The sequence below is a fragment of the Oncorhynchus masou genome, chromosome 5, assembly GCF_036934945.1.
Source record: "Oncorhynchus masou masou isolate Uvic2021 chromosome 5, UVic_Omas_1.1, whole genome shotgun sequence".
NCBI lineage: Eukaryota > Metazoa > Chordata > Actinopteri > Salmoniformes > Salmonidae > Oncorhynchus > Oncorhynchus masou.
In genome coordinates, this window is record NC_088216.1 from 39554909 (window position 1) to 39699087 (window position 144179).

At 42.3% G+C, this 144179-nt stretch overlaps 2 protein-coding genes across 2 annotated transcripts in view; one reads left to right on the top strand and one right to left on the bottom strand.

Moving 5' to 3' along the window:
- Nucleotides 1-44811: 44811 nt before the first annotated feature.
- On the top strand, nt 44812-120495 carry LOC135539567 (eyes absent homolog 2-like). The gene is made up of 16 exons (XM_064965515.1): nt 44812-45176; nt 94372-94440; nt 95491-95531; nt 96730-96854; nt 97154-97267; nt 103335-103411; nt 103727-103907; nt 104042-104181; nt 104643-104726; nt 110045-110134; nt 112162-112220; nt 113156-113316; nt 113647-113761; nt 114140-114261; nt 114652-114752; nt 115229-120495. Exons 4-16 carry the CDS (start codon nt 96752-96754, stop codon nt 115307-115309), a joined length of 1428 nt encoding a protein of 475 aa, XP_064821587.1. The 5' UTR covers nt 44812-45176; nt 94372-94440; nt 95491-95531; nt 96730-96751; the 3' UTR covers nt 115310-120495.
- Nucleotides 120496-137074: 16579 nt separating this feature from the next.
- Nucleotides 137075-144179, bottom strand: part of tgm5l (transglutaminase 5, like) — a 9564-nt gene continuing 2459 nt past the window's right edge. Inside the window, exons 6-14 of the mRNA XM_064965516.1 lie at nt 143806-143983; nt 143448-143583; nt 143162-143265; nt 142619-142858; nt 139999-140028; nt 139624-139833; nt 139182-139339; nt 138791-138927; nt 137075-138075 (exon numbers count right to left, since the gene is read on the bottom strand). Of these exons, the coding sequence (XP_064821588.1) occupies nt 137922-138075; nt 138791-138927; nt 139182-139339; nt 139624-139833; nt 139999-140028; nt 142619-142858; nt 143162-143265; nt 143448-143583; nt 143806-143983 (1347 nt within the window). The 3' untranslated portion in view covers nt 137075-137921. The remainder of the gene's footprint in view (nt 138076-138790; nt 138928-139181; nt 139340-139623; nt 139834-139998; nt 140029-142618; nt 142859-143161; nt 143266-143447; nt 143584-143805; nt 143984-144179) is intronic.

Sequence of the window (144179 nt, forward strand, 5' to 3'; positions counted from 1 at the left end):
ACAGGAAGTGTTGCGAAGCCAGGTAGGAGACCTGCGCCAACTTCCTGTGCTTACCGTGGGGCTAGAGAGACTGGGCAGGCACCGTGTTATGCTGTGAAGTGCATGGTGTCCCCAGTGCGGGTGCATAGCCCGGTACGGTACATACCAGCTCCGCGTATCGGCCGGGCAAGAGTGGGCATCGAGCCAAGTGCCATGAAGCCGGCTCTACGCATCTGGTCTCCTTGGGCCGGCTTACATGGCACCAGCCTTGTGCATGGTGTCCCCGGTTCGCCTGCATAGCCCAGTGCGGGCTATTCCACCTCGCCGCACTGGCAGGGCGACTGGGAGCATTCAACCAGGTAAGGTTGGGCAGGCTCGGTGCTCAAGAGCTCCAGTGCGCCTGCACGGTCCGGTCTATCCGGTACCACCTCCACGCACCAGCCCTCCGGGGGCAGCCCCCCGCACCAGGCTGTCTCTCTGTCTCATCCCTAAAGGTGCTCCCGCCTGTCCAGCGCTGCCGGAGTCTCCCGCCTGTCCAGCGCTGCCGGAGTCTCCCGCCTGTCCAGCGCTGCCGGAGTCTCCCGCCTGTCCAGCGCTGCCGGAGTCTCCCGCCTGTCCAGCGCTGCCGGAGTTTCCCGCCTGTCCAGCGCTGCCGGAGTCTCCCAGCCCAGAGGCGCCAGTGCCCCTCAGCCCAGAGGCGCCAGAGCCCCTCAGACCAGAGGTGCCAGAGCTGCCAGAGCCTCCGCCCCTCTGTCCCGAGCCTCCGCCCCTCTGTCCCGAGCCTCCGCCCCTCTGTCCCGAGCCGCCGCCACTCTGTCCAGAGCCGCCGCCCCTCTGTCCCGAGCTGCCCCTCTGTCCAGTGGGGTCAATTAGTAGGGTCGCCGTGGTTAGGAGGCCACAGAAGCAGACAAGGTGGTGGACTAAGACTATGGTGAAGTAGGGGCCACGTCCAGCACCAGAGCCGCCACCGTGGACAGATGCCACCCAGACCCTCCCCAATAGGTTCAGGTTTTGCGGCTGGAGTCTGCACCTTGGGGGCGGGGGGGGGGGCTACTGTCACACCCTGACCATGGTTTGCTTTGTATGTTTCTATGTTTTGTTTGGTCAGGGTGTGATCTGAGTGGGCATTCTATGTTGAATGTCTAGTTTGTCTGTTTCTGTGTTTGGCCTGATATGGTTGGGAACCATATTTAGGTAGCCTGTTTGGTGATGGGTTTTGTGGGTGATTGTTCCTGTTCCTGTCTTGTGTTAGTTTGCACCAGTTTAGGCTGTTTCGGTTTTCATGTTACGTTTACTGTTTTTGTATTGATTCGTGTTTCCTTTGTTTCATTAAACATGAATCTCAATAGCCACGCCACATTTTGGTCCGACTCTCCTTCACATAAAGAAAACCGTTACAGAATCACCCACCACAACAGGACCAAGCGGCGTGGTGACAGGCAGCGGCAGCAGGAGCTACGAAGTCTGGAGTATACGACTTGGGAGGAAATAGACAGGTGGGCGGTCGACCCAGGGAGAGTGCCGGAGCCCGCCTGGGATTCGCTGGAGCAGTGCGAAGAAGGTTACAGGAGAATGGAGTTGGAGAAACAAGCACGGCGGCTTGGATGGAAGCCCGAGACTCAGCCCCAAAAATGTATTGGGGGGGAGGCTCACAGGAAGTATGGCGAAGCCAGGTAGGAGACCTGCGTCAACTTCCTGTGGTTACCGGGGGGCTAGAGAGACCGGGCAGGCACCGTGTTACGCTGTGAAGCGCACGGTGTCCCCAGTGCGGGTGCATAGCCCGGTGCGATACATTCCAGCTCCGCGTATCGGCCGGGCTAGAGTGGGCATCGAGCCAAGTGCCATGAAGCCGGCTCTATGCATCTGGTCTCCAGTGCGTCTCCTTGGGCCGGCTTACATGGCACCAGCCGTGCGCATGGTGTCCCCGGTTTGCCTGCATAGCCCAGTGCGGGCTATTCCACATCGCCGCACTGGCAGGGCGACAGGGACCATTCAACAGGGTAAGGTTGGGCAGGCTCGATGCTCAAGAGCTCCAGTGCGCCTGCACGGTCCGGTCTATCCGTCACCACCTCCACACACCAGCCCTCCGGTGGCAGCCCCCTGCACCAGGCTGTCTCTCCGGCTCATCCGTACAGGTGCTCCCGTCTGTCCAGCGCTGCCGGAGCCTTCCTCCTCTCCAGCACTGCCGGAGTCTCCCGCCTGTCCTGCGCTGCTGCCAGAGTCTCCCGCCTGTCCGGCGCTGCTGCCGGAGTCTCCCGCCTGTCCGGCGCTGCTGCCGGAGTCTGAAGAGCCCCTCTGCCCAGAGCTGCCAGAGCCCCTCTGCCCAGAGCCGTCAGAGCCCCTCTGCCCAGAGCTGTCAGAGCCGCTCAGCCCAGAGGCGCCAGAGCCCCTCAGCCCAGAGGCGCCAGAGCCCCTCAGCCCAGAGGCGCCAGAGCCCCTCTGTCCCGAGCAGCTGTCCCTCTGTCCCGAGCAGCTGTCCCTCTGTCCCGAGCAGCTGTCCCTCTGTCCGGAGTAGCTGCCCCTCTGTCCCGAGCAGCTGCCCCTCTGTCCCGAGCAGCTGCCCCTCTGTCCCGAGCTGCCCCTCAGTCCAGTGGGGTCATTAAGTAGGGTCGCCGTGACCACGGAAGCGGACAAGGATGGGGTGGACTAAAACTATGGTGAAGTGGGGGCCACGTCCAGCACCAGAGCCGCCACCGCGGACAGATGCCCACCCAGACCCTCCCCAATAGGTTCAGGTTTTGCAGCCGGAGTCCGCACCTTGGGGGGGGGGGGGGTACTGTCACACCCTGACCATAGTTTGCTCTGTATGTTCCTATGTTTTGTTTGGTCAGGGTGTGATATGAGTGGGCATTCTATGTTACATGTCTAGTTCTATGTTTGGTTTGATATGGTTCTCAATCAGAGGCAGGTGTTAGTCATTGTCTCTCATTGGGAAATATATTTAGGTAGCCTGTTTGGTATTGGGTTTTGTGGGTGATTGTTCCTGCCTCTGTGTTTGCACCAGATAGAGCTGTTTCGGTTTTCTCACGTTTATTGTTTTGTTAGTCTATTCATGTATAGTTGCTTTATTAAAGAACCATGAATAATAACCACACTGCGTTTTGGTCCACCTCTCCTTCAACTCAAGAAAACCGTTACACAGATATTGCTGATTGCTGCTTTACTGAGGAAAGTTTTACTTACAATGACTGTGCTATACATTTTTGCAGTTTTAAATCAAATTTCCTGAAATTCTACACATTTTGTAATGACTTATGTTAATATGATATCTGAGTGAGAATGACTAACAAAATCAATGGGGCCCCCTGCGTTTTTTCTGACATGGCTAATTGAGTAACTAACTGTCAGTGACTGCTGATGCACAACCACATGTTTTAATTGCACCTTGTATTCTATCTTTCTTATTGTCAATAGTAACTTGAGACCCTGACTGAGTTCCTAAATTTTTTATTTTTTTGTCGGGGCCTGTTATGCCAAATAAGTGTCCCCCTTGCCTCACAATGGGAAATCCATCAACTATTAGCATCTGTCGCTATATCAATGGTGTGTTGACCTAATGTGTCACATTTTGGAGATATTACAGCCTAAACTACGTTATTTTCATCCTCGTTATGCAAATAAGGCTGATTTCCGCAACAATTTACAAGTTTTGTTTAGCAAATAAGATAAACATTACTTCAAACTACTTTTGGGTACCTTGCTAACATGAAATCCATGTCTTAAACGTTGCTATGTTTTGGAAATAGCAAAGAAAAAGTGTAATCTGCTTGGCACAGTAATGTTACTTACCTTAATGATCAAAGACAGCTAATTTCCACTCCATTCATATGCAAATGAATTTGATTCATACACTGGTTTGCCTGGCTAGCCTGTTTTTATTTTAAGCTGTTCTTCCCTTATTCTCTGTCAAGATGGTGCTGACAGAGATGGTCGCCTCGCTTCAAGTCCTTAGGAAACTATGCAGTAATACATTTTTATGTATTATTTCTTACATTGTTAGCCCAGAAAATCTTAAGTGTTATTACATACAGCTGGGAAGAACTATTGCGACGTCAACTTACCAACATTACGACCAGGAATACAACTTTGCCAAAGCAGATCCTTTGTTCGGATCTCCACCCTGGACATTGGATCTAATCCCAGAGGCGAACCCAAAACAACGTTGGCGCGGCAGGAGAGGCAAACGGAGCGGCCTCTTAGTCAGACTTAGAAGGCGAGCACAACATCCACCACTTCCGAGCATATTACTCGCCAATGTCCAGTCTCTAGACAACAAGGTGGACGAAATTAGGGCACGGGTTGCCTCCCAGAGAATATTGTAACATTCTCTGTTTCACGGAAACATGGCTCACTCAGGATATGTTGTCACAGTCGGTACAGCCACCGAGTTTTTCATGAGTCTCGCCGACAGAAAAGAAACATACCTCTGGCAAGAAGAAGGGCGGTGGTGTATGCGTCATGATTAACAACTCATGGTGTGATACACCTAACCCAGAATTCCTTACAATCAGATGCCGACCGAGAATTCTCTTCGACTATAGTCACAGCTGTGTATATCCCTCCCAAACAGATACCTCGATGGCCCTGAAAGAACTTCACTGGACTCTATGTAAACTGGAAACCATTATTCCTGAAGCTGCATTAAGTGTATGTAGGGGTATTAACAAAGCTAATTTGAGAACAAGGCTACCTGAATTCCACCAGTACATTGATTGTAGCATCCAATCAAGCAAAACACTGGACCACTGCTACACTAGGCCCTCCCCCACCCTCCATTCGGCAAATTTGACCATGACTCCATCTTGTTACTCCCCTCCTATAGGTAGAAACTAAAACAGGAAGCGCCCATGCTTAGGTCTATCCAACGCTGGTCTGAAAAATTGGATTCCACACTTCAAGATTGCTTCGATCACGTGGACTGGGATATGTTCCGGGTAGCCTCAGACAATAACATTGACATATACGCTGACTTGATGATACGCTGACTCAGTGAGTGAGTTTATTAGGAAGTGCATTGGAGATGTTGTACCCACTGTGAATATTTAAACCTTCCCTAACCAGAAACCATGGATTAATGGTAGCCTTTGCGTAAAACTGAAAGTGCGAACAATCCTATTTAATCATGGCGACTGGAGGCGACTGGAAACATGACCGAACACAAACAGTGTAGTTATTCCCTCCGCAAGGCAATCAAACAAGCAAAGCGTCAGTATAGAGACAAAGTAGAGTCGCAATTCAACGGCTCAAACACGAGGCATATGTGGCAGGGTCTACAGACAATCACGGATTACAAAAAGAAAACCAGCCCCGTCAACATCGAGGTCTTGCTCCCAGACAAATTAAGAAACTTCTTTGCACGCTTTGAGGACAATACAGTGCCACCAACACGGTCCGCTACCAAAGACTGGGGGCTCTCCTTCTCCATGGCCAATGCGAGTAAAACATTTAAACGTGTTAACCCTCGCAAGGCTGCTGGCATCCCTAGCCGCATCCTCAGAGCATGCGCAGACCAGCTGGCTGGTGTGTTTACGGACATATGCAATCAATCCCTATCCCAGTCTGCTGTCCCCACATGCTTCAAGATAGCCACCATTGTTTCTGTTCCCAAGAAAGCTAAGGTAACTGAACTAAATGACTATCGCTCCATAGCACTCACTTCTGTCATCATGAAGTGCTTTGAGAGATGAGTTAAGGATCATATCACCACCACCCTACCTGACACCCTAGACCCGCTCCAATTTGCTTACTGCCCCAATAGGTCCAAAGACAATGCAATTGCCATCACTCTGCACACTGCCATATACATGGCAAGGGGAATACCTATGTAAGAATGCTGTTCATTGACTACAGCTCAGCATTCAACACCACAGTACCCCCCAAACATATCATTAAGCTTGAGACCCTGGGTCTCGACCCCGCCCTGTGCAACTGGGTCCTGGACTTTCTGACAGGCCACCCCCAGGTGGTGAAGGTAGGAAACAACATCTCCACCCCGCTGATCCTCAACACTGGGGCCCCACAAGGGTGCGTTCTCAGCCCTCTCCTGTACTCCCTGTTCACCCATGACTGCCATGGCCATGCACGCCTCCAACTCAATCATCAAGTTTGCAGACGGAACTACAGAAAAATAATTGATTACTAACAACGACGAGACAGCCTACAGGGAGGAGGTGATGGCCCTCGAATTGTGGTGTCAGGAAAATAACCTCTCACTCAACGTCAACAAAACAAAGGAGATGATCGTGGACATCGGGAAACAGCAGAGGGAGCCCTCCCATATCCACATTGTGGAGTAGTGAAGAAGGTGGAGAGTTTTAAGTTCCTCTGCATACCCTCACAAACATTTACAGATGCACACTCAAGAGCATCCTGTCGGGCTGTATCACTGCCTGGTACGGCAACTGCATGGCCCTCAACCTCAAGGCTATCCAGAGGGTAGTGCAGTCTGTATAACGCATCACCGGAGGGAAACTACCTGCCCTCCAGGACACCTATAGCACCCAATGTCACAGGAAGGCCAAAAAGATCAACAACCACCCAAGCCACTGCTTGTTCACCCCGCTATCATTCAGAAGGCGAGGTCAGTACAGGTGCATCAAAGCTGGGACCGAGAGACTATAAAACAGCTTCTATCTCAAGGCCATCAGACTGGGAAACAGCCATCACTAACATAGAGAGGCTGCTAACAACATACAGCCTCAAATCACTGGCCACTTTAATAAATGGATTTAATAAAGGTATCACTAGTCACTTGAAATAATGCCACTAATATTTACATATCCTACAATACTCATCTCACATGCATATACTGTATTTTAAACCATCTATTGAATCTTGCCTATGCCGCACGGCCATCGCACATCCATATATTTATATGTACATATTCTTATTCCATCCCGTTACATTGTGTGTATAAGGTAGTCTTTGTGAATTTGTTAGATTACTTGTTAGATATTACAGCACTGTCGGAACTAGAAGCACAGGCATTTCGCTACACTCGTATTAACATCTGCTAACCATATGTATGTGATCAATAACATTTGATTTGATATTATGATAGAGTTTTTTTCAATCTGTCATAGCTCATTAGTACACATTTGTTGGTGAATATTTATGTAACTATTGTATGTCCTAGGAAACAACAATGAATAATGTTGAAATAACAAGGGATACTTTACAATTTAGAACAATGAACACCATGTGAAACAGCTGTGAAAACCAACCTGGCAATATTTAAGATTTAAATATTTTTACTTTGATATTTGTATTGGTTCAGGTGTGTCAGTCATTTATTTTCACTGGAGTCATACACCTTTTAACAGCACCTACCTGTCAGCGGAGGTTACTTAACATGACCCAGTGGTTAGCCTTTAGATTTACTATCTGGTCAAACCCCTGGGTCAGGTCTCACCTTCCTTTCATCCTTCTTCCAAACCAAGTCATTCGCCCGGATCTCGAAGCACTTGGTCCTCTTCTTGATTCTTCTCTGGTTGCTCCCCTGTTTCTCCTGCACCTTGTCGATGTTCAGTCTCACCTTGATTATATTTCATATTTTTACAAATGCATCTCTTACATATATCTTGGAGTGCCAGCAAAGGTATTAAAAGCGCACAATCATTTTTACTTGCTCAAAAACCTCCACATCCTTCTCAGCCCATGCCTGAAGGTGGTCCTAGAAGGCGTTCTGATCTTCTTCGACAACTTCCACCACATCAGGTGGAGTCAGTGATCTGAAAGTACTGTATGTTATACAAAAATAGGAATAGTCAAACAACAACACTAAGTCAATCACAAATGTTAAAGACTACAGTATATGCAATAATTGTACATACAATTGCATTGTTAACCTCAGTCAACAGCTGCGGGTCCCGTCCGTACAACAGGCGAGTACTTGGTGGAGGCCTGGATGCTGCTGTTGTGTGCAAAGAGTATTACCTTCAAATAAAATTGTATTGGTTACATACACATGGTTAGCAGATGTTAATGCGAGTGTAGCAAAATGCTTCTGCTTCTAGTTCCGACCATGCAGTAATATCTAACAAGTAAGCTAACAATTTCACAACAACTAACTTTTACACACAAGTGTCCTCCCACCGTTCCCGGTACCCATCAAGGGACTTGCCCATGGCAGTCGTGAGGATCTGGTTGGTCCGTCCATCCAAACCTGAAGGAAGGGGTAGGAAGGGTATATCTATTGACAATGTAAGATATATAAATATGTCTGATTATGTATCATGGAAAAACAAAAACAAATTGTAAAAAAAATACTAAAAAACATTGGTGACAAAATATAACCTAGAACATCCATACCTTGATCCAGAGTTCACAACCTCTGTCACTCAAGATGAACTCAAGAGAACCGCAGGTGTTGAAGATGTCCATCATCACCTTGGTTGTGGCCTTGCCAGTCTTGTCCTTGATGGGTATCATACAAAACAAAAATACATTTTTGGTTCCAAGCACCCTTTTTAATGGGTTACAAAATGGAATTCAGAGTTAAGCATGTACTCCTCCTTTACTGACCTTAATGGTATTGCCCCCACCCACTTGGGTAAAGTAATTGGTCACCGTAAGACACCAGCTGTTGCCATTCCTGGATTTCGTGAAGGGTCCAATGAGGTCGACTCATAACATTTAAAGTGTTAGAGAGAAGACTCAATTCTTACCCGTATCTGTCATACAGTATGCAGAATTTCATATTTGTAAGGATACTGACACACATACACACATTCTATAATATTTAACTCTGCTCTGGTCAAATGAAGTGACATTTGAAACATTGTATGCTCTCTGATATGACATTCATTGAAGTCATAATAATTTCAGATATGATACAATGTGATTGATAAAGAAAAGTTTATTTCACTTGCCCAACTGTCCACATCCTTGACAATCCCACACCATAAGAAGCATAGGTTGAATTTGGCAATCATGATGGCCATTTCACCCCAAAATGGCCATCGTGCATCTTGGCCAGCACATCCTCCTTCTCCTCAGTGAAAATCACCCTCTCGTGTGGCAGGCCATCCTTTCCCCATAGATACATGTGATTCCCTAACAAGTTGAAAGACAAGAGTTGTTGAAATACTCAAGTCTAAGTAAATTTGCACTGCTGTCTTTCTCTCTGTTTCTCTGTGTCTTTCACTCTCTTCCCACGTCTCTCTCTCCCTCTCTCACTTTCATCCTTTCTCACTTCCCCCCTCTCTGTCATCTCTCTGTCTAGCAAAGACAACTCGTTAAGGGCAGTTTGAATTACCATAATTGCTTATGCCAGGAAATTCGGCACTCATTCATCCCGCTATGATTGTGTTGTCAGCCACCGGTAGTTTGTGCTTTATATGCACTACAGTCAATTATGACTGCATGTCTACTTATTAACTATATAATTATTAATATACACCTACTGTATGATAGCTAGCAAATTAATTAGGTAACTAACATTAGCCTGTCTAGCTGGAACTTTTGAAGAAGGAAGCATTTTTATTTCTACAATATCCAAAAGCTAACCAAACAAAAACATCATTAATTTTACGAGACGTGTTTGTGCTTTAGCAGCACAATTTCTAACTTATTTAATAAATTAGTTTTTACTTACACTTGTATGTTGACTCCATATTGAGGATGAGGTTTTAAGTTTTGCCTGACTTTTCTTAGCGGATGTACAACCATCGCAAATTGAATTATTGGGCGTTTAAGGCCCCGAAGTGAACATAATTGTACACTCGCAAACTCCACTAAAAACGAGGGCTGAGGGGCTTACGTTGCAAACTTCCCTTGCTTGGCTAATCATTTGGATGGACAACAAATATGGCTGTGGGTATTCCCCCAAGGGCATAAGGCGAGGGTAAGTGGACGAGGGTGTGTTTTTATGAGTTTGAAACACAGCCAGGGTTTCATTGACCCCCTGGTGGTAATTGCGGTTTAAGATGCGGTGCCTGGCCAGAATGTTGGGTCTTACAGAATGAAAGAAAACAGGATAACACGCTCTACTCTATTAGGAGCACTTATACTTTATTTTACAGCCTATTTCAGCAGATACAGTGGGGCAAAAAAGTATTTAGTCAGCCACCAATTGTGCAAGTTCTCCCACTTAAAAATATGAGAGAGGCCTGTAATGTTCATCATAGGTACACTTCAACCATGACAGACAAAATGAGAGAAAAAAATCCAGAAAATCACATTGTAGGATTTTTGATGATTTTATTTGCAAATTATGGTGGAAAATAAGTATTTGGTCACCTACAAACAAGCAAGATTTCTGGCTCTCACAGACCTGTAACTTCTTCTTTAAGAGGCTCCTCTGTCCTCCACTCATTACCTGTATTAATGGCACCTGTTTGAACTTGTTATCAGTATAAAAGACACCTGTCCACAACCTCAAACAGTCACACTCCAAACTCCACTGTGGCCAAGACCAAAGAGCTGTCAAAGGACAGCAGAAACAAAATTGTAGACCTGCACCAGGCTGGGAAGACTGAATCTGCAATAGGTAAGCAGCTTGGTTTGAAGAAATCAACTGTGGGAGCAATTATTAGGAAAGACATAACAAGACCACTGATAATCTCCCTCGATCTGGGGCTCCACGCAAGATCTCACCCCGTGGGGTCAAAATGATCACAAGAACGGTGAGCAAAAATCCCAGAACCACACGGGGGGGGATCTAGTGAATGACCTGCAGAGAGCTGGGACCAAAGTAACAAAGCCTACCATCAGTAACACACTACGCCGCCAGGGACTCAAATCCTGCAGTGCCAGGCGTGACCCCTGCTTAAGCCAGTACATGTCCAGGCCCATATGAAGTTTGCTAGAGAGCATTTGGATGATCCAGAAGAAGATTGGGAGAATGTCATAAGGTCAGATGAAACAAAAAAATAACTTTTTGGTAAAAACTCAACTCGTTGGAGGACAAAGAATGCTGAGTTGCATCCAAAGAACACCATACCTACTCTGAAGCATGGGGGTGGAAACATCATGCTTTGGGGCTGTTTTTCTGCAAAGGGACCAGGACGACTGATCCGTGTAAAGGAAAGAATGAATGGGGCCATGTATCATGAGATTTTGAGTGAAAACCTCCTTCCATCAGCAAGGGCATTGAAGATGAAACGTGGCTGGGTCTTTCAGCATGTCAATGATCCCAAACACACCGCCCAGGCAATGATGGAGTGGCTTCGTAAGATGCATTTCAAGGTCCTGGAGTGGCCTAGCCAGTCTCCAGATCTTAACCCCATAGAAAATCTTTGGAGGGAGTTGAAAGTCTGTGTTGCCCAGCAACAGCCCCAAAACATCACTTCTCTAGAGGAGAACTGCATGGAGGAATGGGCCAAAATGCCAGCAACAGTGTGTGAAAACCTTGTTAAGACTTACAGAAAACATTTGACCTCTGTCATTGCCAACAAAGGGTATATAACAAAGTATTGAGATAAACTTTTATTATTGACCAAATACTTATTTTCCACCATAACTTGCAAATAAATTAATTAAAAATCATACAATGTGATTTTCTGGATTTTCTTTCCTCATTTTGTCCGTCATAGTGGAAGTGTACCTATGATGAAAATTACAGGCCTCTCTCATCTTTTTAAGTGGGAGAACTTGCACAATAGGTGGCTGACTAAATACTTTTTTGCCCCACTGTATGTACCCAGTGTTTACGTAGAAATTATACGGTAGCTAACAACATTTTCTTATTATTTAAAATTTTTTAAGATGATTGGTAACTACCTGGAATTTGTCCTGGAATGGTGCTTGTTTGAATAACTCAAAGAATTTACAATTTAATTATTAAATATGCACTATGCAGAAATCGCACCGCCATTTCCTGGTTGTAATAAAATGAACAAGTAATTAAAGAGCAGCAGTAAAATAATAACAGCCAGACTATATACAGGGTACCATCTAAACCGCTGTGAAATATATACAGTGCCTTGCGAAAGGATTCGGCCCCCTTGAACTTAGCGACCTTTTGCCACATTTCAGGCTTCAAACATAAAGATATAAAACTGTATTTTTTTGTGAAGAATCAACAACAAGTGGGACACAATCATGAAGTGGAACGACATTTATTGGATATTTCAAACTTTTTAACAAATCAAAAACTGAAAAATTGGGCATGCAAAATTATTCAGCCCCCTTAAGTTAATACTTTGTAGCGCCACCTTTTGCTGCGATTACAGCTGTAAGTCGCTTGGGGTATGTCTCTATCAGTTTTGCACATCGAGAGACTGAAATCTTTTCCCATTCCACCTTGCAAAACAGCTCGAGCTCAGTGAGGTTGGATGGAGAGCATTTGTGAACAGCAGTTTTCAGTTCTTTCCACAGATTCTCAATTGGATTCAGGTCTGGACTTCTAACACCTGGATATGTTTATTTTTGAACCATTCCATTGTAGATTTTGCTTTATGTTTTGGATCATTGTCTTGTTGGAAGACATATCTCCGTCCCAGTCTCAGGTCTTTTGCAGACTCTTCCAGAATGGTCCTGTATTTGGCTCCATCCATCTTCCCATCAATTTTAACTATCTTCCCTGTCCCTGCTGACGAAAAGCAGGCCCATGATGCTGCCATCGCCATGTTTGACAGTGGGTATGGTGTGTTCAGGGTGATGAGCGGTGTTGCTTTTACACCAAACATAACGTTTTGCATTGTTGCCAAAAAGTTCAATTTTGGTTTCATCTGACCAGAGCACCTTCTTCCACTTTTTGGTGTGTCTCCCAGGTGGCTTGTGGCAAACTTTAAACCACACTTTTTATGGATATCTTTAAGAAATGGCTTTCTTCTTGCCACTCTTCCATAAAGGCCAGATTTGTGCAATATACGACTGATTGTTGTCCTATGGACAGAGTCTCCCACCTCAGCTGTAGATCTCTGCAGTTCATCCAGAGTGATCATGGGCCTCTTGGCTGCATCTCTGATCAGTCTTCTCCTTGTATGAGCTGAAAGTTTAGAGGGACGGCCAGGTCTTGGTAGATTTGCAGTGGTCTGATACTCCTTCCATTTCAATATTATCGCTTGCACAGTGCTCCTTGGGATGTTTAAAGCTTGGGAAATCTTTTTGTATCCAAATCCGGCTTTAAACTTCTTCACAACAGTATCTCGGACCTGCCTGGTGTGTTCCTTGTTCTTCATGATCCTCTCTGCGCTTTTAACGGACCTCTGAGACTATCACAGTGCAGGTGCATTTATACGGAGACTTGATTACACACAGGTGGATTGTATTTATCATCCTTAGTCATTTAGGTCAACATTGGATCATTCAGAGATCCTCACTGAACTTCTGGATAGAGCTTGCTGCACTGAAAGTAAAGGGGCTGAATAATTTTGCACGCCCAATTTTTCAGTTTTTGATTTGTTAAAAAAGTTCGAAATATCCAATAAATGTCGTTCCACTTCATGATTGTGTCCCACTTGTTGTTGATTCTTCACAAAAAAATACAGTTTTATATCTTTATGTTTGAAGCCTGAAATGTGGCAAAAGGTCGCAAAGTTCAAGGGGGGCGAATACTTTCGCAAGGCACTGTATTTCAGCTGTTTGACGCTGGCGTACTAAACCAAAAGTAAAATACGCAAAAAATAAAACTTAAGAGGGGGGAATAAGTGGACATAGAACATATATACTGCTTCTTAGACTTCCTTCCAATGACAATTACAGATCTATAACACACATTTATATGTGAATTTGGTCGCGTCGCCCAAAAAGTTACATATTGCAGCTATAAATCAATATTCTGAAATTATAATTTTACAATGTAATATCCCTACACAGGCAAGAAGTTAGTTGACTGTTAAATAAAGCATACCCAAGTTATGCAAGCTCTAGACTTTCACCTTTGTACCAATTTCCCACTGGGCACAGACTTCAATTCAATGTCTATTCCACGTTGGTTCAATGTAAATTCATTGAAATGATATGGAAACAACGTTGGTTCAACCAGTGTGTGCCCAGTGGTTTGTGCGTATGTGGAAAGGTATGGACTGACAAAAATTACAGTGAAAATGATGCCGAAGATGATCATCATGATACCGTTGATGATGATGATGAGGAAGATGATGATAATACCGCTGCCTTCAATAATGACAATGATGATGATGCTAGTCGCTATCATCATAGTGCAATATTCACCTCCTCACCCAATCCCAATGCTTTCAATTCAGCTACTATACTCTTTTGGGGTCTAGACTCCTGTTGGAGCTGCTGCTACCAAATACACATCACTACTAATTATCATCAAAGCCTCTGAGCGCTGAGAGAGAAGCCCTGCTCTAAATCTTGAGTTTCAGCTCGGCAGCCACGCTTCCCAAAAGTCCAGCAGCTTTCCCTCCGAACTCTCCCTCTCTCATCTCCTGGAACCTCCTGGAATGTTTGCCATTTCCCTCTAACGAGATGGAAATTGTGAGAAAATTGGAAAACATATGAAAAACATGGCAGGATAATACAAAGGAGGTGCGTGCATGATTTGCAAACTTTTTTTGATGGCCTATTTACTCTGGTGGGCTGTTGGGTGTTTTGCCAACAAGGGGTAGACCTCAAGTAGGCCTCAAGCTCTATTCTCTGCTATAATTTGTACTGGGCTGAGATTTGCTTGGCAACTCCTGACGCTGATGACCGACTGCCTTGATTCGGTCTTATGCAAAATTTGAAATTGTGTTTTTTACGTTGGATAAAAGCAGAGACACAGAGCTACAAAATGGTATATCATACACTACATTATTTGTACAGTGCCTTGCGAAAGTATTCGGCCCCCTTGAACTTTGCGACCTTTTGCCACATTTCAGGCTTCAAACATAAAGATATAAAACTGTATTTTTTTGTGAAGAATCAACAACAAGTGGGACACAATCATGAAGTGGAATGACATTTATTGGATATTTCAAACTTTTTAACAAATCAAAAACTGAAAAATTGGGCATGCAAAATTATTCAGCCCCCTTAAGTTAATACTTTGTAGCGCCACCTTTTGCTGCGATTACAGCTGTAAGTCGCTTGGGGTATGTCTCTATCAGTTTTGCACATCGAGAGACTGAAATTTTTTCCCATTCCTCCTTGCAAAACAGCTTGAGCTCAGTGAGGTTGGATGGAGAGCATTTGTGAACAGCAGTTTTCAGTTCTTTCCACAGTTTCTCGATTGGATTCAGGTCTGGACTTTGACTTGGCCATTCTAACACCTGGATATGTTTATTTTTGAACCATTTCATTGTAGATTTTGCTTTATGTTTTGGATCATTGTCTTGTTGGAAGACAAATCTCCGTCCCAGTCTCAGGTCTTTTGCAGACTCCATCAGGTTTTCTTCCAGAATGGTCCTGTATTTGGCTCCATCCATCTTCCCATCAATTTTAACAATCTTCCCTGTCCCTGCTGAAGAAAAGCAGGCCCAAACCATGATGCTTCCACCACCATGTTTGACAGTGGGTATGGTGTGTTCAGGGTAATGAGCTGTGTTGCTTCAATGCCAAACATAACGTTTTGCATTGTTGCCAAAAAGTTCAATTTTGATTTCATCTGACCAGAGCACCTTCTTCCACATGTTTGGTGTGTCTCCCAGGTGGCTTGTGGCAAACTTTAAATGCCACTTTTTATGGATATCTTTAAGAAATGGCTTTCTTCTTGCCACTCTTCCATAAAGGCCAGATTTGTGCAATATACGACTGATTGTTGTCCTATGGACAGAGTCTCCCACCTCAGCTGTAGATCTCTGCAGTTCATCCAGAGTGATCATGGGCCTCTTGGCTGCATCTCTGATCAGTCTTCTCCTTGTATGAGCTGAAAGTTTAGAGGGACGGCCAGGTCTTGGTAGATTTGCAGTGGTCTGATACTCCTTCCATTTCAATATTATCGCTTGCACAGTGCTCCTTGGGATGTTTAAAGCTTGGGAAATCTTTTTGTATCCAAATCCGGCTTTAAACTTCTTCACAACAGTATCTTGGACCTGCCTGGTATGTTCCTTGTTCTTCATGATGCTCTCTGCACTTTTAACGGACCTCTGAGACTATCACAGTGCAGTTGCATTTATACGGAGACTTGATTACACACAGGTGGATTGTATTTATCATCATTAGTCATTTAGGTCAACATTGGATCATTCAGAGATCCTCACTGAACTTCTGGAGAGAGTTTGCTGCACTGAAAGTAAAGGGGCTGTAAGGGTTTTCCTGTGGTGAAGTAGAGGAGGACCAAAACGCGGCGTGGTTATATTGATTCATATTTAATTAACACAGATAAACATGAACACTACAAAACAACAAACGTGGAAAACCAAAAACAGCCCTATCTGGTGCAAAACACAGAGACAGGAACAATCACCCACAAACACACAGTGAAACCCAGGCTACCTAAATATGGTTCCCAATCAGATCGGGACAGAGGGGCAGCTTGGGACAGAGGGGCAGCTCGGGACAGAGGGGCAGCTCGGGACAGAGGGGCAGCTCAGGACAGAGGGGCATCTCTGGACAGAGGAAGCTCAGGACTGAGAAGAAGCTCAGGACTGATAGGAAGCTCAGGACTGAGAGGAAGCTCAGGCAGGTTGATGAATCGAGCAGATTCTGGCTGGTTGGTGGTTCTGGCAGATCCTGGCTGGCTGGCGTCTCCGGCAGATCCTGGCTGACTGGCGGCTCCGGCAGATCCTGGCGGAATGGCGGAACCTGGTTGACTGGCGGATCCTGGCTGACTGGCGGATCTGGAAGATCCTGGCTGACTGGCGGATCCTGGCTGACTGGCGGATCCTGGCTGACTGGCAGTTCTGGCAGATCCTGGCTGAATGGCGGATCCTGGCTGAATGGCAGTTCTGGCGGATCCTGGCTGAATGGCGGATCCTGGCTGACTGGCGGATCTGGAAGATCCTGGCAGACTGGCAGTTCTGGCAGATCCTGGCTGAATGGCGGATCCTGGCTGAATGGTAGTTCTGGCGGATCCTGGCTGAATGGCGGATCTGGAAGAGTCTGGCTGACTAGCAGATCTGGAAGAGTCTGGCTGACTGGCAGATCTGGAAGAGTCTGGCTGACTGGCAGATCTGGAAGAGTCTGGCTGACTGGCAGATCTGGAAAAGTCTGGCTGACTGGCAGATCTGGAAAAGTCTGGCTGACTGGCAGATCTGGAAGAGTCTGGCTGACTGGCAGATCTGGAAGAGTCTGGCTGACTGGCGGATCCTGGCACACTGACAGCTCTGGCTGCTCCACACTGACTGGCAGTTCTGGCTGCTTCATGCTGACTGGCGGCGCTGGGCCGACTGGCGGCGCTGGGCAGACTGGCGGCGCTGGGCAGACTGGCGGCGCTGGGCAGACTGGCGGCGCTGGCGGCGCTGGCGGCGCTGGGCAGACGGGTAGCTCAGGTGGCGCTGGGCAGACGGGTAGCTCAGGCGGTGCTGAACAGAGAAGCTCTGGCGCCTCTGGACTGAGGGGCTCTGGTGCCTCTGGACTGAGGGGAGGAAACTCTGGTAGCGCCGGACAGGCGGGAGCACCTGTGTTGATGGAACGGAGAGACAGCCTGGTGCGGGGTGCCGGCACTGGTGGTACCGGGCTGGGGACACACACCTGAGGACGAATGCCTTGCATATTACGCCAAAGCAACTCCTCTCTCTCTTCACACTCCCCCAATTCTATTAACACCTCCTCGAGTGTCTCCTCATCTCCCATCCGTTCACTCTCCTCCATTCTGTCCAATAACTCCTCGACCCTCTCAGACTCAGCACTCAGTTTCGCCGATAGCTCCGAATACATCCATGGCTCCTTACGGTTAACAGGGGGAGTTGGCTCAGGTCTGGCTCCTGCCTCTGCCACACTCTCCCTGTGCCCCCCCCCCAAGAAATTTTTGGGGGTACCTCACGGGCTTCCAGCCGCTCTGCCGTGCTAGCTCCTCATAATGCCGCCTCTCTGCTTTCGCTGCCTCCAGCTCGGCTTTGGGGCGGCAGTATTCCCCTGGCTCTGCCCAGGGACCTTTCCCGTCAAGGATCTCCTCCCAAGTCCATTCCTCCAAATAGTGCAGCCTCTCCCACTGCGGCTACTGCTGCTGTTGCTCCTGCTGCTGCTGCTTCTCCTGCTGCTGCTTCCGCTGCTGCCTCTGTTGCTTCTCCTGCTGCTGCTTCTGCTGCTGCTGCTGTTGCTCCTGCTGCACCTGTCGCTTCTCCTGCTGCCTCTGTTTACCACGCCGCTTGGTCCTTGGTTGGTGGGTGATTCTGTAAGGGTTTTCCTGTGGTGAAGTAGAGGAGGACCAAAACGCGGTGTGGTTATATTGATTCATATTTAATTAACACATGAACACTACAAAACAACAAACGTGGAAAACCAAAAACAGCCCTATCTGGTGCAAAACACAGAGACAGGAACAATCACCCACAAACACACAGTGAAACCCAGGCTACCTAAATATGGTTCCCAATCAGAGACAATGACTAACACCTGCCTCTGATTGAGAACCATATCAGGCCTAACATAGAAATGGACAAACCAGACACACAACATAGAATGCCCACCCAGCTCACGTCCTGACCAACACTAAAACAAGGAAAACACACACGAACGATGGTCAGAACGTGACAGGGGCTGAATAATTTTGCACGCCCAATTTTTCAGTTTTTGATTTGTTAAAAAAGTTTGAAATATCCAATAAATGTCGTTCCACTTCATGATTGTGTCCCACTTGTTGTTGATTCTTCACAAAAAAATACAGTTTTATATCTTTATGTTTGAAGCCTGAAATGTGGCAAAAGGTCGCAAAGTTCAAGGGGGCCGAATACTTTCGCAAGGCACTGTATTTATTTTTTACCACTTTTTCTCCACAATCCAATTGGTAGTTACAGTCTTGTCTCATCGCTGCAACTCCCGTACGGACTTGGGAGAGGCAAAGGTCAAGAGCAGTGCGTCCTCCGAAACACAACCCAACCAAGCTGCTTCTTGACACAATGCCCACTTAACCCGGAAGCCAGCCACACCAATGTGTCAGAGGAAACAACGTGACCTGTCGACCGTGTCAGCATGCACTGCACCCGGCCCGCCACAGGAGTCGCTAGCGCACGATGGGACAAGGACTTCCCTGCCGGCTAAACCCTCCCCTTACCCTGAAGACGCTGGGCCAATTGTGCGCTGCCCCATGGGCCTCCCGGTCGCGGCCGGCTGTGAAAGAGCCTGGACTCAAACCCAGAGTCTCCAGTGTGCACAGCTAGCACTGCGATGCAGTGCCTTAGACCATTGTGCCACTCAGGAGATCATACACTGCATTTGAGGAACAATGGCTAAGTAATTCTGCTTTGAAAGTGTATAAACTTGTAACCTCAGTTTTGAGATAATGGCTGTTGAATAATTTGGTACCTACTGGAGAGCTCTTCTTTGTCTGCACCCATTCAGCATCGTTCACACCCTCTTAAGCATTAGCTCCACCAATCTATTTAAGGGTTAATCCAAGCGTTCTGTCCTAACAACAGCAGTCAAGCACCCAAGCTAACAGGCTAACAGTTGTCACAGTGACATTGTAGTAAAATGGACACTTGCATAGTCTATTGTTAAGACATGTAGCTAGCTAGCTAGCTAAGCAATGAACAATAATCCCAACTCATGACATTACTACCCTGCATGAATTTGCAGGTAGCTAACCAACCAAGTTCAATGTTAGCTAGCTAACACTAGGCTATAACTAGGCAAGCAAATGGCTCTGAGATACGAATAATAAGATCATATGTTAGCTAGCGTGCCAGCCAGCTAATGTTAGCTCGCTAGCTAACAGTACACTTAAACTGGAAATGAAAATGTGTCAAAAAAACATCAAAATTAGAAAAGTAGAATATCTGAAAATGTAGCTAGCTAGACTATCTTACCCATATACATCATGGCTGGATGCTTCTCCCTGTCACGGATGCCATGGTTGCCGTTAGTTTGAAGATGTATTCCGGAGACAGGCGTTTTCTCCATCTCCTTAGCTATCATACTCGACTTCCACTGATTTCAAAACTCTGTCCCCCAGAAAATGGAGAGCAACACTTACCAGTTCTACTAAGCAATAAAATAATGTAAAAGCCGCCTTGGACAGGATTACCTACATATACTAACCAGCTCAAATAGACAGAAGTGTGCTATATGGTAGACCAATCCGAACTCATCTCTCGGCATGTCCAGCCCACTCATTATCTCAGCCAATCTTGGATAGCGGGAAGGTTGCTTACTTTTTCTGTGGAAAAACCAACTAGGTTCGTAATTTAACAATTTTATTCGTATTTACAAATGGCATACAAGTTTGTTCTTAAGACACATGAAAGTTAACATGTTTCAGAAGGCATTTCTGCCAAAAAAACGCATTTGGATTAAAAAAAGATTACATTAAAATGGTAGTGACGCATGACATATGGCTAGTTTCCTGAAAAGGGTCACAAATGGGGCTGTCCTGTTGTGACATGAACACCATGGAAAATGGCTGAAGAGAGTCATTTCTCATTCAGCACTGTACCTCAATGTCTCATATGTTTGTTCCATTCCTATTTTTTTGTTTTGTAGTTTCAGGGAGAAGAAGAGACTGGGTACCAAAACGTTGGTTTAACAATAAATAACTGGGAAGATTATAGAATGTGCAAAAGTTTAGTCTGCATCTTGTCAACTTTTCAAGAAGATCATTATAAATTTGTACAGCTATAGTACAGCTTTAAATGCTCTCGTCTAAACAGATTGCATGGCCCGGAACTATCCATTTTATATTATTGCTAATTGGATGTTTGGATCAGAACTGGGTCACAAACCGGCAGACAACTGATAAGCTGTCGCTCACCTTTAATGAGCTTGCAGCCCCAGACCAAATGTAAACAGGTTGGATTCTGAAAGGAGAAATTACCATTTGCATGTATTGTTTCCTCCGCCCTCTCCCCCCTGACCCTTGAACCCTGTGTCTCCTGTACTCATTGTGTATGCGCCCCGTGTTCATCAATTAACAACCCACTTGCTATTCAAAAACAAACAACGGCAACTTCCCCAGGAATCCCAGTCAAAACAAGCACAGCCTAGCGTGTCCACAGCACCCCTCCAAATCAAATCCAGATGTCCTCCTCTTAACCATTTAACCTCTCTTTCCTAAACCACTCCCCCTTTCCATTCCTCTTCTCTTTTTCCCCCCTTTTTCCTGTCTGAGATTCCACATGTCAAGTGGACTGGACTGGTCCTCGGCGGTCGTGATTTGGCCGCCCGTGCTCTCTCTCTCTCTCTCTCTCTCTCGCCGAGAATTGGCTTCCTGTCGAGGAAGCACGAACCTCCGACCGACCTCCCTGAACAGTCACAATCATTTGGGGTGAAAAATTAGGCCTACATGGGCGAGTCACTCAAGAAAAACAGAAATACAACGTTTGACTAAATAAGCACCTCCAAATGTGATAGTCCTCTTTGAGTTTGTGCCACGGACCATCCGTCTTGGTGTGGACTGAGTTGTGTTTCCATGTTCACCATAGCCCCATCTAAGATCAGTGCAACTCTGTGGCTGTCAGACCATTCAATTTGTTGCCAGAGCCAGGGGGAAAACTAATTTACTTTTCCACCTCAGTGCTGAGAAAAAACACTGGGCCTAGAGTAACTAAACAATGTGGGCATACCTTGTGCCCTAATGGTTCTATAGGGAGAGCAGGTCCTCACCTAGCTATCTAGGAAGGGGTCTTTAATCTCAAGGCAAATAGCTCCCAGTGTTGTCTTAAGAGCTCAGGCACAACTCAGGCTTGCCGAATGGGTCCTGTGAGAGTAGCAACAAAAAAGCATGAGTCAGTGCATTTGAAGTCTAGCTCTTGATGGGCAATCCTGTACGGCTTCTTTCCCCATTTTTCCTCATTCAACCATAATTGAGTCTGTCTCTACGTTGCCAACTAGAATGGTACAGCCAGAATGTCTCTTTCTTTTTCAACTGTTGACGGAAATTCAATGGTTGAGTTGAACTCTGAAGCGCTTTACTATCATATGCATGGAACCAATAAAGTGTTGTAGAGAACAGCCGCCTTTCATTTCATTTCATCTCTCTCTCTTTCTCCCTCTCTGTCTTTGATAAATGTGTGAACTACCTGTCTATCTATATCTCTAACTATGTATCTAACTTTAGAAATTTGATATACAACTACAACATCAACCATTCCACATGAGGTATTTCACAAAGATCACTTTCCAGACTCGTTGGTGTATTCACTGTAACACTTCTCCATGATGTCAATATGACCTCTATCATTCTGTTTACCAACCAGCACTCCCAACCTACCAACTCGCAACCCAATGCACCGCCATGCAGCCTCAGTGGGGCTCAACAGCCCACCACTGAGGCAAAGGACTGAAGGTTGTGGTGATGGTGGTGGTAGTGGTAGTGGTGGTGGCGGGGGGAGACTTGAAGGGGACACTTGTGGGAAGGAAAATATATCATTGCGAGAGATCAGCTTGTGTAAACATTCAGGTTAATGAAGCTCAGTGCGCCTAATCCTCCCCTCGTCCTCCATAATCCCCCCGGAGGACCCAGCCCTGCCAATCAGACTGCCTCATGGGGAAGGCCCGGTGGACGGGAGTGGCGGGTATGGGGGTTGGGAGATTTGAAGGGGGAGATGGTTGGGATCAAGGGAGATTTTCAGCATGGGCTTGTGCTACAAACCATATTAAGGGAGAAGGGGTGGTGGTGGAAGCCCTTGGTCTGGAGTCTCAGGACAGACTTGGAGGTAATGAACAACACATGATTGTGAGGACGTTTGGGGTTTTCTGGGCGAAAGCTCAGTAAACACTGCCATCACAGAGCACACACGGAATATCAAATGTGAGACACGAAGGTGGAAGTTATGTTGAATAGGGGCGGGAGGCCTGTTACACTAAATTACAGACATAACAACAACAACGTTAAACATAATATTAGTACAGTAAATATAACTTAAGTTATAAGTATTATCTGCTCTTAGGTTTTTACCTTTGTATTTATTTTCACGAAACTAATATCACCCAAATTCATCAACTGCTCCCTGCGCGTTGTCAATACAAAATGTTTTCACACTGTAAATAGTTTTACTCTTTTCAACAGCTTGAAATGAGCTGTTCTATATGACAGAGATAAAATAAGCTCGACATATTTGAATATATTACAGTAAGTGCCCCGTCAACTTTAAAATACAGCAGTGTAGGTTGTGCAGGGTTTCCTAGTGAATAAATGACCACCGCCCTTGCCAGTTACCCTGCAGATGAACAGTAGTATGCCTCCTCTTCCCCCTGAAGTGTTTACAAATCAGTCGTCTTCTTAAACTTTAAAGGATCCTTGGGAGTATACCGTAGCTCAGCTATGGGCTAAATGTAAACCCAGTGAAATTGTAGCTTTTACTTCCTCCTCAACCGACTCCTTTCGCAACAACAACAACAACAGTCCCCTTCAGGGCAGTCTGAGGTAACCATTCTCGAAAGTTGCCATATCAATTCCGTCTCAATGGCGGAGTGGTCTTTCTTTGTAGCTGCTCACAGAACATATACAGTACTCCCTTGCCATTATGTTATACCCAGGAAATACATGGCTAATACAGTAAACCATTTTATAGTTTTGCAAACTTAGTAAGGTATTCGCACAACTAGAAAGGGTTAAGGTTGTAATTCAGCAAAGCAAACAGGTAAGTAGGTACACACAGTTCTACCGGACTATGCCATCATTTGAAGCTGGGGAAATAAGGGCCATTTTCCAGGCCATCGAAGGCATGACTAATTCTACCGGGTTTGGTTTACTGGACATATCTGTCCTCTTCTCTGTTCTCACACTTCTCCCTTTTCTGTTGACTTCACGGTTTACCCCTTTCTCCTCTCTCTCCCTCACTTCTTTGCAGCATGAAAGGTTGAGCTGGTGTTTTATTATAGCGTCGTTATTGTGATGATGGTGATTTATGTTCTAAAAGTCTCCCCTCTGTTTTTTTATTCCTGTTCCCTGGGATACTATAAATCACAGGGAAATAGTGAGCTTGGCTTCATGCCACTCATGCCACAGACATACCTCGGGGGAATTACAGAGGCCAAAAGCACAAGGTATACGGGTGAATTGAATAAATACCTTGCTATTCATTTCAGTGTCTATTCACGACCGTGTTGATAGACTTTGTGACAATGGCCGATGGGCTGATGTTACTTGTAGTTTTTCCTTTCCCTATGATCGTGTACTTTTTCTCTACAAATTATGAAATCTTCAACTATTTCTTGCCTCCTTATTTCTTGGCAGAGAGATATTGGCCCCAGTGATTCAGCGTTGAGATTTTTTTTTCGGGGGGGGGGGATAAAATAAGCCCTCTTAACACCACATAGACCCATATGACTGGGGTTGTCTGAGCACTTCTGTCAGATGTCTGTTTACTGGAGCCAGATGGCAGAGAGAGCGAGAGAGAGAGAGAGAGAGGTGCATCTTAGTGTGAGTGCTAGAGAGAGGGAGGGAGAGAGCGAGGGTTATCCCTGGCATCCTGGATGCCTTGACACCAGGGTTAAGGAACCCCTCCTTTTTCTCCGCACACATGTGTACAGATGCTGAAGCATTCAGGATCGTTTGGGCCTCGGCGGCTGCTGCTGACGCCATGCCAATGTCAACATGGCAGAGCCTACCTCCACGTGTGGCACCATAGAGGGACAGGGCGGTGAGGGTACAATATCCCATGCTCCCCCTCTGTGGTGGATGCTGTGGAGAGGGGTGCAGCAGTGACAGGGGAATCTGGGATGCTGGAGGCCCTTCACTCACTGAATTATCTCACCAGGGGCCTTTTATTATGAGTTCTGCCAGTTATTATTTTTTATTAAAGGCATGTATTTTCATCCCAAATGCCAACGTTCATTGCACACAGCTGTTTCTCCTCAGACCCAATGTTTTCTTAACTTAAGAGGTGCTTTGCAAAATGCCGTTCCGATATTTTTCTTTGGCATCCCCCCTCCTCGCTGTCTATCTTCACTTTCTTTTGTTTGATTCTTTTTCTTCTTGCGATTACGCCAAGTCTAACAATCATGTCTCACTGCTGGAGAGAATGGGGAGTACTAGTTCTTAATACAAAAGCACGATAATCATTACATTTAATATCAAAGAGCCAACATCTAGTCTCAGTCCAAAGTTACGGAGATAAGTGAAGTGAGTATATATATACAGTACCAGTCGAAAGTTTGGACACACCTACTCATTCTAGGGTTTTTCTTTATTTTTGCTATTTTCTACATTGTAGAATAATAGTGAAGACATCAAAACTACGAAATTACACATATGGAATCATGTAGTGACCAAGAAAGTGTTAAACAAATCAAAATATATTTTAGATTTGTCAAACTAGCCACCCAGCTTTGCAAACTCTTAGCATTCTCTCAAACAGCTTCACCTGGAATGCTTTTCCAACAGTTTTGAAGGAGTTCCCACATATACTGAGCACTTGTTGGCTGCTTTTCCTTCACTCCACGGTCCATCTCATCCCAAACCATCTCAATTGGGTTGATGTCGGGTGATTGTGGAGGCCAGGTCATCTGATGCAGCACTCCATTTTTCCTTCTTTGTCAAATAGCCAAGCTGGTTAAGTGTGCCTTGAATTCTAAATAAATGACTGACAGTGCCACCAGCAAACACCCCCACACCATAACACCTCCTCCCCCATGCTTCACGGTGGGAACCACACATGCGGAGATCATCTGTTCACCTACTCCGCGTCTCACAAAGACATGGCGTTTGGAACCAAAAATCTCACATTTGGACTCATCAGACCAAATCACAGATTTCCACCAGTCTAATCTCCATTGCTGGAGATTTCTTGGCCCAAGCAAGTCTCTTCTTCTTCTTTGCAGCAATTCAACAATGAAGGCCTGATTCACACAGTCTCCTCTGAACAGTTGATGGTGAGAAGTGTCTCTTACTTGAACTTTGTAAAGCATTTATTTGGGCTGCAATTTCTCAGGCTGGTACCTCTAATGAACTTATCCTCTGCAGCAGAGATAAATCTGGGTCTTCCTTTCCTGTGGCGGTCCTCATGAGGGATGGTTTTGCAACTGCACTTAAAGAAACTTTCAAAGTTCTTGAAATGTTCCATATTGGCTGACCTTCGTGTCTTAAAGTAATGATGGACTGTCATTTCTCTTTGCTTTCTCTTTGCTTAGTCCATAATATGGACTTGGTCTTTTACCAAATACGGCTATATTCTGTATACCACCCCTACCTTGTCACAACACAATTTATTGTCTCAAACGCATTAAGAAGGCACACTTGTTAATTGAAATTAATTCCAGGTGACTACCTCATGAAGCTGGTTGAGATAATGCCAAGCGTGTGCAAAGCTGTCATCAAGGCAAATAGTGGCTACTTTGAAGAATCTCAAATATAAAATACATTTTGATTTGTTTAACACTTTTTTTGGTTACTACATTATTCTACAATGTAGAAAATAGTCAAAATAAAGAAAAACCTTCAATGAGTAGGTGTGTCCAAAATTTTGACTGGTACTGTACATATATTAATCTTCTTTCTGCTTATTGTATCAATGATCAGTCTGGCAGGAATATTTTGTAAACAAGTAAACATTAAGTTAAACAAAAACACTGTCCATGCAGAAAGTCAGAGACTTAAAGCGAGTGGTCAAGTGGTGATTCAATAAGTACATTTAGAGAAAATCTATGTTTTCTCAGAGGGCACACATTGTCTCCTCTCTCTCCTCTCCTCTCGAAGGTAAAGTCAGTCTCTCCTTTCAACATTGTCTAATACCCACCACCAGCTCTCTTAGGCAGGACACCAAGTGTAGAATGGAGCTAATGACCCTAGGTCCAATCAATAAGGCTGCTCAGGTTTCCCAGCCTCAGATGGGGGCCAGAGGAGCAGCCTGTGTTTAAGGAGACTTGAGGTGAGTGCTGTGATCTGGGTCGAAGGAAGTGATGATAGTGGACCGAGGAGTGGGGGAGGGCCCCTCTGGATTCACTTCAAATGGAACGCTCTGGGGGGAATAAAAAACTCTGACATCGATATGTGAACTCTTCTCCAAATTCGAAACCATAGCCTCCGCTCGTAGCTCAATCTTCGGGGCGAGAAGGAATCGAAAACATGATTCACACATTGAGACATTCAAAACTCTCTGACGTGATCTAAATAACACAGCAAGTATAGGCGCAACATTATGTTGCTATTATTCTGATTCAAATGAGAACCATATAGACTACATTCATATCTCAGAGTTTGGTGCAAGAAGGAGTCGAAAACATGATTCACATATTGAGACATTCAGACACCATCGGTGCAGTCCGGCAAGGCTTTATGACTCCCTGAAGTCCCATTAGCACAATCCGGGAGTCTGAATAGGCTTTAGACTCTCTCTGTCCGCTTTGTCATCGAGCCCAGCCGCAAAATATCTACGCTAGTATTCCTCGAGCTCCAAATGTTCCAATATGTCAAATTCACTTTGTGGTTATATACATGGAAGAGATTCCACACAGGCAGCGCTTGGAATTGAATAGAGTATTCATTGTGTGGTGACGGGCTGGGATTGGAAGAGGGGGAGAGGAGGAATAACAGCATGGATCAGAGAGATGAAAAGGAAAGATAAGCATGAGAGAAATGAGGACAACGCAACTCAATGGCAGTTCAAGCTGATGACCCTCTAGTGGGAACTTACATTAGAAACTACAAAAAAAGTATGACCAATATTTTTACAATCCACAAAATGTGATGCAGCTGTGTGAAACTAGCACAGCTAAATCGGCGAGCTAGTTCATCACGGAGAGCAGTGACAGATCGAACCATTTAAGGTTGTGTAGCTACCAATCAAAGCCACCTTGAAGACAACATGGGATGTGTCTCGAATGGCACCCTAGTAGGCCTATGAGCCCTGGTCAAAAGTAACACAATATACAGGGAATAGGGTGCCATTTGGGACACAACCATGATAAGACTAGAAAGGGAGTGGGAGGGTCGTAATGGACACTGTTCGCTATGTCATTATTTTTTTTAAATCACTCAGTGTCCGTCAATGAATCCCGGCCCCTTGGCGATTAGCCTAGCATCGATAGGCCTACAGTAACCATCCCCTATGGTTCATCAATAAAGGGATTAGCCTAATAGAAAGGCATGGCCCTTAAAACCCTTTTTACTTGTCAGATAATTTAATTAGCCAATAGAGGAATCTGTTACTGATCGGAGATGAATTATTGATAGGCTACTGGAACCCATGGGGGCTTTGGGGGTCTTCAATAATAGATAGAGTCCATCTGCTTAAGGGAGGAGAATCCCCCATACTGTAGGTTCAACCGCCATCGACTCGTATTCTGAAATAGTGGGGTATCCGACCGTCCGTTCACCCACCCATCCATCCATATCCATATCCATCCATCCATCCATCCATCCATCCATATCCATATCCATCCATCCCTCCATGCATCCATGCATCCATCCATCCATCCATCCATATCCATATCCATATCCATATCCATCCATCCTCCATCCATCCATCCATCCATCCATCCATCCATCCATCCATGAACTCATCTATCTATCCAGTTAGCTACATCTACCTCAACAAGGTGAGCATATCAGAAATAGCTTAATTAGAAGTTAGGTCACACTGGGTTGTACTGTATTCTCAGTAAAGTGACTTTTCAAGAACTCGGTCTAGTCTACATCAGAAGTAATCACTGGTAATGCAGTAAGTCCCACAATCTTGTTTTAATCAGGTGTGGTTTTGCAGTGTTCCAGCGTCTGTGGGTCGCTCACAGACATGGTCGTAAACACGTTCACCGTGTAACAGCCCACAAGACAGGGATGGAACCAATAAGGCCTGATACTGCTGTGAGGCTCTGGTGTGTTCGCCAAAAAACACAAAGAAGGTCAGTGCAAAACAAATGAGTGAGAGAGACGATACAGAGAGTGCTGGATGGAGACTTGGGTTTTCATGAAAGCGAGTCAGAGGAAAACGTTGACCATGGTGGGAACACTTTAGTTGAACCTTCTGTTGTAGATTGGGCTGTTATAAATATGACAGTGAAGTTGCTATAGACATTTTGGTTGAGTCTGTGGCAATGGAGCAACAGTGAGACTTTCATGTGGGCTCCAGTCTGACAACATGATAAACCTATCCTAAACCAAAGCATGAGTTATGACCATTCAAGATCATTTGTCAGAAATCACAGTAATATACAATGATGACTGCCTACGACATCCATCATGTCACGCCTGTGTCAGAGCACCGACAGCGACATGATGCGTTATGTAAGTTCTGCACTCATTGACGAGTGAGAGAAAACACTTTCATTAGAGTCACTTTAAACAACCTTGAATGTTTGAAAATGTACACATTTTCCTAATGGTTCAAAGTCTACTAAGTCCTCTGTTCTTCTATACCAGGGATATTGAATTCTTATTCTATGAGGTCTGGAGCCTGCTGGTTTTACGTTCTACCTGATACTAAATTGCACCCACCTGGTGTCCTAGATCTAAATCCGTCTTTGATTACAGGGGAACAATGAAGAAAAGCAGTGGAACCAGTCCAGAGTTTTTAGTTTGAGGGTTTTATACGTTACTTGACTCGTCCTGAAAAGGAAGGAGATTTCTCATAGTTCAGAGTGACAAGACAATGAGGAACAAGATGAGGCAGTGAAAATGTAGAGCCTGGAGCCACTTGGCAAACAGGAGTGGAGGAAATGAACATATCGCAAAAAATGTTTTCTCACCTTTGACGCTCTCTAAACTCTCCAGCCACCTCAGGCATAGAAGGGCTAATACAAAGGTCACCTGGAGACTCCCTCTTTGACCCCGCCCATCCCTTACTCTTCTAAGACAGACAACAAAAAGAAAACAACCTGCTGGGGTTCTGCTCCTCCAGATTGACCCAGTGGCATGGGACTCTGAGAAGTCAAACAGGTGTATTTCTTTTTGTTACCTGGCTCTTCTTTTTTCTTTACCTAACTTCCACGTTCAACTGGCTCCTTTACTCTTGGACTCAGGCTCTCTCTCTCTCTCTCTCCAACTCCCACTGTTACCCTTCCAACTCCCTCTGTCTCGCTCTCTCTTCCTCCATCCCTCCCTTCTCTCTCTCTCTCTCTCTCTCTCTCTCTCTCATTGATTTGCAATGAACCATCTTAACTTGTGAGCATCAGGGGTGGTAGAGGGGTAAAAGTCATAAGGCTAGGCCTCCCTCCCCCAATTTTGTTCAAAAACGATCAATGGCACTGCAGTCAAAGCAGATTGGTAAACCGATGACACCAAAATGTCCTCCCCACCTCCGTCCGATATCCAATCCATAAAAACATATGTACTTCATGCTGCGTATTGACCAAAAATCACTTAAGCATTTTCCCATCATCTCCAATAACTTCTCAATATCAATAACACATTAACAACTGCAACTCGTCAAAGGAGGTATCATATTGCCAAATACATTTTTTTGTCATCTTCAAAGACATATTTATGGGACATTCATGTCTAGTAATGTTATAGCTCATCTTTTGTTTTGAAACATTTATCTCGAATGTTAATGTTTTTTTACATATAAATATAATACTTATTTTGATATTGTGAAGACAACAGGTACGGTGTATTTTTACTCAACTAATGAAGTTGATCGAATGAGACCCTGCCATTTGACTACACTGGCCCAAATGTCTTGTCCTGAAGAAGTAATAGGATCAGCCGATCAACGTGTTTGAGGGGATCAGTTTGAGCAAGGCGAGGCAAATAATCTCTACTCTTGATCACATAATGAGTAGTGATTTAGGACAGGGTGATATATATATATATATATATATATATATATATATATATATATATATATATATATATATATCAGAGATTCTGTGCAGTCGGTCAATCAACCAGTCTGTCTCATTAAGAATGACCTCATTCAGGGTTTGCCCTTCTTCTGGCCTTACATTAAAAGGGTTGTTTAATGTCCTCAATAAAATAAAGTATATTTTAATATTTGAAGTCAGACATAACAATACAATTCAACATTACAGTATGTCCCCGATTAAGTGTAGCCTTATAACAAGTTTTTAATTGTATATTTCAAATATGAATGTGCATGCAGTGGAACGACCTCAAAGCCACAAGCAATTGGAAGAGAGCCCTCAAATGTTATCCATTGTGTGTTTTTGGAGCATTTGTTGGATACTAAGAGGAAAACAATATTGTTTCTATCATACACCAAACGTTGGGCGGCAAACATAGCCCAAAATAGCAACCGAGCCAGGACAGACAGGAAACATGTCAACATTTCAGCACATCATTATTAAAAAAAGGTGCATTTTGGTGTACCTCAAGGTTGCATACCTTTATATAGTATGACCTGCTGGAACAGCAAAGGGAGGTTCTGAGTGACTGATCCATGGCCTCTCCTTCACTCTCTCGCGTTCTGTGATGCAAATCTGTTTCAGATTGTGAGTCTGCGGGGCTTCTGAAACTCAGGAAGCCGAGCAGAAGTACCCAACATTGTACTCTTTCATAAAAAACAAGGCTACCTCTCTCCCTTTTTTGGGGCGTTTAAGATTTAAAGTGTAATCAAAGCAGGCCCCAGGAGTAGTATAGACAGGCCATATAGCCGGAGGCTGGTGGAGAGATGTGTCTCCAGTGAAGAGTGCGTTCTGACAGGAAAGCCTAGAGCAGGTGAAACCAGAAAGAGAGGAGAGGTGCTATAAATCAGCTATTTTGCTCTCTCTCTCTCTCTCTCTCTCTCTCTCTCTCTCTCTCTCTCTCTGTCTCTCTGTCTCTCTCTATCTCTCTCTCTCTCACACACACTTTCTGTCTCTCCGTTTCTCTGTCTCCCTTTCATTTTGTTGCTCTCTATTTCCCATTGTTTTGAGGACTGATAAAGGAATAACACTAAGAGACATGCACACACAGAATGCCAATAGCCCTCTACTAATTCTAGACACAAGAACTCTGCAGCACAACAGACAGAAATCACAATACAGAATAGTTCCAATTAATAAGATACCAGCTTTTCAGATATAGTATTCATTATGATAACAATGCAACCTATATATAGTATGGCTGTCTGGTGTTTTGGTCATGCACTGTTAAAACAATACATAAAAAAAGAGTATCTTGTTGTTTGATAGTCAAAAAGATAGTACATCTCCAACCTCTAATTGTTGATGCAATATTTTTCATTAAGTTGGTTGGCTGTAACCCCAGAAGGGGAATTCCTTGTTTTTGATTGCATTGTTACAGTATGTTGCCACAACACTGCATGGGAGGGAGCTTGTTATTCATGTGGGCAAAAAAATCATATGATTAAATTTGGCAATAAGTATGGTAAGTTTATTATGATCATGCTCATATCGTTGCCGGTGATTTTAATGCACGGAAACTGCAACTGTTGCACCTCAATTTTATCAGCATGTCACCTGTGCAACTACAAAACTCTCGATCACCTTTACTCTATACACAGAAATGCATTCAAGGCCCCCCCTTGCCCTCCCTTTGGCAAATCAGACCACAACTCTATCCTCCTGCTTGCAAGTAAGAACTCAAACAGGAAGTACCAGTGGCATGCCCAATACGGAAGTGGTCCGATGAAGCGGATGATAAATTACAGGACTGTTTCGCTATCACAGACTGGAATATATTCCAGGATTCATCCGATAACGTTGAGGATTTTACCACATCAGTCACCGGCTTCATTAATAATTGCATTGATGTTGTCATCCCGACAGTGACCGTACGTTCTTACCCTAGCCAGAAGCCATGGATTATAGGCAACATCCACACTGAGCTAAAGGCTAGAGCTGCTGCTTTCAAGGAGTGGGACACTAATCCTGACACTTGTAAGAAATCACGCTATGACCTCCGATGAGCCATCAAACAGGCAAAGCGTCAATACAGGACTAAGATCGAAACCTACTATACCGGCTCTGACGCTCAACGGATGTGGCAGGGCTTGAAAACTTTTAAGGATTACAAAGGGAACCCAAGCCACAAGCTGCCAAGTTCCGCAAGCCTAACAGAACAGCTAAATGACTTCTATGCTCGCTTCAAGGCAAGCAACACTAACCTATGCATGACCTTTAAACAGGTTTACATTTGCAAGACCGTGGGGTCAGATGCAATACCAGGACGCGTACTCAGAACATGCGCTGACGAGCTGTGAAGTATCTTCACTGACCTTTTCAACCAATCCCTGACCTGGTCTATAATACCAACTTGTTTCAAGCAGACCACCATAGTCTCCATGCCCAAGAATGCCAAGGTAACCTGCTTTAACGACTATCACCCTGTAGAACTCACATCAAGTTATGAAATCCTTAGAAAGGCTGATCGTGGCTCACATCAACACCATCAATCCAGAAACCCTAGACCCCACTCCAATTTGCATACCCCAACAGATCTACAGATAACACAATCTCTATTGTACTCCATACTACCCTCACCCACCATGCAAAAGGAATACCTATGTCAGAATGCTGTTTATTGACTACAGCTCAGCTTTCTACACCATACTCACCTCCAAGCTCATCACCAAGCTCAGGATCCTGGGACTGAACACCTCCCTTTGCAATTGGATCCTGGGCTTCCTGAATGGCCGCCCCCAGGCAGTGAGGGTAGGCAACAACACATTCGCCATGCTGACCATCAACACGGGTGCCCCTCAGGGGTTTGTGCTTAGTCCTCTCCTATACTCCCTTTACACCCTAGCATGACTGCAAAACATCAAGTTTGCTGACGACACGACGGTGATAGGACTGATCACAGAGAACAAGGAAGCGTCTATATGGGGAGGTTAGTGTGGTACCAGGACAACATCCTCTCCCCAAACGTCAGTAAGACAAAAGAGCTAGTCGTGGACTATATGAAACGGAGGGGCGAGCACGATGGGGCTGTGGTGGTCCAGAGCTTCAAGTTCCTTGATGTCCACATCACTAAGGAATTAACATGGTCCACACACCTACACAGTTGTGAAGAGGGCACGACAGTGCCTCTTCCCCCTCAAGAGGTTGACAAGATTTGGCATTGGATGCTCAAAAGTTCTTCTGCTGAACCATTGAGAGCATCTTGACTGGCTGCATCACCGCTTGGTATGGCAACTACAAGTCATCTGACCGCAAGGCGCTACAGAGGGTGATGTACATCACTGTGGCTGAGCTCCCTACCATCTAGGACCTCTATACTAGGTGGTGTTTAGAGGAAGGCCTAAAAAATTGTCTCCAGCCACCCAGGCCAAAGACTGTTCTCTTTGCTACCAAACGGCAAGCGATACTAGTGTACCAAGTGTGGAACCAACAGGACCCTGAGCAGCTTCTACCCCCAAGCTAAAAGACTACTGAACAAAATGTTGTTGTGTTACAGCCTGAATATAACATTTATAAAATGTAGATGTTTGTCACTGGACTATACACAATACTGCATAATGTCAATGTGATATTTTTTTACAAATTAATAAAAAATGATAAGCTGAAATGTCTTGAGTCAATAAGTATTCAACCCCTTCGATATGGCAAGCCGAAATAAGTTCTGGAGTAAAAATATGAATTAGACTTAGTAATTTAACTTGGATGGTGTATCAATACACCCATTCACTACAAACATACAGGAATCCTTCCTAACTCAGATGTCGGAGTGGAAGGAAACCGCTCAGGGAATTCACCATACTGTATGGCCAGTGGTGACTTTAAAGAGTTACATGGCTGTGATAGGAGAAAACTGAGGATGGATAAAAGAAACTGTCACACCCTGATCTGTTTCGCCTATCTTCGTGATTATCTCCACCCCCCTCCAGATGTCGCCAATCTTCCCCATTATCCCCTGTGTATTTATACCTGTGTTCTCTGTTGGTCTTTCGCCAGTTTGTCTTGTTTGTTTGAGTCAACCAGCGTTTTGTCTCACCTCCTGCTTTTTCTAGTCTCTCTTTATTTGCCCTCCCAGTCTTGACACTTGCCTGTCCTGACTCTGAGTCTGCCTGCCTGGCCACTCTGCCTGTCCCTGACCCTGAGCCTGCCTACCGACCTGTACCTCTGCCCCCGTCTGGATTACCGACCTCTGCCTTACCCAGACCCTGAGCTTGCCTGTCGTCCGGTACTGTTGCCCGACCTCTGGTTTTCTGACCCCTGCCTGTCTTGACCTGTCTTTTGCCTGTCCCTGTTGGAACATTAAGCTATTGCTTATTCGACGTGGTCTGCATTTGGGTCTTCCCTTCATACCTGATAAAAGACATTGTAGTTACTCCACAACACTAACCAACATTGACAAAGTGAAAAGAAGGAAGCCTGTACAGAAATATATATATATATAAAAATGCACCCTGTTTTCAACAAGGCACTAAAGTAATACAGAAATAAATGTGGTAAAGCAATTCACTTTTTGTCTTGAATACAAATTGTTATTTTTGTGTCAAATCCAATATAACACATTACTGAGTACCACTCTCCATATTTTCAAGCATAATGGTGGCTGCATCATGATATGGGTATGCTTGTAATCATTAAGGACTGGGGAGGTTTTCAGGATAAAAATAAATAGAATGGAACTAAGCATAGGCAAAATCCTAGAGGAAATCCTGGTTCAGTCTGTTTTCGAACAGACACTGGGAGAATAATTCACCTTTCAGCAGGACAACACATAAACACAAGGGCAAATGTACATTGGAGTTGCTTACAAGAAGACAGTGAATGTGGAATAAGTCAAGGGGTATGAATACTTTCTGAATGCACTGTATATGTACATAGCTAAGTCAATTACCTCGTACCCCTGCCCATCGACTCGGTACTGGTACTCCCTGTATATACAGTGCCTTGCGAAAGTATTCGGCCCGCTTGAACTTTGCGACCTTTTGCCACATTTCAGGCTTCAAACATAAAGATATAAAACTGTATTTTTTTGTGAAGAATCAACAACAACTGGGACACAATCATGAAGTGGAACGACATTTATTGGATATTTCAAACTTTTTTAACACATCAAAAACTGAAAAATTGGGCATGCAAAATTATTCAGCCCCTTTACTTTCAGTGCAGCAAACTCTCTCCAGAAGTTCAGTGAGGATCTCTGAATGATCCAATGTTGACCTAAATGACTAATGATGATAAATACAATCCACCTGTGTGTAATCAATTTTACAGGAAAGCAACTACAAATGTCATGCCACAAGGGTGTAAGCTCATGGAACTATCACAATAAACTATTATCTCGAACACATTTTTTTAATATTGCATATAAACATATGTCGACCTCATCTCAGTTCACCCGTGTCATTGTCCAGGAGATAAATACGGAAACAAACTGTAGTTGTTATGATGGCAAATGTTTTGCTCATATAACCTATGCTGTTGTATTATTTCCAGAACAATACATTCTCCCACTAGCAACTCCATCATATTTTCCCGTAGCTACTCAACAACAGCAGTACAAGCAGCCTGACCAGGGTGGAAACCATAAACATAAGTCAAAAGCTACCTCACAAAGCCCTATTATCCCACCAACACTGCTGCCTTTGCCTGGAGCAGGATTATTCTCACTGTTCCAACAAACCATTATCTCAGGTGGCTTGCTCAAAGAGACGTCGTCACCCAAGTATGTCTGAGCCATGTCACCGTCAGTACACACACTGCGTATTGTCAATGTAAACAGAGCCCGTGTTGTGGGTGAAACTATTTCACACTGTCTTTCTGGCCTATAGAGAGTTCTTCAGAAAGGTTATACGTTGACACGCCTTGTCCCTTTAAGAATAAAAAAAAAAAAAATCCCCACTCATTCTAAAATATGCATGGGCCCTGCAGCCTGATGCATTTTTGACTGCCGTGGGAACCTGAAAATCTATGTGGGAACGTATCTTTCTCACCTCTGCGCCGACGTGGGAAATAAAAGTTGCAATTCTTGCAGGAGGTCATTAGATAGGGTGACTGGCTGGATGTGGCTAGGCTTTATAAGCATTCATGCGGGGGTTATAAATCTCTTGAGGAAAGAACAAGTGTCAATCATGGCCATCGGCCAGAGAAGCCCCTAGATTGCAACAGACCTCACACTTTGCCATAAAGTACTGACAGCGTTTTATGACTTCCAAGGTGCTCATAACCTCTTACATTGTTGTTTACATAGCTTATAGTGGAAAGGACCATCTAATTGTTATTGTTGATAATAATTTAATCATATTAGTAAATACCGTAAGTGTTTTTAGAAGATTTTTATTGTGAATAAATAATATTGGGGAGTAGTATCAAGTTGTTATTGTTGATATAACATACAGCATCAAATTGTTGCTTGTTTGCTGATTTATATGTGATATGACAGGTATGTAAACAATTTTAACACAAGTTGACACAACTGGTGTAATGTGTGTTTGCATTCGAAAGCGAGCACATTTATTAAATGAGTACCTGACTCAAGAACATTCAATTCTACATTTCCGCAAAGACCTTCCTGTACATTTATGATGATGTATCATTGTTCATGTACTTGGTGAGACGTGTGTCTTGTCTTTAGAGCACCCATTTTCACAGGGTTGAACGAAGAAACAAAGGCTGGCAAGGAAGGTGTACTTAGCTCAGAGGAACAGTCGGGTGAACAAGTACTATTATATTATATATATTTTATTTGTGATTACTGGTCAATTAATTTATACATGTATAATTCGAAGGTTTTGTTATCTGTGTAACAAACCTTTTTTTTTTTTTGATGGTGTGCTTTTCATATAAGCCCTTGTTCTTCCAACCACACCTGCACACCTTTTTAAAAATGTATTCGTTTTTTTCTGTATTGGTTTTTTAGCACTTGGTTTCTTTGGTGCAAATACGTTTTACTTAAACTAAACTTAATCTTAACAAATTAAGTGTAGAATTAGATAGGATAACTTATAGATAATAGATTATTCTCGAAAAGCCCCAAAAATCTAAAAGTCTAACCTACATAATTCTAACAGTAAATACTGAAAATATGACATTGCATAATTCACTCTAATTATATTTTCAGAATATATGAGATGAAAAGGCACAGAACCAGTGGCAAGAGTTTTTAATGTATCACATACATACGGTCCATCATTTTATATAATTTAACATTTATTCTCACTTTTTTTATTACTGCACATGTAAAGTAAATTGTGGTACATAACATCAGAAACCTGTTGTGTCTAGGTAAGTGGCAAGGGTGGCCTCACTCACAGGTTAAGAATTCCTCCCGAGAAACTGGCTCTATTGGAGGTTTACAGCCTGAAACATCTGTTGTAATTTTTGTCAAATTGAACTTTTATTACCTGGTCATTAAAGCCGTGGCAATGACAAAACCAGATGGGCTCCGCTGCTCTTACAACTGCTGTGTTTTTATGGTGTTGGTGAAAATTGAACCAAAGGGAGCCCTCTGCATTATAAAATTAAGGCAATCATTCTCACATTCCGCAGACAAGGGGATCAGTATGGAGATTCGCAGCGTGGGGGCGGTCGGGGTGGTGGGGGTCGGAAGAGGTGGGGGTCGGCTGGGTAACACACGCATCCAGAACCACCCTGAGAGAAAGTGCTCCCGTTCACTTGGAGGGAGGGAGGGAGGGAGGGAGGGAGGGAGGGAGGGAGGGAGGGAGGGAGGGAGGGAGGGAGGGAGGGAGGGAGGGAGGGAGGGAGGGAGGGTCGATCCAATGATGCGGGAAGAGGGGGAGGAGGAGGGATGGACTGGGAGTCACTTGGGTGTTTATTAGGTAACATGGAGGCAAAAAGTTAGAGGGAAGGATGGATGTAGGAGGAGAGAGATTTGGCCTAAAGAGAGAGGGGAGAGCAAGTTTGGGGGGTTGGAGGGTGATGGGGGAGTGGTAGGGGGGACACAGATGTGGTAGTTATTACAGGACAGCTTCCACTGTGTAAACACCCTGTGAGGTGTACTATTACATCCGTCTTTCCCTGTTTACGTTCTCAGCATAGGCCTTATAAAAGCGTTTCAAGGCTCAATTGAGTATTTTATACACATTTTACTTGATGTAGAAAAGTTTTTGATACTTAAAAGGAGAATAGGTTTTCTGAGGGAGCAAGACCATCATCAGTGCCATTAAGCCTTGTGACAGTGCGACCATTGCAGTGAGTCAACCAATCTCTTTAGAGGAAGACGAGACAATGGTTGCTTTTATTTCTCCGCCGCACATTCCTATGGAAGAATGGAACTTGCCCACCCGCCTTGCAAATGAATCAGAAGCAGACAAACTCCATGTCTGGGTCACATTACATCCCAGAGTCATAGGTAATGTTACGGAACTTTTCCATATTTCTCCCCCCACCACATCCCTCTGCTCTTCTGTTTTGTTTTGAGTTCCATAATAAGTGAGAGAGTATCAATATAGGAAATGTACACATTTGTCAAAGGGCTATTGAAATTCATCACCAACGCATAAAAGGCAATGATGAAATGGGAAAATGTACACACGGTTATACTCCTACTCCGTGTGCCAAAAATAGCAGTAATTGGGGATAATTTAACCCTATATTCCTTGTTTTCAGTCTCTAAATAGGAGTTAGCATGCATGATAAACTACTGCCTGCATTCCTGCTGGTTGACTTTATCATTCTTGAGGTGTCAAAAGGGTGTCAGAGAGATCTCTCTATTGGAAACGCACCAGGAGACCTGTTTCCTATTTGGCTATGCCTGCAGTTCGCAGGTTCACAGCGACGGACTTGCTCATGTTACAGGATGTACATCCAGACTGGGGAAGGACACAACTCCGACACGACTCCCAGACAACCGCCTGCCCCTATTCTAGTTTACATTATGTGGCTTAGGTTTTGTGTCTGTGATATAAAATATGTGCTTATGTGATATTATATGCACTATGTAGCCTAATATCGGTGCAATTGGTTGGAAAATGTTCTGTTGGTATATTCCTTATGCAAATTTGCTGATACTGTATGTGCCTGGGCATGCTTCTGCGCTTATTGTAGCAAATGTTAGGCTACACATAGGCCACTTGATGTTAATGCACACAAAGCATACTGAAACTGCGGTGGGACATATTCATTTATTATACATATTATTCATATTCATATGGAATTGTTTTAAGATGGTCATACTATTTGATTTAAAAAAGTATTTGATAAAATATTGATTTTGGCCCATAGATTTTAAATACCATAGAAACGCATTGAATAAATTCATAAATGGCAAAAAGTACAGTCAACAATTAAATCGTGAGAAACATAGTTTTGAAGTGCGTTTCCTAACTCTGGGAAAAAAAAAATTTAATCAGGAAATATCTATACACTACTGGTCAAAAGTTTTAGAACATCAACTCATTCAAGGGTTTTTCTTTATTTTTACTAATTTCTATATTGTAGAATAATAGTGAAGACATCAAAAATATGAAATTATACATAACCAAAAAAGCAAATCTAAATATATTTTATAATTGAGATTCTTCATAGTAGCCACCCTTTGACTTGATCACAAATTTGCACACTCTTGGCATTCTCTCAACCAGCTTCACCTGGAATGCTTTTCCAAAAGTCTTGAAGGAGTTCCCACATATGCTGAGCACTTGTTGGCTGCTTTTCCTTCACTCTGCAGTCCGACTCATCCCAAACAATCTCAATTTGGTTGATATTGGGTGATTGTGGAGGCCAGGTCATCTGATGCAGCACTCCATCACTCTCCTTCTTGGGCAAATAGCCCTTACACTGCCGGGAGGTGTGTTGGGTTATTGTCCTGTTGAAAAATAAATTATAGTCCCACTAAGCCCAAACCAGATGGTATATCGCTGCAGAATGCTGTTGTAGCCATGCTGTTTAAGTGTGCCTTGAATTCTAAATAAATCACAGACAGTGTCACCAGCAAAGCACCCCCACACCATAACACCTCCTCCTCAATGCTCTACGGTGGGAAATACACATGCAGAGATCATCCGTTCACCCACACCGTGTCTCAATTTGGTCTGGAGCCAATTTTGGCTCCAGACCAAAGGACACATTTTACTCCGGTCTAATGTCCATTGCTCGTGTTTCTTGGCCCAAGCAAGTCTCTTCTTATTATTGGTGTCCTTTAGTAGTGGTTTCTTTGCAGCAATTTGACCATGAAGGCCTGATTCACACAGTCTTTTCTGAACAGTTGATGTTGAGATGTGTCTGTTACTTGAACTCTGTGAAGCATTTATTTGGGCTGCAACTTCTGAGGCTGGTAACTCTAATGAACTCTAATGAATCACCCCCCCCCAGTTATGTTTCTCAATTAACATAACAAATGGTATATGATTAACCATGCCAATATAGCGCTGCCGGGCCTGCCAGTAGCGCAGACTGGGACAGAGGTTATATGCCAGGTGTGTGCTCATGATATGAGGAGGTGTGAGGGAGATGTAATAATGTAATATTTAGTAGTTAGAATCCCAAAATGCATTCTGATTGGGCACCTAGCCATGCAGTATATACTATATATATATATATATATATATATATATATATATTTATCTACCAGCTGGTGCTGAAACAGTGACACATATGCATATATTTGGATGGTTTTCTTTCATTGATCCCTATATTCTGCACCTGTTCTCTCTATGTGTATTTGAATTAAAGTTACACCGTATTTAAAGGGATGGCCTAAGATAAATGTAATGAAACTCCTATTGAATGAAAACTCCACAAGAAATTATGTTGGCTAGCAAGTGGGAGGTTTTTCAGTGGTTTAATTAAATGTATTCAGCACACACAAGGGAACCACACCTGCAAATCCCATTAAGCACCTAAATAAGGGAAGACTGAATACCAACTACTGAGAAGTGCATAGGAAAGGTGTGCATAGGAAAGGTGTGCATAGGAAAGGGCCCTTACAGAGCATTATTGAACGGCATATGTCACACTTTAAATTAAGTATATCTTGAAAAGGTCTAGTAGTTGGTCCCATGTTTCATGAGCTGAAATAAAAGATCCCAGAAATTTTCCAGATGCACAAAAAAGTGTATTTCTCACAAATTGTGTGCACACATTTGTTTACATCCCTGTTACTGAGCATTTCTCCTCTTCCAAGACAATCCATCCACCTGACAGGTGCGGCATATCAAAGAAGCTGATTAAACATCATGATCATTACACAGGTGCACCTTGTGGGTGGGCCTACGACCTCCCAGGTCCACCCATTGCTGCGCCCCTGCCCATTCGGGTGAAATTCATTGATTAGGGCCTAATGAAGTGATTTCCTTTTATATGAACTGTAACTCAGTAAAGTAGTTGAAATTGTTGCATGTTGCATTTATATTTTTGTTCATTGGGCATGTATAATATAAGCCAATTATTATGGAAATACACTATTTTGCCTAGAGTGTATAAGTAGGTTATATCAAATGAAATTAAATGAAATAGTTTTTGTCACGTATGGACTAACAGTGAAATGGTTACTTACGGCCCCGCCCCAACATTGCAGAAAGAAAGAAAATACAGAAATAATAGAAAAAGTAAAGCATGTAATAATAAAAGTAATAATAGATACACAATTAGTAATGATAACTTGGCTATTTACAAGGACTACCAGTACTAAGTCGATGTGCAGGAGTACGAAGTAATTGAGGTAGATAAAGTTGAAGTCGGAACTTTACATACACCTTAGCCAAATACATTTAAACTCCGTTTTTCACATTTCCTGACTTTAATCCATGTACAAATTCCTAGTCTTAGGTAAGCTAGGATCACCACTTTATTTTAAGAATGTGAAATGTCGTAGAAAAATAGTAGAGAGAATGATTAATTTCAGCTTTTATTTCTTTCATCACATTCACAGTGGGTCAGACGTTTACATACACTCAATTAGTATTTGGTAGCATTGCCTTTAAATTGTTTAACGTTGGTCAAACTTTCCGGGTAGCCTTCCAACAACCTTCCCACAATAAGTTGGGTGAATCATTCCTCCTGACAGAGCTGGTGTAACTGAGTCAGGTTTGTATGCCTCCTTGCTCGCACATGCTTTTTCAGTTCTGCCTAAAAAAATGTATATAGGGTTGAGGTCAGGGCTTTATGATGGCCACTCCAATACCTTGACTTTGTTGTCCTTTAAGCCATTTTGCCACAACTTTGGAAGTATGCTTGGGGTCATTGTCCATTTGGAAGACCCATTTGCCACCAAGCTTTAACTTCCTGACTGATGTCTTGAGATGTTGCTTTAATATATCCACATAATTTTCCTGCCTCGTGATGCCATCTATTTCGTGAAGTGCACCAGTCCCTCCTGCAGAAAGCACCCCCACAACAAGATGCTGCCACCACTGTGCTTCAGGGTTGGGATGGTGTTCTTCGGCTTGCAAGCATCCCCCTTTTCCCTCCAAACATAACGATGGTCATTATGGACAAACAGTTCTATTTTTGTTTCATCAGACCAGAGAACATTTCTCCAAAAAGTTTGATCTTTGTCTCCGAGTGCAGTTGCAAACCGTAGTCTGGCTTTTTTATGGTGACTTTAGAGCAGTGGCTTCTTCCTTGCTGAGCGGCCTTTTAGGTTATGTTGATATAGGACTTTTTTTACTGGGACTATAGATACTTTGTGCCTGTTTCCTCCAGCATCTTCACAAGGTCCTTCACAAGGTCCTTTGCTGTTGTGCTGGCATTGATTTACACTTTCGCACCAAAGTATGTTAATTTCTAGGAGACAGAACGCGGCTCCTTCCTGAGCGGTATGACGGCTGCACGGTCCCATGGTGTTTACTTGCGTACTATTGTTTGTACAGATGAACGTGGTAACTTCAGGCGTTTGGAAATTGCTCCCAAGGATGAACCAGACTTGTGGAAGTCTACAATTTTTTTCAGAGGTCTTGGCTGATTTCTTTTGATTTTTCCATGATTTCAAGCAAAGAGGCACTGAGTTTGAAGGTAGGCCTTGAAATACATCCACAGGTACACCTCAAATTGACTCAAATGATGTCAGTTAGCCTATCAGAAGCTTCTTAAGCCATGACATCATTTTCTGGTATTTTTTAAATTCACAGTGTATGTAAACTGCTGACCCACTGGAATCGTGATACATTGAAAGTGAAATAAGTGAAATAATATGTCTTTAAACAATTGTTGGAAAAATTACTTGTGTCATGCACAAAGTAGATGTCCTAACCAACTTGCCAAAACTATAGTTTGTTTAACAAGAAATCTGTGGAGTGGTTGAAAAACGAGTTTTAAAGTCTCCAACCTAAGTGTATGTAAACTTCCGACTTCAACTGTATGTACATATAACTAGGTATAAAGTGACAGATAGTAAACAGTAACAACAGCATATGTTAAAATTTGACCAAAAGGGGTCAATGCAGCTATTTCGTTAGTCTTATGGCATGGGGGTAGAAGCTGTTCAGGATCCTTTTGGTTCCAGACTTGGTTCATCATTACCAAATGATTTGCGGTAGCAGGGAGAACAGTCTATGACTTGGGTGGCTGTATTCTTTGACCATTTTGTAAAGCCTGCTTCATATATCAAATTGTTACTTTATATGAGCAGGTTATAAGTGTTCCTTTAAAAGTAGAAGCCTAGAAGATCTCAAAATGTACACACATTAACGACCTATAGAAACCAGCCAATAGCCTAGGGTCATTAGAATTGAATGATCCATCCACACATCTGAAGTTGCCTCCTGTCAACACCATCACAGACTTTCAGAGAAAAGCCCTTAGCTAGTGAGCCCTTCTTCTCTTTTTTTGTGTAAACAACAGTTGTCTTTGTGTAAACAACAGTCGAGAGAGGCACTCTTGACCAAACAAAGATGTAAATGTGAGATAAAGAGATAAAGGAAGAGCTCAACTCTGCTTGAGCTATTTTGTTAACTGAAGAATAGAGAGAGCCAATTGAAAGCAACTCCTGCGTAATGGAACACGCACGGTCGCGCGCGGGGATCACAAACACACACACACACACACACACAAATGCATTGTACAGCACTCGGCTCGTGGGTATTGAGAACACCCTCAGGAGGAGGAACCAAGATTTTTCTATTTGCATAACATCACTTCCCTACCAGCGTCAAAGAAAACACGCTCCAGAAGGTGTATATGACACTAATCGAGAAACGGCGCAATGTTTTGGATGAAAACGTACCCTTAGATTTGGTTGATAGCTGCCATTTCGGGTTATTCGACCATACACGAACGATTCAAGAGGTCCAAACGAAGTGCGCATACAATTCTAAAATCTACAGTCATCACTTTGAAGAAGATATATGCATAGACAGTGAGAAAGGACGTGCTGTGACTTCAGGTTGACCATTGAGCGTTCCAGTGTCATCTGTGGAAGACGTTTTGCTCTAGTGTTGAACATACTACGTGATATGGAGAGACGACACTGTTGAAAAAATACCGGCATTTTATTTTTCCTGACCTAGACACAAATCATGGTAAGTGGATTAATAGCATATGATTGGATGTATCATGTCATGCTGCTTTTCAAAAGTCTTATTACCTGATCAGAAAAAGTGTTATAGCATGTGATCATTATGTGTGGAATTAAACGATTTTTATGAGCGCTTGAATTATCTGTAGGCCTATAGGTCAGGCTACAATGCTACAGAACAATTTCAATTTAACTTAAAGTAGGCCTGTATTGTTTTTGTTGTTGTCACAGTACACTATAATAAACTATACAAACAATACTTTACTAGAGCGAGACAATGCCATATCAACATTAGTATATTACATAATGTAACGATATTATGGGTTGCGCTTGTGCCTATTGTATTTTTAAACCAACTCCAATCAGCAATTCTTTGCAATTGAGTTGATGACAATTCATGCCCTAGCCGCATCAACTGACGACTACGTAAGCCACCTGTATCCTGTTTCAGTAGCCACGAAATTTCATTTGGAACATTATTGGTAATAATGTACAGCAGTTTTGAATCATTCTTTAATAATTATCGCCAATACCCATTTGACTTTATAGCTCAAGCGCCAGTAAGTTTACCCGCTTGAAAACCTAACAAATTCACAGCCTATAAATGTGGCTACAGTATATGAGACAGTGACTGATATTTTTTATCAGCATTTTCCTTTCTCTTACATGTTTGTATTTTTATTCACTCTAGTTAAATTGGAATGGAATTACAGCAAATTACTATGCATTTAATGAAGTAGCCCATCAGACAATTTCAAAGACATTTCAATCCTATTTCCAATGAGTACAGTAATCTATATTTTCTTAATTTAAAACTGAAATATATTGCACTGCAGGTTAAGGCCTAACGTTACTTGACAGCCAAATATTATAATAAAAAACAATAGCTATGATCGATGAGTTATGATCAATATACTTCTATGCATACATTACCCATTGCACTATTGTACATTATATTATAGGCTACAGTTAAGTTTCCAGGGAATCCAACTTTTACATGCACCCATAATCTATTACTTAACAATGCCGTTTTACTCTATGGCAGCAATTACAGTTTAAGGCAACATAACTTGGTGTGAGTTGTCCAGTTACTGCCTTGTAAGTTTAGAAAAATATAAATTTCACAGTTAATTTCACAGTTATTCTAAATCACGTAGTTTTTGTCTGTTTTTCTCTGTGTGTGTGTTTGAGTTTGAGTAAAGTGTCTGTCTGTGTACTACGGGGAATGTTGGGGGAGTTTACCATTCTGTCCTACTTTTCGTTAAAGTTCTTTGTTTTCCTTAGTGGCAGTTGAATCTTTTCAACACTTGTTCTTGGCCTAAGTACTGAAGATTACACCGAAATAACGGAGGCCCTTCCCTTGCCAGGAACCTAATTAAGTCATTTAAGGGAAACACGCTAAGCATTTTTCAAAGAAGGGTATTCATATTTCTCAAGGACCCCTTCATAGCTCCAATCTAAAATCGCCTCCTGTGTTTTGGTAGCCATTCCAAATACCTTTAAGCACTCCTAGATCATGAGAGCTTCAGTCAGAAGTAGCCATGTCTGGATCTCTCCTTTTTGCTCTCAGCACAAAAATAACAAAACCATTATTCGGTGTCTGAGAAATGCAGACAATGGTCCCATTGACATCTTGATCCACACATAATAGTGCATGTGGCATATGATCAGTCATTGCTTGCATATGGATATTACATTTACTTGACTTGTTGAGGTGATCAAATGCGCATATCTTTCCATCGGAAAAATAAGAACGCTATTACAATACCCTTATTTTATTAAAATGAATATAATCTAGTGCTTCGCACTAGTAGGCCTACTTAACTTAATCAGTTAACTGAAGATACAATTATTCAGTTGATTTGGCTGAAATTGTATGAAATTATGCCCTAATTCATATATATGCACGTGGTGTAGATCCAGGAAGAGTATTAGTTTTGTATCTAACCGATTACAAAGTTTTGAGCAAATCCATCAGAATTGTACATTTTTCATGTAACTGAATGGGCAGAAAGACGACAACCCACCATTTTGTATTTCAGCAAACAACCAAGTATTAAATATAGTAAAATATGCCTCATATCAACTATTTTCCCCAATTTTATAAAATAAATCTTTGACTTATCAGCTCTTGTCCAAGTCATCTGAAATATACTTGTGGAGCAAATATCAGCTCAACCAGTACATTTTTTGTATCAATGCTGAATATAATAAATACAATTGAATATAAATGATCAGATACTTGCTCCATATCTGAATTTCTACCCACACAAACAACATCTGGGAAAATAAAAAAAGTGGACCACATACCGAAGGCAGTGTGTACTGGGGTGTGTTTGATTTAACACTCTGTTTCGTATCCTAATGATATTAGGCCCCATTTTTGGAACGGCCTTCTGCTTCGCGGGACACTCTCCCTTCATGGTTCCTATTACTTGAGTCTAAGAAATAGTGAATAAGCAGGAGCCCTGAGAATTCCCCATCCTGTACCGCAAGGCACCCCCTCTTAAGAAAACACAAATTAATTCAAAACTCCTCTGGAGCCAAAAGTTTGTGGAATTATACATATTTTCATAGAAAGCTCTGCTCTTCCTGACTTTATCTCCACTAATTTCATTATTTCACAGCTAGCACGTTTGTCTCTCACTGGGAGTCAGGGGGCTTGAATTCTGGGAAACAGCCTGTATGGTCAACCAATCCTCTGTGCAATAGAGCCACTCGGGATAAATGCAATTGTTCCACTCGGGATAAATGCAATGGCTTGCGACTGTCCTAAGTGTGTGCACTGAAGCAGCACATGCAGATATCCTGAATAAGTCAAAAGATTGTGTTTTCAAAGGGACTCGTGAACTGCACTTTATTTGCAAAATCAATCTGTCAACTAGAATATAGTATTCTCTTCTATTCACTGTTCATCAAATCCAAAGCATTTGACACTGTTTCAATGGGGTTCTCAATAATCCAATTATTGAAATTACAGCAGCATCTCACTGTTTTGGTTGTTAACCCTCAACCCAGATGTCTTAATATTTATTTAGTAGTTCATAATGTATTTATATTCTGTTCACGGGGGGACAGCTAATGGCCATAAAAGCAGCAAGCTAAATGTAACATACAGCTGTTTTGGTCACATTCACTTATCAATTTATTTCCTCTAAAAACACATTTTAAATCACAAGGCAGGTTTAATGCAACTCAGTCAAAGCATTGAACTGAACTGTGTGTAAACTTTCCATCAACAATATGCCTCTGGATTTAAGCCTTCGGTCCATAGGCTGCAACCAAAGAACTCGGACCACAACGTCCGTCTGTGGAACTATGATTTTAGATTTCACAATGAATAATTAGAACAAGAACAGCGTTTGAAATGAAACATTTGAAGAAAATTGTTTCTTGGGTTTTAAATATAACTATTCCTAATGTAATTGTATAATCAAACGATTGTTCTCCTTTAAAAAAAACAGAACCTAACTTCCATCTGTTGAGTTAAAACCTTCGTAACACTTTACTTAAAGCTTGCAATTATATTGCCTGATGATGCAGAAATAATGCATTATAAGACTTATCATATCACTTATCACAAATCAACCCTTTTAGTGTCCCATAATAATCTCATAATACAGTGTCTCATAAAAACCTCATACCTCCGTGTCTCACTGTCTCTTTGCTGTGACCATTTACCCAATAACCCCTACAATGACCATTTCATTTAAGGCTTTAGAGAGAGAGGCGAATGCAATACAGGTTCACAGTAATCCTTGATTACCACGAGCAATGGAGCTATTGTGTTGGATGAATATGGGGAGTGTGAGGAGGGAACACTGAGTGAATGTGGTGAAATGAGGAAGGGAGAGTTGAAGGAGAGTGTGGGTCTCATTGGCTCTGCTTGAGCAGTTTGTGGAGAAGCTTCCATATTACCCCCCCCCCCCCTCCCCCCACACACACATATGCGTCCAGAAACACACACACACACACACACAACAAGCACACACACACACACACAACAAGCACACACACGCACGCATCACACCCACACACATAAGGAACACACACACACAATTCCTCTAAATACACCTTGGGAGGCCTTCACATTCTAACTCTGACAGACCAGGAAGGAGGACACACACACAGGCACACACAAACACACACACACACCATGCTGTTGTGTTCAACCTGTTCACACCTGTTGCTTTACTCTTTCACAATTTCCACTAGAGCCTAGCTCCAGATTTGAGGATATTCACATATTCTGCTCTGTATCGGGAATTCTGACCCAGCTAACAGACATCATACATGATTTGTTTTTATACAGCAGCTGTATCATTGACACCTGTGTTATTACATTCAGTTGCACTGGGCTGTTTACCATGGGAAAAACACATTCAGATCTTAAGTTTAAACGGATGAGTATCCCCTACAGAGAGTAATTTAGCTGTTACTCCTAATGTGGTGGAATGGCAAGTTCTGTCACGTCAAGTAAACTACAGGTAAATCATTCAGCCAGGCACTAGCTAATGTTGCCACGTCTTTGGGTAATGCCTGTATGCTTTGCTCCAGTGCGTGTGTGTGCTGGTGAGCTCTGGACAGCTGCTGGCAACTAGGGCGGGCGTTGTCATTGGCTGTGTAGACAGAGGGGAAAGGGTGGAGGGCAGCGCTTTTTGTCCAAATGACTAATAAAGAGGCCTGCTCAGTCTGTGAGTGTGTCTGTGTGTGTGTTCCTAGGTGCCTGCCTCCCTGCTTTTTGGCATGCATGTATGCCTGACTGTGTGTGTGTGTGCCTGCGCGTGTGCATGTGTGTGTGTGCCTACCCCCCTCTCCCATCAGTAAACCAGATGTTTTACCTGAGAGCAGACCACCATCTGACTGGGGTCACCCACCGCTCTGGCCCACACCTCGTTTTTAAAGGGGCGTCCGGTAGGTCTGCCAGCTGTCCCTCTCCCTGACCCTTGTTCCGGGGCACTGATTCTGGGCAAGAGATGGGGGGGGGGGGGTAGCGGTGGAGGTGGAAGGGGCTGTATTAGGACGGGGTATATTATGGGTGGATAGATAGCAAGAGAGCGGGGGGGGTAGAAGGACAGACAAAGAGAGAGAGAGGGAGTGAGACAGATAAAAGAGGGAGAGAGATCCATGGTAGCTTGATTGAATGAAAGGCGGCTCGATTACGCGGGATAGGGGGGCGCAGACCCCCGTGCAGCTGGCATAAAAGCAGGCTTGTTGGTTGGAGTCCACCAAGTGGAAAGGAAAAGGCCACCAAGTCTCACAGCTAGTGTTACACACGCACGAACGTGCACATGCACACAGACACACACACACACACGCACACATACACAAATGGCAACAGGTATGAGGGAGGGACCTTTTATGAGCTCAAAGCCACTTAATTGCAATTTTCTCTTTTCTTTTGAATGTTAAATTGGATTTTATTGGTTAATTTGTGGTTTTTGATGGACAATGGAGCATAGTAGCAGCTTGTTTGAGTTGAGTCCGTTTGTCACATTTATCCCTGGGTTCATTATTGAAACTTTTTTTTAGATTTTTTGGGTGAATACTTTCAGTGTTATTGGCCATTTCATATGATTTGTTATGCTTTTATTTAGATCTTCCGCTTAGGAATATTTGTCTTTCCTGCAACTATCAGCATAGACCTAGTCAGTTTCAAAGTACATTACTGGGGCAAATTCAAGCTCGGAAATTAACTTAAAACTCTCTCACCTCACACATAGCCTGGCTTGCCTTGTACCACTCAGCTGTATCCGTGGACGTATGGAGCAGGTTTTCCAAAACGGGAGATGATTTTGAGCCATAAAGGTGGCCTATATGTATTTATTTGCTCGTCCTGATCATATGGTTCAATCACTGAAAACATGAATCAATAAACACATCCCATTAACATTTTTGTCATCAACACTGAATGTCCTAACCCACACCGATAGTGATGGCTGTCTCATAGCAGACTTGCTAATTACACTAGCAAAGATTATCTGACCATCTGACTTTGGACAGAATCAACTTTTTAAAGATTGTTCACCTCTTAAAAGAGAATTTCAATGACTTGTCATTGACTTAACTGGCAAAGAAAAGGTTAAATAAATGTACAGGCTACTTCCTCCTACTGCCAACATGGGGGCTTCTAGTGTGTGTGTTTGTGTGTGTTCAGTGTTCTAGTGTTAATGAAATCCCTGGGCTCTGAGGTCATCCCTGTGTAAGAGTCTTCTCTCTCAGGAGCCCATTACTGGACTCTAATCGCCCCTCACATCTGCTCGCAGCCTCAGACACACAGACACGCACACACACAAGCACACACACACGCACACACACACACACACACACACACACACACACACACACACACACACACACACACACACACACACACACACACACACACACACACACACACACACACACACACACACACACACACACACACACACACAGTGTGGCAGGCAGCCTTATTTACTAGCCATGCGGTTCAAAGGCTGCAGACGGGGTGAAGCCGCAGGCCCTGTGTGCTCTGAATGGGGACAGGCCCAGTGAGCATGTGTGTGTGTGTGTGTGTGTGTGTGTGTGTGTGTGTGTGTGTGTGTGTGTGTGTGTGTGTGTGTGTGTGTGTGTGTGTGTGTGTGTGTGTGTGTGTGTGTGTGTGTGTGTCAGGTCCTAGGGTATAATATATGGAATTACATTTGAGTGTCCATGTGGAAAGTTGCCTGTGTGAATAATAATGGTAATTTTCTATTCTATTGTGTTCTATTATATTCTATTCTATTGTGTTCTATTATATTCTATTCTATTGTGTTCTATTCTATCGTGTTCTACTGTACTCTACTTATTCTACTCTAGTCTGTATGTGGTTTGGCTATGCAGAGCCTGAGAGGATTGTTGGGGTATGACAGTTTTGTGTTGTGTTTATATGACTCCCTTAGCAATGGCATACCCAATACAGTGACTTGACTGTACACTTTGTAAACTCTCTGTGATTATGTTGTCTCAGCTGAACATTACCTTATTGCTTGTACGCGCCTCTCTAGTTAATGTCAAAATAAGTACTGATGCCCAATTACTCCCTAATGTACTGTAGACTACCGAGAGGATGCACACTTATTACAGTACATATTTTCAGATAGGCTTATCTCTTCGTACTATTCTTAGTGTTTTTTCTATCTAATTGCTCTGTAGTTCTGTGCCAAAGGGCAGACACAAGGTCATAGAGGTTATTACTGGCAGATGGCACTAACATCCAGAATGGAGTCTGTTTAGCCATGGCAGGACTACAATACTGAAGTCTTGTTCAGGGGCCTTTGTTGAAGAGAGAGCGGGGGCCTGTCTGTGCGAGACAGTGTATTCAGTACCCCCAGGCAGTCAGTGGGGCAGAATTTAGGGTTCCAGGTGGAGGTCCATATGGTGTCATTAAGAGGTATTCAGTCACCTTCTCCACCTTGTAATGCATGTTACATGGAGCCATTATGCTGCAGGGAGAGCTCAGCTCATTTAGAGGTCATTGCCATTGTGCGACTTGCCTGCCATCCATCACACTGGCGCACACGTACAGACACACGCGCACACGTGCACACACACACACTAACTAATCCACCCATGTGTGGATGCACGAAAGGACGCGCACACACACATTTTTTCAGACTAGACTGGATGCATAGTTTAGTATAGTACCTTAGGATATACTGTACATACACATTTTTAAAACAAAAGTAACCACACTTTCATTTATTCAGGCAATGAAGGAAAATTTAGAAATATAATCCATTGTCATTCCAAATGTCAGAGAGAGAGATAGATATATATGTATGATGCAAAACGTCATACAATGCACCAGAATCCGATATCCGTGAAAAAAAAGCCAGCTCTTGCAAAAATGAAGTCGGAAGGTGAGCCAAGGCCGACCGAGGCCAATGGGGCCATGGCCCTGTTGAGGTTTGTTTTATCTTCGGTTTCAATTGGAACTGTCCAGATCTCCTCGTGTTCCCATGCCCTTTTGCTCCGCTGCTGGGCTCCTCTGGACTCTACCAGGAAGCACCCTGCACATCACAGGGATGAGAGGGGAAGTCAGGGGGCTTGGACGGGGCTGTCACCGTTTACTTTCCCATGTTCAATTCCCCACTAGCATGGTCAGTCTGTTATGTAGTGCGTACTGCTTAGTATTATATCCTCTTTGTACAACCGTGAGTCAACAAGTGTGTTTTCCTTGTACTGTGTGGCGAGATTACTTTTTACGCTTACGAATCTGCTGACTGGAAGAGGTCAGATTTGGGCATGATGATTCACTGCTAAGGCTTCTAGTCATTGTTTCTGGTTATTATTTTAATGTTTATCTGGTGTTTACTGAGAAATGATAAAATAGAATGGTAATGACTCAATAATGATTTAGGTTACTCTGTTTTAGGATTAAATTCAAACAAGCACAAATCATTTTATGATATGATATGAATCATTTTGTGCAAGTAGTTTGGCTCAAATAATGTATACTTTTTTTGAAGTAAGCACCAAAAAGTACTCATAGTTACCAAATACTTTCTCCGAAAATACCGAGAAGATACCAGGTGAAATGGAGTTGTAAACTAAAGTGTCACCTTTCTTACAGTATATGCTTCATTGTGTCTATCCAGCCTTGCGGCTTCCCTGTCCAGTGACATCAGTCTACTATATATATCTACATTAAAAAATAAATAATAATATTTCACCTTTATTTAAACCAAGTAGGCTAGTTGAGAACAAGTTCTCATTTGCAATTGCGACCTGGCCAAGATAAAGCATAGCAATTCGACACATACAACAACACAGAGTTACACATGGAATAAATAAAACATAGTAAATAATACAGTAGAACAAAAGAAAACAAAAAGTCTATATACAGTGAGTGCAAATGAGGTAAGATAAGGGAGTTATAAGGCAATAAATAGGCCATGGTGGCGAAGTAATTATAATATAGCAATTAAACACTGGAATGGTAGATGTGCAGAAGATGAATGTGCAAGTAGAGATACTGTGGTGCAAAGGAGCAAGATAAATGAATAAATACAGTATGGGGATGAGGTAGGTAGATAGATGGGCGGTTTACAGATGGGCTATGTACAGGTGCAGTGATCTGTGAGCTGCCCTGACAGCTGGTGCTTAAAGCTAGTGTGGGAGATATGAGTCTCCAGCTTCAGAGATTTTTGCAGTTCGTTCCAGTCATTGGCAGCAGAGAACTGGAAGGAAAGACGACCAAAGGAGGAATTGGCTTTGGGGGTGACCAATTAGATATACCTGCTGGAGCGCGTGCTACAAGTGGGTGCTGCTATGGTGACCAGTGAGCTGAGATAAGGTGGGGCTTTACCTAGCAGAGACTTGTAGATAACCTGTAGCCAGTGGGTTTGGCGACGAGTATGAAGCGAGGGCCAACCAACAAGAGAGTACAGGTCGCAATGGTGGGTAGTGTATGGGGCTTTGGTGACAAAACGGATGGCACTGTGATAGACTCCATCCAGTTTGTTGAGTAGAGTGTTGGAGGCTATTTTATAGATGACATCACCGAAGTTGAGGATCGGTAGAATGGTCCGTTTTACGAGGGTATGTTTGGCAGCATGAATGAAGGATGCTTTGTTGCGATATAGGAAGCCAATTCCAGATTTCATTTTGGATTGGAGATGCTTAATGTGAGTCTGGAAGGAGAGTTTACAGTCTAACCAGACACCTAGGTATTTGTAGTTGTCCACGTATTTTAAGTCAGAGCCGTCCAGAGTAGTGATGCTGGACGGGCGAGCAGGTGCAGGCAGTGATCGGTTGAATAGCATGCATTTAGCTTTACTTGCGTTTAAGAGCAGTTGGAGGCCACGGATGGAGAGTTGTATGGCATTGAAGCTCGTATGGTGGTTAGTTAATACAGTGTCCAAAGAGGGGCCAGAAGTATACAGAATGGTGTCTTCTGCGTAGAGGTGTATCAGAGAATCACCAGCAGCAAGAGCAACATCATTGATGTATACAGAGAAGAGAGTCGGACCGAGGGTTGAACCCTGTGGCACCCCAATAGAGACTGCCAGAGGTCCGGACAACAGGCCTTCCAATTTGACACACTGAACTCTATCAAAGAAGTAGTTGGTAAACCAGGCGAGGCAATCATTTGAGAAACAAAGGCTGTCGAGTCTGCCAATAAAAATGTGGTGATTGACAAGAGTCGAAAGCCTTGGCCATGTCGATGAAGACGGCTGCACAGTAATGTCTCTTATCTATGGCAATTATGACGTCGTTTAGGACCTTGTGTGTGGCCGAGGTGCACCCATGACCAGCTCTGAAACCAGATTGCAAAGCGTAGAATGTACGGAGGGATTCGAAATGGTCGGTAATCTGTTTGTTAACTTGGCTTTTGAGGACCTTAGAAAGACAGGGTATGATAGATATAGGTCTGTAGCAGTTTGGGTCTAGAGTGTCACCCCCTTTGAAGAGGGGGATGACCGCGGCAGCTTTCCAATCTTTGGGAATCTCAGGCAATATGAGAGGTTGAAAGGTTGAACAGGCTAGTAATAGGGGTTGCAACAATTGTGTAACCCGGCTGATTTGTAGGGGTCTAGGTTTTGCAGCTCTTTCAGAACATCAGCTATCTGGATTTGGGTAAAGGAGTAATGGTGGGGGCTTTGGCAGGTTGCTGTGGAGGGTGCCAGGCAGTTGACCGGGGTAGGGGTAGCCAGGTGGAAAGCATGTCCAGCCGTAGAGAAATGCTTATTGAAATTCTCAATTATAGTGGATTTATCGGTAGTGACAGTGTTTCCTAGCCTCAGAGCAGTGGGCAGCTGGGAGGAGATGCTCTTATTCTCCATGGACTTTACAGTATCCCTGAACTTTTTTGAGTTAGTACTACATGATGTACATTTCTGTTTGAAAAAGCTAGCCTTAGCTTTCCCAACTGCCTGTGTTTATTTGTTCCTAACTTCCCTGAGACATTGCTTGGCTAGTTATAGTGTAGTGTTAGCTAACTAACATTGAACCTGGTTGGTTAGCTACCTCCAGATTCATGCAGGGTAGTAATGTCATGAGTTGGGATTATGGTTAATTGTTTAGCTAGTTAACTAGCTACATGCAATAGCATCGAATAGCCCCTGTGATATGTAACTGTTCAGGGAAGTCAGGAACCAATACACGCAGTCAGTCAGGAAAGCCAAGGCCAGCTTCTTCAGGCAGAAATTTGCTGTAGCATCCTGTAGCTCCAACTCCAAAAGGTTCTGGGACACTGTAAAGTCCATGGAGAACAAGAGCACCTCCTCCCAGCTGCCCACTGCACTGAGGCTAGGTAACACGGTCACCACCGATAAATCCATGATTATCGAAACTTCAACAAGCATTTCTCAACGACTGGCCATGCCTTCCTCCTGGCTACACCAACCTCGGCCAACAGCTCCTCCTCCCCGCAGTTACTCGCCCAAGCCTCTCCAGGTTCTCCCTTACCCAAATCCAGATAGCAGATGTTCTGAAAGAGCTGCAAAACCTGGACTCGTACAAATCAGCTGGGCTTGACAATCTGGACCCTCTATTTAGCATAAAGCATAGCAGTGTGAACAGACAACACAGAGTTACACATGGAGTTACACACCTCATTTGGCCGCCTTTCGTTCCAGTTCTCTGCTGCCTGTGACTGGAACGAATTGCAAAAATCGCTGAAGTTGGAGACTTTTATCTTCCTCACCAACTTCAAACATCTACTATCTGAGCAGCTAACCGATCGCTGCAGCTGTACATAGTCTATCGGTAAATAGCCCACCCATTTTACCTACCTCATCCCCATACTGTTTATATTTATTTACTTTTCTGCTCTTTTGCACACCAGTATCTCTACCTGTACATGACCATCTGATCATTTATCACTCCAGTGTTAATCTGCAAAATTGTAATTATTCGCCTCCCTCCTCATGCCTTTTGCACACAATGTATATAGACTCTCTTTTTTTTCTTCTGTGTTATTGACTTGTTAATTGCTTATTCCATGTGTAACTCTGTGTTGTCTGTTCACACTGCTATGCTTTATCTTGGGGTTGCGACAATGGGGGTTGCGACAATGGCGGCGGATAGTTTCAGAAATAGAGGGTCCAGATTGTCAAGCCCAGCTGATTTGTACGGGTCCAGGTTTTGCAGCTCTTTCAGAACATCTGCTATTTGGATTTGGGTAAAGGAGAACCTGTTGAAGTTTTCGATAATCATGGATTTATCGGTGGTGACCGTGTTACCTAGCCTCAGTGCAGTGGGCAGCTGTGAGGAGGTGCTCTTGTTCTCCATGGACTTCACAGTGTCCCAGAACTTTTTGGAGTTGGAGCTATAGGATGCAAATTTCTGCCTGAAGAAGCTGGCCTTAGAATTCATATAATGTGTCATTACACACCAACAGTGGGTTAAAAAAGTATTTAGTCAGCCACCAATTGTGTAAGTTCTCCCACTTAAAAAGATGAGTGAGGTCCGTAATTTTAATCATAGGTACACTTCAACTATGACAGACAAAATGAGGGAAAAAAATCCAGAAAATCACATTGTAGGATCTTTTATGAATTTATTTGCAAATTATGGTGGAAAATAAGTATTAGGTCAATAAAAAAGGTTATCTCAATACTTTGTTATATACCCTTTGTTGGCAATGACAGAGGTCAAATGTTTTCTGTCTTCACAAGGTTTTCACATACTGTTGCTGGTATTTTGGCCCATTCCTCCATGCAGATCTCCTCCAGAGAAGTGATGTTTTGGGGCTGTTGCTGGGCAACACGGACTTTCAACTCCCTCCAAAGATTTTCTATCGGGTTGAGATCTGGAGACTGGCTAGGCCACTCCAGGACCTTGAAATGCTTCTTACAAAGCCACTCCTTCGTTGCCCGAGCGGTGTGTTTGGGATCATTGTCATGCTGAAAGACCCAGCCACGTTTCATCTTCAATGCCCTTGCTGATGGAAGGAGGTTTTCACTCAAAATCTCACGATACATGGCCCCATTCATTCTTTCCTTTACACGGATCAGTCGTCCTGGTCCCTTTGCAGAAAAACAGCCCCAAAGCATGATGTTTCCACCCCCATGCTTCACAGTAGGTATGATGTTCTTTGGATGCAACTCAGCATTCTTTGTCCTCCAAACACGACGTTTTGAGTTTTTACCAAAAAGTTATATTTTGGTTTCATCTGACCATATGACATTCTCCCAATCTTCTTCTGGATCATCCAAATGCTCTCTAGCAAACTTCAGACGGGCCTGGACATGTACTGGCTTAACTTCTTGAAACTCCCCATCCCGGATCCGGGTTTGTGACTAAAGCCTCAGGCTCATTAGCATAACGCAACGTTAACGATTTCTGAAAATCGCAAATAAAATGAAAATAATGCGTCTGCTCTCAAGCTTAGCCTTTTCTTAACAACACTGTCATCTCAGATTTTCAAAATATGCTTTTGAACCATAGAAATTGACTAATTTGTGTAAGAGTATGCAAAGCTAGCATAGCATTTTGAGTAGCATTTAGCACGCAACATTTTCACAAAAACCAGATAACCAAATAAATAAAATCATTTACCTTTGAAGAGCTTCTGATGTTTTCAATGAGGAGACTCTCAGTTACATACCAAATGCGCAGTTTTTCCTGAAAGCGTCTGTGTGTAGGAGAAATCGTTCCGTTTTCTACATTGCGTCTGGCTACCGAAACGAACCGAAAATTCAGTCACCTACAACGTAAAACTTTTTCCGGATTAACTACATAATATCGACCGAAACATGGCAAACGTTGTTTGGAATCAATCCTCAAGGTGTTTTTTCACATATCTCTTCATTGATGTGAAGTTCGTGGAAGCTTGCTTTCCTCTCTGTATCCCATGGAAAAATACTGGCAGGTGACTTTTGCGCACCAATTTCGGCGCAGGACACCGGGCGGACACCTGGTAAATGTGGTCTCTTATGGTCAATCTTCCAATGATCTGCCTACAAATACGTCACAATGCTGCAGACACCTTGGGGAAATGACAGAAAGGGCAGGCTCATTCCTCTCGCATTCACAGCCATATAAGGAGACAATGGAAAACAGAGCCTCAAAAATCCTTGTCATTTCCTGGATGCCATCTCATCTTGGTTTTGCCTGAAGCTCACGTTCTAGGGCACGCACAGAGAATATCTTGGTATTTCTGGACACGTCAGAGTGTTTTCTTTCGAATGCTATCAATTATATGCATAGTCGAGCATCTTTTTGTGACAAAATATCTTGTTTAAAACGGGAACGTTTTTCATCCAAAAATGAAATAGCGCCCCCATAGATGTAAGAGGTTAAGCAGGGGGACACGTCTGGCACTGCAGGATTTGAATCCCTGGCGGCGTAGTGTGTTACTGATGGTAGGCTTTGTTACTTTGGTCCCAGCTCTCTGCAGGTTATTCACTAGGTCCCCCCGTGTGGTTATGGGATAATTTTGACCCCACGGGGCGAGATCTTGCATGGAGCCCCAGATCGAGGGAGATTATCAGTGGTCTTGTTATGTTTCCTAATAATTGCTCCCACAGTTGATTTCTTCAAACCAATCTGCTTACCTATTGCAGATTCAGTCTTCCCAGCCTGGTGCAGGTCTACAACTTTGTTTCTGGTGTCCTTTGACAGCTCTTTGGTCTTGGCCTTAGTGGAGTTTGGAGTGTGACTGTTTAAGGTTGTGGACAGGTGTCTTTTATACTGATAACAAGTTCAAACAGGTGCCATTAATACAGGTAACGAGTGGAGGACAGAGGAGCCTCTTAAAGAAGAAGTTACAGGTCTGTGAGAGCCAGAAATCTTGCTTGTTTGTAGGTGACCAAATACTTATTTTCCACCATATAATTTGCAAATAAATTCATAAAAATCCTACAATGTGATTTTCTGGATTTTTCCCCCCCATTTTGTCTGTCATAGTTGAAGTGTACCTATGATGAAAATTACAGGCCTCTCTCATCTTTTTAAGTGGGAGAACTTGAAAAATTGGTGGCTGACTAAATAATTTTTTGCCCTACTGTATTTGACGGTTTGTGTCGAATTTGAATCTGGTTTTTAGGGCGGTGCTAAAGTTATCTTCAGAAGTAAACAGCGGCAGTCACGGCTTTTGAGAGTCATGATGGCTTGCAGTGATGACACAAAAAATAAATGCATTCAGTTGTACAGTTGACTGTCCCTGTCTTGTTTTTAATCTGCGTGAGAAGCGCTACACCTCGTGGAGAGAGGCTGTACAACACAGAATGAGTTGCATTATGAGTGGTGTACGTTACGTCACTTCACAATTTAATGTACAACATCAGAGGGGTCAGTTTTTTCAACTTTTCTCATAAACTATCGGGCCATTGCCATGTCAATCAACGCTTGAATTGAAACGTAGTTCAAGCTCCAGATTTTGATGCCAACACAGTTCCTACAGTCCCATTTGTTCTCAATGCAGTCTCGTTTGAATGCTATGGTTGCGCAAATTTGTACGGATTGGAGTTAGTCAACAGTACATGTCTTAACAAAAGACTCCACTATGCAAGTAACCATTTCGGGTGCACTCGTAAATTCAGTTTTGCCTTCTAATCCGATGAGCATTCTCATCTGAGTGTGCCAGAGTGCAGAATAACTGATGAATTGCGAATGCTCAACATCCGTTGAGTATGGCCGGTGTCAGTAAGCGTTGGCAAAAAAACGTAATTAAATTGTTGCCAGCAGCACAGTTACAGTCTCCAACGCTCTGGATAACATGAAAACAGCTCTGCAAGGGCAAGTAAAATGTTCGGAGTGGGGTGTTCTCTCATTTGTGTCAGAAAGTAGCTAGCAAGCTAGCCAATGTTAGCTTGGGTGCCTGACTGCCGTTGGGAGGTGAGAACGATCTAATCAACCCTACTCATCGGCCAGAGCGTCCAGTGTGTGCTCTAAATTTACGAACAGACCAAATTGTGCAATGCTGTCATCAAGGCAAAGGGTGGCTGCTTTGAAGAATCTAAAATATATTTAGATTTTTTTAACACTTTTTGGATTCAATATGTGTTATTTCATAGTGTTGATGTCTTCACTATTATTCTACAATGTGGAAAATAGTAAAAATAAAGACAAACCTTTGAATGAGTAGGTGTGTCCAAACTTTTGACTGGTACTGTATATAAACACTACCGTTCAAATGTTTGGGGTGACTTAGAAATGTCCTTGTTTTCCATGAAAACATACATGAAATGAGTTGCAAAATGAGTAGGAAATATAGCAAAGACGTTGACAAGGTTATAAATAATGATTTTTAATTGAAACAATAATTGTGTCCTTCAAACTTTGCTTTTGTCAAAAAATCCTTCATTTGCAGCAATTACAGCCGTGCAGACCTTTGGCATTCTAGTTGTCAATTTGTTGAGGTAATCTGAAGAGATTTCACATCATGCTTCCTGAAGCACCTCCCAAAAGTTGGATTGGCTTGATGGGCAGGGTGAAGCTGCTCCCACAAAAGCTCAATAGGGTTGAGATCCGGTGACTGTGCTGGCCACTCCATTATAAACAGAATACCAGCTGACTGCTTCTTCCCTAAATAGTTCTTGCATAGTTTGGAGCTGTGAATTGGGTCATTGTCCTGTTGTATGAGAAAATTGGCTCCAATTAAGCGAAGTCCACAGGGTATGGCATGGGGTTACAACATGAAGTCATAGCCTTCCTTCTTCAAGATCCCTTGGACCCTGTATAAATCTCCGACTTTAGCACCACCAAAGCGCCCCCAGATCATCACATTGCCTCCACCATGCTTGACAGATGGCATCAAGCACTCCTCCATCATCTTTTCATTTTTTTTATGCATCTCATGAATATTCTTCTTTGTGATCTGAACACCTCGAACTTAAATGAGTCTGCCCATAACACTTTTTTCCAATCTTCCTCTGTCCAGTGTCTGTTCTTTTGCCCATCTTAATCTTTTATTTTTATTGGCCAGTCTGAGATATGGCTTTTTCTTTGCAACTCTGCCTAGAAGGCCAGCATCCTGGAGTAGCCTCTTCACGGCTGATGTTGAGACTGGTGTTTTCCGGGTAGTATTTAATGAAGCTGCCAGTTGAGGACTTGTGAGGCGTCTGTTTCTCAAACTAGACACTCTAATGTACTCGTCCTCTTGCTCAATTTTGCACCAGGGCCTCCCACTCCTCTTTCTATTCTGGTTAGGGCCAGTTTGTGCTATTCTGTGAAGGGAGTAGTACACAGCGTTTTACGAGATCTTCAGTTTCTTGGCAATTTCTTGCATGGACTACCCTTCATTTCTCAGAACAAGAATAGACTGACGAGTTTCAGAAGAAAGTTCTTCGTTTCTGGCCATTTTGAGCCTGTAATTGAAACCCAAAAACTGATGCTCCAACTGTTAAGATGATGCCGGAGAGGATGGCAGATGTTTTACGTTCCCCCAGTTGATTGTGTTTTTTTGTTTGTTTATTTGCATTGTTTGTAACTTATTGTTTAACTTATTTACCTACCATCTCTTATAACCCGAAAATAACTTCTGGACATCAGGCCTGCGATTACTCACCACAGACTAGCAGAATCCTCTTTTTCCTTTCACGTCTCTGATGAGCCAAACGCAAAGGATACACTATTTCCTCTGGAACAGGTCCCTATCCCTGTGATCTGTTTGAAGAGGAGGCGGAGAAAGAGGGGGCGAAGGTCGGGCTGTATCCTGAGAATTTGTAGGCTATCTAATAAATCTCCACTTCCCTCCATTCTGCTTGCAAATGTGCAATCCTTGGACAACAAAATCGAGGAATTACGCGGCAGATAAAACAACCAATGGGACATTAACAACAGTAATATCTTATGCTTCACGGAGTTGTGGCTGAACGACGACAACATCAACATACAGCTGGCTGGTTATACAATGTACCGGCAGGATATAACAGCGGCGTCTGGTAAGACATGTATTTTTGTAAACAACAGCTAGTACACAATATCTAAGGAAGTCTCGAGCTATTACTCTCCTGAGGTAGAGTATCTCATGATAAGCTGTAGACCACACTACCTACCAAGAGAGTTTTCATTTGTATTCTTTGTAGCTGTTTACATACCACCACAGTCAGAGGCTGGCACTAAGACAGTATTAAATTAGTTGTATTCTGCCATAAGCAAACAAGAAAACACTCACCCAGAGGCGGTGCTCCTAGTAGCCGGGAACTGTAATGCAGGGAAACTTAAATCTGTTTTACCAAATTTCTATCAGCATGTTAAATGTGCAACCAGAGGAAGAAGAACTCTGGACCACCTATACCCCATACACAGAGACGTATACAAAGCTCTCCCTCGCTCTCCATTTGGCAAATCTGACCATAATTCTATCCTCCTGATTCCTGCCTGCAAGCAACAATTAAAGCAGGAAGCACCAGTAACTTGATCAATAAAAAAGTGGTCAGAGGAAGCAGAAGCTAAGCAACAGGACTGTTTTGCTAGCACAGACTGGAATATGTTCCGGGATTCCTCCGATGGCATTGAGGAGTACACCACATCATTCATTGGCTTCATCAATAAGTGCATTGATGACGTCGTCCCCACAGTGACCGTACGTACATACCCCAACCAGAAGCCATGGATTACAGGCAGCATCCGCACTGAGCTAAATGCTAGAGCTGCCGGTTTCAAGGAGTGGGACTCTAACACGGAAGCTTTTTAGAAATCCCGCAATGCCCTCCGACTAACCATCAAACAGGCAAAGCGTCAAGATCAAATCGTACTACACTGGCTCTGATGCTGGTGGAATGTGGCAAGGCTTGCAAACCATTACAGACTACAAAGGGAAGCACAACCGTGAGCTGCCCAGTCACACAAACCTGTCAGACGAGCTAAACTACTTCTATGCTCACTTCGAGACAAATAACACTAAAACTTGCATGAGAGCACCAGCTGTTCCACAGCCGATGTGAGTAAGATCTTTAATAAGCAGGTCAACATTCACAAGGCCGCAGGGCCAAATGGATTACCAGGACGTGTACTGCGAGCATGCGCTGACCAACTGGCAAGTGTCTTCACTGACATTTTTAACCTCTCCCTGTCTGAGTCTGTAATACCAACATGTTTTAAGCAGACCACCATAGTCCCTGTGCCCAAGAACATTAAGGTAACGTGCCTAAACGACTACCGACCCGTAGCAATCACGTCTGTAGCCATGAAGTGCTTTGAAAGGCTGATCATGGCTCACATCAACACCAATATCCCAGAAACCTGAAACCCACTCGAATATGCATACCGCCCCAACAGATCCACAGATGATGCAATCTCCATTGCACTCCACAGTGCCCTTTCCCACCTGGACAAAAGGAACATCTATGTGAGAATGCTTTTCATTGACTACAGCTCAGTGTTCAACACCATATTGCCATCAAAGCTCATCAATAAGCTAAGGTCCCTGGGACTAAACACCTCCCTCTGCAACTGGATCCTGGACTTCCTGACGGGCCACCCCCAGGTGGTAAGGGTAGGTAACAACACATTCGCCACGCTGATCCTCAACACAGGGGCCCCTCAGGGTTGCATACTCAGTCTCCTCCTGTACTCCCTGTTCACTCATGACTGCGCGGTCTGGCACGACTCCAACACCATCATTTAATTTGCCGAAGACACAACAGTGTTAGGCCTGATCACTGACAACAACGATACAGCCTATAGGGAGGAGGTCAGAGACCTGGCTGTGTGGTGCCAGGACAACAACCTCTCCCTCAACGTGATCAAGACATAGCAGAGGATTGTGGATGACAGGGTAAAAAAGGACCGAGCATGCCCCCATTCTCATCAATAGGGCTGCAGTGGAGCAGGTTCAAGTTCCTTGGTGTCCACACCAAGACAGTCGTGAAGAGGGCACGACAAAACCCATTCCCCCCCAGGAGACTGAAAAGATTTGGCATGGGTCCTCAGATACTCAAAAAGTTCTACAGCTGCAGAGTGATGGTTGCTGATAATGGGCCTCTGTACTCCTACGTAGATATTCCATTAAAATAAATCTGTCGTTTCAAGCAACAATAGTCATTTACAACATTAACAATGTCTACACTTTATTTCTGATCAATTTGATGTTATTTTAAATGGACAAGAAAAATGCTTTCTTTCAAAAACAAGGACATTTCTAAGTGACCCCAAAACCTTTGAGCGGTAGTGTGTGTGTATATACAGTGCCTTGCGAAAGTATTCGGCCCCCTTGAACTTTGCGACCTTTTGCCACATTTCAGGCTTCAAACATAAAGATATAAAAAAAACTTAAAAATTGGGCGTGCAAAATTATTCAGCCCCCTTAAGTTAATACTTTGTAGCGCCACCTTTTGCTGCGATTACAGCTGTAAGTCGCTTGGGGTATGTCCCCCTTAACTTAAGGGGGCTGAATCATTTTGCACGCCCAATTTTTCAGTTTTTGATCTGTTAAAAAAGTTTGAAATATCCAATAAATGTCGTTCCACTTCATGATTGTGTCCCACAAAAAAATACAGTTTTATAGCTTTATGTTTGAAGCCTGAAATGTGGCAAAAGGTCGCAAAGTTCAAGGGGGCCAAATACTTTCGCAAGGCACTGTATATATATATATATATATATATATGTATACACACACACACACTACCGCTCATGATATATATATATATATATATATACACACACACAGTTGGAAAAAGTCAAGGGGTCTGAATTCTTTTTGAATATACAGCGCCTTCAGAAATTATTCAGACCCCTTGACTTTTTCCAAATGTTGTTTTGGTACAGCCGTATTCTAAAATGTATTAAATGTGTCACGATCGTCGTAATGATGAGCTACCAAGGCGCAGCGTGAATAGAGTTCCACGTATTTTTTATGAACTGAAACTCACCAAAACAAAACAACAAACAACCAAACGAAACGTGAAGCTACTAGTGTGCACACAGGCACCTAATTGTAGACAAGATCCCACACCAGAACGTGGGAAAAAGGGCGGCCTAAATTTTATCCCCAATCAGAGACACGATAAACAGCTGTCTCTGATTGGGAACCATATCAGGCCAACATATACATACAAAACCCCTAGACATATAAAAACGCTAGACATACAAAAAACCCTAGACATACAAAAACCTAGAGTACCCACCCTAGTCACACCCTGACCTAACCAAAATATATAGAAAACAGAGATATCTAAGGTCAGGGCGTGACAAAATGTTTTGCAGCAATCTACACACAATACCCCATAATGACAAAGAAAAAACAGTTGAAGATTGTTGTTAAAGATTTTTCTGATTTATTAAAAATAATACATTTACATAACTACACAGACCCTTTACTCAGTACTTTGTTGAAACACCTTTGCCAGCGATTACAGCATTGAGTCTTCTTGGGTATGACTCTATAAGCTTGGCACACCTGAATTTGGGGAATTTCTCCCATTCTTCTCTGCAGATCCACTCAAGTTCTGTCAGGTTGGATGGAGAGCTTCGCTGCAAAGCTAATTTCAGGTTTCTCCAGAGATGTTAGATCGGGTTCAAGTCCGGGCTCCGACTGGGCCAATCAAGGATATTAAGAGTCTTGTCTTGAAGCCACTCCTGCGTTATCTTGGCTGTGTGCTTAGGATTGTTGTCCTGTTGGAAGGTGAACCTTCGCCCCAGTCTGAGCTCATGAGCGCTCTGGAGCAGGTTTTCAATAAGGATCTCTCTGTACTTTGCTCTGTTAATCTTTACCTTTGTCTCCCTGTCCCTGCTGCTGAAAAACAATCCCACAGCATGATGGTTTCCTCCAGACTTGGCATTCAGGCCAAAGAGTTCAATCTTGGTTTCATCAGACCAGAGCATCTTGTTTCTCATGGACGATGTGCCTTTTGGAAAATTCCAAGCGGGCTGTCATGTGACTTTTACTGAGGAGTGACTTCCATCTGGTCATTCTACCATAAAGTCCTGATTGGTGGAGTGCGGCAGAGATGTTTGTTCTTCTGGAATGTTCTCACATCTCCACAGAGGAACGTCAAGCGTGACCATTAGGTTCTTGTCCACCTCCTTGACCCATGCCCTTCTCCCCCAATTGCTCAGTTTGACCGGCCAGCCCTAGGAAGTCTTGGAGGTTCCAAACTTCTTCCATTTAAGAATGATGGAGTCCACTTGGGGACATTCAATGCAGCAGACATTTTGTGGTTCCCTTCCCCAGATCTGTGCCTCCACACCATCCTGTCTAAGAGCTCTACAGACAATTCCTTCAACCTCATGGCTTGGGTTTTGCTCTGACATGCACTGTTAACTGTGGGACCTTGTATAAACAGGTGTGTGCCTTTCCAAATCATGTCCAAACAATTGAATTTAAGTTGTAGAAACATCTCAAAGATGATCAATGGAAACAGGATATACCTGAGCTCAATTTCGAGTCTTATAGCAAACGTTCTAAATGCTTATGTAACGAAGATATTTCTGTTTTCTATTTTATATATATATCAAAATGGTATATCATACACCTCATTTGAGGAACAATGGGAAAGTAATTCTGCTTTGAGAGTTGTTACACTTGTAACTTCACTGTTGAGAAAATGGCCTTTGAAGGTTTTGGTTCACACCCTCTTAAGCTTTTGCTATTATTAAATTATTTATCAATTGACTTCTTTGACTTTTCAAATCACCCAGTAGTACTATCTACAGACTTAGCTCCAGGTAAATGTTGCAATGCTCCATTCTCAGTAAACCCTATACACTGTTGTGGGTGAAAGGCCAAGGAGGGCGGCTGTTTCTGACATACTGGATCCGAAACACCTGGCACCGACGATCATACCTCGCTCAAAGTAGCTTAGGTCACCCATTTGGCCCATTCTAACGTTCACTTGTACAATAACTGAATGCCTCCATGCCTGTCTGCCTGCTTTATATAGCAAGCCACAGAGTGATCGATTTTCGAAAAAGGGGTGGTACCTAATAAGCTGCTAAAATTGTTTATATACAGTGCATTCGGAAGGTATTCAGACCCCATGACTTCTTCCACATTTTGTTACATTACAGCCTTATTATAAAATGGATTGACAAAAAACACAATGCCCCACAACAAGAAAGTGAAATCCATTTTTTTTCATGTTTGCAAATTTAGATATATAAAAGCAGAAATACCTTATTTACATAAGTATTGCTATGAGACTCGAAATTGAGTTCAGGTGCACCCTGTTTCCATTGATCATCCTTGAGATGTTTCTACAACTTGAATGGAGTCCACCTGTGGTAAATTCAATTGATTGGTCATGATTTGGAAAGGCACACACCTAAGGTCCCACAGTTAACAGTGCATGTCAGAGCAAAAACCATGCCATGTCTGCAGCATTGAAGGTCCCCAAGAACACAGTGGCCTCCATTATTCTTAAATGGAAGAAGTTTGGAACCACCAAGGCTCATCTTAGGGCTGGCCGCCTGGCCAAACTCAGCAATCGAGGGAAAAGGGCCTTGGTCAAGGAGGTGACCAAGAACCTGATGATCACTCTGACAGAGCTCTAGAGTTCCTCTGTGGAGATGGGAAAACCTCCCAGAAGGACATCCATCTAGTGCAGCACTCCACCAACCAGGTCTTTATGGTAGAGTGACCAGACGGAAGACACTCCTCAGTTAAAGGCACACGACAGCCCACTTGGAGTTTGCTAAAAGGCACCCGAAGGACTGTCAGACCATGAGAAACAAGATTCTCTGGTCTGATGAAACCTAGGTTGGCCTGAATTCCAAGAGTCACGTCTGGAGGAAACCTGGCACTATCTCTACGGTGAAGCATGGTGGTGGCAGCATCATGCTGTGGGGTCTTTCAGTGGCAGGGATTGTGAGTCTAGTCAGGATCGAGGGAAAGATGAACGGAGCAAAGTACAGAGAGATCCTTGATGAAAACCTGCTCCAGAGCGCTTAGTGCCTCAGACTGGGGCGAAGGTTCACCTTCTAACAGGACAACGACCCTAAGCACAAAGCCAACAACACAGGAGCGGCCTCGGGACAAGTCTCTGAATATCCTTGAGTGGCCCAATCAGAGCCCGGACCTGAACCCAATATAACATCTCTGGAGAGACGCTCCCCATTCAACCTGACAGAGCTTGAGTGGATCTGCAGAGAAGAATGGGAGAAACTCCCCAAATAAACATGTGCCAAGCTTGTAGCGTCAAACCCAAGAAGACTCAAGGCTTGTAATCGATGCCAAAGGTGTTTCAACAAAGTACTGAGTTTTTTAAATTTGTAAACCTTTGTAAACATTTCTAAAAATGTTTTTTTTGCTTCATCATTATTGGGTATTGTGTGTAGATTGATGAGGGAAAGAAACAATTTAATCCATTTTAGAATAAGCCTATAACGTAACAAAATGTGGAAAAAGTCAAGGGGTCTGAATACTTTCCGTATGCACTGTATTTATACTCTTTTTCACCCACCCCTACCATCACTACCCGATTGGAATAAATTAACTGACAACAATACTTTCAGCTATTTTTCGCTTACATATACAGCACATGTAGTTAAATAACTACATATACTCCTAATTTCCTTTTTCACCTGTAGTGCCCAATCCACCATTCATTTTGATCTTAACTCCAACCCTCCAATAGATTAACCTGTCTTTCCCAATATAATGCCATTTTGTTATTTCCTTCTGCAATGCATCCCTAAATTTTGCTGCGATGTCTTACGAGGGTCCTGAAGCTCCCTATTTGTAACATTTCTACCGATATTCTCCTAAAAATAAATACTTTACCGAAGACTATAATGACATTTCCCATTGAATGATCATGGTTTTTCAGATCCCTTAACAATACAGTATACAGGTCTGAACCCTGATATTATGACATAACAACCATTCCTGGACCTGACTCCAAAAGCGAGATACTGATGGACAGTACTCTGTTGATTATTTTTCCTTGTGGCAAAGGCTGCACAAGGCTGTTTCCTGTAAACAATTATTTTTGTAGCATTTTAGATAATATCTAAAATTGGAACAAACGGATTGAAGTGTCAATTTTAGTTTTTTTATATCAGTTCATAGACCAGATGCCAAGGTATTGGGACATCAAAGACCTGTTCCCAACTATCTTGAATTTTGTACGGCATTGCTGTCAGACCTTTTACACATGATTTTTAATGGGTGACTAATTCTGTAATTTCTTCTTTAAGTAATTGTCTCTTTCATTTTTGTGGCAGTGTCACAATGAGTTGGTCATAATATTGTATTTAGCGTACACCTCCATACACTTTTGTTAGTTGCTTGTGTGACGTAATTTTACCATCCTTGTTTACAATGTCGTTCATAAATATTATCCCTTTGTAAATTTTTTCCAAGAAAATGTAATTTTTTCTCTATCAGTACATTGGTATTTAGCCATATTATTTGCTGTAATATTAGAGCTGCCTTTTCTGGAGGATGAAATTAAAATTGTTTCAAACTGTGTGACTTTAAACAGCGATCCATTATCAATCCCCCCAAAATGTAAGGTTTTAATCTGCAAAAAGGCAAAGAACCCACTCTTAAACATAGGATGAGACTCTCTTAATAGGTTGCTAGAAAACCAGTTTGGTTTTAGATACAATGGAGCCTGTAAGAGAGAAGTTTAATGCCTTAATGTTTAATAGTTTAACGAATAAATATTTTTTTTACTTTATCTGGTTTGCCATTCCAAATAAAGTGAGAAAAAAAATTTCTCGCATTATTTGAAAAAGGATTCTCCAGGAGTCGGTAAATATAAATATGTAAACTGCGATATCACTAGAGAATTAATCAGGTAATTTTCCCATAAATGATAGGAGTAAGTGTTTCCCTCTCCACGGTTTCAAGATTCTATCTAAACTCAGCGAAAAAAAGAAACGTCCGTTTTTCAGGACCCTGTCTTTCAAAGATCATTCGTAAAAATGTAAATAGCTTCACAGATCTTCATTGTAAAGGGTTTAAACACTGTTTCCCATGCTTGTTCAATGAACCATAAACAATTAATGAACATGCACCTGTGGAATGGTCGTTAAGACACTAACAGCTTACAGACAGTAGGCAATTAAGGTCACAGTTATGAGAACTTAGGATACTAAAGAGGCCTTTCTACTGACTCTGAAAAACACCAAAAGAAAGATGCCCAGGGTCCCTGCTCATCTGCGTGAACGTGCCTTAGACATGCTGCAAGGAGGCACGAGGACTGCAGATGTGGCCAGGGCAATAAATTGCAATGTCCGTACTGTGAGATGCCTAAGACAGTGCTACAGGGAGACAGGACAAACAGCTGATCGTCCTCGCAGTGGCAGACCACATGTAACAACACCTGCACAGGATCGGTACATCCCAACATCACACCTGCGGGATAGGTACAGGATGGCAACAACAACTGCCCGAGTTACACCAGGAATGCACAATCCCTCCATCAGTGCTCAGACTGTCCGCAATAGGCTGAGAGAGGCTGGACTGAGTGCTTGTAGGCCTGTTGTAAGGCAGGTCCTCACCAGACATCACCGGCAACAATGTCGCCTATGGGCACAAACCCACCGTTGCTGGACCAGACAGGACTAGTCGGTGGTGATGGCCAGATTCGCGTTTATCGTCAAAGGAATGAGCGTTACACCGAGGCCTGTACTCTGGAGCGGGATCGATTATGGAGGTGGAGTGTCCGTCATGGAGCAGTGTGTCACAGCATCATCGGACTGAGCGTGTTGTCATTGCAGGCAATCTCAACGTTGTGCATTACAGGGAAGACATCCTCCTCCCTCATGTGGTACCCTTCCTGCAGGCCCATCCTGACATGACCCTCCAGCATGACAATGCCACCATTCATACTGCTCATTCTGTGCGTGATTTCCTGCAAGACAGGAATGCCAGTGTTCTGCCATGGCCAGCGAAGAGCCCGGATCTCAATCCCATTGAGCATGTCTGGGACCTGTTGTATCGGAGGGTGAGGGCTAGGACCATTCACCCCAGAACTTGCAGGTGTCTTGGTGGAATAGTGGGGTAACATCACACAGCAAGAACTGGCAAATCTGGTGCAGTCCATGAGGAGGAGATGCACTGCAGTACTTAATGCAGCTGGTGGCCACAACAGATACTGACTGTTACTTTTGATTTTGACCCCCCTTTATTCAGGGACACATTATTCAATTTCTGTTAGTCACATGTCTGTGGAACTTGTTCAGTTTATGTCTCAGTTGTTGAATCTTGTTATGTTCATACAAATATTTACACATTTTAAGTTTTCTGAAAATTAACGCTGTTGACAGAGAGAGGACGTTCTTTTTTTGCTGAGTTGAATTGCTAAGTTTTCTATCAAAGTTCAAATTTGCAAGATCGCTCAACACATCCCTATATATATATATATATATATATATATATATATATATATATATATATATATATACACCAAGCACATTGATTTCATCATCTGCCCATTTAATCGGGGGACCACAAGGCAATTGAAAGTTTGATTTAGTTTTAAAGATTTAAAGTTTAAAGTTTTTTCTTTTAGAGACCCTATCCATAATATAGTATATTTATCATAGTTGGGTTTTAGTCCGGAGAAACTGGATAAATGATCCAGGCCCTCAATGAGGCCCTTCAAGGTTGAAGATTAAGAGAAAACATGAATCAACGGCTTACATTGATAAATAAATGTTTAGCCCCTTATGTTATCATTGCATTTTTAAAGCTAACAGTGCAATGGCCATAATGCATAGGTATGGTGACAGAGGGCAATCTTGTTTTACTCCTCTTGACAATTCAAAGTTCTCAGAGAATGAACTGTTAATTATTATTTTACATAAAGGATTGTTGTACATGAGGTATACCCATCTAATGAGAGATTCTCCAAAGAAAGAAAATCCAGGCACTTATAAACAGATTGTAGATGTACTGTATCAAAGGCTTTCTCAAAATCTGCTATAAATATTATACCTGGTTTCCCTGCATTCTCAAATTTTGTAGTAGTTGTCTAAAGTTGTCTCCAATACATCTTCCTTTTAAGAATCCCATCTGATCGTGGTGAGTAATGTCCGGTACGATCTTTTTTATTCTTTGAGCAATACATTTTTCCAATATTTTTTTTCTTTGTATTGTCCCCCTGGCTCCTGCTTCAGTAGGAGAGAAATTTGCCCCTCTTTTTTATGTGTCCAACAGTTTGCAATTTATATATGAGTAATTAAAACATGATAGTAATGGCTCTTTCAGTATTTCATAAAAAGTTTGATACATTTCTATTGGAATGCCATCGAGACCAGGTGTTTTCCCCGTCTGAAAGGAATCAATCAAACCATAGTTCATCATGTGGCCTTCACAAGATTGTGTTTGTGTCGCAAATAGTTTCATATGTTTTTTGGGGAGAAGGATATCACAAAACCCATCGTCATTTGAGGAACTTTGTTTATGAGATAAGGATTCATTTTGGTAGCGTTTCTATATTGAAGGTTTAGAATTTTTTTGCCAATTTGCTCTGTTTTTTTTAGATAAATGAAACTCGATCATTCCTGAATAAGTTCATCAAACTCCTTTTGTTTTGTGTCTAGATGATTCAGTGCTTCTGTATTACATGTATCTACACCATTCATGTTTAATGTTAGATTTTCTTTTTCTGTGGTAAGTCTTTTCTCTGTTGACCGATACCGTTTTTGTTTCTATGATGAAAATTGAATTGAATGGCTTCTAAAGGCTGATGTGGGTCCGCTGAACCTGTATTATGCAGGAAAAAGTCTTAGGATTTTAGTTTTTGTTAAGAAAGTAGTGTCAGTCAATAAACCCTGGTAAAATGTCCAATATACCCATCCCTGTGGAAAGTCTGTCAAAGCTATATGGAAGGATATACGTTGATCATTGATCACATTTGATCGTCAAGCAATACCATTTTCACTTTTGGCACCATAGAAAAAGATCCCAGAAAATAATCAATCCGACCTGCTTGATTATGCCTCCTCCAAGTATATCTTATGAGATGCGGGTTTTTAAGCCTCCAAATATCCGTCAATTCCAACGTGTCCATAATATTTGTAATCTCTTTGAGCGCCAGAGGTTGATAGTTGGTAGTAGGGTAACATGGGGTAAGACAACCCTCCCTAAAATCAATGTCTATTTGCTGACATAAAAAAGCTTAGTTTGGAAAGACCAATTGTAGCTGGATGATGGCCATGCTTAGGGTAACAAACTATAAAGGAAAATAAATGGCTACAGTTAACAGATTTGTAGTTATTTAATAAAATGTATTTTTTTAGGAAAGGGGCATTTTGCCCAGATTACCGGGGTAAGGTTAATCCCACCCCAGTTAAATTTGACACTGCTCGCACCGTTTCCAGTCCCCACCGGTAACAGAGAAGAGCTTGTAACAGAACAAGCATTATGCATCCCCTTCTTTTAGGGTGTTTGCTGCGGTTTTGGAACCTGGAACAACCTTTTTCAGTGGCGTCACAGCTTTCTTCAGTATCACAGGTTTCTTTCTCCCTTTGCTTTCTTCCTTCTCTCTTATTTGTTTGCCTTGTTCTCCAGAAACCTCTTGTGAAGTGAGGCTATTAGGACTGAAGCCAACTCAGCCTTTCTTTTCCTAGGTCTCACGTCCTGTATCCTTGGCCTAGGGGACAACTCCAAGATGACCTCTGACGCAGTTTGTTGTTGTAGAACTGGTACTTTAAACAAAATCAAACACACTAATAAATAAACAACAACAAGAACTCACGCATATTGGTTTAATAAACAAGTATTTGTAATCACTCTATATGCTACTATACATTTCCTAAAATAAATGCTGATGTTTTTTCTTACCAAGATTAGGAGCTAGGTCACTGGAGACCTGTGGGTGCTGGGCAGGCTGTGGGATGGAGGTTGTGGCGGAGGTTGATGTTGTTGGCAGAGGTTGTGGCAGGGGGTAGAGGTCATGGTGGGGGTGAAGCCAACAGCTCGAGCCAGACTGGTTGCTTGTGGGATACGGATGGATATTTCTGGGTGCCGCTTCATAAAACTGTAAAACCAGGCTATGCCTGCCAACCGCCTTTCTTTATTGAATGTGTTGTGGATTCCAAACAACACATTCAAAGGTATGTTTTCGGACATCCCAAGATGTAGTCCGAAAAGGGCTCATCCATTTTGCGATATGACACACCAGATCACATTTGAAAGAGACATTGGAGACTGGTAACCACCCAAATGGCTGTGGCCCGGGGTTTTGGGTTGCTTGTCTCAGTTTTGTTTGGCACATTTAAAGCATGGGCAGCTGCCTTAATGTCCTGCCCATTTCATTGTCAAATAGACTGACTTTTCTGCCATCTTCAAATATCAACATTCTATCATTAAGAGGTTGGGGAAGGACAGAGGAGTTGATCCTGATTCGATAACCCTCACAGCTATCCTCCAATTACAACAATAATCCAAATATTGGAACTCTATCACTAAGCAACTGTTTTTGTTTGTCCAGACGAAACTAGTCTGTCAAAAGCTGCTAGCTCACATCTAAATGCTCAAACTAAATACATACTGCAATTCCAACCCAAAAACCTTTTGGATTTGGGGATTTATTCAATCCCAATCTGAATCAAGATCCCTGTTTTCTAAATTGTTTTGTGCGCCCCTTGTGTGCACTTCTGGTAATACTGTATACCCCAATATGGTACAGAAATGGTATGACGGGATGAAAATCTGGATACCACCCAACCCTAGCTCCAACTGGCTCTAAGTAAACCTCCAGTTGTCCTCCAATTTCCCTCCCACAGAAACCTCCACCTCTCACAATACACATGAATCCGCTAACGGGATCGATATGACAACAGCCAGTGAAAGTGCAGGGCACCAAATTCAAAACAACAGAAATCCCATAATTAAAATTCCTCAAACATACAAGTATTTGACACCATTTTAAAGATACACTTCTTGTTAATCAAATCAAATGTATTTGTCACATACACATGGTTAGCAGATGTTAATGCGAGTGTAGCGAAATACTTGTGCTTCTAGTTCCGACAATGCAGTTATAACCAACGAGTAATCTAACCTAACAATTCCAAAACTACTACCTTATACACACAAGTGTAAAGGGATAAAGAATATGTACATAAAGATATATGAATGAGTGATGGTACAGAACGGCATAGGCAAGATGCAGTAGATGGTATCGAGTACAGTATTCACATATGAGATGAGTAATGTAGGGTATGTAAACAAAGTGGCATAGTTGTAAGTGGCTAGTGATACATGTATTACATAAAGATGCAGTAGATGATAGAGTACAGTATATACATATACATATGAGATGAATAATGTAGGGTATGTAAACATTATATTAAGTAGCATTGTTTAAAGTGGCTAGTGATATATTTTACATCAATTTCCATCAATTCCCATTATTAAAGTGGCTGGAGTTGAGTCAGTGTGTTGGCAGCAGCCACTCAATGTTAGTGGTGGCTGTTTAACAGTCTGATGGCCTTGAGATAGAAGCTGTTTTTCAGTCTCTCGGTCCCAGCTTTGATGCACCTGTACTGACCTCGCCTTCTGGATGATAGTGGGGTGAACAGGCAGTGGCTCGGGTGGTTGTTGTCCTTGATTATCTTTATGGCCTTCCTGTGACATCGGGTGGTGTAGGTGTCCTGGAGGGCAGATAGTTTGCCCCAGGTGATGCGTTGTGCAGACCTCACTACCCTCTGGAGAGCCTTACGGTTGTGGGCAGAGCAGTTGCCGTACCAGGCGGTGATACAGCCCAACAGGATGCTCTCGATTGTGCATCTTTAGAAGTGTGTTTTTGGTGACGAGCCGAATTTCTTCAGCCTCCTGACGATGCTGTCTGTGTGGGTGGATCAATTCAGTTTGTCTGTGATGTGTACGCCGAGGAACTTAAAACTTACTACCCTCTCCACTACTGTCCCATCGATGTGGATAGGGGGGTGCTCCCTCTGCTGTTTCCTGAAGTCCACAATCATCTCCTTAGTTTTGTTGACATTGAGTGTGAGGTTATTTTCCTGACACCACACTCTGAGGGCCCTCACCTCCTCCCTGTAGGCCGTCTCGTCGTTGTTGGTAATCAAGCCTACCACTGTAGTGTCGTCCGCAAACTTGATGATTGAGTTGGAGGCGTGCATGGCCACCCAGTCGTGGGTGAACAGGGAGTACAGGAGAGGGCTCAGAACGCACCCTTGTGGGGCCCCAGTGTTGAGGATCAGCGGGGTGGAGATGTTGTCCTCACACCACCTGGGGGCGGCCCTTCAGGAAGTCCAGTACCCAGTTGCACAGGGCGGGGTCGAGACCCAGGGTCTCGAGCTTGAAGGCGAGTTTGGAGGGTGCTATGGTGTTAAATGCTGAGCTGTAGTCGACGAACAGCAGTAGGTATTCCTCTTGTCCAGATGGGTTAGGGTAGTGTGCAGTGTGGTTGAGATTGCATCATCTGTGGACCTATTTGGGCAGTAAGCAAATTGGAGTGGGTCTAGGGTGTCAGGTAGGGTGGAGGTGATATGGTCCTTGACTAGTCTCTCAAAGCACTTCATGATGATGGAAGTGAGTGCTACGGGGCGGTAGTCGTTTAGCTCAGTTACCTTAGCTTTCTTGGGAACAGGAACAATGGTGGCCCTCTTGAAGCATGTGGGAACAGCAGACTGGGATAAGGATTGATTCAATATGTCCGTAAACACACCAGCCAGCTGGTCTGCGCATGCTCTGAGGGCGCGGCTAGGGAAGTTGTCTGGGCCTGCAGCCTTGCGAGGGTTAACACGTTTAAATGCTTTACTCACATCGGTTGCAGGGAAGGAGAGTCCGCATGTTTTGGTTGTGGGCCGTGTCAGTGGCACTGTATTGTCTTCAAAGCGGGCAAAAAAGTTATTTAGTCTGCCAGGGAGCAAGACATCCTGGTCCGTGACGGGGCTGGTTTTCTTTTTGTAATCCGTGATTGACTGTAGATCCTGCCACATACCTCTTGTTTCTGAGCCGTTGAATTGCGACTCTACTTTGTCTCTATACTGATGCTTAGCTTGTTTGATTGCCTTGCGGATGGAATAGTTACACCGTTTGTATTCGGTCATGTTTCCGGTCACCTTGCACTGATTAAAAGCAGTGGTTCGTTCTTACTGCCATCAATCCACTGTCCACTGTTTCTGGTTTGGGAATGTTTTAATCGTTGCTATGGGAACGACATCTTCAATGCACGTTCTAATGAACTCGCACACCGAATCAGCGTTTTCGTCAATGTTGTTGTTCGCCGCAATGCGGAACATGTCCAAGTCCATGTAATGGAAGCAGTCTTGGAGCGTGGAATCAGATTGGTCGGACCAGCGTTGAACAGATCTCAGCGCAGGAGCTTCTTGTTTTAGCTTCTCTCTGTAGGCAGGGAGCAACAAAATGGAGTTGTGGTCAGCTCCGAAAGGAGGGCAGGGGAGGGCCTTATATGCGTCACGGAAGTTAGAATAGCAATGATCCAAGGTTTTACCAGCCCTGGTTGCGCAATCGATATGCTGGTACAATTTAGGGAGTCTTGTTTTCAGATTAGCCTTGTTAAAATCCCCAGCTTCAATGAATGCAGCCTCAGGATATACGGTTTCCAGTTTGCAAAGAGTCAAATAAAGTTTGTTCAGAGCCATCGATGTGTCTGCTTGGGGGGGAATATATACGGCTGTGATTATAATCGAAGAGAATTCCCTTGGTAGATAATGCGGTCGACATTTGATTGTGAGGAATTCTAAATCAGGTGAACAGAAGGACTTGAGTTCCTGTATGTTGTTGTGACCACACCACGTCTCGTTAACCATAAGGCATACGCCCCTCTTCTTACCAGAAAGATGTTTGTTTTTGTTGGCGCGATGCGTGGAGAAACCAGCTGGCTGCACCGATTCCGTTAGCATCTCTCGAGTGAGCCATGTTTCCGTGAAGCAAAGAACGTTACAGTCTCTGATGTCCCTCTGGAATGCCACCCGTGCTCAGATTTCATCAACCTTGTTGTCAAGAGACTGGACATTGGCGAGAAGTATGCTAGGGAGTGGTGTCAGTGTCCGATTTCAAATAGGCTTTACGGCGAAAGCACCACAAACGATTATGTTAGTTCAGAGCCAAGTCACAGAAAAACACAGCCATTTTTCCAGCCAAAGAGAGGAGTCACAAAAATCAGAAATAGAGATAGAATTAATCACTAACCTTTGATGATCTTTATCAGATAACACTCATAGGACTTCATCTCCCGATGTTACACAATACATGTATGTTTTGTTCGATAAAGTTCATATTTATATAAATAAACATCCGTTGATTTTGAAGAGAGCCACAGAAATACTCATTAACATGTTGATGAATATACAACTGTTACACATGGAACTTTAGATACACTTCTCCTTTAACCTGTTGAGTGTAAGGGGGCAGTATTTTGATGTTTGGATAAAAAATGTACCCAAATGAAACTGCCTATTTCTCAGGCCCAGAATCTAGAATATGCATATAATTGTCAGATTAGGATAGATAACACTCTAATGTTTCCAAAACTGTCAAAATATTGTCTGTGAGTATAACAGAACTGATATTGCAGGCGAACCCCTGAGGAAAATCCAACCCGGAAGTGTTATTTTTCCTGAAAGCTCTGTTCCATTGCCTGCCTTCGCTCCATATAAAGGGATATTAACCGGATTCCTTTTCCTATGGTTTCCACATGTTGTGAACAGTCTTTAGACGTAGTTTCAGGCTTTTATTTTGAAAAATGAGGAAGAAAGATCACATTGCGTCATTGTATGGCTGGGTGCCAGCAGCGTTTTGCATGCGCAACAGCTTGGAGCAGACATTTTCTCTCTCTCTCCTATTGAAGAAGGTACAGTCCGGTTGAAATATTATCGATGATATATTGTAAAAACAACCTGAGGATTGATTATAAAAAACGTTTGACATGTTTCTACGAACTTTACGGATACTATTTGGAATTTTCATCTGCCCGGTCGTGATCGCTTGAGCCTGTGGATTTCTGAACATAACACGCCAACCAAATGGAGGTATTTTGGATATAAAAATAATCTTTATGGAACAAAAGGAACATTTATTGTGTAACTGGGAGTCTTGTGAGTGCAAACATCCGAAGATCATCAAAGGTAAGCGATTCATTTTATTGCTTTTCTGACTTTCGTGACTAATCTACTTGGCTGCTAGCTGTTTGTAATGTTTTGTCTCCTGAGAGAGATAGATTTCCTTACATAAACGCTTGGTATGCTTTCGCCGAAAAGCGTTTTTGAAATTTGACACGCCAGGTGGATTAACAACAGCTAAGCTGTGTTTTGCTATATTGCACTTGTGATTTCATGAAAATTAAATATTTTTAGTAATTTAATTTGAATTTGACGGATTCAGCGGATGTTGACGAAAATTATCCCGCTAATGGGATGGGTGCATCAAGAAGTTAAAGTTAAGTTTACAATTGGCTCATTCATCCCCCTCCTCTCCCCTGTAACTATTCCCCAGGTCGTTGCTGCAAATGAGAACGTGTTCTCAGTCAACTTACCTGGTAAAATAAAGGATAAATACAATAAATACAAAAAATGCAACCGCTGTGTCAGATTTCAAAACAGTTTTACGGAAAAAGCAAACCATGCAATAATATGAGTACGGCGCTCAGAGCCCAAACAAGCCAAAAAGATACCCGCCATATTGTGCAGTCAATAGAAGTCAGAAATAACATTATAAATATTCACTTACCTTTGATGATCTTCATCAGAATGCACTCCCAGGAATCCCAGTTCCACAATAAATGTTTGTTTTGTTCGATAATGAATCCTCTGACTGGATTCATCTTTCTTTCTTGGCTATGTAGGCTACTTGCAGTAAGCCTATCAAACGGGTAAAGATGTCTCAGTAGTGGGTGGGTGTGGGTGTAATTATTTAGGTATGGAAATATATAATATTAGAATATGATTCCATGTTGGGTGAATAGGTTTATTAGAATGGACATTTTACACTCTGACAGCATGTCTGCTTCCATGCAAAGACAGATCTAAAGAAATATGTATTTTGTATATATCAGAAGAACAGAATAGCATACTCTAAGTAGTTCTTATGTTAGGCCCTGATCTGGCTATGCCATATGGCTGTGGGCTACATCTAGTTCCTTTAGCAGACAAACATTGCTTAGAATTCTGTGGCATTATTTTATATTATTTTATAGTATGAAGAATACAATTTAACATATCGTAAATAAATTTGAAAGGATATTTTCTCAAAATGATTTCCGAGGGAGTGCGCACATGCAGCTAATCTGTGTTGAGCAGATAACAAAAAAACAGGTCCTCCTATACGCTTAATAACTTTTGTTGTGATACAAACTATGGGCTATATGTTTTCATTTTTCGCTCATTCTAAGGCTGCATGATGCAACTCTAATGATGATTTGAAGTTACATGAAAGGCATGTGCTCTGCTTAGTTTTTTGCACAGGCTGCACACCCTTCATCAGTCTCCCATTCACAATTTGACAAGCACTTGGTAATGGCTTGAATTTCCCGGCAGCATCCCCCTTGTGTGGCCGTAATGCCCCCTTAAAAACGCCATGCCTTTTGTGGCCAGTGGCTGTTGTGCCCGTGGACTGAAAGTAATAATTATGATTCCCCTTGTCGGGCTGTGTGCGCCGAAGCACCACTCACTCACTCTCAGATATCTACATTCTTGAAAACCTGCTCAGGACCTCAAACTGGGGCTAACATTTTTGTAAATGTGATATTTAAGTTTGAATTTGTTTAAACATTTGCAAACATTTTTAAAAACCTGTTTTTGCTTTGTCATTATGGAACACTGTGTCCTCCATAATTCTTAAATGGAAGACGTTTGGAACCACCAAGACTCTTCCAAGAGCTTGCCGCCTGGCCAATCTGAGCAATCGGGGGAGTATGTCAGGGAGGTGACCAAGAACCCGATGATCACTCTGACAGAGCTCCAGAGTTCTTCTGTGGAGATGGGAGAACCTTTCAGAAGGACAACTATCTCAGTGGCACTCCACCAATCAGGACTTTATGGTAGAGGGGCCAGACAGAAGCCACTCCTCAGTAAAAGGCACATGACAGCCCGCTTGGTGCACCTAAAGACTGTCAGACCATAATAAACAAGATTCTCTGGTCTGATGAAACCAAAATTGAACTCTTTGGCCTGAATGCCAAGCGTCACGTCTGGAGGAAACCTGGCACCATCCCGAAGGTGAAGCATGATGGTGGCAGAATCATGCCAGTATCACGCCGGGGTGTTTTTCAGCTGCCGGGATTGAGAGACTAGTCAGGATGGAGGCATCGAGAGATCATTCATGAACCTGCTCCAGAGCTCTCAGGACCTCAGACTGGGGCGAAGGTCCACCTTACAACACAGCAACTACCCTAAGCACACAGCCAAGACAACGCAAGGGTGGCTTCGGGACAAGCCTATGTGTGTCTTTGAGTGTCCCTACCAGAACCCGGACTTAAACCTGATCGAACATCACTGGAGAGACCTGAAAATAGCTGTGCTTCAACGCTTCCCATCCAACCTGACAGAGCTTGAGAGGATCTGCAGAGAGGAATGTGAGAAACTTCCCGAATACAATTGTGCCAATCTTGTAGGATCATACCCAAGAAGAATTGAGGCGGTAAAGGTTCTTCAACACAGTACTGAGTAAAGGGTCTGAATATTTATATAAATGTATTTTTTAAATAATATATATATAAAATACATAATATATAATATATATTTTTTTCTCTCTTTTTAATAAATTAGCAAACATTTCTAAAAAACTGTTTTTGCTTTGTCATTATGGGATATTGTGTGTAGATTGATGGGAAAAAAGTGATTCAATATGTTTTAAATTAAGGCTGTAAGCTAACGAAATGTGGAAAAAGTCAAGGAGGTCTAAATACTTTCCAAAGGCACTGTGTATACAGTACTAAGCAAAAGTTTGTACACACCTACTCATTCAAGGGTTTTTCTTTATTTTTTAAATAATTTTCTACATTGTAGAATAATATTGACGACATCAAAACTATGAAATAGCACATATGGAATCATGTAGTAACCAAAAAAGTGTTAAACAAATCAAAATATATTTTATATTTGAGATTCTTCATAGTCACCCTTTGCCTTGATGAAAGCTTTGCACGCTCTTGGCATTCTCTGAACCAGCTTCACCTGGAATGCTTTTCCAACAGTCTTGAAGGAGTTCCCACATATGCTGAGCACTTGTTGGATGCTTTTCTTTCACGCTGCGGTCCAACTCATCCCAAACCATCTCAATTGGGTTGAGGTCGGGTGATTGTGGAGGTCAGGTCATCTGATGCAGCACTCCATCACTCTCCTTCTTGGTCAAATAGCCCTTATACAGCCTGGAGGTGTGTTGGGTCATGATTGTTTTTTGTTCTAAGCCCAAACCAAGTGGGATGGCGTATCGCTGACAGTGTCACCAGCAAAGCACCACCACACCATCACACCTACCCATCCAGGCGGCTTCACGGTGGGAACCACACATGCATAGATAATCCATTCACCTACTCTGCATCTCACAAAGACACGGCGTTTGGAACCAAAAATCTCAATTTTGGACTCATGTCCATTGCTAATCTTTTTTGGCCCAAGCAACTCTCTTCTTCCTATTGGTGTCCTTTAGTAGTGGTTTCTTTGCAGCAATTCGGCCATGAAGGCCTAATTAACACAGTCTCCTCTGAACAGTTGATGTTGAGATGTGTCTGTTACTTGAACTCTGTTACTTGAACGCATTTATTTGGGCTGCAATTTCTGAGGCTGGTAACTCTAATGAACTTATCCTCTGCAGCAGAAGTAACTCTGCCAGTTTCATCATGTCTCTTGATGGTTTTTGTGACTGCACTTGAAGAAACTTTCAAAGTTGTTGAAATTTTCGGCATTGACTGACCTTCATGTCTTATGGTAATGATGTACTGTCGTTTCGCTTTGCTTATTTGAGCTGTTCCTGACATAATATGGACTTGGTATTTTACCAAATAGGGCTATCTTCTATATACCACCCCTACCTTGTCACAACACAACTGATGGGCTCAAATGCATTAAGAAGGAAAGAAATTCCACAATTTGAACTTTTAACAAGGCACACCTGTTCATTAAAATGCATTCCAGGTGACTACCTCATGAAGCTAATTGAGAGAATGCCAAGAGTGTTGTCACGTTCTGACCTTTAATTCCTTTGTTTTGTCGTTATTTAGTATGGTCAGGGCGTGAGTTGGGGTGGGCAGTCTATGTTTGTTTTTCTATGATTTTGGGATTTCTATGTTTCGGCCTAGTATGGTTCTCAATCAGAGGCAGGTGTCGTTAGTTGTCTCTGATTGAGAATCATACGTAGGTAGCCTGGGTTTCACTGTTTGTTTGTGGGTGTTTGTCGCCACACGGTACTGTTTTGGTTTGTTCACGGTTATTGTTTTAGTATTCATAGTGTTCAGTTTATGTTTTTTAAATAAACAACCATGGACACTTACCACGCCGCATCTTGGTCCGATCCTTGCTACACCTCTTCAGAGGAAGAGGAAGAAATCAGTCGTTACAGAAACACCCACCAACCAAGGACCAATCGGCGTGGTAACAGACAGCGGCAGCAGCAGCAGCAGCGGCCAGCATCACAAGACACCTGGACATGGGAGGAGATTTTGAACGGAGAAGGACCCTGGGCACAGGCTGGGGAATATCGCCGCCCCAAAGCAGAGCTGAGCGGCGGCGATATGAGGAGGCAGCAAGGCAGCGCGACAGGTACGAGAGACAGCCCCCCACAAAAAACATTTTTTTGGGAGGGGGCACACGAGGAGTGTGGCTAAGCCAGGTAGCAGACCTGAGCTCACTCCTCGTGCTTATTATAAGCAGCGCGTTACTGGTCAGGCACCGTGTTATGCAGTTAAGTGCACGTGTCGCCAGTACGTGGCAGCCTCCCGAAAGTGTAATGTGAGTGTGAGCATCCAGCCAGGGCGTATGGTGCCTGCTCAGCGTGTCTGGTCGCCGGTACGCCGTTTCGGTCCAGGGTATCCTGCGCCGGCTCTGCATGCTGTGTCTCCGTGGAGCTGGGAGGGTGCAGTGCGTCCTATGCCTGCGCTCCGCTCGTGCCGGGCAAATGTGGGAGTGGAGCCTAAGGGAGAGGTGCGCGTAGTAGGCACTAGATCTCCAGTGCTTACCCACAACCCGGTTCAACCTGTGCCTGCACTCTGGAGGGTCCGGGCTAGAATAGTTATCCAGCCTGGGGGAGAGCCTTCCTCCTCTCCAGCGCTGCTAGTCTCCCGTCTGTCCTGAGCCACCAGAGCCGCCAGTCTATCATGATCCGCCAGAGCCGCCAGTCTGTCATGATCCGCCAGAGCCGCCAGTCTGTCATGATCCGCCAGAGCCGCCAGTCTGTCATGATCCGCCAGAGCCGCCAGTCTGTCATGATCCGCCAGAGCCGCCAGTCTGTCATGAGCCACCAGTCTGTCATGAGCCGCCAGAGCCACCAGTCTGTCATGAGCCGCCAGAGCCGCCAGTCAACCCCACAACATGATGCTGCCACCCCTGTGCTTCATGGTTGGGATGGTGTTTTTCGGCTTGCAAGCAGCCCCCTTTTTCCTCCAAACATAATGATGGTCATTAAGGCCAAACAGTTATTTTTTTGTTTCATCAGACCAGAGGACATTTCTCCAAAAAGTACGATCTTTGTACCAATGTGCAGTTACAAACCGTAGTCTGGCTTTTTTATGGCGGTTTTGGAGAAGTGGCTTCTTCCTTGCTGAGCGGCCTTTCATGTCAATATAGGACTTGTTTTTACTATGGATATAGATACTATTGCATCTGTTTCTTCCAGCATCTTAACAAGGTCCTTTTCTGTTGTTCTGGGATTGATTTGCACTTTTCGCACCAAAGTACGTTCATCTCTGAGAGACAGAACGCTTCTCCTTCCTAAGCGGTATGACGGCTGCGTGGTCCCATGGTGTTTATACTTACGTGCTATTGTTTGAAAGTGGTACTGTAACGGCGTTCTTCGTTTGTTGAGAGAGAGTCGGACCGAAATGCAGCGTGTTGGTTACTCATGTTTTTAATGAAACAAATGACGATACATGAAATAACTTATAAATACAAAAACAACAAACGGAATGTGAAAAAACCTATACAGCCTGTCTGGTGAACACTAACACAGAGACAGGAACAATCACCCACAAAATACAAAGTGAAACCCAGGCTACCTAAATACGGTTCCCAATCAGAGACAACAAGAATCACCTGACTCTGATTGAGACCCGCCTCAGGCAGCCAAGCCTATGCAACACCCCTACTCAGCCGCAATCCCAAAACTACAAAACCTCAAAACGAAATACAATAACATAAACCCATGTCACACCCTGGCCTGACCAACTAATTAAGTAAAACACAAAATACTAAGACCAAGGCGTGACAGGTACCTTCAGGTATTTGGAAATTGCTTCCAAGGGTAATTTTCTGGAATTTTACAAGCTGTTTAAAGGCAAAGACAACTTAGTGTATGTAAACTTCTGACCCACTGGAATTGTAATTCAGTGAATTTAAAGTGAAATAATCTGTCTGTAAACAATTGTTGCAAAAAAGACTTGTGTCATGCACAAAGTAGATGTCCAAACCCGACTTGCCAAAACTATAGTTGTTAGCCAGACATTTGTGGAGTGGTTGAAAAAACAGTTTTAATGACTCCAACCTAAGTGTATGTAAACTTCTGACTTCAACTGTATGCAAAAACAAATTATTTTAAAACATTCCCAGACTTGAACAGTATAGCATATTTTTGTTTATATCTTCATCAGATGTTGTATTATATAATTAAATTGTCTCATTTTTAAAGACAATCCTAGACATGGATAGTGAAGGGTGTTACTTTATTCATTCCTTTTATGGGAACGTTCTATTATTTAAAACAGCAGTTTTGGTGTCCAGGAACATTTGGTAATATACAGTTTATCGACTACGAGAGCTACTATTGACCATACATCACCCTGGCTCCCTGACACATTTACGGTCTGACCGTGTTTATGTTTTCCTTTCGGTCATTAACACAGGCACATAAGTGGTTTTCTAGAGTCCTTTGCCCTCTCCACAGTAGGAATACTATGATTTACTATGAAAACAGCCTGTACTGCAATGACTCACGACACCGTGTTTGGAGAAGTTGGGAGGTCGGCTGCGTCAGCAGGAGTTGCCAAAACATATGTTTCATCATTATGTGCAATGTATTTTTTGGGCTAATGTGCTAATGTGAAAAGCTTTAGCCTCTGTAGATATAAAGTAGACCCTACACAGACTTTTTTTTGTCAAGTCTGCTGTTCAATATTGTGCGTCATAACCTATGTAACTCCAATCCTCTTTCAAATGTTCTAGTTATAAGAATTTTAACTTTCTCTTTCTACGTGATGAGATGTCTTAATTGATCTTTTTTTCCATTCTCTCTCTCTCTTTTTTGTGCGCATGACCTCTATCTCTCTTTCCCTCCCTCCTCTTTCTCTCATCCCCTGGGGCCCTATCTCGTTCTGCTGAGCAGTTGCTAATATCCCTCTTGTCCCTATCTGTCTTGCCTCTCCTCTGTCTAAGTCAGTCTTATGTCGGTGATGAGGCCACAGTGAGCAGAAGTGTTCTGTATGGCCAGATTGAGGTGCCCTAAAGGCACTTATAAACCGGGTGGTTCGAGCCCTGAATGCTGATTGACTGATAGGCATGGTATATCAGGCCGTATACCACAGGTATGACAAAACATGTATTTTTACTGTTCTAATTACATTGGTAATCAGTTAATAATAGCAATAAGGCACCTCACAGGTTTGGGCTGAGGGCTGTGTCGAGGCGTTGTGTCATGTCCGCGCTGCGTCGTGCCTAAGAACAGCCCTTAGCTGTGGTATATTGGCTGTATACCACACCTCCTTGGGCCTTATTGCTTAAATAGACCACTGTCAACATCAGGGGAGTGGAAAGAGCTGTTGCTTTTTGTCCTCAACCATGACGAACCCCATTACTTTCAACCTTTCTTTCACTCTCAACCTTACTCTCTCTTACTCTCTTCCTATATATACATCTCACTCTCTCGTACTCTTCATTTTTTGTCGTTCTTACTTTCAACCTTTCTCTCTCTCACCGTCAGTTATTCTCAGTTAATATCTTAACTTAATTGCCACACACAGGTTGAACAGTTGTAAGTGCTATGTACCAACACAGATATGTCTACATTGAAATTCCACTGTATCCACGTATGTAATTGCTTTGTAAATAAAACAGTTTTCAAGACACTTATTGAAAAGTGGGTCTGAAACTTACGGGAAAAAGTGACAATTGTTATATTATATTTACAGTTACATAATATGTCAAATCAAGGCAGGAAAACTCATGACTGAAAACACATTGGAGGTACTCTGTCGGGAGGATAGCACTACATCACATTCAATCTTCTTGAGCTGCAAGATGAGAGCATGTTCAAGTTGTTATGCAGTGAGGTTCTGGCTACAGTCCAAACACTTAAAAGACACACCCTATCCCCTCAGCCCTCAAATTAAGTGGACACTTTTGATGATGTATCATGACGTCTGATGAGTATACACTTGCAGGACAAGGGGCAAGGGAGGAAGGAATGATTTTTTAAATGGGCCGGAAATGCAGCACTTACTCATCCCAACTGGTAGCTTGTATGCTTTATATGCGCTATAGTCAATTATGATTGCATGTCTACTTATATTAACTACATCATTATTAATATATGCCTACTGAATAATAGCTAGCAAATGAATTAGCTAACTAATGTTAGCCTGCCTACCTGGATCTTCTGAAAAAGAAAAATGTTTAATTCATACAATTTCCAAAAGATAACCAAACAAAAACATATTTACGAGGCATGTTTGTGCCGTCATGTGCATTAGTAGCAAAATTTCTAACTTATTTGCATTCGTTTTTTCTTACACTTGCATGTTGACTTCTCTATTGATGTTGTTTTTAAGTTTTGGCTGACTTTTCTTAGCGGGAATACAATCGTCGCGAATTGAATTATGGGTAGTTTCAGGCCACGGATTGAAAATATTTATACACTCGCAAACTCGACTAAAAACGGGGGCTGAGGGGCTTACGTTGCAAACTTCTCTTGCTTGGCTATTCATTTGGACGGCCCTTCAAGATGGTGACGAGGATTCCCCCAAGGTCATAAGGTGAGGGTAAGTGAACCGCAGCCTCTATTTCTTTCAGACAGTAATTACATGAATCCAAACTCCTTTTCACTATGTTTGTTTATTTATTTTTTCTTACCAACGAAACCTGGACACAGGTTTTGATTGAAAAGAGTGCTTAGAAACACATAGGGTCCGATTCAGACTTATGAAATCTATTCCTTTTTTAATCGTTTTGATTTAAGCGCTTGTAGGGTTACACATTTGAGGGAATAATCAGAGGTGGAAACTTTCCGTGGGAATTAACAGGAATATATAGGAATTAATGGGAATATATGGGAATTAACGGAAATATATGCAAATTAATATTAATACCATTTAAATGTATATGTTTTTTGCATTGGATATATTTACCATATCATATGGAGACAGAAACATTTTACCTTATCATAATTAGACATAATTGCAAATGATTAAATCCTTCCAATAGAAAAAAACAACAAAAAAAACAATTAATTACAAATTTAACTTTAAATAAATGAGTTGACTCTTCACATGGGATAATTTCACTGAACAACAAAAGAAATGGAATATTGAATGATCCCCAATGATCCACCACAACTCCCAAAAACGTTTTCAACATACATCTGTAAAATGATAGTCTCGAAACTAAAACTTTGGTTGTCTTCCTCTCAGGCTTCCATGTCTTGTCCCTGGACCTCCTCAATGTCCACCTCTTGAACATCAGACTCTGAGGCCTCATTTTCACTGTCACTTTCCAACCATGTTGAGGATGACTAGTTGTCAGGCTCAAAAGTCTCAAATTTGCCAAACAAGGACCAGTTGCACTCTGAGGCGGCTGATGTTGGTGGAATTTGGAGGATGACGGAGGCAACCGGGGAAAGAGCTTCAGAGCCACAAAGTCCCTTCCACCAGGTGGCTGATGAGATATGTTGGCACGACTGCCGTATAGCATCTCATCCCAAAGCCCTTGCTTAGAAGTGTACTTCGCCAGACTTCTCGAACATCTGTAAGCAGAGTCCGAACATCAGACAGGATGGCATTGTCTCCCTCAATCCGTGTAATGGCTACTGCTATAGGTTTCAGGAGTTTCAGGCTGCTTACCACTCTCTCCCAAAATACATCATCCAGGAGGATCCTCTTGATGGGGCTGTCCATATCGGCAGACTGTGATATGGCCATTTCTTGGAGAGATTCCTTCCCCTCCACGAGACTGTCAAACATGATGACAACACCACCCCAATAGTTGTTGCTGGCAATTCTTCTCACTTTTCTTGGTGAGGTAGATTGGTGCTGTAACTTGATGAACCTTCACATACCTAACCATTTCCTTGGCTCTCTTGTAGAGTGTATCCATTGTTTTGTCTGGTTGGAGGGGTGTTTGCTGGGCAAAGAACATTCAGAAATCTCTTCCAATACATATTGCCTGTGAGCATCAGAGGTGAACCAGTTGCATACACAGCTTGAGCAAGACATTCATCAGAATTTCTTTGACTACGTTCCTCTATTGAGTAAAAAAGTAGAGGGTCTTTTGTCAGATGTTGCTTGTTGTGAGCATTGAGGGAACTTGATGCACATGGCCAGATGATTCTGCATCTTTTTTCCATTCTTCACATGTGATTTGACACAGTATTTGCAAATGTACACAGCTCTTCCTTCTACATTAGCTACAGTGAATGACTTCACACGTCAGATAGTGCCCGTGGCATTTTCCTGTAAAGATTAGAAAAAAATTGTAAAAACAAAAATCAAATACAATTATGTAAAAAATAAAATAAAAGTACAGATAAATAGTTAAGCAGTTAGATAAACAACTCCTTTGTAAGATAAATGTTTTAAAATGAAACATGTATGGAAACAGGTGAATAAACACTCCTCACTTAGCAGGCTCAAACAAGCTAAAACCTCCATGGTAGCGAAAACTATCTAGCAGAAATGAACAAGTTACAAATTATTTAAACACACTTTGCTGTAGGCTACTATTTACTAGTTAACAAAAAATAATGTATGTCATAAAATATATTCACTCAACCCAGTATTGTAATCAAAACTTGCCAGAAAGCATGTATAGTCCTTGGCTCAGACAGTGTAGTAGTGTGGGCTCAACAGCATCTCATTAGTGTGCAACATCTTGAGAATCAGCTGTACATGTGATGGAAGAATGCACTGTGCATGCAGAGGGTTGCAATTCCATTGAATTGGGAATAGTTTAACCAAAATATGCCACAAGACGTAGAATTGCCTTATGTGTATCCCACAAAAAAGTGTAACTTTTTTGATGAATTTAAGCAAAATTCCCCAAATTCCCGGGCTTAACGTCCCATGGAAGATTTCCCAAAAATTCTGGAAATTTACCCAGAAAGTTGCCAACCCTTTGCAGCCCTAAGCGCTGGTTGGTATTCAGACTTACCTTATGCAGGCCTGTGATGTGCTCTGCAGGCATGGTTCCCTTGCGCACACTGAATACATTTAATTCAACCGCTGAAACCCTCCCATTTGCTGGCCATCAGATTTTCTCGTGGAATTTCATTTGCTAGGGTTTTCAGTAAATGTGTCTAAAGCCATCCCTTCAAATACGGTGTACCTTTTAATACTGGATATAGTATCAAAAGAATGGGTTGAGAATATTAGGGCCCAATGAAAGAAATCCATATATGCATATTCGTCTCCGTTTCAGCAGCAATTGGTAGACTTAAAAATACTCTGATCTTGGAGATTATTTAGGTTTCGAAAATATTTCTGAATAATAAAAAAAACAGGTTTGGAGAGTCTTTATGCACAAAATATATTGATGAAACAAAAATATAGTGATTTGATTCATCCTGAATGTTACCATATTCAATTGTTCAATCCATGAAATATTGGAACGTGAGAAAAGTGTACCATAGGGGATGAACAATAGTTCTATAAATCTACTCTAATAATCCTCACTAATCATGGAATGGAATGACAATGGTCCAGTCGTCTTGAACCATGCTCTAGGTTTAAACGGCTATGTGTGATCTGCATTCCATAATGATTCAAAGAGGCTACATACATGTACTGTATGTCTCAAATTATTGATAGAGGAAAGAAAGGTAAACGGAATCGAATGATGCAAAATGTACAGGCTGGAAATTGAAGAAAATGAACACTAAAATGACAGTTATGAATGTATGTGAGTATTACTGACGGTGGCTACCAATAAATGATACTATTTAACATGATACAAATTGTAAAAAATAAATAAATAAGAAAAGTGAAGCACAGCTATTTATAGCCTACTGGAAAAAGGGCCAAAATACATGTTGATATGATTTTCAGTTTGCTTCTATATGACTGGTTTCACATTTGTATCCAACGATCATAAGGAAAAATCATCTACAACTATTTCTATTTGTATTTACAATCTGCTTCTCCAAACGGATTACTCATTTGCCTAGCTCTTATTAGTTTTTAAATTACAGTGCATGGAGAATGGTGTTATTTCTATCAGGGGGGGAAAAATTGTGTTTTTCCACTTGGAACCGACAGGTGCTCGACCTTATTCATGGTTTCCTCGCGTGTAAAGGTTGTGGAATTATGAGGGAATTAAGTCAAGGTCAGAATATGTGTATCTGAAGACACACCTCTGTCACATCTCCATTTATGTGATCTCCACCCCAAATGTATAGCTGGCTGGTCCATGCTTAAGTTCAAGGTCAGAATACCCGTAGAAGGACAGAAAAATAAGGGGTTAGGGAGATAACAGTAGGGCCCGGACGACTCCAGGAATAGCTTGTTGGCTTCAACTCCGTCCCTCCCTCACTCTCTCACACACACACACACACACACACACACACACACACACACACACACACACACACACACACACACACACACACACACACACACACACACACACACACACACATACACACCCATCCTTATCTATTGTAGTCCATTTTACTGCTTGTTTATTGTTATTTGTTTATTAAATATATTAGGATAGCTATATATTAAGGTAAAGGTGTCATTATGCTAAACTGAATTGGGATATATTACCAGGCAAAAGTTTGGGCACACCTACTCATTCCAGGGTTTTTCTTTATTTCCTACATTGTAGAATAATAGTGAAGACATCAAAACTATGGAATAACACATATGAAATCATGCAGTCACCAAAAAAAGTGTGAAACAAATCTAAATATATGTTAGATTTTAGATTCTTCAAAGTACCCACCCTTTACCCCGATGACAGCTTTGCACACTCTTGGCATTCTCTGAACCAGCTTCATGATGTAGTCTCCTGAAATACATTTCAAATAACAGGTGTGCCTTGTTAAAAGTTAATTTGTGGAATTTCTTTCCTTAATGCGTTGAGCCAATTAGTTATGTTGTGACAAGGTAGGGGGGTATTGAGAAATTCGGCCTATTTTGTAAAATACCAAGTCCATATTATGGCAAGAACACCTCAAATAAGCAAAGAGAAAGTCATGAAGGTCAGTTAATCCAGAAAATGTCAAGAACTTTGAAAGTTTCTTCAAGTGCAGTTGCAAAAACCATCAAGCGCTATGATGAAACTGGATCTCATGAGGACCGCCCACAGTAACGTAACTTTTGACTGTTACTGTATATTGGTACTTTGTGTATATTAGCATTTCACACTTCTGTATAACATAAATGTGACAGTATGCCCAAGTTTACGTGTGCTTCTAGGTCATTCTAAGTAAGTGCTTTTCATACAACTCTGCTCTGTCCGATTATGCAGTTAACTTGACCTAGTTTACCTCTCCGCAGTCATTGTGATGTGACACCTCTGTACAGGTGCCACGGTGTTGAGACAGAGAGAGAAGCAAAGAAGTGGGGAATTCTTCTGTGCTTTCCCAGGAAACTGTCATCCGTCAAGCTCTTACTAACAAACAGCCATTTTAACTGACGAGGAAGAAAAAACGGGTGTAATTTGACTGTTGTCTGTCAGTGGCATCCCTTATGGTGCATTCTTATACTGTATCAACCTCGTCAGCTCTCTCCGACTTGTAGCATGCCTGTCTGTCAGCCTGTCTGCCTGTCTGTCCGGCTGTCAGTCTCTTTTTCCCTGTCAAAAACTCCATTCTTTCCTAAACCTAAATCACTCTGTGAACTCTCCAAGTACGATAATTATCCCCCTGCTCTTTTGGCCCAAATTTGAGTTCTGTTCCAACTTTTGAGTAAGTCAGTGCCCGAGGCATGTTGCTTTGTGTCAGTCATCCGCATACTTCTAATGCTTATTCACTATTGTTTCCACAGGAAAGCTGACGGCGAGGACCTTGAGTGACAGCCTTGCCAGGGAAGAAAACCCTCTCTTTACTGATTCAAGTAAGTAGACATTTGCAAAATATACAGTGCCTTCAGAAAGTATTCATACCCGTTGACTTATTCCACATTTTGTTGTGTTACAGCCTGAATTCAACATGGATAAAATAAAATAAAATCTCACCCGTCTACACACTATACCCCATAATGACATGTTTTTTTTTTAAATGTGCACATTTATTGAAAATGAAATACAGAAATATCTCAAAATCACCAACTTGACAGAGTTTTAGGAATTTTTAAAAGAATAATGTGCAAATATTGTACAATCCAGGTGTGCAAAGCTCTTAAAGATTAACCTAGAAAGACTCAAAGCAGTAACTGCTGGCAAAGGTGCTTCTGTTCACTCAGTGGTGTGACTTGTTAAGCACTATTTAATTTACTCTTGAACTTATTTAGGCTTGCCATAACAAAGGGGTTGAATACTTATTGACATTTCAACTTTTTATTTTTTATTAATTAGTAAAAAATTCTAAAAACATAATTCCATGTTGACATTATGGGGTATTGTGTGTAGGCCAGTGACACAAAACCTGAATGTAATTTTTTTAATTAAGGCTGTAACACACTGTATGTTCCTTTAAAGAAACAGCAGGTATTTAACATAACTTAAACAGTGGAATCAAAACAAATCAAATTGTATTTGTCACATGCGCCTTAGTGAAATACTTACTTTACATGCCCTTATCATCCAACAATGCAGTTTTAAGAAAAGACCTAAAAAAAAGTAAGAGCTTCTTATAAGCTTCTGGGTTGAGTTCCACTCCTTGAAAGCGGTAGCTCTACCCTTTAGCTCAGTGCGAATGTTGCCTGTAATCCATGGCTTCTGGTTGGGGTATGTATGTACAGTCACTGTGGGATCAGACTGGGTTTTATCAAATATCATACTATGACATTATGGTTAAGTGTTGACATTGGAATTGTATAAAGCCTTTTAACACTGTGAAATCATATCTCAAGTTATTTATTACCCTTTTCATTTCTCAGTGAATATTCTTTTTTATTGGTATTTATACATGTTTCTCTGTTTCTTTCATTTGTTTTCTCCTCTAGGGACACTAAGACTCCATATCAGACTCTTCCTTCATCTGCAAGTGAGTGTTGTTGAGATTTTAGTCATCATCGTCTTACGTTAGATAGCACGTTGATTTCGCCTGCACTGATCTGTCTTGTATCTTGCAAATGGTAATAGCATAGCTCAAAAGTAGTTATGCAACAATATGCTGTCTACCATTTGAAAATATTACCAAGGGGACATCATCTGCTGAAGCTAAAACAATTAATATGCCAATAAGGTTGATGCTTTTGTGGTGAGGAAGTCTTAGTCGCTCCATTTTACATATAGCTAAGAACTATAGTGCTTCAATGAGCAGTATTTCTGAAGTTTGACTATGGCACAAAAGCTAGCATAATATGTCCAAAATTAACGTTAGCTTGATAACTTTAGCTGAGCAAGTCACTGAAATCATCTTTGACTGCAACGATGCTGCTAACCAACCAGCTACCTACTGCACTCATAATGCTGCACACACAATGTTGAATCTTCCAACAAAAGCTAGCTAGCAAACTACTGTAGCTAGTAGTGCCAATGCTTACAATATTATGTGTTTTCATGAAGCAGCTGTTCTTCTGCCATGAGTCATTGCAGTAGCCCCCCGAATCAGCTGCTGACTGTGCTCAGCTGACCTAACGATACGATCGCAGAGAAACATGCTGATTTCTGATAACAGTCAGTCCCTCTTAATTGTGGGGCTACATGTCTACAACTTCAGGGTAATTTAAACAGGCTAAGCAAGCTTTTTATGTAAGTGAAGGAAGTGCTAGCTAACTAGCTAGCTAACTGTGTCAGTAAAGTAGCTAACTACAACAGTTAGCAACACAGCGGATCAAGTCACTGCACTGGTGACCAGAATTTGTGCCGCAAATCGACACCTGCTTTTTTTAAATATTCACATACAAACTATTAAATCACTGCCACAGCATTTGTAATAATTTAGCTTGCTAGTTATTTTGTCTATTTCATGGAGAGTCATACGAGAGTGCAGTGAGATTGTGAAATTTGGAACTAAGTTTAACTTTTTTGAATTGTCAATATTCAATATGAATTCCAGGTCCTACAAGACAAATCTGTTGAGGGACGAGCGTCCTGGAGGAGTGATGCCATCTGATGTGTGACAATTCTTAGTCATAGCCTAGCATAGCATAGGCTAAGCAGCCAACATGGCAATTTGGACAATACATATAGTCCCCATGTTGCTTAGCAACTTACCAGTCTTTAATTCCTCCTTCTAGATCAGCTGACCTAAGAGCTGTCATGGCGGCGTACGGACAGACCCAGTACAGCCCTGCCCTCCAGTCTGCGGGACCCTACACACCGTATACATACCACACCCAGGGCTACAGCATGCCCTCATACAGTAAGTACTGTCCTATCATTCAATACGGGGGGTGAAGAGGTGGGGATATGACTGTTTAAAAGTTGTCCTGAAAGTATGGCATCTAAGGCACCGTGAATAGGAACCACAACTCCACATCCATTTACACCAGGGTCTCCAACTACAGGCCCGCAGGCCAAATGTGGCTCGCAAACTGATTTAATGCTGCCCGCATTTTACAACACACCCAGTTTTACAGCATGTCCCTCTGTAAAATACAATGTAACCAGTTTCAGTATCCAGTGTAGATCATTTATCTCCTTATGTCCTTTCCTCTGCAGACATTAAGACAGAAGATGGCCTCAGCCACTCTCCAGGACAGAACAGTCTGCTGAGCTACTCCAACTTCAGCAGCACTCCCCCCAGCCAGGGCCTCTACAGCTACTCCACACCCGGTCTGTCACACACACACACACACACACACACACACTAGGGTTTAATATCGGTAACCGGATTACCAAGTTTTCCTGGGATATCCTCCCCAAACCCATTCTCGTTTCCCGAGATAAATAATGTTGAGAAACTAGTCAATTATAATACATTATTTCTATGAACAGCCGGGGAAATGGAACTGTTAGATTATATACAATGTCTAAATCTGACTTTTCTGCTTTGCTATCTACATAATTATAACGCTCAGTGTGAGTGTGTGTGCTGTTGTAGCCTACCGTTTTTACTTGCACAAGGTTGGTGCGTCCTACAGGTTCTCCTACCATGCCATTGCAAACAGATGTAGGCGTTCAGGAAACATCAGATCAGAGCTAAAAAAAAAGAAGGATGGCCATAGCCTACCCTCCCCAAGAATCCCTTGAACACATCACAACTGGTGAGAGGATATGCCGAGAAAGAGAGGAGCAAAATTAGCTGATGGAAAAATACAAAATATGCAGGTGTGACATAAACTCTCTGGCTTCATTCATAGGTTACATTAGACCATTCATCACAACGCTAGCAGCCTACCATGTTTACTCAACATAAAGTCCCCAATAGAAAACATTTTGTTACATTACAGCCTTATTCTCAAATTTATTAAATTGTGTTTTTTCCCTCATTAATCTACACACAATTCCCCATAAAGACAAATCAAAAACAGGTTAACTAGTAGTTTTTAAATTAATTTAAAAAACAAAAAACTGAAGTATCACATTTACATAAGTCTATTAGACCCTTTACTCAATATTTTGTTGAAGCAGTGATTACAGCACCAAGTCTTCTTGGGTATGACGCTACAAGCTTAGCACACCTGTATTTGGGAAGTTCCTCCCATTCTTCTCTGCAGATCATATCAAGCTCTGCCAGGTTGTATGGGGAGCTGCACAGCTATTTTCATGTCTCTCCAGACACTGAGTGTATAAAACATTAGGAGCACCTGCTCTTTCCATGACATAGACTGACCAGGTGGAAGCTACAGTATGATCCCTTATTGATGTCACTTGTTACTGTAAATCCACTTCAATCAGTGGAGATGGAGGGGAGGAGACAGGTTAAAGAAGGATTTTTAAGCCTTGAGACAATTGAGACATGGATTGTGTATGTGTGCCATTCAGAGGGTGAATGGGCAAGACAAAAGATTTCAGTACCTTTGAACGGGTTTTGTAGTAGGTGCCAGGCGCCCCGGTTTGAGTGTGTCAAGATCTGCAATGCTGCTGGGTTTTTCACAGGTTCCCATGTGTATCAAGAATGGTTCACCGCCAAAAGGACATCCAGCCAACATGACACATCTATGGGAAGTGTTGGAGTCAACATGGGTCAGCATCCCTGTGGAATGCTATTAACACATTGTAGAGTCCATACCCCCAAAAAATGTAAACTCTTCCGAGGGCAAAAGCGGGTGCAACTCAATATACAGTCAATATACAGTCAGTGAATGCTTTCAAATAACACTGCTGGTTTTCACGGTAATACCAGAATGTCTGGTAATTTCTCTAAATTTTCTCGGGAGGAAGAATGTGTTGATTATCTGGAAAATATTAAACCCTAACACTCAAACACATGAAAGCTTGCACACACACAGAAAAACAATTGCCCAGCACTGGGTGGAAACTGGTGATGCTTGGAGCCAAAGTGCGCTGCTCAGACCACTGTGCTACGGCAGTTCAGAATACTCTAGCAAGCCGTGAGAATACTTGATGGTATGAGGTCGGTAGTTTTGCAGAGCCTTCCCCAAACCATAACCCTTGCCTTAACCACTCTGAAATAATGCCTAAACTGTTAACCTTTGAATTGTTTCTGTTTTAACCATCTAACCAAGCAGAATGAATGGGTAAAAAATAGACGGGCATACTTCGAGTTTCAAATGAAAAACAATGAGATCTTGATGAATACAGACAGACACAGACGATTGCATGCACACATACTGGCACCCAAACACCCACATACACACACATACAAGGTCAGTACTCCACCTCTCTTTGTGCCTTTCGCTCTGATCTCTTCTCTACTTTACAAATGGCTAGCCATCCTACCCTCTTTCATTCCTACTTACTGTCTCCCTCCCTCTATTTCTCTCTCTCACACATACACACTCACTTTACCTCTCTCTTTAGCTGAGTTCTATCCTGTTTTCTATGGCCAGTCCTTTCTCCTAGCGTGCCTTACAAAAGTATTCACCCCTCTGGGTGTTTTTCCTATTTTGTTTTTGTTGCATTACAACCTGTAATTTAAATGGATTTTTATTTGGATTTCATGTAATGGACATACACAAAATAGTCCAAATTGGTGAAGTGAAATGAAAACAATAACTTGTTTCAAAACATGTTTCAAAAAAATATAAAACTTTAAAGTGGTGCGTGCATATGTATTCACCCCCTTTGCTATGAATCTCCTAAATAAGATCTGGTGCAACCAATTACCTTCAAAAGTCACATAATTAGTTAAATACAGTCCACCTATGTGCAATCTAAGTGTCACATGATCTGTCACATAATCTTAGTATATATACACCTGTTCTGAAAGGCCCCAGAGTCTGCAACACCACTAAGCAAGGGGCACCACCAAGCAGGCGGCACTATGAGGACTAAGGAGCTCTCCAAACAAGTCAGGGACAAAGTTGTGGAGAAGTACAGATTAGGGTTGGGTTCTAAAAAAATATCCAAAACTTTGAACATCACACAGAGCACCATTAAATCCATTATTTGAAAAATGGAAAGAATATGGCACCACAACAAACCTGCCAAGAGAGGGCCGCCCACCAAAACTCACGGACCAGGCAAGGAGGGCATTAATCAGAGAGGCAACAAAGAGACCAAAGATGACCCTGAAGGAGCTGCAAAGCTCCACAGCGGAGATTGGAGTATCTGTCCATAGGACCACTTTAAGCCATATACTCCACAGAGCTGGGCTTTACAGAAGAATTTCCAGAAAAAATAATCAAACATGTTTGGTGTTTGCCAAATGGCATGTGGGAGACTCCCCCAAACATATGGAAGGTACTCTGGTCAGATGAGACTAAAATTGCACTTTTTGGCCTCCCGGGTGGCGCAGTGGTTAAGGGCACTGTATTGCAGCGACTCTGGTGGCGCCCAGGCTCTGTCGTAACCGGCCGCGACCGGGAGGTCCGTGGGGCGACGCACAATTGGCCTAGGGTCGTCCGGGTTAGGGAGGGCTTAGCCGGTAGGGATATCCTTGCCTCATCACGCACCAGCGACTCCTGTGGCGGACGGGCGCCGTACGCGCTAACCAAGGTTGCCAGGTGCACGGTGTTTACTCTGACACTTTGGTGCGGCTGGCTTCCGGGTTGGATGCGCGCTGTGTTAAGAAGCAGTACGGCTTGGTTGGGTTGTGTAACGGAGGACGCATAACTTTCAACCTTCGTCTCTCCCGAGCCCGTACGGGAGTTGTAGCGATGAGACAAGATAGTAGCTACTAAAACAATTGGATACCATATATTTGTTTTTTTTATTCGCTTTTTGGCCATCAAGGAAAGCGCTATGTCTGGCGCACGCACACCCAACACCTCTCATCACTCACTTTTTCATCAGCAAGGACTGGTAAACTGGTCAGAATTGATGGAATGATGGATGGCTCTAAATACAGGGAAATTCATGAGGGAAACCTGTTTCAGGCTTTCAGAGATTTGAGACTGGGACAGAGGTTCACCTTCCAGCAGGACAATGACCCTAAGCATACTGCTAATGCAACACTTGAGTGGTTTAAGGGGAAGCATTTAAATGTCTTGGAATGGCCTAGTCAAAGCCCAGACCTCAATCCAATTGAGAATCTGTGGTATGAAATAAAGATTGCTGTACACCAGCGAAACCCATCCAACTTGAAGGAGCTGGGGCAGTTTTGCCTTGAGGAATGGGCAAAAATCCCAGTGGCTAGATGTGCCAAGCTTATAGAGACATACTCCAAGAGACTTGCAGCTGTAATTACTGAAAAAGGTGGCTCTACAAAGTATTGACTTTGGGGAAGTGAATAGTTATGCACGCTCAAGTTTTCCATTTTTTTTGTCTTATTTATTGTTTGTTTCACAATAAAAATATTTTGTACCTTCAACGTGGTAGGCATGTTGTGTAAATCAAATGATACAAACCCACCAAAATAAAACATTTTAATTCCATGTTGTAAGGCAACAAAATAGGAAAAATGCCAAGGGTGGTAAATACTTTCGCAAGCCACTGTACCTCCCTCCCTCTCGCTTTCTTTTCCTCTCTGATCTCTCCATCATGATGGCCCTCTGACTTGGAGCCCAGTGAGTGGGGTCCTGTCATTTCCAGGTGGGTGTCCGTAGCAGTGCCCGTCTGTCCTCCTCCACGCCTGTTCTCCATTAGCTGCGGTCTGGGTGCCTGGCGTCAGCAATCTCTCTCTCCTCCTCTCTCTCTCCTCTCTGGAGGTCAGGCCCCTTCCTCCCCACACACCCACACCACGGCCCGAACCAGCACGCTCTTGTGTGTGTTTGTGTGTGTCCGTGTGTTCCATGTGTGTGCGTCTGTGCTCCACACATTCCCCAGTTCTTCGGCACCCAAAGTATGCTTGGCTCAGTAGGACTTGATGTGATGGCTTTCAAAGCAGCGTGAAATTGACCTTGCTCTGTCAGAGTTTAGAGGTTAAGGTGCATGTTGTGGTGCTGGGAGGGGAGTCTAATGAAGGAACTGCATGGACTTACTGACAGGGGAATGCAGGGCCACTGTTAAGAGTCATATTCATGAGTACGCATTGTAGCAATGGAAAACTGAATTGAGCGTTTCTTATTGGACAAGTCCAGTTTTCTTCTGTTTGATCCTAATGAATACGACCCAAAAGAGGAGACTCAAGATAAAAACTTGAGAGATGAGAATATGGCCCTATAGCAAAACAGGTTTATAGAATCCACATTGATCTTCAAAGAGAGTTTTGTATATTTGTTATATTTATACTTTCTTGCTCTGTATTTTGTAGCAGAATCATTCATCTAAGCTTGGATGAAATGTCAGTCTGTTCCAGCTTCAGCCCGCTACCGTTGTTGTCAGAAAATAAGACTGAAACACTGGTATTCTAACAATGGAATACATGTGACGACTCTGCTTTCTTTCATGTGTTTCAGTACAGGTAAACAAAAACCTAGAGTGGCTTGAAACAAACTCCCATGGCAACTCCATGTACAAGACCACCAGACCTTTCCTCCCACATACACACGCACACACGCGCACACACACCACACACTACAAAGGACAGACCAAATCAAAACCAGAAACTCCACTGTTTATTTAGAGACCTTCTGATTTCTTTGTGTTGTTGCTTTGAAGACTATGTTTTGTTGTCCTGGGAGACCCCCGGGTGGTTCTGGGTAGTCATTCATCTAAGGTTAGGTTTTGGGTGGTGGGATGGAGGGAAAGAGGGATGTTGAGGGGTAACACACGAGTGTGGCTGGGGGAAAAGAGCCCAGAGGAAGGCATTCCTTCAGCAGAGTTGATAACACTGATGGAGTAGCTAGCTAGCACACCAGGCTTCCCCCCCAGCTGCATTGTTCTTGTTGGGACTCATAAATCAAGTGCCATACTCCCTGGAGGGGTTGAGGCAAGTCAGTGTTTTGAGGCCATGTTGTGAAGCTACTTCTGTGATTAATGTTGAGTTGATTGCATTACAGTAGGTGTTGTTTCCTGCTTATTCCCTTCTTATTCTGGAAATCTTCCAACCAGGATTTTGGGAAAACCTGTGAATTTTACCAGAAGGTTACCATCATTTTGCAACTCTAAGGGCTAATGCTGTCTCACGATCCACTTAGTACACATAGTTACAAATGCATAGTTATGCTCATTAAATGAGGGGTAAATGACTGATATACTTGAACGATAGGTGTGCAATTTCTGTTGAGTTACGTTTAACTGCCTTGCATTCTTAAATGTGCCTGTTTTTATTTCCATTTGTTAAATTTATTGGTATTACAATACCAATAAAAGTATATTTTCAATTGAGTCCAACTTCTGTAAATATCAGTCAATGTGAGTCTGTTTTTGACGTTGGTTTAATGTTGTTTTCCAGGTAGCAGTATTTCTTCTGGGATTTTCCAGGGAGCCAACCCCATCACAGGCTCAACTCCATTCAACCCCACACAACAGGTCAGTACAGGATGTAATACGCACACCACTATGGACGACGATCTTTTATACAAAGAAAAACAGCTCTCGCAGTACAAAAAGTTTCCAAATGGCTGGGATGGCATTAAATGGGTTTGGAATACTGCAACTTACAATTGAATGTGCCACTCATCTGGCTTCAGTGATAGCCTCTTTCACGACATGGTAGATATATATATTTTTATAAATCTGTGAAGAAAGGGTGAAGCCCAATATGTGATCATTTGTAATATTCTGTGTATTTTTCTTTCATACATCTTAGGAAGTCTTTAATATTCTTCCCATTTCCTCTGTCAGGACTTCTCAGCGTACTCTAGCTACAGCCAAAGCCAGTACTCGCCATACTACAACACACACTACAACAGCCCGTACCTCGCAAGCAGCAACATCAGCCCTAGCGCCATCACCACGCCCATACCCTATCAGCATCCAGAACACCCCGCCGTGGTGCCCAATCACAGCCCTGAGTCCCACCCAGGTACAGATGGTTGGCCCGCCTCTTCTCTTTATTGGAGAATGATTTATTACCCTCTTAGCATTCTATTTATCTTTCTGTCGTGTTCTTTGGTGTTTTAGACATTTTCATTGACGGGATGTGTGTGTGTGTTCCAGGAGAGTACCATCCACCCCCTAGCCCCCCCACCCCAGGGAAAGAGCCAGAGGGGGTGCCAGCCAGACGGAGCTCAGACGGGAAACTGAGGGGCAGGAAAAGAGTCAGTGACCCACAGCCTCCCCTGGACTCAGATATAGAGGTAATGTTACAGTCCATGGAAGTCACAAACACACACACACGTGCACACACACATACACACACATCCCGTCAAAGGTAGCCATTGACACACTGAGCTACAATATGACCACAGACACTATAGACGCACAACAGACCACAGACAAACCGTTATTAAAATGTAAGAACATAGGTTACTGACAGTTAGACAGATGGTTTAAAGTGAAGTTGCACTTCCATAACTGTAAAGAAATCATCAGAAGTGTCATTTATAGACCTCACTCAGTAAAAGTCATAAAAGAGTTCACAACATTCACAAATAATGGTAGAACAGTTTAGTAGCTCTTAGTGGTATTTTGTGATTTTCCAAGTCATTTTCCTACTGATTGATCGGTTTGTATGTGTAGTCCGCACTGTCATTTTCTCTTCAACGTAGAGATAGAAAAATAACAATTTGGCTAAATATGTCTTTGTCTTATTTTCCAGCGTGTGTTTGTGTGGGACCTTGACGAGACCATCATCATTTTCCACTCTTTGCTCACAGGGAGCTTCTCAACACGATTTGGCAAGGTAGAAAAAATGGACTTATATGACTTAAAACACTTTCTCCGTATCACTTTTCAAATGAAATAACCCTGAAAGTATTTGACGACTTATTTAAAGTAATCCTTGACAAAGCTACTGGTAATTTAACAAAGTAAGCGGAATCATCAGTCATTTTGGTGAATAACAGGTCATTTATGGTCATTTGGTCATTTATACTTGATTAAAATGTATTTATATTTGCCATAGCATCAGCATAACATATTCTTATTTTGTCATTTGTATATACAGTATGGGTTTTTTTTTTTTGTCATTTAACCCCCTTTTTTTGTGATATCCAATTGCGATCATGTCTCGTCATTGCAACTCTCCAAAGGGCTCGGGAGAGGCGAAGGTCGAGTCATGCGTCCTCCAAAACATGACCTGCCAAACCACGCTTCTTAACACCCGCCCGCTTAACCCAGAAGCCAACTGCACCAATGTGCCGGAAGAAACACCGTTCAATTGACGACTGACGTTAGGCTGCAGGCACCCAGTCCACCACATGGAGTCGCTAGAGCGCGATGAGCCAAGTAAAGCCCCCCCCCCCAGGCCAAACCCTCCCCTAACCCAGATGACGCTGGACCAATTGTGCACCGCCCTATGGGACCCCTGGTCATGGCCGGTTGTGACACAGCCTGGTATCGCACCCCAGGCTGTAGTGATGCCACAACACTACGATGCAGTGCCTCAGACATCTGCACCACTCAGGAGACCTATTCGTATATGTTTTACATTTGATACGGCCACACAGAGGGCCAGAGATAATTACAGACACCTGTGATAATCTGAAGTACCCAAAAAGGCCACTAGATGTAATCTGATAAAATAATAATAAATACTTGAAAGTTACCCAAATTCTGGTGGTTTACTAGTAAACTTAAAATGTTTCCAGTAATATTCTCTCCCTTTGCAAACCTAATACTTGCTGATATAAACTATGCAATATCAGTTAAGGGTGAATCCTAACTTCCAGTGGAATTGTGTGCGTTGATGTCAATGGGACTAAATTAATATTCTACTGGAAGTTAGGATTCACTCCTTAAAGCCTAACTTTTTAAGAAGTGTTTTTGTCCTTTGCTCTCTCCTTGACTTTTCACACGCTTGGTGTTTTCCTTCTGTGCCCTCTTGTCTCTTTATATAATCCAGGGGACTTGTTTGGCCAACCCACGTCCCACTGTTTGATTGACAGCTGATTAACCTTTACATAATAGACAGGCAGCTGATGAGGGCAACAATAGTCATGTTTCTTTTTTTTGGCCACAACAGTGTTTTGAATTCTCACGGTCCCGCTGCGGTTTGACGCGATGTAAACGTGGAGTTAGAGAGAGAGAGAGAGAGCCAGAGCGGGAGAGAGTAACAAGTATTAGGCCTAAGCGCTCCACCATTTTGGCACTGTTTCTTTTTCAACATATTGTCGGGGAGAAAGGAGAGGATGGAAGTGTTGACATTTGACTGGTGTGCCGAATTCCTGATTCCACCCACCCAGCTTCCCCGCTGAAACGGCAAACTTCAATCCGACATGCTCTGACATCAAAACTTAGACATGCCAGAGGAAAAAAAAGGTTTTGGGTGGGGGGAGGTAGAATCCTCAAATCCCCCAAAAAGATTCCGACCAAAGGCCTAGTGGGATTATTTACGAGCCAGGAATTGGTTTGAAATTAGGTAGGAGTGAGTTTGATATGTCTTCTCACAATAATGCTCACTGTCAGGCAATGACCAATGTTTATGTTAGCTTAGGTTTCCCTATATTAAAGAAACAGGATCCCAACTTTTCTTTAAAAAAAACATGATGCTGTGTCTAGACCAGACAGACTATATTGTAAAGCCTTCCTTATGACAGTCATTGTATTATGACCAAACTCATTGAGGTAAACAAGTGTTTGGCCTGTGTTGAGGCAAGAAAGGGAAGCCTGAACCCAGGAAGGGGCAGAAAAAAAATGGTCGTGATGGAAAAACTGTTGTTTTCACTGCCTTTGAAAAACCAAGGTAAACTCTAGAGCACATGAGGATTTTATTCCCTACATTATTGGTCCAATGGTATTTTATTTATCACACGTAGGCTTACAGTGCCCGTGCCATCTTTTCTTGTTCTCTGTGAATTCCTGCCTGTGATTAGCAGGAAGAGTAAGTTGGACCTCTTTAATTTTTATTTCTACCTCACTCCGCATTGAAGAAGACTTAGCAGGGAGTGTGATTATGGATAATTATCTCTATTTAAACTAAACACTCCCTCCCTCTCCTCCACCTCCCCTCATTCTCATCATCCCAACACTCTCTTTCTGCCCCCCTTCTTCCCCCGCCCCTCATTCACCAAATCCACTTTGCTGTGGATCAATTGGAGGTGGGAGGAAGGCTGTCATTTTTCAAAATCTAACACTCCCCTTTGGCTGACGCCTCACTCCTCCAATTTTGTCACACTGCCAAGATGTAGAACCACCACTGCAGCCACAGCGCCAGTACAGTACAGCACACAGCCACCTGCCCTGCTGGTGCCTAGCCACTCCCCACAACAACAATGTACTGGACTGTTTTCTGACAAACTGTGATTTCTCTGTTGTCTGCGGAAGATTTGTAATTCTCCCATCATTAGAAAAGCGTATCTTCTTCATTCCTGAATTCTTCAATAACTGTGTGTGTGTGTGTGTGTGTGTGTGTGTGCTTGTGTGTGCGTGCGTTTGTACATGTGTGAGTGTGTGTGTAACAGAAAGAGAGGTAGAGAGAAAGAGACAGAAAGAGAAAGAGCAGGTTGCAATTTGGTGGAAAGAATGATTGACAAAAAGGTAATCAGACTTCCTGCTCAGGTGATAGAACCTGTCCTGTCAATCTGAGAGAAAGGCTGCCAGTGTCTTTAGAAGGCTGTTTGGACAGGGAGAAAATAATGACTGTTAGGGGGGTTGTAGTTTGGAATGGCACGCACGCGACCCAAAACAAGCGCATCTACAAGTATTTCTTCTGATTACCGTCTATATACCATAGCAGTATACAGTTGAAGTTGGAAGTTTACATACACTTAGGTTGGAGTCATTAAAACGTATAATTCACTGTTTCACAATTCCAGTGGGTCAGAAGTTGACATATACTAAGTTGACTGTGCCTTTAAACAGCTTGGAAAATTCCAGAAAATTATGTCATGACTTTAGAAGCTTCTGATAGGCGAATTGACCTAATTTGAGTCAATTGGAGGTGTACCTGTGGATGTATTTCAAGGCCTACCTTCAAACTCAGTGCCTCTTTGCTTGACGACATGGGAAAATCTAAAGATATCAGCCCAAAATATTGTAGACCTCCACAAGTCTGGTTCATCCTTGGGAGCAATTTCCAAATGCCTGAAGGTACCACGTACATCTGTACAAACAATAGTACGCAAGTATAAACACCATGGGACCACGCAGCCGTCATATCACTCAAGAAGGAGACGCGTTCTATCTCCTAGAGGTGAACGTACTTTAGTGCGAAAAGTGTGAATCAATCCCAGAACAACAGCAAAGGACCTTGTGAAGGTGCTGGAGGAAACAGGTACAAATGTATCAATATGCACAGTAAAATAAGGCCTATATCGACAACCTGAAGGGCCGCTCAGCAAGGAAGAAAGCCACTGCTCTAAAACCGCCACAAAAAAATCTAGACTACGGTTTGCAACTGCACATGAGAACAAAGATTATACTTTTTGGAGAAATGTCCTCTGGTCTGATGAAACAAAAATAGAACTGTTTGGCCATAACGACCATCATTATGTTTGGAGGGAAAAGAGATATGCTTGCAAGCCGAAGAACACCATCCCAACCGTGAAGCACAGGGGTGGCAGCATCATGTTGTGGGGGTGCTTTGCTGCAGGAGGGACTGGTGCACTTCACAAAATAGATGGCATCATGAAGACATCAGTCAGGAAGTTAAAGCTTGATCGCAAATGGGTCTTGACCACACGCATACTTCCAAAGTTGTGGCAAAATGGCTTAAGGACAACAAAGTAAAGGTATTGGAGTGGCCATCACAAAGCCTTGACCTCAATCCTATAGAATATTTGTGGGCAGAACTGAAAAAGCGTGTGCGAGCAAGGAGGCCTACAAACCTGACTCGGTTACACCAGCTCTGTCAGGAGGAATGGGCCAAAATTCACCCAACTTATTATGGGAAGCTTGTGGAAGGCTACCCGAAACGTTTGACCCAAGTTAAACAATTAAAAAGCAATGCTACCAAATACTAATTGAGTGTATGTAAACTTCTGACCCACTGGGAATGTGATAAAAGAAATAAAAGCTGAAATAAATCATTCTCTCTACTATTATTCTGACATTTCACATTCTTAAAGTGGTGATCCTAACTGACCTAAAACAGGGAATTTTTACTAGGATTAAATGGAACTGTGGAAAAAATTATTTTAAATGTATTTGGCTAAGGTGTATGTAAACTTCCAACTTCAACTGTATATTGCCACTTCTTTTCATCTGCAATTATTTTCATCTAATTCCTGTCTAGCAAGCAAACTTCACTTGGGAGAATACTAAATCCATTTCAATTCACCATTCTTGGATCCCTGAGATATATCCCTGATGCTAGCTGGCTAGAAAAATGCTTGCTACTGTAACTACCAAGGCGCTTTCGCTCTGTGTCAGAGATGTGATGGGGGTCCAGTCCGTCCAATTAGCATGTGTTGTGAGTGTCACTATTTTCACAAAGATGCTGTAGGGAGTAAGACATGCACTACTGGCTCACAGACTGGGCAGAACCGAGTGAATTGAGTACCCATCCTGTGGGCGAGAGAAAGAAATATAATTATGCCAAGGCATCCTGGTAGCAAACTCTCTGCCGGGGCCCGGTGGTAAGGAAACCCAGTGTTAGATAATCAGACTAAACACTTTGTCATAATTACATACCAAACCTCTTATGACATATCAGTCAGCTCTATTCACCTGAACTTCAATTCTATCTGTGTGGATATAGAGTCAAGTTCCTGTGTCCTGCTGATTCGACGGTGTATCGTGCAGAAGATCAACATTCATTATATATTCATAAATCCTTTACCACTGTGCGTCCTACCTGTTTTATAACCAATAACATCAAGAGAGACAACCTTTTCTTTCCTGAGATGAACAATGACCTATGCAAATTAATGTTATGAGAGTAAGTCCTCTTAAACACATGTGAACAAGTGGTTCGTGAAGGGGCGAAACCTAACTTCCACTTTAGTCAAATGTTCACCGAGTTATGCATTGGTGTCAATGGGAGAGTAGATGACAACTAAGTCCATCCTTGTATAAAACAGCTGTATTGACCTTTGTAATGTCTTTGTGTCTCCTTTTCAGGACTCGTCCAAGGCAGTGTCGCTGGGGCTGTGGATGGAGGAGATGATCTTCAACTTGGCCGACTCTCGGCTATTTTTCAACGACCTGGAGGTGAGACTCATTTACCTGATGGATTCGATCATATATTATCCATCCTCCGTTATCCATACTGTTGTTCATCCATCATCTAACATTCACACTTCTGTTTATAATCTATCATCCATATTTGTGCTTATTATCCACCCATTGAGCGTCCATACTGTTGTTATTACGAATCACATACATCATCCATCCTCTTTATTATGCCTCATCCATAACGTTGCTTATATCCATCATCCTCAATTGATACTATCAGCAGCAGCAGAGTTTTCCCAGGATTTAGGTGACAGCCCTCATGACAATACTACATCACATTTAAAAAAGATTCCCTTTCATATTGTTAGGGTTACTCTGTCATATTCTCAAAAGATTTGAGTTGAACGCCTAACTGTTTAAGTGGGCTAGGGTTAAACTGGAGTGTTTTTAACATCATGAACAACAGGTAGGTTTTTCTCTGTGCATTCCACAGCCTTGTTCTAACAAAGACCAGGCTTAAATTTGGTTTGTTGTGAGAAGGAACACTGAGTTGTTAATTATAGGTGTGTGTCTGTCTCTTAAAGGGAGATTAGTTGTGGGGAGGAGGAACAGCTGAGGGGAAGAAGGCAGAAAAAGCAGTTTTCAAACCCGCTTTTTAAGTTCCTTCTATTTGTCATCCTCTGTTGTTAGTTCCCCATTCAAACAGTAGACTAGTGGCGGCCATCTTTGTTAGTCATATGCTGTGGTTGATTTATGAAGTCATTTTCCTTCAGGTTTGTCAGCAGCTAATAGAGCGCCAATGAATGCCACAGGCTGAGTAACCTGTACGCGATGAAGAGATACGAGCTAGGAAAAGCTCTATGATAACCAGGTTATAGAGAAACATGCTTTTAGAAGAAACAGAGGCTAATTTAACTAGTTCCAACAATGTGGTGGTCTTGTGCTTTGAGAATAGCCTAAAATCTTCCATATGTCACTGTTCATTTTTCACGTCAGATATGTACTTCTCCTTACATGCCAATTCATGTCATTAAATCACTTTAGTTGGCGAGGTGTTGTAATGACTGCTGCGGGGTCTAGAGCTGCCTATAAAAAAAATAGCTTAGCCTATTGGATTCTGTGAGTCGTGTTATCGATTCCCTCTGTGTCTGTGGGAGCTGGGTCGCAGCATTGGGAGAGTGTCAGGGGAGCATTGGGGGAATGAGGGATGCTGATATTTAAGAGTGTGATGAGTTAGCGTCTTCCTGTGTCTCAGTCCGGTGTAGCTGTGTGAGAGAAGAGATTGAAGTCAGTACTTACTGAAGTAGGTTTCAGGGGATCAAAGAAGGGAAGAAATGAGAATAGCAGATCAGAATTGGAGATTCAAAGGGATTTGGTGGAGAGGTGGTGGGAGGATAGTGCATGTATTATATAGTAGCATCATGTGAGAGAAGAGATTGAAGTCAGTACTTACTGAAGTAGGTTTCAGGGGATCAAAGAAGGGAAGAAATGAGAATAGCAGATCAGAATTGGAGATTCAAAGGGATTTGGTGGAGAGGTGGTGGGAGGATAGTGCATGTATTATATAGTAGCATCATGGGAAATTTTTAGGATTTGTTTGAGGAAGCGCCTTTTTGCACAGTAGTTCACTACCCTGCCTTATATCTACTATAGACCTTACTTCCAATATATCAGAAGTCCAGAAATCTTAATAATTTAATAATAATACATTAATACTACACAAAATACTGTTCAGTGGATCTTGTTTTTAGTGGGCATATATCTGAAGGTTCTTTGGCAGTTGGCAAAAGGTGTTGATGTGGTATAAATCTTAGTGGGGTTTATTAGTGGAGTGTGGTGGTGTCAAGTAGAGCCGGTACGCTCCCATATTCCACGTACATTTTTTTTCTTCTGGCGCCTGGATGTCCCAGCAGCCTATTTCCGCCTCCCTGTTGTCTTTTGTTTAACATTTTTTATTTTGTTCTATCGCTCCCCTAGGCTCCCTTAAGAAACCTGCCTGTGCACAGCTCTGAAACGGATCTCCCTCTCTAATATATCCGCTTTCTTTCCCTCTCCTTTCCCAGGAATGTGACCAAGTTCATATTGATGACGTGGCGTCAGACGACAATGGGCAGGACTTGAGGTACTGTACAGCTTTTCCTCTTGAACTCAACTCGGCCCCACACTTAAACCAGCACTGAGTGGGTTTAGTAAAGGAGGGGGTGGGGGGTGGGGGGGTATATTGAAAATATGTCCTGCTCTCTTTCTTGAAAACGTCTCCCACTGGGCAGACACTGGTTGAAAAAATAAACATTGTTTCCTCGTCATTTCAGTGAAATTACGATGAACCAACGTGGAATAGACGTTGACTTGACATCTGTGCCCAGTGGGCTGTCTCTCTCTCTCTCTCTCTGTGTCTCTTTTTGTTTGTGTGTTTTTCTGTGTGCGTGCGTGTATGCGTCTCTCGCCATGGCAATTTAATAACAGTATCATCATTCTTCAACGTCTCATCAGAACAGTACTGTCATTCTCTATGTCTGGCTTATTCCAGACATTTTACTACATAAATTGATGAAGAATTTTAGGATAGATTTCAAAGAAATAGTTGAAAAAGTGCAAGATGTTGCTCAAATGCCTATGTGTGTTCCTTACCATTTAAGTGCTTTTGGGCATGTTACCCTTTTCCACACAAAAATATTGATGAACCTCATTACATTGGATTTGCAAACTGCATGTTCTCCCACTTAAATATAACGCACTTATAGTATTGATGTATTCTATATTCAATTTGTTTGATTTATTGTGTCATTTATACTGTCAGCTATTGGTCTTAAATCCAAAGGCCTCTCTCTCATGGTTGGCATCTTTCTTTTTATTATTCGTCTCAGCCTTTCTCTTTTTATAGGATTTGTTTTTAGGCATAATGCATTAATCCATTATTTCGTTACCTTACTTCAGTTATTATATTATACTAGGCCTACTCCATGTCACTAAAGGTTCTGGTCTTAGGCACTGGTCAAATCCCACCAAACGTCAACTAAATGCGTACATTGATTAGACATGGTTATTGTCTTGCAGCATGTATAACTTTGGCACAGACGGGTTCCAGAGCCCTGCGGGTGCCGGTACTCTGTGCCTGGGCTCAGGTGTCCATGGTGGGGTGGACTGGATGAGGAAACTAGCCTTCCGCTACCGGAGAGTAAAGGAGATCTACAACACCTACAAGAACAACGTGGGAGGTGGGTTCTGACAGGAGCTAGAAGAGGGCTGTGTGTGTGTGTGTGTGTGTGTGTGTGTGTGTGTGTGTGTGTGTGTGTGTGTGTGTGTGTGTGTGTGTGTGTGTGTGTGTGTGTGTGTGTCTGTGTGTGTGTGTGTAAAATATCCTCTCGCGGTTAACTGATATACAAATCACAATGTCAATTTGAATTGGTTCATTCTGTATAATCATGATCATAATAAATAATGAACATTGCATCTTCATATACTGCTCAGCTATCAATTTGTGTTTTGTTTTTGTATGCCAATCTATGATGAATAATGTGTTAGTGTGTGATTGTGATTGTTGTCAGGTTTGGTGGGCAGTCCCAAGCGGGAGGAATGGCTGCAGCTGCGGAGGGAGATGGAGGTCCTGACAGATCTGTGGCTGACCCAGGCTGTCAAGGCCCTGGCCCTCATTAACTCCAGGTCAGGACACACCCCTTCTCAACTGCCTAGCTACCCTATGGTGGAACTATTTAGAAAATAATAAACGATGTAAAGTGATATTAGCGTATGTAATCCATAAAAATGAAATGGACAGTACTCCAAATGTATTTTGCATGGTTAATAAATATAATAAATAAGTATTGAAATTGAACCTGGAACTCTATAGAGCTACAGTATATACACAACCAGGAAATATTGACAAGACTAAGATCGGGAGCTGAAATATCTGTTGGCTGGTATTTTTTCCTTGTTGTCACTCTTTTTTTGTCCCATTCAAACTGACACAAGGCAATTATCGTACTTGTTTGAACATGACACACATGTTGACATCATGTGTTGACATCTCTCTGTTTCCAGACCAAACTGTGTGAATGTGCTGGTGACCACCACCCAGCTGATCCCAGCCCTGTCCAAGGTCCTGCTCTATGGTCTGGGCTCAGCGTTCCCCATAGAGAACATCTACAGTGCCACCAAGACAGGTGAGGTAGCACACAGCACTCGATATGGCGTAGAACACTTGTTAGGGTTAAAAAAAAAACATTGTATCAAGGAAGGAATATTATATTTACAGTTGGGCTGATTGTGCACAGATAGTAGTACCCGACAGAAAATGTTTCCCAACCACGGTGCGAAAACAATCTAGTACTAGTAGACTTTCGGTTTTGTGCGATCCTTGCTGATGTTTGTGAATTTTTTATTAAGTGTTATTTAAACACTTATTTGTTAACACTTACGTTTTAACATTTTTAACACTTAATTTGTAAACAATTTGAACACTTACATATGTCTAATACTTATTTGTTAACTGTTACTTTTAACACTTTTAAACACTTAACATTTTTAAAAGTAACACAACACTTATTTTCCAGGGAAAGAGAGCTGCTTTGAGCGTGTGGCCCAGAGGTTCGGCCGGCGAGCAGTTTACGTGGTCATAGGGGACGGAGTGGAGGAAGAGTCTGTAGCCAAGAAGGTGAGACTCACATGTAACCAGGAAAAAGGGGTGGGGGTACACAAGATATTACCCCCTGCCTTATTTTTCATGCTAGGAAGTCAGATTAAATTGAATATGCACCCACACATATTATTTGGTGCGTTTGCTTGTAATTATTTGAAGAAAAAAAAAAGAAATAATGTTTATATCCTGCAGGATGAAATTGTGTTCGGTATTAGTTTGACTGAACCCTCTCCAACACTGTCTAAGATTGTATTAGCTCGCCAAGCTTAGGCAACTTGACTGGTTAACCGAACAATAATAGCCAGCTAGTCACATTTGTCAGTGTTCAGCTAGTTACATTAGCTACCTAGTTTAGCTAGCATTTAAAACATTTCTGTTTGTGTCTTTCAGTATCTAGTTTGGCCAGTGCTCCACATTTTAAACATGTCCTTTTCTACCTTGCAGTAGCTAGTTTAGTCAATGTTCTAAACATGTCTGTTTGTGTTTTGCAGAAGAACATGCCTTTCTGGAGAGTGTCGTGTCGGCCTGACCTGGAGGCTCTAAGTCATGCACTGGAGCTGGACTACCTCTAGTGGGCGCTATAACAATCCCATCATGCCTTTAGCCAGTTCCTGCCCGGTGATGCCGCTTCCTGTCCAATGGACCAATTGGGTTGAGGGCAGCGACGATTCACCACCATACAAAAGCAAAGAAAGACGGACCAATCTTTGTATCAGCAGGGAAACGCAATTGTTACTGGAAATTGTACATGTGCTTTCACCCGTTCACACAGGGACTTTTACATGTGAAAGGTTTCCCACTTTGGAACTTTAGAGCGTTGCACTGAAAATAATGGCCAAGGTCAGGGATGGGCAACTTGTGGCCTCAGCAGTTTTTCTCTTGTTATGTCAATTAGGCCATATCAGCTCAAATGTTTTAGATTGGTAAGTTTGTCTAGCGGTCAGCTATCTAAACCAGCAATCATGGTTGAATTACCGGCCGGGGGCCACCATTGATTTTGTTAGTCAGTCTCACTCAGATATCATATTAAATAATGCAAAATTTCTCTCCAGCCTATGGCAAAATGTGTAGAATTACAAAAATGTCGCTGTTAAACAGCAAATGTTCTTCACCGCCCATGGCAAAATGAGTAGAATTGCAGGAAATGTGTTATAAAATTGCTAAATCTTCTTTCCGCTCAATGGCAAAATGTGTAGAATTGTAGCAAACTTTCTTTAAAGCTCCACATTTTCTCTACGCCCCATGGCAAAATGTGTAGAATTGCACGAAATGAACTATAACATTTTAAAACAATGTCTCTCCGCTGTCAAGAGGAGGGCTGCTAAAATGCTTTGCTCTCAATGTGGTTGGTGTGACCCGCAAGCAACTACCATCCCTCATAATGAGTTCAGTTTCTTGTGGCCACCAGACCCATCAAAGTTACTCATCCCTGACCTAGGTGATCTACAGTTGAAGTCGGAAGTTTACATACACCTTAGCAAAATACATTTAACTCAGTTTGTCACAATTCCTAACAATCCTCGTAAAGAATCACTGTCTTATGTCAGTTAGGATCACTACTTTATTTTAAGAATGTGAAATGTCAGAATAATAGTAGAGAGAATGATTTATTTCAGCTTTTATTTCATTCATCACATTCCCAGTGGGTCAGAAGCTTACAGGCACTCAATTAGTATTTGGTAGCATTGCCTTTAAATTGTTTAACTTGGGTCAAACGTTTTGGGTAGCCTTCCACAAGCTTCCCACAATAAGTTGGGTGAATTTTGGCCCATTCCTCCTGACAGAGCTGCTGTAACTGAGTCAGGTTTGTAGGCCTCCTTGCTCGCACACGCTTTTTCAGTTCTGCCCACAAATGTTCTATAGGATTGAGGTCAAGGCTTTGTGATGGCCACTCCAATACCTTGATTTTGTTGTCCTTAAGCCATTTTGCCACAACTTTGGAAGTATGCTTGGGGTCATTGTCCATTTGCAAGACCCATTTGCGATCATGCTTTAACTTCCTGACTGATGTCTTGAGATGTGACTTCAATATATCCACATAATTTTCCTACCTCATGATGCCATCTTTGTTGTGAAGTGCACCAGTCCCTCCTGCAGCAAAGCACCCCACAACATGATGCTGCCACCCCCCGTGTTTCATGGTTGGGATGGTGTTCTTGGGCTTGCAAGTCTCCCCCTTTTTCCTCCAAACATAACGATGGTCATTATGGCCAACAGTTATTTTTTTGTTTCATCAGACCAGAGGACATTTCTCCAAAAAGTTTGATCTTTGTCCCCATGTGCAGTTACATCCCGTAGTCTGGCTTTTTTATGGCGGTTTTGGAGCAGTGGCTTCTTCCTTGCTGAGCAGCCTTTCGGGTTATGTCGATATAGGACTCGTTTTACTGTGGATATAGATACTTTTGTACCTGTTTTCTCCAGCATCTTCACAAGGTCCTTTGCTGTTGTTCTGGGATGTACTTGCACTTTTCGCACCAAATGACGTTCTTCTCTAGGAGACAGAACACGTCTCCTTCCTGAGCGGTATGATGGCTGCGTGGTTCCATGGTGTTTATACTTGCGTACTATAGTTTGTACAGATGAACGTGGTACCTTCAGGCATTTGGAAATTGCTCCCAAGGATGAACCAGACTTGTGGAGGTCTGCAATATTTTTTCTGGGGTCTTTCTTTTGATTTTCCCATGATGTCAAGCAAAGAGGCATTGAGTTTGAAGGTAGGCCTTGAAATACATCCACAGGTACATCTCCAATTGACTCAAGTTATATATATTAGCCTATCAGAAGCTTCTAAAGTATTGACATAATTTTCTGGAATTTTCCAAGCTGTTTAACCTTTCTAGCGCATGGTCCTCGACAACATTCCGCTGAAAAGGCAGCGCGCGAAATTCAAAATTATTTTTGGGAAATATGTCACTTTCACACATTAACAAGTCCAATACAGCAAATGGAAGATACACATCTTGTTAATCTACCCATCGTTTCCAATTTCAAAAATGCTTTACAGCTAAAGCACAACATTTGATTATGTTAGATCACCGCCAAGTCGAAAAAACACAGCCATTTTTCCAGCCAATGATAGGAGTCACAAAAAGCAGAAATATAGATCAAATTAATCACTAACCTTTGATGGTCTTCATCAGATGACACTCATAGGACATCATGTTACACAATACATGTATGTTTTGTTCGATAATGTGCATATTTATATCAAAAAATCTCAGTTTACATTGGCGCGTTACGTGCAGTGATGTTTTGATTCCAAAACATCCAGTGATTTTGCAGAAATACTCATAATAAACATTGATAAAAGATATTAGTGTTATTCACAGAATTAAAGATAGACTTCTCCTTAATGCAACCGCTGTGTCAGATTTCAATTTTTTTTAACAGAAAAGGCATAATCTGAGAAAGGTGCTCAGAACCCAAAACAGCCAGAGGAATGTCCGCCATTTTGGAAACAACAAAGTTAGAAACAACACCATAAATATTCACTTACCTTTGATCTTCATCAGAAGGCACTCCCATGGATCCCAGTTCAACAATAAATGACTGATTTGTTCCATAAAGTTCCATAATTTATGTCCAAATAGCCACTTGTTGTTAGCGTGTTCAGCCCAGTAATCCATCTTCATGAGGTGCAGGCACTTCATCCAGACAAAAACTTGAAAAGTTATGTTACAGTCCTTTAGAAACATATCAAACAATGTATGGAATCAATCGTTAGGATGTTTTTAACATAAAACATCAATAGTGTTCCAACCGGAGAATTCCTTTGTCTTCAGAAAAAGCACTGGAACGCGAGGTAACTCTGTCGGGAGCGCACGTCATGAGACCAAGGCTCTCGGCCAGACCACTCGGCCAGAGGTCTCATGAGCCCCTCCTTTATAGTAGAATCCTCATTCAAGTTTCAAGACGGTTGACATCTAGTGGAAGCTGTAGGAAGTGCAACCTCATCCATATCTATCTCAATGTGTATTCGGTAGGCCAAGCTTTGAAAAACTACAAACCTCAGATGTCCCACTTCCTGGTTGAATTTCTCTCAGGTTTTCGCCTGCCATATGAGTACTGTTATACTCACAGACATCATTCAAACAGTTTTAGAAACTTCAGAGTGTTTTCTATCCAATACTAATAATAATACGCATATATTAGCATCTGGGACAGAGTAGGAGGCAGTTCACTCTGGGCACGCTTTTCATCCAAACGTGAAAATTCTGCCCCCTATTCCAAAAAGGTTAAAGGCACAGTCAACTTAGTGTATGTAAACTTCTGACCCACTGGAATTATGAAACAGTGAATTGTAAGTGAAATATTCTGTCTGTAAACAATTGTTGGAAAAATTACTTGTGTCATGTACAAAGTAACTGACTTCCCAAAACTATAGTTTGTTAACAAGAAATGTATTGAGTGGTTGAAAAATGAGTTTTAATGACTAACCTAAGTGCATGTAAACTTCCAACTTCAACTGTAAGTGCATTTAGTCCTTACGTGGGGATGATTCGTTTAATTTAGTTTATTTGTTTGTTGTGTGCTAACTTTTCTTATTAGGAATGGGATAGAGGAAATTGTTAAGATAAGAGACCTTCTAGTAGACACTACCAGCAAGTTATTAAGGATAATATGGCTTTTTTGATACATTGTACATTTCTATTATAACTATGGCCCCAATAGTAGCTCTGTCTCATTCAGCAGGTTATTGATTAATTCATAGTCTGAATATTTATATTTTTTTACCTATAATTTGTGACCTACGGTATTTATTGATCAGTTCAGTTATGCCTGATCAAAATGATAGTAGATGAAAATACAAATCAGTCAAGTGTCCAATCACAAAATTATGAGCTGAGACCTAAAAGAAAGAAATGGGAGAGGATTTTCACAAAACCTACCAGCGACAATTATCTAAAAAGGAAGATGAGATAGCAACCATTTTCGGATTTTACCATAACATTTGATTCATATTCTATTGACCCATGATATGTCATAAATCATTTAATTGAATATTCTATTGATTTGCCACAAACACACTTATGCAGTCAATCTAAACCGGACAAAACACTTCCAACCCTACCGGAGATGTCTGTTTAATGTTGTTATCTAATATACCAAAGATTAATACTCAAATATCTTATCCATTCCATGCCATACTTTGAAAAATAATTGGTAAAAGCCAACTCTGCATCCTTCATTTGCAACTAAGCAAAGAGGTTCAGACAGACAGACAGAAAGACAAACAGTCAAAGCAACCTGACAAAGCACAAGGAAATCATATACTTAACTTAAGAAATAACAATTCCTTGTGAAACGTCTTTTTAGCGTATACATTTGTCATGGAGAGGACTTAGGGCTCTATTCAATCCGCATCGCGGAAGTTCAGCTTTAAAGCGTGACTGAAATTTAAAGGCAATGTTCCTGCTTTAGCGGGGATTGCATTCACAATGGGTCGGCTCAATCGTAAATTACCTTTACATTTCTATCCCAGAATATGTAACACTTCAGGTTTACAGATTGAATAGAGCACTTAGTCTGGCGATTGAATCTTATTCTGTTTCATGAATTGATCGGTGTACAATTGTTGTTATCTTTCTCCATGAATGTTTATATAGCCTGTATGTAATGAAAATGGTATGATTGTCTTTGGACATGCATGTGCCTATTACAGTGCCTGTCAGCTTAGCTATGATTTGTATATAAGGTTTTATTGTTGATTTGTTTTGACGGACAATTATAATAGATTAATAAAGATAAGTTAATTACATTCTGAGAAAAGTGTATCTTATTTCAAATCGAATTGCTCACTGAGTACACATTTTAACTATATCCCAGAATTTTCAGCTCATAGATTATTTGACGTCTATTTTTACCTTCAGAACAGCCTCAATTCATCAGGTCATGGACTCCACAACGTGTCAAAAGTGTTCCACAGGGATGCTGGCCCATGTTGACTCCAATGCTTCCCACAGTTGTGTTCTTGAGACACTCAAACAGGTGTGACTCCCACCTACTACCATATCCCATTCAAAGGCACTTAAAATATTTAGTCTTGCCCATTCACCCTCTGAATGGCACCCCTACACAATACATGTCTCAATTTTCTCAAGACTTAAAAAATACATCTTTAACCTGTCTCCTCCCATTCATCTACACTGATTGTAGTGGATTTAATAAGTTACATCTGTCACACCGTGATCTGTTTCACCTGTCTTTGTGATTGTCTCCACCCCCCTCCAGGTGTTACCCATCTTCCCCATTATCCCCTGTGTACTTATACCGGTGTTCTGTTTGTCTGTTGCCAGTTTGTTTTGTTTCCCTCTGTTCCTGTCTCTCGGTTGTTCCTGGTTTCCCAGTGTTGACCTTTACTGCCTGCAATTGACCTGTCTTTTGCCTGCCCCTGTTGGATTAATAAACTGTTACGGCACAGTCGATAGCGCGCCGGACCTCGGGCTCGAAGGTCGAGGGTTCGAGACCTGCTCCCTGCTGTTTCATTACATTGGTGTCGGGAGTGATCGGACTTTGCATCCACGACAGTGCGTGTGCTCGGCGGTGAGCGCGTTCCTGTAAGACGTAGAGTTGCAAGCTAGCGCGAGGACGTGCTCTTTGAAAGGAGGAAGTAGTGTAACGACCCTGGGTTTATAAGCGCGGAAATCAACCCTGCCGCATGAGCATGCTTTCACGGCACAGTCGATAGCGCGCCGCATCTCGGGCTCAAAGGTCGAAGGTTCGAGACTTGCTCCCTGCTGTTTCTTTACAATAAGATCCTACACATAACATCAGCTAGAGACCCAGACAGCGTGGGGCGACGCACTTTTGGCCTAGCGTCGTCCGGGTTAGGGAGGGCTTGGCCGATAGGGGTATCCTTGTCTCATCGCGCACCAGCGACTCCTGTGGCGGGCCGGGCGCAGTGCACGCTAACCAAGGTTGCACGGTGTTTCCTCCGACACATTGGTGCGGCTGGCTTCCGGGTTGGATGCACGCTGTGTTAAGAAGCAGTGCGGCTTGGTTGGGTTGTGTATCGGAGGACACACAACTTTCAACCTTCGTCTCTCCCGAGCCCGTACAGGAGTTGTAGCGATGAGACAAGATAGTAGCTACTAAAACAATTGGATACTACAAAATTGGGAAGAAAAAGGGGTAAAAAAAAATTAAAAAAAATAAATTAGATATGTGTAATATCTGAAAATATAATGGTTGGACACATCTCCTATCTGATGCAATGCATGGTTGCTTTAGTTTGACAAAGTAATCCAGACTGGTGTTTTCTCCATCTCCTTAGCTATCATACTCAAATTCCAATGATTTCAAAACATGGTCCTCCAGAAAGTGGAGAGCATACACATAACGTTAGCTAGCGAGCCAGCCAGCCAGCTAACATCAGCTAGCTAACAGTACACTTTAACTTGATTTATTAGGTTTATGCAGTTTTACTAAGCGTTTTTTTTAAGCCGCGTTCGACACGATAACCTAAACATACTGACCAGCTCCAATAGACAGACTAAACCAACTAGGCTTGTAATTTAACAATTTTATTCACATTTACAGATGGCATATAAGTTTGATATTAAGGCACATGAAAGTTCACTAGAAGGCATTTCTGCCAAAAAAACGCATTTTGCTAAAAGAAATGCTCTCCTGTGAAGTCGTGACTTGCGACATACGCCTAGTTTCCCGAATCGGGTCACATATTTCCATGAAATCTGTAAACCACCAGGCTACAAAAATTGTCTTAGGGTCATTTTTGACCCGGCAGTTCTAAAATAATTTACACACCACAAAAAAAAACCACAAAGAAACACACACATATGCAATAAGAAATTGAGATTGTGTGCTACTGATTGAACTCAGCCAACAACTTCTGAAGAGGAAGATGTTTGGCAAAGTTAGAAAGAACAAGCCTGAGCTCCCCCTGCACTCCTCGCAACAAGGGGGAGAGAGGCCTTATCATCAAAGTTTGCCTTCACCCCCACCACCACTCTAGTTTCTTACCTCCCAAAGAGGAACAATAATGTGGTCCTCCTGAGCACACTGCACAAAACAGCTGAGGTCAGTGATCATGAGGACAGGAAGCCAGCAATCATCCTGGACTACAACCACAATGCAAAAGGTGTGGACAACCTGGACAAGGTGATGGGAACTTACAGCTGCAGGAGGATGACTGCCCGCTGGCCCCTGGTCATCTTCCGTAATATCATTGATGTGTCCTCATACAATGCCTTCGTGATCTGGAACAAGATCAACCCTACCTGGATGCCTGATCGACGGAACAAGAGGAGGGTGTTCCTGGAGCAGCTGGGAAAGGCACTTGTAACCCCATACAATCAAAGAAGGGAGCGCTTCCCCCACACAGCAGCGTCTACAGCGCTTGTGAAAACTGTTCAGTGGGCTAAATCTTGTCCTGATCCACCTGAGACTGCAGCTGGGGCAGGCAAGAAGAGGAGATGCCAATTCTGTCCCCCAAAGAAGGACTGTAAAACAAATACTATGTGCTGCACATGTGAGAAATACATCTGCAAAGTCCATGCACCCACACGTGCATACTGTCCTACATGTGCTTATTAGAGATGATAGATTTATGTTCTTCACATTTTTGTTTAGTATCTATTATCTTATTCTTATTTATTGTTGTTGTTGATACACCTTGTGGGTGTGAGCAATGGTTTAAAAAAATGGGGGGAGAAGACTCGTATTTTGTAGTTGAATTCCTCATTTTACAGTAAATAAGAATATATCGCCATGTTGCCAAAAAGTTCAAGACTGTTATCGTTTCCCTTCAATAAAATGCATTCAAAACTACTTCCTGCACATTTCTGCTATTTTCTTAGGCTATACAAGTGCTATCTCTTGCTATAAAATGTATGTTTACACCTATGAAGTACCTTTAGCAATAATAATAATAATAATAAACTTCTACTTTAGTAAAGAAAACAATTATGACAGGTGTGTTGTAATAACAATGAGTGGTGTCCACTGATTAAATGCAGACTTTCTGCTTTGGGAAGAGGGAAAACCCAGATATTCACAAGGTTTGTGATGAATGACAGGTTGTGTTTTCATGCAAAATAGATTTGGAGTTTAAAAGTCAATTAAGCTGATTTATTTTAGGGGTTTAGTGAAGGTGGGGTACATTTCTACTACACAACGTTTAAGTTTCTATCGCACAATCTGTAACATTTCAGACCTTAACTGAATGTACATTTTTCTGACATTGCACAATCCCATGAGAACTTTTATTTCAAGATGCCATGATTGGACAAATTGAAGACAAATAGAAAAAAGTATGTACTCATATTCAACCAGAACGCATTCAAACCAAATAATAATTTTGGAGAGGAGGTTAGCATACAGATACCTCAAGCAAATAAAATGATTAGGTCATGTATTTAACTGACTTTGATTTTTAGATTGTCAGGAATACAAATTAGAAAAGGTGGTCCAATAGCACCCTCAAGTGGATGCTTACTGCACTGATCTCAATCAATCAAATTTATTTATAAAGCCCTTCTTACATCAGCTGATGTCACAAAGTGCTGCACAGAAACCTAGCCTAAAACCCCAAACAGCAAGCAATGCAGGTGTGAACTCAATAATGTTAGGAATATTTTTAAAATAATGCCAACCACCAATTGTCTAACAAGATATAAACCCATTTAAAAGTACAAGGAGTAAAAGAGAAGAGCATAACATAAAAATGTTGTAAACATTTCTGAATAAGCCGACATATGGGTGCTTGGAGAGAATTAGTCGGCGAGTGGATAATGTCCCTTTACCATCCATCCTACTGGCGAATGTACAATCACTAGAAAATAAACTGGATGAGCTTCATTCGAGACTATCCTACCAACGAGACATTAATTAGGTTTTTATTCTAAGAGAAATGTTAAACTATATTCCATGATATTCTTAAATATATGTGTTGACTGAATATAAGGAAGTGATGTCTGCTAAATAATCAAGTTGGCAGCGCAGTCATATAGCCTCGTCACCTACATAAAGTTGAGTGACTCACTCATTTATAATACAGCAGAGTGGCGCAGCGGTCTAAGACACTGCATAACAGTGTCAACTGAGTTGCTAAAGATGCTGGTTCGATGCCCGTGCTGGCCATGACCGGGAGACCCATCATTTTTTAAACAAAACAATTATTATTAGTTAATTATTAATTAATATAGAATTATATAAAAGCAATAGGATTTGAATATACTAATTGATTTAAAAAAACTTTATCAATTGGAACCTTTAACAAGTGGAAGGGGGGAAAAGGTATTACTATTATTATTAACCCTGTTTTTCACAAGTGAAGCAGGCTGTGAATTCTGTAAACAACGTTTCTAGGATGGGCTATTAGCAGGACAATATATAATGGTCATGTTGGTCATGGATCCTGAGTGGCACAGTGGTCTAAGGAACTGCATCTCAAGGCAAGAAGCATCACTACAGTCCCAGGCTGTATTACATCTGACCCTGATGGGGAGTCCCATAGGGCGGCGCACAATTGACCAAGCATCGTCAGGGTTAGGGGAGGGTTTGGCCTGCCGGGATGTCCATGTCCAAAAAAAACCAAAAAACAACAGAAATAAATATTTTGGCCTTCATTAATATTATTTTGGCCTTTATTCAGATTACAACTGCTGCCTTTCGGTTATTTGAAAACCAAATCATCTCCCAAAATATCGTTATTTTTTAATTCAACAAGGATTTGAAATGAGATCGTGAACTCTGCAAACAATGTTCCCAGTCCGAGAATGAGAATAATAAATGACTGTAATTACTACATTCGTTCAATGCATTGGATTACAAAATAAGCCATTATGAGCCGGAGCTGAGAGGATCACCAAAACTAAAAGGTATTTTAGTTTCAGTGCCTTTTCTTTAAAAAAAATGTATATAGCCTATCAATGTGTAGGCATACTGTGTAATAAAATTGATAATTGTGTACTAAAAACGTGAATGTGTTTTTTTCAGAGCATACAACCATGCCGACAACCATCCGTGGAGATCAGTGGACAAAGAGTTGGACAACGGGCCAGTGTGTACAAAATATGTACACTACTGTTCAAATGTTTGGGGTCACTTAAAAAATGTCCATGTTTTTGAAAGAAAAGCAAATTTTTTGTCCATTAATTTTTTTCAAAATTTATCAGAAATACAGTAGACATTGTTAATGTTGTAAATGACTATTACAGCTGGAAACGGCTGATTTTGTTATGGAATAACTATCAGCAACCATCACTCCTGTGTTCCAATGGCACGTTGTCTTAGCTAATCCAGGTTTATCATTTTAAAAGGCTAATTGATCATTAGAATACCCTTTAGCAATTATGTTAGCACAGCTGAAAACTGTTGTTCTGATTAAAGAAGCAATAAAACTGGCCTTCTTTAGACTAGTTGAGTATCTGGTAGCATCAGCATGTGTGGGTTCGATTACAGGCTCAAAATGGCAAGAAACAAAGAACTTTCTTCTGAAACTTGTCAGTCTAAATGAAGGCTATTCCATGCGATAAATTGCCATGAAACTGAAGATCTTGAACAATGCTGTGTACTACTCCCTTCACAGAACAGCGCAAACTGGCTCTAACCAGAATAGAAAGAGGAGTGGGAGGCCCTGGTGCACAACTGAGGACAAGTACATTAGAGTGTCTAGTTTGAGAAACAGACGCCTCACAATTTCTCAACTGGCAGCTTCATTAAATAGTTCCCGCAAACACCCATTTCAATGTCAACAGTGAAGAGGCGACTCCCGGGATGCTGGCCTTCTAGGCAGAGTTCCTCCGTCCAGTGTCTGTGTTCTTTTGCCCATCTTCATCTTTTCTTTTTATTGGCCAGTCTGAGATATGTCTTTTTCTTTGCAACTCTGCCTTTGACATCAAAGTGCCCCTCTGTTCGCTTGTCCTGCATGCTTGTTTTAACATGGTCCACGGCCTCCAACATGCCTGAAGCAGTCTGTTTCCTAAGCTGCAGGGAGGTGTTCCAGGCACTCCAAATCCCCCACCAGGTCTTCAGCCATTACAAGGCCGAGCACAGTGCTCCCTTTTAAAAATGTTCCATGAAGACCATTCATTAGCCTTAGGTTGAAGTGTCAGATGAGCTGCATGATGCCATTTCTTCAAGGGCTGTCAGCACTGACTCATACTGGCTGGGAACTGAGTGGATGGCAGAGGTGCGAACATTCCACCTGGTGGGAGAGAGAGGTTTCAACGAGGTGAAACCATGCTTTGATTTTGCGATTTCCTGGAAAATCACCTTGAACTTGCCAGATTGATTAAAGAAGCCCCCCAATCCAGGCACCAGACCCACTGAATATCTTACTAGTGGAGAGGCTACACAGGCAGCTTGCGTAACTAAGTTCACGCAGTGTGGACCACAGTGACAATACATAGCCAGCGGTTGTTCTTTCCTTAAAATGGCTTGCACCCCCTGCAATCATCCAGCCATGTTTGCGGCATCGTCATATGTTTGTCCTTGAAGTTGGGACAGAGGAAGGCCTAGACGCATCATCACATCCCATGCCATCTTGGCTATATTTTTCCCTGTCGTTGAAGACACTTTGTAGAGTCCCAGGAATTCTTTCTTTGGTTGTAGATCTGCATCTACAAAGCGCAAACGTATTGACTCCTGCTCAAATCCTGATATATCCTGGGTACCATCAATGATAAGTGTGAACTGGACCGCTGGACTGCTCCAGTTTCAACTGACCTGAGCCCTAGGACCATGCCTCAGGACTACCTGACATGATGACTCCTTGCTGTCCCCAGTCCACCTGGCCGTGCTGCTGTTCCAGTTTCAACTGTTCTGCCTTATTATTATTCGACCATGCTGGTCATTTATGAACATTTGAACATCTTGGCCATGTTCTGTTATAATCTCCACCTGGCACAGCCAGAAGAGGACTGGCCACCCCACATAGCCTGGTTCCTCTCTAGGTTTCTTCCTAGGTTTTGGCCTTTCTAGGGAGTTTTTCCTAGCCACCGTGCTTCTACACCTGTATTGCTTGCTGTTTGGGATTTTAGGCTGGGTTTCTGTACAGCACTTTGAGATATCAGCTGATGTTCCAAGGGCTATATAAATACATTTGATTTGATTTGATTCGACCGCTGGCATTGATGTTATTTCCGACACAATTTCTTTGACGATTGCATTGCCCACCAGCTTCAAAATTTTGTTTTGCATTTGGGGACTGGTGAAATGAAAGTGACCTTTCAGCCAGGTGGTCAGCTCTGCATCGCCCTCTGCCTTGTGCTTTAGAAGCTGTCTGAAATTCCCACTCTCCTTATCAACGCATTGAAAAGCCTGACCTTGCCACGAAAGTACTTCACAACCCCAACAATCTTCATGAGATTTCTCCTCGCTTGTTGCTGCTGTCTTTCAAGCTCATGTCAAAGTTGCACATTAATTAACAGGCTTTGGCTCCTGAATCTGAGTCATCACAGGTAATTTGTGACACTGGCTGTCTTCATGCTCACTAAATTTCTCCAGTGCCTTCTTCCAATTTTAAAAGCCAATCTGGACAAAAGCTGAATCTGCTTTTGATGGAAGCTTAGACTTTTGTGTTGCTAAGTATTTAGCACAATAGAAACAGAGGACCCACTTTTAAGGAGGAGCTGTAATGGAGCCAAGAATAATCTTTAAAACTTTTTCTCCTGAAAGTAGAGTGTCCTATTTAAAAGGGTTTGACTCGTTATGGCATTCAAATATGGCTGATTTGGACAAGGTCCAAGCTCCTCCCATCCCTCTCCTGCACCTTCATCTTCGCCTGCCTGTCTGCTCTCTCTCTCTCTCTCTGTCTGTCATTGTCTCAAACCCACTCTCCCTGCTTGATTGTGTATCTGAAATACACATGAGAAGTCATACTTAGAGGAATATCTCATCTTAAATTAACATTAGGATTAGATTGTTGTGATGTCATTATTCAGTCTTAACCATCAATATTCGCTCCTTTTCTCACTCACCTGCTCTCCCTGCCCTGTCGGCATCCTCATGCTCTCTCTCACTCTCATCTTTACTCTGAACGCACCAGAATGAATGTGAAAGAAATATTATCAGTAAACAAGTGGTGTTTCTTGCAATGATGTTCAGGAATGGATTACTAACCATTTCTGATCTGAATGGCAATGATTATTATATCCAGAAAGTGCTTGCACTTTAATCAAACACAGTATACTATACGAATATGCAATAAATGAACGCTACTAATGTCTACATAAGTTACACATGTAGCATAACATAAATGATTGACACTTTACTCAGACTTAACGGCTTTCTGACAAGCACGATTGTTAGTATAGTAGTTCAGTGAAGGCTGCTGAGGGGAGGACGGCTCACAGTCAATGGAATGTTACCATTCCATTGACTCCATTCCAGTCATTATTATGAGCCGTCCTCCCTTCAGCAGCCTCCACTGTTATAGTTACATTGCCGTTCAAAAGTTAGGGGTCACTTAGATATGTCCTTGTTTTTGACATAAAAGCAGATTTTTTAATCCATTAAAATAACATCAAATTGATCGGAAATACAGTGTAGACATTGTTAATGTTGTAAATGACTATTGTAGCTGATGTTAATGGGGGCCTGTTTGGCCCTTCTTTTCCTATAGTCCACAATCAGCTTGTTTGTTTTGCTCACATTGAAAGAGAGGTTGTTGTCCAGGCAGTCTCTGACCTTCCCCCCACATAATGTCTCATTGTTGTCGGTGATCAGGCCTACCACTGTTGTTCTGTCAGCAAACTTAATGATGGCGTTGGAGTCGTGCTTGGCCACGCAGTCATGGGTGAACAGGGAGTAGAGGAGGGGATTAAGCACGCACCCCTTAAGGGCTCCAGTGTTGAGGATCAGCGTGGGAGATGAGTTGTTACCTACCCTTACCACCTGGGGGTGGCTAGTCAGGAAGTCCAGGATCCAGTTGCAGAGGGAGGTGTTTAGTCCCAGGGTCCTTGGTGTTGAATGCTGAGCTTTAGTCAGTGAACAGCACTCTCACATAGGTTTTCCTTTTGTCCAGGTTGGAAAGAGCAGTGTGTGGGGCAATTGAGATTGCGTCATCTTTGGATCTGTTGGGGGGGGTATAAAAATTGTTTAAAACTTTTTTGGTTACTACATGATTCCACATGTGTTATTTCATATTTTATGTCTTCACTATTATTCTCCAATGTGGTACTGTATAACATAATTGAAATACTCTAAGTGAAGTTAAATACTTTCTGAAGAGATGCCTATACCAGTATGGTGATATTGAACTCCTCTGAGGCCAGGAATTTCTCCTGAGTGGACTCGTCCTCCATGACCACAACCAGGTTGACCAGGTCATCTCCCATCAGAGACTCACACTGGTGATGAATGGCCTTAGCTGGAGGGAGAGAGATATGGAGAAAGAGAGAGGGAACAAATGCATGAATACATGAGGTAGGTTCAACAGAATGGTATGGTGTCCCTGAAATGTTCTATATCAACAAGGAAAATTACAATATCATTTAAAAGTCAGTTACACTAAAGTACCGAGTGTGGGAACAAACATAGTCTGTCCCACAGTAGGGTAAACAAGAAAGTTCAAGTCAACAAAGCATGCAGGAGTCATGAGACAAATAGCAAAATGCACAATAAAAAATAATGACTTGGGACTAGCCATTGTAAGTTGAGTCACTCACCCCAACAGTGCCTGTGTGTTCGAGGCGAGCGAAAGCTTGGGGGAGAGGGGGGGTGTGGAGGGGGTACTTGTACCAGACAGGGCAGACGGTGAACAGATCGCCAGGTGAAATCCAAGCAGCATTGCAGCGGAAGCAGGTGTCGCACCCACTTGGGAGAAGCTTTATTTCTGGAGGCAGATTTCTTGGGAACATTGATGAACCCCATAAAGTGCTCTTCAATGGCAACACCATTGTATTGCACACACAGTGTATGATACATAATACCACTGACAGCTGTTCAGTATGGTTTATATCTGGCGTGCAGTCCATGACAACAGCAAATGATTTTACTAAATTAATCTTCTCAATTCCCACCCTATGGTTTTATTTTTGATACTCTTGCTAAGATAACAATCACTTATTTCCTGATTTTCAAACTTTCTCAAATGTTCACTCGTTACAGGGTCAAATTGTGCCATTAACTCCACCTGCCAGTGATTTACCTCAAGTGCCATTAACTCTTGGTTGATTGAGTCAATGGTTGTGCATGTTTTCAATCTTTCCGCAAGGTGTCGCCAACTCTCCATGTTTTGTAAATGCTCAGTATAACGCTCATGTGCTTTGAAATTGGTCCCGATATTCTTCCAGTAACAAAAACCATCACTGCTCAAATAAATCACTTTTTCCCCAAAAAATGCGACAACAAAAACAAAAAGCTGCATCAGCTCTACTTGAACACAGAAGCCATGTCTGTGCGAAAAAAGTGGGTCCCCACTTTGAGGGAATTCAATATCTCTGATCTGTTTTGGTCCCATTTTGACAAGATCACACCTATGTTTGTCAGACAGCACCTCCGGCCACAGTGCCTGAGGCTTCTAAATACCTAACCCTGGGATAGAGTTGTATTTTTCAGTGGGACAATTACACTCATTTTAATGCCAAAGACTCAACAGAATGTTTTTCAAAGAGGTGTTGAGTGTTCCTGAGGAGACTAGTCTGTCCTGTTTTAAATTGGCTTGAAAGTGTGAGGCAAGGTATGGATATGGCTGTCCAGTAATAATTTCTCACCACATTTACTGAGCTTAAACAATTTTGAGAAAAACAATGGACAAAAGTATGTGGACACCCCTTCAAATTAGTTGATTCGTCTATTCCAGCCTCCACCGTTGCTGACAGGTGTATAAAATCGAGCACACAGCCATGCAATCTCCATAGACAAACTTGGCCTTACTGAAGCGCTCAGTGATTTTCAACTTGACATCGTCATAGCATGCCACCTTTCCAACAAGTCAGTTAGTTACATTTCTGCACTGCTGGAACTGCCTCGGGCAACTGTAACTATTGTTATTGTGAAGTGGAAACATCTAGAAGCAACAATGGCCCAGCTGCAAGGTGGTAGGCCACAAAAGCTCACAGAACGGGAAGGCTGAGTGCTGAAGCAAGTAGCTTGTAAAAATCATGCACAAAGCGAGGTCCATACATAAATGATCGGTGTGAAAGAACTTGACTGGCCTGCACAGATCCCTGACCTCAACCCCATCGAAAACTTTAGGGATGAATTGTATTGCCGACTGCGAGCCAGGCCTAATCGCCCAACATCAGTGCCCAACCTCCATAATGGTCTTGTGGCTGAATGAAAGCAAGTTCCCGCAGCAATTTTTATTTATTTGTAGCCTTCCCAGAAGAGTGGAGGCTATTATGGCAGCAAAGGGGGGACCAACTCCATATTAATGCTCATAATTTTGGAATGGGATGTTCAATGAGCAGTTGTCGACATACAGTACTTTTACTTTTTGCTCTAAGATTTGGACAGAGTTGGTAGTATCTTATTAAAAATTATTTATTGCTGTAATTTAGGGCCAGTGTTATGGGTGGACGGGCAACCATACCTCGTTGCCCGCCCCAAAAAATATTTAAATATTGATAATTTATTTGACGAGACGCTCGCCGACAGAAAGACACATCAATCTCATTTAAAGCATCCGAGTGAGCGAAATAGCGCCCCTCTGTCTCACTACATGTAGACCATGTATCTGATACTGTCTGGACCAAAAGAGTATGGCATGTCATACTATTTCTGTCCAGACAGCGTCAGATACATGGGCTACATATACTGCCCTACCAAGCAAAAAGGCAGTCACTGCTCATTTGGTAGAAAATGAGTTAATGTCATATTTGCTACATTAAATACATGCTTAATCATGTGGACAAGTATCTTGCCTCTATTGTATTGTGTTTTGGAGAAAATGGGGGTCAAGTTAGCAGTTACTGCTACTTGTGAAACCAAGGTAAATAAAAGCCATTTTTCTCAGTTCCACGCTATGAGCAATTACTTCCTTTTTGCTTGGTAGGGCAGTATAGAGGGGCGCTGCTTCGCTCACTCAGATACTTTCTCCTGCGATATAGTTTCAGTAGAGAGGAAGAGGCAAAGCGAGAGGGCTTACACTCGCCAAAATCTGTCCAGTATAAACACAATGCGTTTCTATAGGAATAATATACAGACCTAAGCTTGTGTTCTGCCTTCCAAGACTCCCATTGTCAGGGTGGAGACATGAGCATCTCGTCATTACATACGGACCTCTAGTTTCTACCTCTTGCGAATTGGAAAGGAAAGTTGGCACTGTTAGGATGCTGGATTGCCCTAAAGTAAATTAAGGTTTTGCCAACATTCTATAATTACTCCTGTCCAGGGTCAAAAATCTGATATCAACTTTGGAGGGGACAATTACATTACATTTTCTCAAGAGCAATTCCTGAGGGGGACACCAAAAGTAGAGCTGTAACACATAGCCTATGTTGTAATATGTTGAATGTATATTGTGGAACCATAATTACTACTACTGGATAACTGATGTTTAAATCATTAAAACACTACTACAAATAATAGCTATAGCAGTGTTCCTTATCAGTCCAGTATGTATGCAGGATTCTGTATTTACAACCAGCAATACGAAGAAAGGCCAGTATGTGGCAATGGTACTGTACACTGTGTATGGGTGCAGTCTTCGTAAATACAATGAGCATCATGCGATCTCATCTAAAATAATCTCTGTTCAGAACCATCACAAAGTTGGTCTCAGTATTGAATTTATCTTTTTATTTGACTTTTTCTGATACATTTATAGAGTCATTAAATATGTGCCACTGCCCTCAGTCTACTGCAATAGCTTTACAAGAACAAAAAGTGAAAGAAATACTTAAATTAAATGAATAACCCAAATAAATCAACCCAAATATCCTTAAAAAATATTTATTTATTGTTCAGTCAGTGTCTCAACTCTTCAAACAACAGCTATGGACAAGTATGTCACACAAAGTATGCCATTTAAAAAAAAAAACATAAAATAAATCATTAGTAAGTGCACTGTCATGTCCTAAAAACTGAAAACTACGTAACAAAAGAACAAATACAATATTATACAGCAGGGGTTCTCAAACAGGGGCCCCTGGTGTAATTGCAAGGAGTCTGGGAAATAAAAAGTTTCCAGTAACTTTACATATAATATAGATGGGGTCGGGATCCCTGAGGACTGCTCAAAACCTTGCCCCAAAATATGCAGGGGTTCCAGTACCCAAAAAAGGTTGAGAACCACTGTTATACACACTACTGAACAAAATAACTGAACATATGTTTGTGGGTTTCAATAGATCCAACAAATTGCTGGCAGATATTTTCCCTCTTGAGGCTGTCCAGCCTGTGTTTATGTACAGTACAGACAACTGCGCCGTTCATTCTCTCTTGGCTCATGCTAGCGCGTAGCCAAGTCTTCAACCTGCGGAGTGCACTGAAACTCCTCTCAGCCTCACATGAAGACACCTGCACCACAAACAAAATTCTGATCAGCAACTCAACTTGGTCAAACAACCCCAGCACCTCCACTGGAAGACTCCTGACGACCTCTGCTGCCTCTCCACTGCTGCTACAGGGGTATTTGTTGCGAAAGAGAGGCAACTCCACTGAAAGAGAATATATGTTCAGCTCTGGGTACTGATCTAGAGACTCATCCAACTCCCCCGTGAGAAGCGCTCCTTCCAACTATTGCAGGAGATGACCGCACACAGTCGACTGCAGCCTGCAGCCTGCAAGAGGCAAGTATATATCCCATTTATATCCCATTTATCCCATTTAGCATTTAGTGTGAGGCCCAACACAGTCTTGCCTTTGCTGAAGTGCTCAAATAAGCCACTGGCAGTTGAAGCTGTCTTGGATGCAGTTTTTGCCATCTCCTCTAGGCTGTTTAGTACCCGCTCATACTGCCCTAGCACAGCTCTAATAGCAGTATTCCGCACAGTCCACCTTTTTGGACATAGGGGTTTCAGGGTGGTCCGATGGGTATCTTCGGACATGGCAATTGATTCAAACATGCTCTTCAACTTTCCTGACTGGACATAGAGGACACCTAACTGATGGACCCAAGAAAGGGAATCCCGGATCAGTGGAGAGGCTGAGCAGCCAGCCTGTGTAATCAGATTTACACAGTGTGCTCCACAATGCACATAGAGGGGTAATGGCTGCCGCCTCCTCACAATTGCCTGTGCACCTGTATATTTTCCTGCCATGTTTGAGGCACCATCATAGCTCTGCCCACGTAAACCAGACATGGGCAAATTGAGCCTCAACAACCCACCAGTTGCCACTTTCGCTATGCCCTCGCCTGTTGTCTCTGACACCCTGTATAGCCCAAAACCTCCTCGTGAGGGACAAGGTTATGGTCAACATAACGCAGGCAGACACTCTTCTGTTCAGCACCAGAGACATATTGAGTACCATCAACAATTACTGAAAATTGTACAATCGGAAGAGACCTAATCTCAGCTGTGATGCCTCGAATGACTGTATTGGCCATGACGTTCATAATTTCATTCTGTGCTATGGGGTCTGCGTACATTGCGGTACGGTCTGTTATTATCCACTTCAGTAAAATGGGATCATCCTCTTCTGCCCTGTGTTTCAAAAGCTGGAATAAATTCCCACTGTCATCCGTGTGGCCTCTAAAGGCTTGTCCCTGTCTTGCTACATGCCGCACTGAACTAACAATTTTCATCAAGCAAGTGGATCAAACCATTGTGAGGCAAAGGGGCGGGGGAATGCAAACTTTTGAAACTTAAAAACGCGCTATTAAGTGTCTGTAATCACCACAAGTGCTTCCATTGCGTATTCTTAATATTATTGAAATTGTATAGTTATGTTTACAATTATATATTGGGGGGGAACAGATCATATTCCCCCGTCCCCTCTGGGATTTCAGCGTATGCTATTGCCGACATAAAATAATTTAAAATAGGCTAGTTGATACAATGTTGCAAGTTTGTTAGTGACATCTTCCGGTTGGACCCTCTGCATTGGCCTACAGGCGATCTCTGAGTTCTATGCTCTCTTTTCTTTAGCCGCCAATGGATCACAGTTTATCCATATGACAGAGGCTAGTGCTCTAGCCATAGGTGGATTTTTAGCATTTTACTTCAGGTTTTTATGATTAACCACATGCCAATGATTTTGAGAAACAAAACATTATTAATGAAATGAAACTTCCATAAAAATTTGCAAATGCAAATAATCAGAACTGGCACGCAAAACGGTAGAAATTGTAGAATACATTGTAAGCTTTCCCAAAGTTGAAACTCATGAGCAGCCTATGGTCTTACACCCTGATGAAGACAGCTTGGCTGTCGAAACGTTGGTAATTTAATTTTTGCATCTGAGCTCCTAGAGTGTGCGGCTCTCTTTTATTTTCAAGTTTTCTACTCTGCTAGCCAGCACCTCGCCTAAATAGGTGTGCGTTTCTTTTCTTCTAGATCAGCCTATGGTCTTTACCAGAGGGGCAACTTTGGTTTTTAGAAGTAACTATATATCTTTTATTAATCCAGTCAGATACACACTCCAAACAGCCTACCCGACTGCTTGGAGGCGTCGCATTATCCTAAAGCACACCGTTGCCTCATTGTCATTGTCAAGCCTTTTTATGTCTTTATTTGGTTTGGTCAGGGTGTGATTTGGGTGGGCATTCAATGTTCTGTTTTCTATGTTTTCGTATTTCTATGTTTTGGCCGGGTATGGTTCTCAATAAGGGACAGCTGTCTATCGTTGTCTCTGATTGGGAATCATACTTAGGCAGCCTTTTGTTGGAGCCATTTTACTAAATAAAAGAAAATGTACGCTCTCAACGCTGCACCTTGGTCTTCCTTGAACGACAGCCGTGACACTCATTTTGTATCACATTCCAATGATAAAACTAGGGGGTTTCAAAAATGATTTGTTCAACTGATTCGTTCTGGCGGCGGGTCTGCAGTAATTGTTGCCAAATGTGCTTCCACCAAACATTAACTCTGGTGTGTGATGACCATACGCAAGGTATGTTATTATTATTCATTTAGAAAATGTGGAGCAGGTTGTGTAGATCTGTAGGAAAAACAACTAATTTAATACCTTTTTTAGATGAAATTTTAAGGCAGCAAAATATGACAACTGTGCAAGGGGTATGTAGATTTTCAGTAGGCACTGTAAGCCTATCAAGATACCTTATCACTGTTTATCAAGTCCTTCCGTTTCAACCTTTTGTCTTTATGTGACTATGTTTTTCTCATATTTAGATTTTTTCCATGTTACAAATATAATTTACAACTTTGGTCCATTGTCTCAATGTTTTCCATCTCACAGCAAGTTTCTAGTGAGTGGGCAATCCTTGTTTTTAAATAGGTCTGGAGACAGGAAAACACACACTGAGGTTGCGTTGTAGTATGGGTTTATTTTTTGATTAGGTTTTTTGATTTTCCCAGTATTTTTCTACTGCTGCACGTGTGATAAAATATTATAATTTCGCCACATTTTCTCCAGTAAATTGATGGCAAGCTACTGTGAGGGTATTTGAGTTAGAAACAAATAACAAATAATGTTTTTCAACCATCTACAGAAGGCCTAGCTATGCACTATAGTTTTGGGGTTATTTAGCCAGGAGAGTACACAGGAAGTATCCAAATACTGACTAGCTGATGTGGTTATGGTAAAAGAAAAAGTGTTTAAAAAATATTTATTACATATGACTGTATTAAAATACCTGTGTTGTAGAAATACTAAGAAGATATTGAGGGAATGAGGATGTGGTTTCAATTACTGAAAATAAATCTGTCTTTAAGTGATCTACAATACAGGACAAAGATGACTTCAACTTGTAAGCGTTGTCACTCAGAATTCATTTATCTGATTTGTATACAGATTTGTATAAAAAGTGGTTTCATTTGATAAAAACTAAATTCAACTTGAAACAAACTGAAAACAAACTAAATGAAAAACTCCAGAAACCTTAACTTGTTCACAGGCCAATGTCTATTGACGAATTAAACCTCATTTTATGTAAAGTCATAAGTGACTATTCAAGTAGTGATTACCAATCATACATAAAAAAATATCACATAAACATCAAACAACAAAGTTATTATGTGAACGAAATAAATACATGTTTTAGTTAAAAAATACATAAATATAAATAATAGATATAATACTTAAGTTGTACATGGAATTCCTACCTTAAATACAATTATATTTATTAGCACCATCTGAATCATTGCAAAATGACTAAGCTGACTTCACAGAGATCATTCTGTAGCCTATAATTTTTGCAGGGTTGTTTTTGAGGACTAGAGTAGCCTGCAACATTTTTTTCCCCACCATCCTCGGAATGAAACTGAAGCTCCTCTCCATAGTGCACCCTGGCTTGAACAGTTGAATCCTGCAAGATAGGAAGGCATTTTTATGTTAGGTATTTGTCTGAATGACACAACATACAAATTGACAAGACTGGTTATCCATGTGAAGGTTAGGGGAATGGGGATTAAAGGGGTAGTTCACCCTGTAAGCAGTCTATGGACAAGATAAGACACTGGCAGCAATCCAGGCTTTGGTTTTGTTTGCCTCTTTCCATGTCAATAGACCGCTTACAGGATAAGGAAATCAATATGTCTTTTTGTAATTTGAGTGAAGTGTCCCTTTGAATCTAGTGAAGTTAATCTACTGCGTAACACCTCATAATGAAAATGTTGTAGTGCAAAGAGTTTACAAAATGTAGTTTTGACTCTAAATCTTGTAAAGTTCCCCTGTGGATATCACTCATATTGCCATGGCACCAAGTAACCATGTACAGCATAGTTACAGCCTTTATATAAGAGTTTCAATGGTTTCTCCAAATGATCTTATACTACCGCTTAGTGCCGTCAAAGTTTACCCAGTGTTACGTTCTGTCCTTGACTAACCATACAAATATTTAAGGACTTATACCGTACGACTATGCCACTCCTTGTGTTTACACATGCTTTTGCCAATACTCAATGGAATTCACATTTTTGTTGTTGTTAGCAGTTGCCAACACTGCCTTCCGTCACTCCTTATGTAAGAAATGAGACACCAAAGAAGGAAACACATTCAACCCGAAAAGAACATGTCCTTACCTTGAGTGCATTTCCCCCTCGATCAAACCAGAGCCAGTCACGGTTAGTAGGCCGCTCACAGGTACAGAGAAGGTGTTGCAGAAGACTACGAGGGCAGTGTGCTCCTTGTGTGGCATGACGGAGTCTTCATCTGCAATCTAAAGAATAAAAAGGTTAAAGCTATGTCCTTCGTCTGCACACATAGTACACAGGATGTTATCACCCCATTTGTTTAGGTATAAAACAAGTAATGGACCTATTTCACATAGCACATCACTGTCTAAACATAGCCATATTGTTTAGTCTAGGACATAATTGCGTTGAGTGTTGACGCAAGATGTGTAATGGACGTTCAAAGACGCCGTGTGAAGTTAATTTGGTGTGTAGAGACGTTCTGAAGAGATGCCTGTACCTGTATGGAGAGTTGAGGGCTGGTGATGTTGAACTCCTCTGAGGCCAAGACTCTCTCCTGAGTGATCCCGTCCTCCATGACCACAGCCAGGTTGACCAAGTCATCTCCCATCAGAGACTCATACTTGGCATGGTCGATCAGGTGATGAATGACCTTAGCTGGAGGGAGGGCGAGGGAGAGGGAGAAAGAGTGAGGGGGGAACAAATTAGTGAATACATGAGGTAGGTTCAACAAAATGGTATGGTGTCCCTGAAATGTTCCATATGATCAAAGACAGAATTTGAAGGGAAAGTACTACTTTTAAGTGGTATAGAAGGTATGTCAAGAAATACAACACATTTCATTTCATATATCTGTGTGGAGGGAGTACAGTATCTTTAGGGTGCTAGCCATATGACATTATGCGCCAATATTAACGTTAGCGATGCGTTAAGGTTCCTACATTCATGCGGCGCTATCCGGACGACGTTGTGGACCTCCCAGAAGGTGCCCGAGGGACTACGGTTGTACTTCTTGGTCTGAGCGTTGACATGCTCCCTCAGCACCTTGGGGATGCTGTCCGTGTTGGTGACCATGACTGTGAAGGTTATGTTTTCCCCAGCCACAGGCACTTTAAGGAGGCTCAGAGACACTGAGAGGCCCCGGGTTGACCCTAATGAGACACATATGAATGGCACATTAAATGAAGCGTATTATGTCAATGACTCAAAGAAGTGTAAGATGTCAATTACTCAATTAAATGTATGATGTCAATGACATTTGTGGACAGATGGAATACAGACAGAACCATATAGAAGATCAAGTAATCAACACTCACCTCGCTTACGTGTTGATTCTCCTGAAAATGCTAGAGAGAAAAAAACATTGTTAGACATTTGGAAATAGGAATAGGAATTTGCTTGTAATAAATACTGTTGAATAGTGATATTTTTTTTCATTCACTGAATGAATAATGTAGCTAGTAAGTTGGCACTTATTTGCACTCTTTGATCTGTGTAAGGACATGGCTGCTGCATATGAAACAAAAAATGGATGTAGATATTAAGACGATCGTTACAGTATGAACTCAATGCTGTGACATTGAGACTCAAAAGAGATCACTATTCTTGAACCAACATTCACAATCATTTTATGGATTCATAACAACCCCTCAAAGGCCACTTTACTCATAGTATAGAGAGGTAGTGTAGGGTTATGGTGAATCCCTTTATATACCACATATATATATATACAGTAAATATACATAATATATATATATATATATATATATATATATATATATATACAGACAGACAGACAGACAGACAGACAGTGTATTCGGGAAGTATTCAGACCACTTCACTTTTTCCACATTTTGTTACCTTACAGCCTTAATCTAAAATGGATTACATCTTTTTCCCCCTCATTAATCTACACACAATACCCCATAATGACAACAAAAAAATAAAAATGTTTGAAGATTTATTTAAAATAAAAAAAACTAAATATTTTATTTACATAAGTATTCAGACACTTTGCTATGATACTCAAAATTTAGCTCAGGCACATTCTGTTTCCATTGATCATTCTTGAGATGTTTCTTCAACTTCATTGGAGTCCACCTGTGGTAAATTCAATTGATTGGACATGCTTTGGAAAGGCACACACCTGTCTATATAAGGTCCCACAGTAGACAGTGCATGTCAGAGCAAAAACCAAGTCATGAGGTCAAAGGAATTGTCCGTAGAGCTCCGAGACAGTATTGTGTCAAGGTACAGATCTGGGGAAAGGTACCAAAACATTTCTGAGGCATTGTAGGTCCCCAAGAACACAGTAGCCTCCATCAATTCTTAAATGGAAGCATTTTGGAACCACAAAGGCTCTTCCTAGAGCTGGATGCCCGGCAAAACTGAGCAATCTTGGTCAAGGAGGTGACCAAGAACCTAATGGTCACTCTGACAGAGCTCCAGAGTTCCTCTGTGGAGATGGGAGAACCTTCCAGAAGGACAACCATTTCTGCAGCACTCCACCAATCAGGCCTTTATGGTAGAGAGGCCAGATGGAAGCCACTCCTCAGTGAAAGGCACATGACAGCCCGCTTGGAATTTGCAAAAAGGCACCTAAAGGACTGTCAGACCATGAGAAACTGGATTCTCTGGTCTGATGAAACCAAGTTGGAACTATTTGGCCTGAATGCCAAGCATCAGGAAACCATGCACCACTCATCACCTGGCCAATACCATCCCGACGGTGAAGCATGTTTTTCAGCTGCAGGGACTGGCAGACCAGTCAGGATCGAGTGAAAGATTAATGGAGCAAAGTACAAGGAGATCCTTTATGAAAACCTGCTCCAGAGCACTCAGAACCTCAGACTGGGGCGAAGGTTCACCTTCCAACAGGACAACAACCCTAAGCACACAGCCAAGACAACACAGGAGTGGTTTCGGGACAAGACTCTGAATGTCCTTGAGTGGCCACGCAAAGAGCCTGGACTTAAACTCGATCTAACATTTCTGGAGAGACCTGAAAATAGCTGTGCAGCAATGCTGCCGATCCAACCTGAAGAGCTTGAGAGGATCTGCATAGAAGAATTAGAGTAACTCCCCAAATAGAGGTATGCCAAGCTTGTGGCGTCATACCCAAGAAGACTCGCTGCTGTAATCGCTGCCAAAGGTGCTTCAACACAGTACTGAGTAAAGGGTCTGAATACTTATGTAAATGTAATAATTCCGTTTTTCTAGATACCTGTTTTTGCTTTGTCATTATGGGGTATTGTGGGTAGACTGATGAGGCAAAAAAACAATTTAATACATTTTAAAGGCTGTATCGTAACAAAATGTGGAAAAAGAGCCTCCCGGGTGGCGCAGTGGTCTAAGTAACTGCATCGCAGTGCTAGCTGTGCTACCAGAGACTCTGGGTTCGCGTCCAGGCTCTGTCGCAGCCGGACACGACAAGGAGGTCCATGGGGCGACGCACAATTGGCCTTGCGTCGTCTGGGTTAAGGAGGGTTTGGCCGGTAGGGATATCCTTGTCTCATCGCGCACTAGCGACTCCTTCCGGGTTGGATGCGCTCTGTTAAAGAAGCTGTGCGGCTTGGTTGGGTTGTGTTTCGGAGGACGCATGGCTTTCGACCTTCGTCTCTCCCGTATGGGAGTTGTAGCGATGAGACAAGATAGTAGTTACTAACAATTGGATACCACGAAATTGTGGAGAAAAGGGGGTGAAAATATATATATATTATATATATATATTTTTTAAATGTGGAAAAAGTGAAGTGGTCTGAATACTTTCTGAATGCACTGTATTTATATATGTATATACGTGTGTGTGTGTGTTTGTATGGTGTGTCTTCATAGTCTACAAATAGTTTATTAACGCTTATTCACGATAGTTACTACAAAGTCTTACCGATTTGATATTAGCATTTGATTCATGGCATCATTTCCTTTAAGACTCACCTTTGGTGGGTTTGTAGTTCCTTGTGATGTTCTGGGGCCTTGGTGAGCCTATGGTCTGGGTGACGATGAGGGAACCAACTCTCTCTGTGTCTGTGCTGGAACTCAGCACCTGGCCCTGCTTCACAATGACCGTGTGGACGTCAGCATTCACCTCAGCATACACAAAGGGGATGTCGTAGACCAGGTCCACACGCCGGTCTCTGATAGCCTTCACTGGGGCTGGACCACAGCAGAAGATTCCTAGGAGGGGGAAATATATGGTGGAGCTTTAGAACAAGAAGCAATAGTAGCCATACTCTTTGATTGATTCCAGTCTGGATGACGTAGAATGTGCCATAAAAATAATATAAACAGGTATTAGACATATATAAATAAATAAATGTCTGGTTATCAGTGTCGGTGGCTTGTGACTGTAACAAGTGCAGTGTCTGAATATCATAAAAAATTAAAATAATAGTTTTTTGTTATTTATGAATGGACTTTCAGTTTTATTTAATCTAACTTGTATTATGGAGTTTCTATTTAGTCTGTTTTGACTCTGACCTCCGCTCCTCTCCTGCGGGGTTGGATCCAAAACCTGCCATCCGTCAAATCCTGCACCCAGGTCTGGCCGGGTCATCCAACACTCCACCCATACATGGAAATTCCTGAAATGAAGGACAAAACAGCACATTTTAATACCAAAGACTGATTGATTTTTACATGCAATTACTTACATGTTACTTAAAATACTTCTTGCTATCATATAATCTACTTTCATATTATTTCATCGACAAATAATATTTCATATTCATGGTGTGGTAATACTGTAGACTAGATATCTGCTTACCATATGCTGTCTTTACTGTGAGGTAGTTTCTTGCCCGTCTCAGAGTAAAACTCCTCGATGACCAGGTTGCCGTTGGTGTCATGGGCTGAGTTAAAGTTGGTGATGACACGGGATGGAATACCAAAAGCTCTCATGACTAGGAAGAGATAGAAATACAAGGATGAAGAATTTGTCAATGATTTGACCAATGATTTTCTAACTCTTTATATTCCTAACATAAATTAAACACTCTTGTTCAAATATTCCATTACGATGGTGCCATGATGAACTTATACAGAAATTCAGCTGGGAGTGATATTATTCCATATGCATTGATAAAACATTTTTACATTGCCAACATATTCATATTCATATTCACCTGTGCACATCACAGCAGCAAACACCCAGCACTGGCCGTACATCACTGGGCTGAACTTGGACTTGGCCCACTGTCTCAAAATATCCGCACTTCCTGTCCACTTGGAGGGGGGCACCCCGTTCTTGAAATCGCCCAACCAGTTCCCTCTCAGGACTCCTCGGTCGTCCTCGCAGTTGATCTGACCGAGAATGACACAATTATCTACCCAATGTTCCCTCTAGGGATCAACCATGTTTATTCTGTAACCATTTATTTGACATTTCTTAAATACCTTGTAACAAGGTACTTACATGGGAATTTTTTCTAGTCCAAAAATTAAGTACAAAGTACCATTTGTTCAATTCAGAGTGAAATCATTTAAGAAAGGTTAACAT

Coding starts and splice junctions, on each gene's coding strand:
- LOC135539567 (XM_064965515.1), top strand. CDS start 96,752: ATGGCGGCGTACGGACAGACCCAGTACAGCCCTGCCCTCCAGTCTGCG. Junction 103,412..103,726: donor CATTCAACCCCACACAACAG/GTCAGTACAGGA, acceptor TTCCTCTGTCAG/GACTTCTCAGCGTACTCTAG. Junction 112,221..113,155: donor GACAATGGGCAGGACTTGAG/GTACTGTACAGC, acceptor ATTGTCTTGCAG/CATGTATAACTTTGGCACAG.